The sequence below is a fragment of the Etheostoma spectabile genome, chromosome 8 (genome assembly GCF_008692095.1).
Source record: "Etheostoma spectabile isolate EspeVRDwgs_2016 chromosome 8, UIUC_Espe_1.0, whole genome shotgun sequence".
Taxonomy (NCBI): Eukaryota; Metazoa; Chordata; class Actinopteri; order Perciformes; family Percidae; genus Etheostoma; species Etheostoma spectabile.
The window spans coordinates 7741560-7863994 of NC_045740.1; the positions used below are offsets into that span (position 1 = coordinate 7741560).

General features: G+C 39.8%; 5 protein-coding genes across 6 annotated transcripts; 3 read left to right on the forward strand and 2 right to left on the reverse strand.

Annotated features, from left to right (window-relative positions):
- Positions 1–2541: 2541 nt before the first annotated feature.
- On the reverse strand, positions 2542–41428 carry otud7a (OTU deubiquitinase 7A). Its single transcript, XM_032522721.1, has 13 exons — positions 41253–41428; positions 23625–23742; positions 20047–20200; positions 17067–17252; positions 16736–16954; positions 15108–15209; positions 14478–14605; positions 13756–13868; positions 12602–12729; positions 12372–12521; positions 5919–6033; positions 5232–5316; positions 2542–4926 (listed from the first exon to the last, which is right to left on the reverse strand). The coding sequence occupies exons 3-13, from the start codon at positions 20129–20131 to the stop codon at positions 3382–3384; spliced, it is 2856 nt and encodes a 951-aa protein (XP_032378612.1). The 5' UTR covers positions 20132–20200; positions 23625–23742; positions 41253–41428; the 3' UTR covers positions 2542–3381.
- Positions 41429–42209: 781 nt separating this feature from the next.
- On the forward strand, positions 42210–56558 carry LOC116693635 (proprotein convertase subtilisin/kexin type 5). The gene is made up of 16 exons (XM_032522722.1): positions 42210–42585; positions 44416–44619; positions 44704–44772; positions 44938–44980; positions 47787–47932; positions 50199–50393; positions 51554–51640; positions 51745–51943; positions 52049–52272; positions 52396–52638; positions 53151–53396; positions 53986–54181; positions 54388–54593; positions 54735–54835; positions 55441–55612; positions 55691–56558. Exons 1-16 carry the CDS (start codon positions 42408–42410, stop codon positions 56071–56073), a joined length of 2892 nt encoding a protein of 963 aa, XP_032378613.1. The 5' UTR covers positions 42210–42407; the 3' UTR covers positions 56074–56558.
- An 84-nt stretch (positions 56559–56642) lies between these two features.
- On the forward strand, positions 56643–58159 carry gcnt3 (glucosaminyl (N-acetyl) transferase 3, mucin type). Its single transcript, XM_032522725.1, has one exon. It carries the CDS (start codon positions 56704–56706, stop codon positions 57955–57957), a length of 1254 nt encoding a protein of 417 aa, XP_032378616.1. The 5' UTR covers positions 56643–56703; the 3' UTR covers positions 57958–58159.
- Positions 58160–58328: 169 nt separating this feature from the next.
- bnip2 (BCL2 interacting protein 2) lies at positions 58329–69187 on the reverse strand. 2 transcript variants are annotated; one of them, XM_032522723.1, is made up of 11 exons: positions 68167–69187; positions 64925–65020; positions 64753–64817; positions 64224–64400; positions 62742–62924; positions 62464–62566; positions 62249–62380; positions 62018–62104; positions 61809–61907; positions 60633–60668; positions 58329–59046 (listed from the first exon to the last, which is right to left on the reverse strand). In XM_032522723.1, the coding sequence occupies exons 1-11, from the start codon at positions 68532–68534 to the stop codon at positions 58989–58991; spliced, it is 1404 nt and encodes a 467-aa protein (XP_032378614.1). In that variant the 5' UTR covers positions 68535–69187; the 3' UTR covers positions 58329–58988. The 2 variants fall into 2 exon arrangements, with proteins under 2 accessions (XP_032378614.1, XP_032378615.1); XM_032522724.1 differs by lacking the exon at positions 60633–60668.
- A 27907-nt stretch (positions 69188–97094) lies between these two features.
- foxb1a (forkhead box B1a) lies at positions 97095–100911 on the forward strand. The gene has a single exon (XM_032524266.1). The coding sequence runs from the start codon at positions 97487–97489 to the stop codon at positions 98426–98428; it is 942 nt and encodes a 313-aa protein (XP_032380157.1). The 5' UTR covers positions 97095–97486; the 3' UTR covers positions 98429–100911.
- The last annotated feature ends 21524 nt before the right edge of the window (positions 100912–122435 follow it).

Genomic DNA, 122435 nt, shown 5'->3' on the forward strand with positions numbered 1-122435 from the left:
GGGCAATCCATCCTAGACATTTCATTCAAAACTACAATGTGAATCTTGTGGCTACAGGAGGATTGCTAAATGTTTGTACATAATGTTTGTTGAAATCTTTGACCAGCTGGTAGCACTAGCTGTAAAGTTGAAGGATCACTAAAGTTATCAGGATTCATCCTCTGGGGAACATACATTTTGGACTGTCCAAATTTCCAAGATAAAGCTGATAAAGTCTGGATCAAGGTAGTGGACCAACTGATCGACTGAATAACATTGACGAGACATGCATAGTTTAAAATGTAAAAAACAAAAACCTTCTATATTTTATTAATCGTAATTGCTTGTGTAAATCCAATAACGATAATCTGACTAGAAGTCTTTGGGAACACTATATAATGGGCTAGAATGAAACCCTTGTTACTGTCATTCTCACAAGCTCCTTTCTCTTCATTTGAAAATTAAATTAGACTCTAATTAAATTCATTCACATGTATCTACAATGACACATAAATGATTAACCATCTCTTTGAATTTCCTATGAGTCATTCTTATGAAGGTTTGATACCATTTGTATTGCTGTGTGACTTAAGCTCACATGCTTACATGTCTCACCAGATTTAACCATGGCAGGGTTGGAGGACACTCCCTGCATGAACGCACTTGCAGATTTTCTGCTGCTTTTCAAAGGCCTGTTTTGCTGCGTGGCATCTCTATAGGAATAAGGCAGAGTTACAGCTCTCAGTCTGTAAAGCTGCCTTTCTTGGCAGTACACTCCCAAAAATCTCAACTCTGTAACCTCAGAATTATTTTGGTGTAAATGTTCACCTCATTTTGTTTAGTTTGAATCATTCCAATCATTCTTTTAAATAACCATCTAAAAAGCTCATTCTAGAAATTACAAATAATTTCTTTAAGGAGCATTGCACTGATTTTACACATGATGAGCAGTTCATGGGGCGTACAGTAGGTACATTTCACTTCCCTTAAATTGCATCCGTGGCTCGTCCACTTGCTTCTCTTCCTCGCGTCTTAGTTTGTCCCACCAAGGAAGCACGGGAGGAAATCATGAGAGGAGAGAGGAAACGAGGAATGGTGTTTTAAAGGGATGAGACAACCTGTCCTTGGAAGCGTCACATAACTTAGTCAACTGTATGGGCGGAGTCCGCGACGGCTTTCAGCGGCAAGGCTGCTCTCATATATCGCGGCACATGGAAATAAGAGCTTTGAGATGGCCTTCATGAAGGAGGGACAGAACAACTTCCTCTTCAGCTGAGGGCCGAGGAGCTAGTGAATAAGGGAAGTAAGATGCGCCTTATATAAAGCCTCCTGAGGCTCTGAAGAAGATTTGACAAGTCTGAGAAATTAACCCTGGTGACGTCATTGTGATGTGATGTAATGTAAGCGTAGCCCTTTAAGGATGCTGCTATACTCTGCTAATCACCAGTTACACTTTGCAGGCACTTCAAATAATCGTCCTCAGTGTTTGTGTGAAACATCATAACCATGTATATTATTGATTTGTTTTAGTACACTAATACAGTAATTTCAACCTGTTATCATCTGCTTTTAGGCCTCACTAGAAAACAGAAAAGAAGAAGATGAAAGCAAACGGATAGTACGTGTATTGTAGTGTATGTGGATGATTGTCCTTATCCATCGTTTCTTGTCAAATAACTCCAAGCTGTCAGAAGATTGCATTGATTAAAAATATCCTCAACCTAAAAATGAAATCTATAATCTCGTAACGTTTCTCATGATCACCTCCTTGAAGAAAAACAAAAATGACGCAGACACACCATGTTTGTAACAATAAACTATTTTTTCATATTTACATCTGTACCTAATGTGCAAATTAATAATTTAAAGTAGTGTAAAACTCTTAAATGAATACAAAATCATATCTTACAGTCCTAACATGGTGAAAGTCCATGAATTTGTCACATATAAACAAAGAGGAGCAACACTGCAGTGTGTACAGGAGAGCGACAGAAGCAAACCCAGGGAGCAGTGGACATCCTTGGCCAGGACACACTTAGTTAAGGACAGCATGGTACATTATCCAAGCATCACCAGAACAAACAGCAACACAAACACTGCATCTTTACAGTAGTCATGTCGAATGAGCAGAAAGCACTTGGAGGCCCGGGGTTTTACAAACCCACTGATTGGTTAAAGCACTGATGATCACAAAGGCTTGAGGTGCTCTTAGCAGCAGGTGCTTCTTTTAACGGCCTCTAGATACGGAAGAAGAACAGACAATCTCACACTGGACCGGTGACACATCTATACTGCAGGTCACCACATAGTGCTAATAGCATGATTGCACATCGTGTTTTGTGTTTAGAGGGGAAGAGACATGTAATCACACTTCAAACAAATAAGCATCGGCCTGCTCCCACTACCCACAATTTTTATCATCTAACACATTGACCGAATAGAGTAGTTAACAGGCGACACACCATAAACACTGCATATTTGAGAAGCAATGCATCCTATGCACATTGTTTGGTGTTTGCCACAGCAAACATTTTGGAAATTGGAATTGTATTTCTTTTTTAAAAAGGAAGCCAGTTTGGCAGTGCTTGTGGTCTTTAGAAGGTGGACTATGGGCAAAAATGTGAATTGATATCTTACACATTCCATTACAAGTCCAATTCTGACACAGGGAACCCTTGCACCGTGGTAAGGACAAAGGTACACGTAACAAATGAGATAGTTTTACAATGTCATCCTAATCCGACATTACAATCTATAATGCTTACACATTTTAATTCCTGTAATTCAAATTTGTTTACAAAAGCACAACGTGACAATCCTTACAATTTACAAGACACAGTTAACCTACAGTAACTATATTATTGGTGCATAGACAAAACTGGGAGAGGGTGTAGCAAAAATCACCAATTTATTGCTTTAAAGTCTAATATTAATCTCCCATTCAATTTATTTTGATTGCAAAACAACTACAAATATTCCACAGAGATTTTGAAGAACCAAGCAGAGGTGTTGCATTCAAACTGATTAAAAGAGCTAAAATGTTCCTTCATCCCATCTTTTAAAACTTTGAAAAATAAAGAACTTTCCCTCACATACAGAAAGTTACATCACAAAAAGATGACTTTTACTCTAAAACAAGTAAAAGACTAACTTCAATGAGACAGAAAAAAATAAAACAGAACAATTTCTGGCCAAAGCTGCTCACTGTTTCAAGTTCTGCTTCCCCCATCATAAAGTAATGCGCTTTACTAACAAGGGAAGGGTGACAGGAATACAAGAGCATTCTTCAACAAAATAGGAAAATGTTTGCCATCATGTTATTCTAATTGCAGAGTGTGAATGGTGTTGTTCCCTCAAGTCTCCTGTGGCCTTGCTGACAAGTGGCTGAAGTGGCTGTGATGGCTATGCAGGCCTCTGCACTTTGCTCTCCCTTTCCCTGCGTTTCAGCTCCTCTCTGTAGCAGTAGGAGCAGTAGTTCTCTGTCTCTGGCCTGCCGTAGAAGGAGCAGTTCTCCCTCTTGCAGCGGCGCTGCTGAAAGCAGTACAAAGGGCTTCCAGAGCTCCGCCCTTTGGTTTTGTCTTGGTTGAGCCAGGTGTGAGATGAGTTGTCCTCATCAGCAAACTCCAGGCAGTCCTGAATGTCTCCCGCATTGAATCCATTGGTGTAGGTGTGGGACTTGTGTTCGCCGGGCATGTTGTAGGACAGGGTCTCTATGGTGTTAACAGTACGGACCCCTGACAGGCGAGCAGGGCTGTAACTCTGGGATGAGAGTGTGCGGTTCTGCTGGGGGTAGGTGGCGCATGTCTTTAGGGTGCCCACCACAGGCTTGTAGGGGTCATCTTGGAAGATGGAGGATTGCATGTTGACATCTTGTAAGTGAATCACACTGTGCCGCTGGATGGGCGGTGTATGGCTGTAGTGGGCAGACACAGGAACAGGTCTCTTAGCACCAATACTGGGGGAGGAGTAAGGCGCAGGGGCTGGGGCTGGGTGGGAGACATGGTGGGAGGCAGTTGGCGGGGTAAGAGGCGGGACTGGGACAAGAGGGGCTGCAGGAGTGGGACTGTTCCTGCCCTGCATCTTCAGACCCAGCGGGGGCTGTGAGTTGTGGTTGTAGGTGTGGGTGTGATGGGGCAGGATGGGAGAGCAGCTCTCCGGAGGCGAGCTGTCCGATCTCTCCCTCTGGAAGACGCTCTCGTGCTCAGGCTTCTTCGCTGCCACATCATTAGTGGCAGGGGGCTTCTTATCAGCCTCCTTTCTCTTCTGCTCCTGCTCCTGGCTGAAGCGTTCCTGGGCATTGGTCAGGTAGTAGTTGATCATCTCCTCGTGGAACTGGTGCCGATGGCTGGTGAGCAGGAGGCCTGCAAAAATGAACTTGCGCTCCCCCTGCATGGCAGCCCGCAGGATGTTGAGACTGAGCTTGACATCGGTGCTGTATTTCCAGTTCTCCAGGGTCTTGTCTCTCCCTGCACTGTCCTGTCTCTCGGTGGGGGAAGAGCTGGAGGGTCTGTCTCTGTCTGTAGGGGATGGACTAGTGGCCTTCTCAGAAGATGTCGAGCTGGCAGACTGGCCCGACTCTTCCTTGCTTCCCTTGGTTTTAGACTCCTTCTTTTTTGCCTTTTCCCCTCCATTTTCCCCACTACGACCTGAGCCAGAGTTAGATTTGTTCATTTTGCCGTGCACAAGGCCACCCAGACCACCCATGTTCTTTTTCAGCTTGATTCCCAAGGTTTTGCTGAAGCTACCTAGTTTGTTGGCTACAGAATCAGCCCGGCTCTTGTCTTTGTCCTTGCGCTGCTTGTCTTTGTCCTTCTCCTTGCTGGGCTTGCCGTTGTTTACGTTAGAGTTGCTGCCGACAGATTCGCGGTCAGAGTCCATGGACTCAGCTAGAGACTGGACGTCCTCACCTGCAGAGGCAGTGGGAGACTCCGGCTGAGCCAGGGGAGCCTGTACAGATATACACACAAACGCATACAGCAATGAAGAAACAATAATTTAACACAAGCAATGTCCCAAGGACATTTCTCAGGGACTCCCAATGTATTCCAGACAAATTACTCCTAACAAATATTAAAAAAGAACTGTTTCATAATTCACAATCTGTACAAACACATGAACGCCTAGGATTATTGCATTCTGACAGTAAATAAAACTGATTGAACTATGTGGTTTCAAGAACCACTGGAATGGAGGAGTCTCTCTAAGGCTAAATTAACCATGACAAACCAGAAACATGTGTGAGAAGAAGTTACCCTTGTTTCAGATGGAATTCGGATCCATGTTACATTCATGTAGTTGTGCAGCAGGTTGAGTTTGGCCTCCAGAGACAATATGAGACTGAAGGAGAACATTAACAACAACAATTAACAACAAGCAGTGGTACATCACAGTTGGCATATATTTTTTACTGGAAATAATGGCATTTTATACTGTATAGGTTATCTATGGGTCGGAGTATGACATGTATAAGAACCTTTTGACTTAAAAAATATCTATGAATGCCTGAAATGCAGGGATAATATAAAGAGGTGGTATTAGGCATTCGCCTGAGCATCCTCTTTCTGTATATATGCATTGTTCACACTGCAGCTTATAAAGATAAGTTAACCCCCGGACCGGCAGGAATGTGAAACAGAAACTCTTACATAAACTATTTGCTAAACTCAGAGAGGGTGTTGCTGCTTTAGTGAGGCCACTCCTGTGAAACCCTATGTATGACTGACGTGACTCACAATTTGTTCTCTCTCTGCTCACTCTTTGAAGTGAAGTGATAATCAGAGTTAAATCCCCCACATGCAGAATTATAGGTAGACCACCAGAACTGCCTTAGCCTGCAGTTTTTACTCTCTCACCCTTCATGGGACTGCTTTCATAGTCAGCGCCTCTGTTTGCTTTGTTGATAAGCATCAACACCCTGTGATATACTATACAGGACTTACTTGGCCAGCTTGGTATTATCGTTGTCGTCCCTCCCCCACTCCCAGTCCCTGCCAGGGTCCACAGCAAAATGGAGTGCCAACAGCTTGTGCTCCGAGTCAGTCAGAGGGATAACAGCTGGAAGAGATGAGATTATCAGAAGGTTAGTTTTGTCTAGCTTCATCACTGGAGACAACGTTGCATGCCACCCATTTTCTCACAAGGCCACCATGGTGTCAAAGCTAAGTGACACCATAATGACACACTAGAATAATGCCATGTTAATTATCCCAGATGCCTATCAGCGTGGGGTAAAGTATACTGTAGGTACATTCTATCTGCCATCCATTTTTTAGGCAGAGAAGTGACCGTGACCAGTGAGTGTCACTCACGCTGACTCATCCAGACAGAGAAGGGCCTCAGTTTACGGCTTTAACTTGGTTGCACCTCTTATAACACAGACTAGTCCCTATTCTAGTTCTCTAAACTACTGTACTAGCCTTATTCGTCTAGTGCAACCACGCTATCTACCTTTTCCATGAGGACGAAAATTAAAGGAATAATCTGGTTTAGTACAACTTGTGTTGTGGCTGTTCTGGAGCTTTTAATTTATATCATGTGGTACATGCAAAAACTCCAAAACAGCTTACAAATGGACCATGTTCCAAGATTTTGCTTGTTTTGTTTTGAATGCTAACTTTTGAACCAACATGAATGACATAACATTCTTTGACAACTCCATCCACTGGGGAAGATGGTGTGATAAAAAAAGTAAAGACGCTACTAATGACTTTAAAGAGACTGTTTTGTTTCCTTAAAAGGCCTAATTTTTAAACATAAATGAGATGTCCTTAAAGTCCTTCTGGTGAGACTGTTTTGACAAGTACTGTTTCCAAGGTCAATGATTAATAAATAATTCTCAAATCGGGTCTTATTCTCATGGACATCTTTACTATCAGCAATAACACCACTTCACTATTATGGAGATCTGGGACATTGCTACAGTACAGGACAATGAGGAAAGACAAACAAGCATTTAAATAATACAAAGTTTAATCAGATTATCTAAACCTTTTTATTATTACAACTAATAATAATAATAACAATTACTATTATTATTATTATTATATATTAATATGATTATCTAATGATCCCTTAAAAGTATGGAGCGTAGTTTTTGTCGCCCCCATGAGGAATTCTAAGTAATGACAACAACATTGTCAGCACGTCCACATGATACAAGCCGTCCGCATAAAACAAGCCTTCCGTGATAACGCACAGCCCCCTCCCCTCCTCCACGAAGCTGCCTGTAGCCAAGGAGGACACAGAGGATTAAAAAAACATGATGAACTCTTCAGAAGAGGTACTTACTTTCACTCAAGTTTCTGCGTGCGAAACTCATTGGACAACACAATCTTCTGAACATAGCCAAACTGAGAAATACAGAGAGAGTTGTGGAGCTAATAATCTTAATTAGCTTTGAAGCAACTCCTTTGGAAATGGCTTGAATGTAACGGACACTCATTAATATCAAAAAGTTACGCACTAAAGCTTTAATTAACAAAAATACTGTGTGTACACAACTATGGGAAGTATGTTAGGTCAAAGTTGAACTAGGAAGTCAGTCTATAAACTGTGGTGAATGTTACAACTGACATATTGTCTTTGTTTTCTCTTCCAGATAAGTTTGGCTAACCTGAGGGTCTGTCCCATGACTTCTTTTTTAGTTATCCCAGACCTCCGATGCCAGCATTACCATTACTACCAGTAAAAGTAATGGTCAAAACACAAAATGGGACCCAGATTGTAACAAACAGGAACCATTCCTTAGCTAATACTAGAGGAATTGGTGGCCTGAACTTGGCATGATGATTTACATCGAACTGAGTAGCTCCATAGTTGATCAGGGCTGTATAAGATAATTTAGTTTAGTAATAGAATGCAATCAGACACAGGAGTATAGAAAAAGAAAATTAGCGCTGATAGGATCAGCTACTTACAAGCAGGAAGAGGTTTTTGACACTAATCACTGGACGGAGCACACAAAACAGACACCCACCTGGGCTTCCTCTCATGGGAGGTGTGCTTACAGTATGTGCACCGTGCGGGCGTGTTTGTGTTTGCGTGTGAGTGCATGGTTGCATTTCAAAACAAGAGTGTAAGGAGGACCAGCTAGACCACTGGCCCACATGACAACTCTCCTCAGGCTACCTAGTGCGGGGGCTGTTGTCCACATGTCAGCAGAGAGAGGCAGGCTGTTCAGGCCGAGGACATTCCAGCATTCACTGTCAGCCCCAGATGGAAGACACAGTCTCCTCCCTGCCTCATCAATTCTTCCACTGCCAATGGGCTGCTCTGCAGGCTTCATAGAAACACCAGCAGCAGCAACGGCCCCTCCTGTGTCCCTGATGAAACTGCAGGCCAAATACACACTCTTTCCCCCTTGGGTCTCTTTCTGAGTGCCTATGCGTAGGTGCAATCATGGTACGTTTCAAAATAGTGGTGGTGGTACATGTATAGTGATGATGCCTTAAGTTTGTCAAACAGAAATAGTGTGGCTACACCCATCCTAACACATTTACCACTGAGAACATGATCACTTATTTGTATCTGACACCATTAGTTGCTAAGCAAACTAATTCCATCAGCTGAGCAAATACATCACTAATAGCACTGCTGACAAACTAGGCTTGTCCAGAGACCTGTCCTAAAATGTCAATGTTGCCTTTACCTCATACCTGCAAATTGCATTGCATTTTAAACCATCTATCTGAAAAAAAGAGGCATGACTAATGCCTGTAGCCACAGAAACAAACAGTAATGAGAGAAGTGGCCTGGCAGCCATGAAAACTGAGAGGAAAAAAGAGAAGAAGGGTCTTTCCTCAAAAACTCTTGCCCAGAAAAATTCTGTCATAATCACAAACACACACAGACAGACAGAAGGCAGCAAACCAGCTCCCCCTCAGTTCCCACCCGGGTCATGCAGCAGGCAGCGTCTGTGAGGTGGCGTCCTGGCTCCCACCATGCAGCTGTCCTCCTTTCCAAAGTGCTGTGTGTGTTGTTGTTCCCTCTTGGCCCTGGTCCAGATTCAGAGATTCAACACTGCCAACTTAGCTCTGGGGGACTAAAGTGTGCTGTAATGTATTTACTCTCCCTGTTGGCAGCCTTGTTTTGTTGTCCTTGAATGACCGAGTCCCATAGCTTATGTATGGATGACATCATAGCCCTCCATGGTATGCAAGCTGTGTACTCCGCAACATAGCTGCTAGCCTACCTCGCCTTGCTCAGTTTGCATCTTTGATTCTGCGGGTGGGGGGATATAGGGAGAAGGAGGAGGAAACTTGGGTGTAACCTGTGAGGAAACAGCTGTTGGAAATGTGGTAGATAACCTTTCTAAGAATGTAATCACATGATTTTATTGGACCTAAATATCTTGGCTTTGCCTTATTTAAGTTTGTGCAGAGTGAACACGTCAAGCATATCATGCCTTCATGGCATCATGTCATGAGAGCAAAAAAGAGAGGATCCTCTCTCCTCTTTCACCCCCTTCAGAGGACAAAGTCACCCATTACAAGCTTTGATTCACAGCAGGAACACTGAGCCAATGTTTCCTCTGTTTGCGATTCAAGAACAATTTGTACTGTCTGGAAACTGCACAAATTTGAATTCCTGACTTTGGTCACTCTGCACAGCTGCAGATTTAAAGGGCTCAATTCACCAGAGTAAACAGCAGTCATGCATATAAACAAGCCTGAGCTTTTTTGCCACAGATTTTAACAGCAGAACTATTGTGGTAATTACAAGAGCATCACATTTGAAGTAACAGACAAACCACAACAAATGGCATTTTAATTTGGACTGCCATATTGATGTAATTACGCTGACTGCATGAGGAGTAATACACTAGGTGTCTTTAATAGATAGAGAAGTGAAACCCTGCCAGAGCTGGATGGTTACACTGCACGTTATGTAGGTGGTCTTTGTGTAAAAGATGACCATTTACTTTATTCAAATGGGTGTTAGGGGGTTGATGATGGGATGCCAAAGAAAACCTGGAAGTGTTTTGGTACTGGGACGAGAGCTTGAAATAGCTCCAGAGTTTTTTTAAAGGGCCAGTTCCACTCATACATAGTTTAACCACAGGAGCATAAACAAGCTGATAAAAGACATGGCCAACAGCATCTACTGAGGAGGCAATCATTATCACACAGCATGTGAGCAGCAGTGAGCTGACAAAAATATACCTATGTTCACAGGACTCTGGGTTCACCTGACTACCTTACAGAGAAAAAACACTTTGCTCTTTTGGGATATGCTCAGAAAAAGGGAGGGGTGGGGTGTGGAGGGTGGTGGGGGCATATCTGCTACAACTTTCAATACAGACGGCTGAAGAAAGAGCCAGTATTTTAACCCAGCCTCTGGCACCTGAACACACATGAGGCCTCTCGGATGCTCTTCCCTGTGCTGGGGGAACCTGAGACCAACCCTCCACCTGAGACGTCCACACATTGGCTTGTCTGTCAGGAGAGAGGATTGGTTTGTTGGGACCCCAGCCCGGGACCCTGCCCATATGTGGTGATGTGGTGAGGGCTTAGCGACCGGCTGGGGCTACTCTGCCCTAATTGGCAGTAGAAAATTAGATCTAACTGTTTGTCTGACCCCTCTGCCTGTCTGTTTGGCATCTGTTCAGAGATATAGTGTGGCAGCACTGTACAATTTCTTTAAACTAAAAGACAAGAAAATACAAACACCCTTTACTTATAAAATCATACAAATCCATAAACTATACCTCTTACATATGTACATAACAATAAAGAAAACATAACAGGAGCAGCACATATTTGTATCATTGCTGTGTTATATGATTCATCACATGACATACATACTGTATGCGCCAAGTGTTTTCATAACATCCTGGAGAGAGAGAGACTGCAGACTGATCCTATCACAGGACACAGTGTACCAGAATGAAAAAGTAGAGTCATGCAGTGGTGTTGTGAGAAAGCGGGTTCTTTGGACAAATGCACCATCTGGTGGGCAAAAAGAGAACCCCCTCCATACTAAAACACCCAGTTAAAAGTGGGAGTGCTGAATAGTTACAGTATGTGCTGTGGAGTAGGCTGGCTTTGATGTGCAGCTGTCATTAAAGGGAATGACTTCAGGGCAGGGATTGCAGGTTAGTAATCATGTCTGTCTGCTAGTCTGCAGTGGTTGTACACAGACTTAATAACTAGGTTGGTGTTTACATGCCAAGAATAGGAAACTTACATGCTCAGAAAAGCACAAGAGTAGGAGGAAGATGGAAAGAGGAAAGAAGAAACAGTTTGCGTAAGTGTATCTGTGCTAGGGAGTGAGAAAACAAGGCAGAGAGATAGAGTTGGCTGGCAGCCCACGCAAATGACAAGTGAGTTCCACCCACTAAGTCAAATACAGAAGAGTGCCGTGACTACTAAGACTGGTTGTCAAGGAGATCCACTCTATTTGTCAATTAAAGGAACTCCATGTGAGGATCACTCTGACCTCAAGAATAAGCAACACATCCGGAGTGGGAGCACTGGCATCTGAACGGGCAAAACAAGACAAAAACAAGAGTCACTCAAACTAAACAAAAAATCAACACTCCCTTGTCAGAGCATAACACGATCAATATGCCCCATACAGCACCATATCACAGATTCCTGTGAAGGAGGCGAACACATAAACAGACACACCAACTGTAACAAACTAAATTCAAACAGTGACTTCAGAGAGAGAAATGAAGACACACAATAGCATACAGGCTTGAATGATTTCAATGCTCAGTAAGTCAGCTAAAGGGGCCTGCTGTCCACTCTTCCTGCATGTTGGCCACTCCCTGGATCCTGCTGCCAACTGGCCTGTTTTAATAATGGATCACAGGTAATTAGACTGCTGTCTCATACATTATTCACCTCTTGCAGGACAGGCAGACCACTCACCCTCATTCTTGCAATCTACCCACATAAAGTTAAAGCAAAGACTGCTGGGCAGTTGTGGGGCAGTGGTAGAGCGGTCACCTGCCAATTGGAAGGTTGGTAGTTGGCCCTGGCCCTGCAGTTGCATGTTGAAGTGTCCTTGGGCAAGACACTGAAACTTGAGTTGCCCCCGATACTGCACCATCGGAAAGTAAATGTGTGTGAGGGAGTGTGTGAGTGTTTATCTGATGAGAAGGCGGCATCTTGTACGGCAGACTTGGCCACAGTGTATGAATGGGCAATGGTTCCCGTACTATGTAAAAGTGCTTTGAGTAGTCGTTAATACTAGGAAAGTGCCATATGACAAATACATTTATAACTGTTGCCTAACTTAACTAATGCACATTACGTCAGGCCTCACTTGGATTTTTAAGAACGGGAGGTCAAGAAAAGGTTGATGTCCCACATCTCAATCTGCGGATGCCCCCAGATTTTCTTTCCAGAATATGTAAGTGGTTTTGTGATGATGCACAGGTTGCTTACCTTGCTCTCGCTGCTGGTCTCTCTGCTCCATAGACACCAGTGCAGAGAAGTGAGCCTGATCGTAGGCTAAGACCAGAGGGGAGCAGTGACAGCGGCTCGGGGGCACCTCCAGAGGCAGATAGAGTCCTCCAAATGGGATGGGCGCAAACGCTGGAACACCATATCTAGTGTCAGTCCATTGCTTATCCAACTGTTTTGTAGAAGATCAAGGCAAGATTCAGTCAGCCTACCTTCTCCTCCTGAGTCTCTGAGCATCGTGTCAGCCACCACTACAATTGGCCTGCGTAACACATGGGCCAGCACAAACACATGGAACTCCTCCAGACTCTCATAGACCGGATCCTCAGAGTTATCCACCCTGCAAAAAAACACAACCATGTAACACAGTGGGATTATGGGATGCTATGACAATTTCCTGAATTGGTATTGACTGAAGCAAAAACATCTGCCAAAACAGTAAATGTTTGTGCTAATAATGTGTCTACATAATCTAATGTGATCCATTTGGATCCATTTTGCCCTCTGACTACCTTTAACAGACATTTACAAAGATCCATCTGTTTGTGCATGTGTTTATATGAAAGAGGAGGGGAGACAAGAAGAAAAAGCAGAGGGCAGAGCTCTCAGGCATGCAGCCACCAGGGAACCAGAGGATGTGCAACAATTAAGTTGTCAGCCACACAAACTGCTACGCTGCCAAATTCTGTCTAATAAAGAGCCTCTTAATATGTGAATCCCACTCATCCTATTTAGGGGCTCATCTCACACTAGGACCATCAAACATCCCTAACCTGATTACTGTATTACAGTCAAACTCAATGAGAGGTTAAAATTACCAGAGTGAATAAGTGAATTATGCTCTTTAATTGGATATTTTCAGTGATAGAGGGCTTTCGTTTTGGACGAGTCAACACTGGCCAATTAATGTAAAACAACGATGCAAAGACATGGGTTGTTTTCAGATGCTGCTGTCAAACAAAAAACCGTCTTTGCATGATTTGTTATGAGGTTTTGGCATTTGTCTTTTAATCAGCGCTAAGTGCAGGCAACCACAACCTGCTTAAATCACATTTTATATAATTCAATGAAATTTCAATCAACAGCAGAAACCTCAATGAGTTTTTTTTTGTTCATCATAGTTGTTTTTTCTCTACTAGACGTGAAAGTATGTATGTTTATTTTCAAAATGGAAACAGACCACAAGGTTTTGTGCGTAGGAGGAGGAAACCACAGTTAGTTTCCAATCATCCTCTGTACCCTGAGATAAACCCACTCTTATGCTTGTTTATGCTACGGGGGGGGGTTAGAAAGTCAGTAGATGGCACAGTCTCACTTCTAAAAGGAGTCGGGGGGGAGAAGAATAAATGTGTGTCAAACAGCTTACCCTCCACTGGTGTTGCCGTTTTTGCTGAGGTGAGTGCGAGGCTCACTGGAGGCCAACTTCAGCAGTTCGTTCCACTCTCTCTCCCACTCCTTCTCAGTGTACACCAGCCCCGACTGCACAAACACACAAACAAATGGAAATTCTGTTAAGCACGTGCTTATGCTCACCCACACAATCCTTATTATTATTCCTTTTCACAATTTCACAAGAGTTATCTCCTGAAGCTTTATGCATCTACAAATGTGGGCAGTTGTTTTTTTTCTTAAGTTCTGCTGTTAATGGATGGATGGTTAAAAGAAGCAGACAGGCATTATGGGTAATTAGAGAAAGGTGGATGACATGCAACAAACCAGGATGCTGCATTTACATGGGATGTGTCTTAGATCACTGGGCCACCAGCAAGCCTAAGGCATTTTTAAAACATGAGTATCTGGACTACTTCTTTGCCTGAGCTATCTTTGGTGACACAATTTTTCTAATAGATTGGCAAATACTTTAATCCATGAACATCAAGGGAGAAGGGAGAGGAAGTGCAGAGGATTTGACAGTATTAACACGGTTACTTTTGCACATTTGGTATCATATAGAAAAACTATTTTCCTCCCAGCAAAAATCCAAATGAGCGATCCAGCGAGGAAGCTAAAATCAGAGCCTCGCTTACTCTTATGGATTTCTTAATGTGTCATTCGTGAAAGAGGATGTGATGCATTTACTCTCCCAACCTCCTTGTTCTGTTGGGTTTGCTGCCACCTCCACCTCCTCTTCAGAGCGTCTCTCTCCGCTCCGCTCTTCATCATGGTGTACAGGGATTTCCTCAGCATCAGGTCTCTGTCATGGAAGCCCCACATCCCTGATCAACACAGACGCACAACACTGTTACTGCATGTTAAGATTGAGGACATAAAACAGCAACAAAGCCATTTCATCAAACTATATATTCATATTCTGAGATAACCTCAGCTGTTTAACTTTTAACCTCAGCTTTATAACTTCCTGTCTAAAAATGTCTTCCATCACTCATCAAAGGGCCCTAGTTGTCTGACTGTCAGTGTAGATTACATTAGCTCTGGTGCCTCTAACCCTGACAGCTCCTGCTCCAGCAGTACTCGCACTGGGGAGTCAACAATCTCCTTCGGCACGGACCTGAATGCGCTGTCAACCCCCTGAACCCTGCAGCAGACAGTTTCCTGCAATGTATAGAACAGTTATCGCCCCCTTTCACTCACTCCCTCTGTATTCAGCAGCTGTGGCGCAGCACTGACACTGTTAATACACACCAACTTGCACAGTTTTAACGGATGATATGGTCATATCGTATGTTAGATATATTGCAGCGTACATGAGTAGCTCACCTAAAGAGGCAGCATGCAGAAGGCAGTTCCCGTCCCCTGTGGTGGCCAGAGGAAGCAGCTTCTTACAGCTGGTGCACATGGTGGACCACCAGTTCAGACGACCTGCACACACGTACAATATTATATGACTATGAATTCTGAACAAAACTGAGAAAACGAAGGGAGCAAACAAAATTAGCTTCAGATAACTTTCAATTTTCAAAATGTTCTTATGTTCCTCAAAGTGAAACACACACACAAATGGTGATAAGATCCCGGAGGCAGATTTATTGGTACAGTTCAATATAATGTCTCAATGGGCTTTACCATACCACAGCAACATGTATTCCATTGCTCTATTGGTGGTGCTAAATCATGACACATCTGTGTTAAAAAATGCCACGACTACTCTGACAGTCGATATTCAAATGCAGTTCAATGTCTTTCCGTCTCACAGTAATGTAGCAGGTACACATTGAGAACAATTAGCCAACAAGCATAATTAGCCTCAATAGCTATACTTTGAAGGCAATGATTAGCGCAGGCCATATGCTTTGCACACACCCTCAAATCCCCAGCAGTCTTCCAGAAAAAAAAACCCCACTCTGAATATCTTCCTCCTCAGCCTGACTTTTACAGTATCTCCAGTTTCTGCTCCATCACCGACCTGCCAGTGTCCCTGAGGGAGAGACGACTGCTTCACAGCCCTGGGCATAGCACACTGCTTTAATGCGGGCAGCCTCACCGCTCTGAGCCTCGGTTGATCTGACTGCATCATTTATTAAACAACAGTAAACACAGAGGAGGCTCTGAATGATTTACCCTTCAGTGTGGATGGGCTCAAAATGCAGATGTTTTTGCAATTTTATTGTTTTTTTTTAAAGTTAGATATCGAAGGTCCTTTTCTGGAATCAAGCCATGTACTACGATATCTCAGGGTGTTTAATGGTGTTATAATAAATACTTATATTTATGATATTATAATGTTTTATCCAAGACTGATTACTATGCTGGTGGAGATTTATTCACCTATAAAGTGAAGCTAATACACAGCTGCTTGTTGTACATTATTTTACATTTGCTTAATTGCAAGGATACATATTTAAAATGAAGATTTGTGATGCATAATTTGGCTTAAATTAATGACCGTGCTAAGATAAATCTTTCACTTATCACTTGCGAACAGATACCATATTCTGGTTGGTTAAGTCACAGTTAGAAATGTTCTTCTTTGATGATTGTTCTCAGATTTTGAACAGAATGAGGTGAGAAAAGCTTTACAATCTCTGTGTGGGAAAATCTGCAGGAAGATTTGAAACTTCACTAACTAGTTTCTCTCCGTTAATTCAAAGCTCCAGCTGGGAGATGAATCCTTTGGGGTCCTGGATGCTTTAAATTAGTTGTCGTCGTCTTGCTTCCAGATGATGCTGCTTCTCTGATCTATTCTGTCTCTCCCCTCTCTGTCTCACCCTCCAAGTCTACATTACTGACTTTTACTTTTACTGGCAGCACCAATACAAAATTGGTGCTGTATTTCAGTGTAATCTAAATAAAGAATACCCTGAAATACATAGGATCCCTTTTACATATCAGTAGCAGAAGAACTACAAGAGAATGTATCATATTATATAATATTCTGTAGTACTCACCGGCCTGCTCCAGAGCCATCATGGTGGACTGCTCGATCAGGTCTCTCTCTATGAAGCACCTAAAATCCTCGCTGTACACGCTGAGGTCTGGTAGCTGGAATGTGTAGATGGGCATGTCAAGAGGGAACTGCTCGCTGGTACAGTCATTGGCCACCTGCAGCCGCGCCAGGGAGACGATAGCAGAGCTGGCGTGGGAGATGCCGCGGGACAGACGCTTCTCTGGAGGAAAAAAGAAGCGAGAATGGAATGGAAGAGTAGAAAGAAAATAAAGAAAGACACAAATAGTGAGATCATTTGTGGTGGTAATATGATGTTGAGGTGGCCCTCGTACCTTGTGCATTGTCCTCTTGCTTCTGTGCACATGGCTTATCAATCTTGCTGACGTGGGTGGGCGTGTCACGTGTCTCTGGATGCTTGTAGTAGCGGCCCTCGTTGAAGACCTGCGGCAGGTTGGCAGTGTGGACCTGCCTGAGCTCCTCATAATCATTTAGAGCAGCACTGAGGTCCCAATTTTTACCTGCGGGACACAAACAAAAGGTCTGGTTATACATCAACACTGATTATAAACACAAATATAAACATTGCTCACAGTGTACAATAATTGCCTTTATTTTTTTCAGATTTGCATTAAAATTCCAAAATATCTGAACAATTAGAGTGGTTCACCAAATAATATGATCCCACACATCAAAATGATGATGACAGAGCTGTGGAGGAGGGTCTGGCTAGTCCACACAACATTCTGGTACGGGTTAAAAACATGCTCTGGTTTATTGGCATTTCTTTAAATCAATCACAATTGTCATGGGCGGCGCTAAGCTCCCCACGGGGCCACATTGTCGCTGCAAAATCTCAGGTTTTGGTGGAACGTAGACATTCAAAAGTTGTTTTAGTTGTGCACAAGAACTCAGATTGGACAGATAGTCTAACTAGCTGTCTGGATTTACCCTGCAGAGATCTGAGGAGCAGTTAACCACAGTCCTCAGAAATCAACCGGAGTTTAGAATGCCAGCACAAAAAAAGTGGAAAGTGACAGATATCCGGCGCAACCTCCAGCGGCACTGGAAGAATGCCGTAAATGAAAATTGATGTAGGCTACCAGTATCTCATAATGAATAACACACAATATGCTACCAACAGGAGAAAGGGAAGCGGAAAATGGGGGTAAAATTCAAAAGATCTTTGCATCTGCAGATTTGTGGATTACTGTCTTGTTTTAAATACTGATAAATTCTCAGCTTTAAGCATTTTAAATAATTAGCTCCAACATAATGATTTATATTGCCCATATGGAGCAATGTCATACAGTGTGTTTGTCTTTAACAAAGTGAAAGCAATAATCCTGATGTGTAGGAGGGACCCACACACTGATACTCACACACGACATGGCGCGCACACACACACACACACACACACCACAACACACACACACACACACACACACACACACACACACACACACACACACACTCTCCTCTAGGTGCTGTCTCTCTAACAAAAATCCCTTCCAGGTTTAAGAGACACAAGTCAAGCCTCAGTCTTCTTATGTTCTTCTTAACTCGGTGCCTTCTCATGATGTGACGGGAACTGTCTGCAAAACAGTCTTTATAAAACGTACATCAGTGCCTGCATGTGATCTGAGCATATTTGCTCAGACAGGCAGGGTCAATTAATGGACTCCCTGTGTTAAGAGACCTGGAGGAAGTTGTCCTCTTCCTGACTTCCAGACATGATGATTCTCGGCAGTCTGCATGAAACCTGGCACCACTAACCGCTGTCTCTCACGTCAATCAATGCAAAACTGATTCTACTTTAACTTTATTGAGCTGCACAAATCCAGGAATACAACTTAAGGTCCAGCAACATAGCCACTCAGCACCTAATGCATGGCTTTTAAATGCTTCTACATCAGCCTAATAATACTGTAGCATGGAAGGCACCGTTTCAGCTCCTTCATTTGTAATGGCTGTCGTCGGCAAAAGGAACACTCATAAATTCAGCTGCAGTATGAACATGCAGTATCCCCATCTATTAGAAACACAGAAGCTTTAACTTTTTAAATAAAGGACTTTAAATTAAGCCAGGTGGATAGGAGGATTTCACTACTACGTGTCTGGAGAAAGGTCCTTGTGACCAACCAAATAAACCAATGCAGAGGTGACAAGTGTGTGAAGGATTGTTTTTTTTTATTAGCTGATTTCATTAATAAAATTAGGTTATTCATTTCCCTTTCTGTGAAAAACAAATTTACAACCCTAAAACCAGAACTCGTCCAGGCTCCAAATGAATGTGACCACATAGGTCAAAACAAATTCTTCTGTACATAAAGTGGCCTCTAGGGGGAAGCACCACATGTGGCACTGTCAGATTTCATCAGACCAGAGGTCACAGAGCCCCTGATTGATGCAATGGATGTATTAGGAGAACAAATTGATGCAGGTCTGGAAAGCTAAGCTAACACCAGAAAAAAGCAGCTGGCATTTCACTGAAATAGGACATCCAGGCCCACGTCTGTCTTGTCTGAGTGCAGTGTCTTGTTTGGTGTAACAAGAATGCCCCCGTGGCTTTGTGCCAAAGCAGAATCACAGGAGAAAAACTGACTGAGGCGGAGACAGCAATAATTATTTTATCAGACTAGACACCAGCTGCATAATACACACATACATGCAGCAACAAAAAACACACTCAACAATCATTAATAGAAGTCTTATTTGTCTGGATCATGCTTTTATTCCTGTAAAGTAGTCAAAACTGAATCTGCATTTAGAGTTCAACATTTCTTTACTGCAGTTTGAGCAGCTGGAATGCAATGTGAAATTGTTCAAGACACATTTGTGAACAAAATGAAAATAAAAACACTAGTACTGTCTCTAGATATCAAAGCCAATTAAACTGACCATCAACCAGCTTTCTGTTGCCATGTGCACTTTTGTGCCCCCCCCGCAAGTGTCCCTGTATGTTAGCTATAGAAGTGCCAATAGCACTCTGCCCCTCCATGAGTTCCGATGAATGGGCACAAAGCTCTCCCCGGGGAGTGCACTCGTAAAACCGTCACACTGGCCTCTAAATCAGCAAGCTGGCTCACTGTTGCAGGCCCCACTTCTCTCCTCCCCTCCTTTGTTTTCCTTTCTTTTATTTTACACTCATTTCCTCTCCTCTTCTGTTCTTTCCTGTCCTCTGCTCACTTGAACGCAACGACAACACAACAGGGAGCTGATCATAAAACAACTTCCCACATATTGAGTCCTCTACATATAACAGTTTGGTTGATAGCCTCTAATTTCAAGTGCAGGACAGTGTTGGTTTCTTACCTTCCAGCAGGTCTCTTGCCAGACCCGGTTCTGCCCCTGTGGACCGAACAAAGTCTGACAGGACCGCATCCATGTCCAGAGTCATGTGATCATGTGTGTGCGCTGCCCAAGGTGCAGCGGTGGCCTTGGTGGACGCCAGCCTTCACGTTCTCATCTGCAAAAACACAACATTTTACAGTAAATCCATTTCAGACACACTTTTAAAAACCCATCACTCACTGACCTCTGTGTGAAAACAGATACTGGGCGGCCCCTCTCTCTTATTCTAATCCCAGCCAGCAGTCTTGACCTGCATGTCCTGATGTGCAATGCTTCATAGAGCGGATAGTTCAAGGTACTGTGACCAGCACTCCACTCCCAGAGCTCCTCCCAGCTCTAGCAAACAGTCATAACATAACACATTATCCAGCAGCACAGATGGGGTCATATCCAGGACACACCTGCCTGTCTCCAAAGTCTTTGGCCCACCGCCCATGATCATAATAATACTAACCTTCTTCCTGCCATTGTGTCAACCAGGGTGTGATCCAGTATCTTAAACCACACCAGGACTCTGAGTTGGACAGCAAGGAAGAATGCAACTGTTTGTGGAGTGATTCAGTGTCATGTTATTTAGTGTGATCCTAGCTCGGAACATGTTAGCATCAGGGCTCTAATGATCAACAAGGGCTGCCTTGTTAGGTCATAAACAACACTTGATCTAAGATGCACAAGTGTTCCGTCCCTCGGCCCATGGAATGAATAAGCCCATGCATAGCTTCCATTCCACTTCAGGCTGTGTGGGTGACAGAGCAACGGAGTTCAGAGCATTGTCAGTGAAGAAACAAACACCCACAGGTATGCAACTTTGACTCTGGGCCCCTGTGCGCGGACGAGAGATTCGAAGGCTGCTAGAGGCCTGTGGCTCTGACCTAAAGAGGAGTGAGCACATGCTGGAGACATTCAGATACTCTGCCCACGCCTCTGAGCACAAAGCAGAGGCTCCAACTCTCAGTGTGCCACATGACATATGCGTCTATCAGGTTTTGGCTCTGTGTTAGAGCTAAATAGAGCTAAAGCTAAACAAATGCTGATGTTTAGTATTATGTCATCATATGAAAATTAAAAGCTAAACAAAAAGGAGGCAGCTGAGCACTGCTTGATCGTTGGCATCAGAGAGAAAAATATCTTTGTAAATTTAGTCTTTATGGTATGCATTATTAATGAGTCAAAGCTGCACTTAAGCTGTAGTTTAGCTGACCTACTTACTGTCAGCCATTTGCATTGTGTTGCATGAGCATTATTGTACTGTAACAATCTAAGCACATGTAAAATACAGAAAACAGGGTGGTCAGCAGGAGCAGTTACAACCAAAGGTTTGTCAAAGATCATATAGTTGATGCATATTGTGTTCATATCAAAAATGACCCAAAATTCATAGCTAGAGAAGATTGTTTTCTCTTTACTGCAACTAAATATTTATATATCAAAAGGCGAGCTTACTTATTTCAATTCTAAAACACTACAGGAAATTTAAAAGGCTTACAAATCTGTCCACATATCTAGAGGCAGTCACTTAACTCAATACAGAATAATAGGCTGCCCATCAAGTTAGAATCACAGTATTGCTTTGCAGGGTAAAAAGCCTTGAGTCGTGAAGTGGTATAGAGTGAGACACAGAAATAGCTGATTATTTTAAATCATGACCTTGTCTTTTTCCCTTAAGACGTTTTTCAGATTGCTTTCCCTGTGGGAGGTAGTTATGACTCAGAAACACCCTAATACAAGTTTTTCTATCTGGCATAAAGCCTGAAACTGTCCAGCTTCTCTTTAGTCATAACGTAAATTTGCATATTTGTCAAAAGCATCATGTACATGGCAAAATATGAAGACATTAAAGCAGCACAGTGAGCTAAAAAAAAAGATCTACTTTAAAAGACTGACGTGTTTCTATATTTTTCTTATTTTTAAAAAATACCCTGAAAAGACCAGAACCAACAATGCCTTAGTCTATGTATTAACACTTTTCAACTCCCATGCAATGTCAGCTTCTCTCAGTGCCCAGCCAATTTGTTCCAAATAAATATAAATCTTTTAAAAATGGCTCAATACTATATAGTTTATTTTACAAAAGGCAAAGCCATCTTCTAAAACAACTGGGCAATGTAATTTTCCCCAAATGTTACTCAAATTGGAGTAAATAGGGACTATCCTCAATCTTGGATAAATACGCATTCGGAGTACTAGTAGAGCTGGGTAGGGTATCGGTACTCAATATCTTTAAATTATTAACCAATATAACCCAGTGCTGAGATGTATTGAAACTTATCCATTCATACAATACCCACATTTGATTTTTTTGTACCCAGATCTAGAAAAATATGATTATATGTATGGCTTTCGCTTCACATGAAGGGTATCAAAGGAAGTAGACAAAAAGGTATCAAATGTAGTACTGTATTGCTATCGGTATCACTTTAAGGGTACACAATATTTCTTTTCCTAGGATGGCGAAAGCATGAGCAGCCCAACAGTACTCTACCTCTGATTGGCTTATTCTTGTATTCTTAAATGAACCCTAACCAATCTCACTCCTCGTGCCTAAACATTACCAATCCAACCAACAAAGGCATTGAGGCATCAGAGGCACAACAGGGCACGTCATGCCTTCCCCATTCGGATAAACGCATATTTGATAAGGATGCTGGTGTCATTTTTTAAACAATATCCAGCCTATGTACCAATGAATATTTATGGAACCAGGAGCAGTGGTGGATTGTAACTAAGTACATATACTCAAGAACTATACTCATGCACAGAGCTACTTGAGGGTCATTTTCTGTTACTCTTTACTTTTTCTACACTATATTTTAGAGGTATATATATTGTACTGTAAATGCACTACATTTATTTCACAGCTATAGTGACTTTGCTGATTAGGATTTTAAATGCAAAACATAAAATCAGCTTATAAAATATGACATATTGTGACAAATGAAACCACCAAACAGTAGATAATGTATTTTTAATTACCCCTAGCTTGACCAACTATTAGGATCATGAATAAGATCCTATATATCTTATTAATGCATCAGTAACAATGACCCAATAATATGATACTGTATATAGCAGTATACAAATTACAGGAGACGTTTGTATGCATAACACATACTTTAACTTTTGATACTTTCAGTGGATTTTCAGTGCTTCTGTACAATTGTGAATGTAAGACAGTAATGGAGTATTTTTGGACTTTGCATTGCTACATTTAATTCAGCAAATAATCTGACCAGGATGTATGTGGGACTGACTCAGTGCATGTTCCATCATTGTAAAACAACATGTTACCCAGTGCAGCTGTGTGGCTAATTTTTGTGTTCTATTAGTTTTTGGAAAAGAATGGAGGTCCATGGCACAAAGTTATAGATCCATCTTTGCCTACACAACTAACAGTTTGTTTTGGTCTTTTTGTGTGATTTGTTGTTTTCCAGAAGAATATAGACTACCTCCAGCCTTATCCTTTTAATGTTATTTATCGGTCGTCAGTGAAAATGTGGATGACTGTGATTCAACTTCTTTCTATTAGTTATCACACATACTTTCTGTATTTTCGCTGAGGGTTGTTGAGAAGCCATCTGATGACCACGGGACTGTCAGGACCAGACGCAGCTCTAGTCCATGGCTTCAGAGGCAGCAAAGGAGAGGATGCAGAGAACCCTGAAACACATACATACATATTAAAATGTATCACCCTGAAACAGAAAGTTATGTCCCTTAGTTCTGATTGACTGAGTTCAATTTGAAGCTGCTGTAACACACCCAACCGACAGACACCTGGGACTGCATCAGGGTTAATATGCAAATCCATAAATTACCCCTCAAGCTATTACTTTCATCATGTGTCATTTAGAAACCACTTGGTCTACTGACTACTCATATAACTGACAGAGTATTGCTCTTGAACAGCCAACATTAAATTACTGATTGAAAATGGAAAAGACCCATTTCTTAAGTTCACATAATTGTCACTAAAATGTGAAATTACCTCACTTGATTACTTTTAGAGCACAGTTTTAATCTGCCTTTTAATGTGTGTGACTACAACTGTCAGCTACTGTATGAAGTTGTTTAATTTCTTCTTCATAAACATTTCCATAAACAGCTCAAAAAGCTTAAAGTTCAGGCATCAGCAGCACTTAAAAGCAGCACCACTTTTTGAAAGACCCCACCCTCTGAAGGCGTAATCACATTTTTACTTTCTTGCGCTTAGATGCAAGCATTCATGTGACTACAACACTGAGGTGGTAAAGAAAGTGCAGCGCTAGCCTCACAATCTTTGTTTTTATGTAACCAAAAGCAAACATGATGATGCCGGTAAAGGCAGAGGTCACTGCTAGAGTTGTTGTGTTCTAGGATGATGCAGCGTCATACAGCAGGCAGAGAGACGAACACACATGGAAACAGTGAGAGAAGAGTGTGAAAGCTGCCACACAGAGCAACAGTGGAAACTCAGAGGATATTTTACAACTGTCCCCGGCGGATCACACCAGGCGACGCCTCTCTCCACCCTTTCAGCCAAACACTGGCATGTGCTGAGGAGTTAGCTTCCTAAGCCCTCCTAAGTGGGACTGAAATATCCTTTAGTGTCATGCATAATTCACATGAACAGTAAAAATATTCGTATACTGTATGTGTCCTCTGTTTATTTGAACTGTAACCAAAGCACTATGGGTTCATTTCGCAACCAGAACAACTGCTCACTTAAAATGCCAGCAAGTCAAATTGTAGTTTAAAGGACTACTAAATGACCATGAATTATATGAAGTTTGATGGATTGATTGTTAATATTATTTGGCCTGAACCATCACTAACAAGGGTGGAACAAATATGTAGACTTCAAGCATTGCCACAAGGCCAACATGTCAGTGATGACAATAACAAAAATAATTAACAGGGCTGGAAATAACACAAAAATATTACACTCAAGCAGAAGTTAAAAAAAATGATTAAGCAGAAGTAGCTTTGCCACCAGAACTAGAGCTGTCCCCTTTAGTGTCACAATAACTATACTGTCAGCTACTATGTCATTCTTTTATTGGTGGTAAGTACCTAAAGGGCAGTTACCCAATCCTGAAGTACTTGTATTTCACCTGAGAATATCTATTTTATGCTGTTTATATATACTTTTACCACTTTAATTTTTACTCTGCTACATTTATCTAACAGCTGTAGTTACTAGTTACTTTTCTTATTCGGATTTTTACATGTAAAACATGTGAACCGTTTTATAAGTTGCATTGTTATAGATTTAACTAATAACTATCCAACAATATTATATAACACTGACAGGGGTTAATGTGAAAACAATTGCACTTTTACCTTTGCTACTTGTCTTTTGGTACATTTTATTGCCAATATTCTTGTGAAGTTTTTAATGCAAAACTATTACTTAATGGAGTATGTTTTTACTGTGTTATTGCTACTGTTTTTTGAAAGATTACAGAAACGCACAAAAAGTACTTGAAAATGCTGCTTAAATACAATATTCAGAGTACACACTCTATGTTTCCACACTCGGTTAATAGTCAGAGTGTGGCTGCTAGAATATTTGGGTCAGAGATGAACACACAATGTTCACTATAGGCTGCATCTTTGATCTTGTGTTGCCAATACAAACACTTAAGCTTTAAGACCACGGGGGAAAACGTATGGTCTTGCATTGCAACCAGCTACTGCCTCATTTCCCCTCAACTGCTGAGCAGCATAGATATTAGTAACAGAGCAGAGTTAAGTTGTGCATTCTCCTCATTGTAGTCACAATAGCACTTACATACTGCATAATTTGCCTCCTATGGTCCTCCTATGGACCTCCACGTAAGCCCTTCAAATTTACAAGGGCCTGTTTGTAGACAGTAAAAACAAAGATGACTGTTTCTTAATCTTCTGCCTGGTCAAACTCAAGAGGATGGGCCACCGAATTCTCATCCGGCATCAGTTTACACAGCAGCACTGGTCCACAGACACTATACATTCAGATGTAGTCTTTAGCATCATGGCATCTATGAAACACCTACAAAGTACTTAATACATGCAAGTTCAAATACATTTTTCTAATAAATTACAAGTATAATTTGGATGCAAGCACTAAAGCAGAACCGACTTTTACAAATGAGCCCCCTGAGGGGCTGTTGTATGTACCCCGCTGCGAGCCGTACGCTGCTGATGTTTTTGATTTAAGGGCCGAAAGAGGAGCTGTTTTTTTATTAAGTGACATTTAAAACGGAGTATCTGTGCCATGTGTATATTTAACAACTATTACCACTATACTCAATCAATCATTAGCAACTGTCAATCAAGTTTTATAAGTACACTTTACACCACAAGACAATACACTTACCTGTGTGAATTCTTCAGCTGCAGGGTGTTTAAATCTAATTAACCTTTTGTCGGAAATCTCTTGTGAACTTGTGAAACAATAAAAAAAAATAGCAGCTTAAATGCAAAAAAAAGAAAAAAAGAAACCTACTCTATGCATGCTGAATGATGTTGTACAACAGCACCGCATATACTACTTCCTTCTTTTATGTTTAACACTATTTGAAGTCTCACAACTTGAAACCAGAAGTAAACCAGTTGGCTGATTTGAATGTGTAAAAAGACTTACTATGAGTGAATGTACAGAACTCAACAAGGAAAACTTGGCGTCTTTACTCTGTGAATATTTTAGAGCGCAAAACAGACAATCAAAGGAAACATGATGCACAATTTCTTTCCATCATCACAAGCTTATTTGTCATAACAGATTTTCTATTCCATAACGTCCACCGTTGCATGCAAAAGTACGACCAGTTATTTTTCCATGATGTGTGTGTATATACAGTACGTAGTCATTTTACAATAATATGATGCGATGTAGCTGAGATAATTGTCTCCATAGTGAGTTGTGATCGCCCACATGCAAGGCAGATACACACAGCAGGTAGGAGGGGAACATACTGTACAAACACTTGGATACCACTCTTTACACTGCAGCTCCTCAGTACCTAGAATCTGGTTCGGCAGCAAAGATAAGATAAGCTTTTTAAAATGGCAGCTTCTATTTTACAGCTATTACATTTTTGCAAATGTGAGTTTGTGTAGATGTCAGAGTAGACTATATTTATGTGTCTCTCTGGTCGATGCAGCAGCCACACACTGATTGTGTGTTTTCAAGTGAGGTCGCGTCCACACTTGGTTCCTAGGGGTATACACCCCTTGGTCAATCCCCTTCCCCTCGGTCGTAATAGGTATTGGGACAGCACTAGGTCCCGTGTGAACGCGCAAAAGCTAGGGGAAGGGGTAAGGGGAAGGGGTAAGACAGAGAAATGAGATTCAGCCTTACCCCTTGGTTTCAAGGGCCGGGGGGTAGGGGTAAGGGGCAAGGGGTAGGGGTAAGACAGAGAAATGGGATTCAGCCTAAGTGCCCCAAGTGGACTGTATGCCACAGCACAAAATACTGATGCTGTAAAGGAAAAAGTATGGAGTTAGATTCCTGCCAAAAGGTTGTACACAAAAAATGTGTTTCACACAAATACAAAGTTGTTTGTACATAAAAAAATGGTTGCACACCCAAATAAAAGTTGTTTTGCAAACTGTCTTCAAACGTTACACACACATAAAACTTGTTTTTCAAACTGTCCCCAAACGTTGCACTCAAAATATCATTTATAAATTGTCCCCGAGTACAAAACGGTCTCTGCTCGCTCAAAACAGCCTCTCCTCGAGTACGAAACAATTCCACACCCCTCTGTGGCAAATTTCTGCCAAAAGTCACATGATACATTAGGAGTAGTTCTGATTTTGTGACAGCAGGAGCGCTCTTTCACAGCTAACACCATGAGCACCCACAGGGAAGTTTCCAAACTTTCACGGTGAAATATTAATATCTGACCCTCTGGTTGTAGCTTCTCCCTTTATTGTGGTATTTTAAATAGATAGAACCAGAGTGGATACCAAGATAAAGGCATTGTTAACAGATCATAATTCGGGTTTTATTGTTGTTGTTTTTTAACAAAAAAATAACTGTCTATTGTATAGGCACTTGAAGCCTACAACAATATTTGATTTGAAAAGTAACATGGTCCCTTGCCGTGACATAGCGGTGCCTTTAACTGAAATTGTAAATGCTCTATCTGCATAGTTATGGCATAGTCAGATATTAATATTTCACCGTGAAGTTTGGAAACTCCCCTGTGGGGTGCTCATGGTGTTAGCTGTGAAATGCCGTCTGTCTTCCTCAGCCAAAACCGGGCGTTTCAATTGTTTTGAGAGCGCCCCCTGCTGTCACAAAGTCAGAACTACTCCCAATGTATCATGTGACTTTTGGCAGAAATTTGCCACAGAGGGGTGTGGAATTGTTTCGTACTCGAGGAGAGGCTGTTTTGAGCGAGCAGAGACCGTTTTGTACTCGGGGACAATTTATAAATGATATTTTGAGTGGCACGTTTGGGGACAGTTTGTAAAACAAGTTTTATGTGTGTGTAACGTTTGAAGACAGTTTGCAAAACAACTTATATTGTGTGGCAACACATTTTTTTATGTACAAACAACTTTATTTGTGTGAAACACATTTTTTTGTGTACAACCTTTGGCAGGAATCTAACTCCATAAAAAGGATGTTCATTGCTAGGGATGAGCGAGTACAGCATTATCTGTATCTGTATCTGTATCTGTTTACCACATGAATTATCTGTATCCGTATCCGTACTCGGACTGGGTGGGGCCTAAACCGGAAGTGGTCAGATTTAACCAGGAAGTGGGTCGGGTTCTCTTGAAATGTGCGGGGCTTTAACCGGTATGTTATTTAAGCATGCAATGGATATGAGTTGATCGAAAATTGTTATATTTATTGCTGATTTGAAAACTATTTACATGACAGCATCAAGCTTCAGATCAATGGTGTTGTCATGGTAACATGACAACACCATTTTGTAACATTTTAACATTTTTGTAACATTTTTTGTAACAACGAATACAACACATGCGGTTGCAATTATGAAGTAAAATGTAATGAACAAGAGTTTTCATAGTCAATATAACTTTCTTTTTTTAACTTATTTTTTTATGATCAGTGTGATTTTTTTATTTTTTATTTCTTTTATTTCCACACAAGGTATATGTGTGAGTGTGTGTGTGTGTGTGTGTGAGAGTGAGTGAGTGAGTAAGAGAGAGAGGGGGCGGGGGGGGCAGCTGACAGTAAAAAAAAAAATCTCCGATGGCAGAGACGCAACGGGAGTTGCATTTAAACCAAGCAGCATGTCTGAAACCCACGTTCACCAGATATCTACTGGTTACTATGTAAGGACTACAAACCGAAGTTAAAAACAAACCTGATGCTGAAGAAACCCTAAACGTTAACGGAACAGATCCGCAGACCCGATTGAGTGACGGAGCGGGAGCGAGCGAGTGAGAGGAGAGAGAGAGAGAGAGAGAGAGAGAGAGAGAGAGAGAGAGAGAGAGAGAGAGAGCGCATTTCTCCATGTTCTGTGTGTGTGTGTGATTGATCCGAGCGGGTTTGCTGTGATTATCACAGAACGCAGCGCGGCCAGTTGAGGAGTTGTATTCAATTGACTCATATTACTCGTATAATACTAGTACTCGGCAAATGTGCTTTATCCGTACCGGATACTCGTTTCAGCCGGATACTCGGATCACCCCTATTCATTGACGAGCTGCTGCTGAACCTGCCAGTGGCAGAACATCTGGTGTCAGACTGTGACCCACCTCCAGATTGTATCATTCTTAAATAGGTCTGTGTGTATGGAAACAATTAGTTGATTGACAGCAAATTAATCTAAAACAAATATGCTATGCTTTTTCTCTTTCTTTCTCTTATATATATATATATATATATATATATATATATATATATATATATATATATATATATATATATATATATTGGTTTTGATCACCTAGGCTAGGGCATAGGGAGCTAGTTATAGACATCCTTTCCCATATACTGTATATGTATAGTCTTTTGACATTTTTTTCTGTTTGTTTTAATTGCTTTGGAAGTTAATCAGTAATTATTCTGGCTATATGTCTTGGATTGTACCATATGATCTAATCCAAACAATCTGTTGATATTAAATACATTAAACGTTTTATCTTGAGATTAAATCATTTCTCTGCTGATTGCTGATTGTATGATGTATCCTAAAAAAGAAAACTTACAGATGACACATGATGATCTCTAATATAGGCTTCATACAGAAGCAGCACATTTGTCAGTTTGTAGTTGTAAATAAAAATGACCACAGAATGTGGTTGATAAAAAAGAACAATATCAACAACAAAAAAGAAAACATTTATGAAAGATACAGTGATCGGAGTGACTGATTCAGTACATTCTTCTTGTGGAGGACTAGCCCACTCCAGCTTCTGAGTGTAATAAGTGGCACTAGGCCAGAGAGTCAAAAGGACCGTTGAAACCTGAAACCTGAGCTCAATCTACAAAATAGTGGCAGGGGACTTGTCCAGCAACGGTCGGACATAAGCTGCTGGCTTCTTGGTTAAACACAAACTAAATTACTCAAACCTCAAGTGAGTCTGATCCATCCTCCGCTGGACAGAATATTTTGGATTCTTCAAGGCAGGCGGGGAACAAAATCTTACGTTCTGACTTGTACACACAGCTCTGTCGGGCCAACTATGGCTTCATCACCAGTGTATGAGCTAAGCTGCAATTAGCAGGGCCAAGCACCAATAGGCTAAAACTGCTATGCTCAACACTGGTAGATAAAACACCCTATGCTCTCCCTCTCTGGAGTGCATGAGTGTGTGAGTACACAAATGTGTGTGAATGTGCATCAGTACTGAATAATCAACACAATACATTAGCGTGCTTCATAACAACGTGCACGTAAGTGGCATGGAAAATTCATGTAATGGGATATTACAATGTCTCACCAAACTACAAACTAAGCACTTCCTCTATTTCTCAGTCCTTGCTTGAGAGCACAAGATTCAATCAGTGAATTTCAATGCAGACTGGAAGCACCACTTACTATTCAACCTTCATATCAGTCAGTCAGCCTCAATCCCTGTCCCTCCTGCTCCTCCTGCAGCCACAACGGCGAGCTTGTACTTGTGCTGGTTGTGTATGTGCCTTACTAGTGCTCAAAGCAGCATATGTGTTCATGTACATGTTTATACGTCGCCATGTAGACAATATTATAGGCAGGCATGTGGAATGTATGATATGTGTCAATCAGTGCCTGGGACTATGTATTCAAGTGAAGGCTCTTCACCTTACACCAGCTCATCAAGTTAAGCCATTTCGATTTTTGAGAGCTCCATCTACGTGTCTGTCTTTCTCTCCAGACACCACCTGGGAGTGTGCCGAGTCCCTCCTTATGCCTCTATTATGCTCTATTACTAGTGGGACTCTGCCGCCTCAGGACCCACAGACAGCGTTCATTTGCTGTGACAACCTGAGAAATAAACTGCTGAGCCCCCCCTTCCAGTGGCAATAAGATTGAGAAGCAAACAACGAGAAAGCCAAAAAGGTGGTGGAACAGACATACTTCCATGTCAGTCAAACACTAACCACCCTTAGCAGAAGCAGAGTGTACCGCCCTAAACTCTTGACCTCTAGACAGAGTGTGTGATAGCTGCACAGAAACCTTCTATCTTAATCCTTCTCTGAACTTAAAGAAAGGTCTGGGCAGCCCCCCTCACTTGCTGTGAGAAAGATGCTGCTGGAAGCAATAATGTCACTTTGCATCTCATTGCTGAATTGCACACTGCCAGCACAGCTTATGCATGGAGGGAAGAGTTGTTGTCAATTTGCACTAAATGCATCATCACATTAATATTTGAGGTCATTTTCAATTAATGCTGCAGTGGGACCTGAGTGTTCCTAGAAATCCTTTCCATTTTTGCACAGTTTAGAAGCTCAGGGAATTAATTTGCCATCAAAATGACACGTATTCCAGCTTCATCTTTGTTTGATTATTTACAGATACAAAAACAACAGGATGCACATCACATTTCTTTAAAAAAAAAAAAACATTGTTTAGTATTTACACTACAAGCAACAAATCCATGAACCAGAATACTGATCATTATTCTGTCTGACCTAAGAGTCAAGTTGCAGCTGCAGCACAGCTGTGTGTGCAGCATGCCCCCCAAACAAAAGATGGTTACGGAGGGGCACAGAACAAGATCGTAACCCCTTAAAATGTCAGTCCCTCTAGCCCCCCCACCACAGCAGCCAATTCCTCTTTTCCAGACTGGGCCCATTTTGACAGAATGCCACAAGCAGACAGCTGTGACTATGAACCAAAGGCTCACCAAAGAAAAAGGTTTCAGCCTTTCTGTTGATTTGAGAAGAACACGACAGAGAAAAAAAAGCATAAAGTCTATGTGTGCTAAAATAAACAATTACAATACAAGGTCAGGTGTGTGTAATGTAATGTGTGTAATGATAAGATAAAAAGGGGGATTCAAGCATGGAAGCTGGATGTTGCATATACACAGAAGAAACATAAAGAACTGCTTGCTTTCCGAATTCTTATCTTCTAATCCCACGTAAAATAAACCAACCAACTGGCTAAAGCCAGCTGGTGTTTCCTATCTAAGTTTGTGTTGAGGGAGAATGTCCTCTCAAGTGATGAAGACACATAAATCTTTTGTTTTCTTCGCCTTCCACCGTCCTCGCCAGCTCAAAGACCTACATAAAGCTTGTAGATATCTGTATGATAGTAGATTCAGTCAGAATCATGGCACTTGGCTTTAATGGCCAAGTACGTTTCAACACATACAAGGAATTTGAGTCCAGCTTTTTGTTGCTCTAAATGAACATATGGTACACAAAAAAGACATACGGCTAAAAACAAGGACAACGAAGCAGAATAAGCTTGATAAGTTATATCTGAAAATCACAAGTACACACACACGCGCGCACACACACACAACCACACACAAACAGCCACATATAGCTTGGCTAAGCAGCTATACAGTACCTCATGTTCTCTTGTCAACCTGATTATATCATCTTGGTATGAAAAAAACAACTCTAAAACAGCATTTACTGCAGAGCAGAGCACAATGTAAGGTTGGCTTGATCACTTACAGTGGTAGCTGTTTTTAAACAAGCATCTGAGATGAACAGAGATATCAAGGGACTAATTCAGCTAAGGTAAGGTATTCAGCTGGAACGCTGCTTCAATCATAGGACGACTATGATGCCCAACAATGACCCCCAAATATAACAATGTTATTATCTCCACAGATCCAATAAGAAAGGAAACGCTGGAAGAGATTGTTTTGACACCTGTTATATCTCGGCTCTACATCTCACAATACCTGTATTGTTCCATGTTGGATTGACTGTGTGCGTGGGTATACTCTAGTAGGTGGTGAGGTCAATATCACATAACCTTGTTCTTAATTTAGTATCTGAAGAAAAAGAAAACCCATAAACCCGTAGGTTCCTGAATAGAAAAAAAGAGTTTTCTGGCTTTATCACAAGAATGCTGTGGTGATCGTTCACCACTTAGTTACCAATTAAAGGAAATACTAAATGGGTGTAGCTCTTCCTTCAGTCTGTACTGCTTTTGGTGTGTCTTTCTGCAACATACTTAAACCCACTAGCAGTGGTGGAATATAACTAATTATATGTAATTAAGTAAGTAAGTTGAGGTACTTGTACTTTACTTGAGTCTTTTCTTTTCATGACACTTTCTACTTCTTCTCCACTACAATTCAGAAGGAAATATTGCACCTTTTACTACATTATTTTCTATATAATTGGATATAATATTTCTACTATATTAATCTGACAGCTACAAGTTACTTAACAAATTAAGATTGTTGCACACAAAACACATGCACTTTATAAAAAATAATATTTTATCATAAATTAAACAACTTAACAAAATATAGGCCTGCAAGTACAGCTGAACCAATTAGACGATTAAACACGTTTTGATCGTATTCCATTTCTAAAATGTATTTTTCTGCATTGAGTACTTTTCGTTTAAGTCAATTTTCCTAATAATACATACTTTTACTTAAGTAACATTTTCAATGCTGGACTTTTACTTGTAACAGAGTATTTTAACAGTGTGGTATTAGTACTTTTACCTAAGTAAAGAATCTGAATACTTCTTCCACCACTGCCCACTAGAGAACCACATAAATGTAAATGTAAATGTGCTGTATTTATATAGCGCTTTTCCAGTCTTAACAACTGCTCAAAGCGCTTTTTTTTACATCTACAGGAAACATTCACCATTCACACATATTCATACACTGTGGCCGGGGCTGCCGTACAAGGTGCCACCTGCTCATCAGATAAACATTCATACACATTCACACTCCGATGCGCAGCACCGGGGGCAACTCGGGGTTCAGTGTCTTGCCCAAGGACACTTCGACAATGACTGCAGGGGCAGGGATTGAACCACCAACCTTCCGATTGGCAGGCAACCGCTCTACCACTGAGCCACAGCCGCCACATAGCAAAAGGGAAAGGCATGTCTTAAGGGTTCCAACACCTCAGGTGCAATCTGTAGTTGGATTGCAGTCAATTTAAGGTAAGTTAGGTAAATGATCAATTATATTGATATTTCGTCCCACCAGTGTAGCTCATAAAGATGCTATTCAGTTTCTGAGTTCCAGTATTGAGGCCAATTAGGTTCTAATACAGATGTTACTGCCTTTGTTTTTGACTGTTGCGTGCATCCATTAAATTAAACCCCACACGACACACATACACAAAGAAATACATACACAGAGGCATTTCTTGTATTCACCCTGTCAAGCCAGCTTTTGGCAATATATATTTACCTAACTGGAACCTAACTATTTGTAATTTTAGTGGGGGGCTTGAAGTGTATGAGAGAGACCACTTTCAGCCATTCTTTGTTTAATGTAAATGTAATGAGTCAATGTAAATTAATCATAACATATCATATTATTCTTTGGGAACACTGATTGAAATTTTTCGACATTTTATAGACAACACAACTAAACGATTAACCTAGAAAAAGATCTACTGATTAATTGGCAATAAAAATAATTATAAGTTGCAGCCCTAATATACAAACAGTAAATGTAGCTTGAGTTACACCATTTGATGGCAACAAAAATGTTTGAATAATGTTTATAATAATATTTGAATTTAGTCAAAAGTTTGGGGTCACTTACAAATGTCCATTCCACTCCATTATATACAGAATAGCTGCTGATCTGAGTGGGTGGCTGATCTTTAATGCAATATCTACATTGCTCGTTATCAGCAACCATTCATCCAATGTTCCAAAGGTATAGTCTGTTTACAAATCTATATAAAAAAAAAAAATAGATAAAAATTGGAGAACCTTTTTGCAATTATGTAGGCACATAGTGTAATCTGAAAACTGCTGCACTGGCTAAAAAAGAATGCAACTAATCTGAGCTGGTAATCTGTGGAGTGCAATGGAAATTTCTAAGTGAACCCGAACGTTTGACCGGTATATATATGTATATACAGTAGAATGTATATAATAGTCCTTGTTGCTGACAAAAAAAGTATTCTGAACCTGAATCTGAAATACAACACATAATTTAAATCTAATCACAGCCAGTAGTGTTCTCTGTCCTGCTGTTGTCTCCGTCATGCTGCTGGCCCAACGTATCCATACATCCATGACCGTAACATTACCGGAGTTAGCTTCTGTATTGGCAAAAGGGGGCTTGGCGTTCTCCTTTACATTGTTAAGGTAAGCTAGGTTAGCCTCCTTATGTTTGTTTCTCAAATGTAGGCTACTTTCAAATTTGTGGGATGTTTCCCTGTAATAAACTGTCTACATATTTTACCACCTTCCACTGCAAGGCACTTGCTTTTATCGGACACAGTCATAATCAAATAGGACTCTGCTGCTTTCTTCCAACTTTTGGTACCGCCATGATGCCAGGCACAGATTATGTTGTTTGTTGTGTTCAATTTTACATGGAATGTCGGAATTTCTGGGTTCCCAGTCGGAAACTGTACACAGCTACAGGAAATGTCATTGTTGAAAAGATATAACGTTATATGCTCTATGAAAGACATTGACAAACACAAAACCTAAGGACATTTACTCGACAATTTTAACCAAACCAAACATAGATTTTTTGGCACCTATAGCAGATTGCACATCACCACAAGCCTGTAAACATAGTGGACTCAATAAAGAGAAGAGAGAGCATTGCAGTGCTTGGGAGCACCTTAAAACCCATTTTATACAGTCTATGTTTAAAACTCACAGAAGAAAGTAGTAGCGTTTGTGATGCATTCGGCTCGTAAAATTAAATAAGAACCATATATATAACCCACACATATATATATATACTCAGTCATCAGAATCATTTCTAAATCCCAATGATTCTGATAAACGAATATTTAAAAAATAAAATAAAAATGGACGGTCAACGATGTTATGAGTTTTGGCGTTGCATAGTTTGTCCAGGGAACTCTACAACATCCCTGTTGGTAACACTTTGATTAGTTTTTTTTGGAAATTTTGTTTTTGTTCAAAGGATTTTAAGTTTCATATCTTGAGTTTGTATTTTTTTTCATTTTATTTATCTGAATTTTAATATAGTCAGATGTTCCTCTCTTCTGTTGTGACAATAAAACAAATTATTATCGTATTCTTTTGTTGAGAACTCATAAATAACTACAAATATATAATGTTGGGAAATCTGTTTATGTTTTTTTTTATGTGTTTCTGTTTGTTTTTTGTAAATATATATTGGCCGATATATATCGGAATTTTGTATTTGTATTGTTGTCGGCCTTAAAAAAATCTTTGTTGGTCGGGCTCTAGTCCAGACCCCACAGTTGAGAAATTAAAGTATGTGGTTGGGGGGATGGCCGATAAGCTTATGAGAGTGTGTGGTAGAGGCATTCAGAAAGCAGTGGGAGGAAAGTAGTTACAGAGTAAATAATCTGAGCAGAGACCTTCACCCCATATTCTTGTGAAATGAATACAACTCTGAATGCATGTACAGTATTTGCAACTGTATGACTGTTAAGGTTGACTTCACAATAGGTTCCATAAATACCTTTATAAGATAACTAAATTGTACAAAAACATACGTCTGACCCTCTAAAATCATCTCAGATCCCTTCTTCATCCTCTCACAAGTAATAAGACAACAAAAATACTACTACAGCTGAGAAAGGGCAAATTTTTGCCCCCACAATCTGTGACTGAGTTTTGTTAAACGGTTGTTGAGATGTGCTGCATCTTATGGAGATGAAAGAAAGGGCATTGACAGTGACAGACAGCAGATCATTTGTTTTATCTACTTAAGAAAATGAATGACGCAAATGCACTTCTGCTCTTCTAAGGGTGGCGCGTAACCTGCATTTCACTTCTAATACCTCATTCAATGGAAATAAACCGTGAGACAAAATGGAGATACACTGAGTTTCCAAGATATGCAGCAAGGTTTTGCACAGGCCTGACCTCTTTTTCTGAATGAATGAAAATGACCTACACTGTGGGCCTGCATGCATCGAAATTAAGTCACCAAGGGTATCCTGTGCAACAGCATTCTGTTTGATTTAGAAACTGTTCCTTTGCTGATTCGAGGCAGGGCAGGGGATGGCTGTGCCCATTGGGCCTTGTGGGGAGAATGTTAGCATGGCAGACGTTTCAAGCAGCCAGCCTGCTCCCAGACTCAGCACCAGACAAGTGAAGCAACACAAATGCAATTAGCTGGAGGAGGCGCAGACACACGCATACACACTATGTCTGTCACAGAGAATATCTTCCTGGCAAAACATTCAACATTCAACTCATGTTGCTGCCTGTGTCACATTTGGATAAAGACTGAGAAAAAGCTCTGTCACACATAAACACACAACCTGTGGTTTCTTTCTGTCAGAGGTTGTCACTCTCTCAGTCTTGATGACAATACCTTGTCATCGGTGATGACAGTTCAATCTCAGACAATGTGTGCAACTGTAGAAAATGTTTATATGCCAAATAAACTCAAATCACCAAACTTTGGTTGCCATAAAAAATGTTCAACAGGAACATAATCCATTGCAAAACTTGTAACTGTATTGTTAACTGAAACCTCAGCCATCACTATGTCTGTTACACCATAATTGCCATAATCACACATGCTACATGGTGTCTTCGGGGGTAGTACATTGTGATAAATATTAAAATTTATATTATATCACAATCCAAAAAGTGAAATGTGCACATTAGGCAGCGAGAGTTCATGGAGAGCTATGGTAAAGCATCATCTTCTTGAAGCAGCAAAATATTTGATTAAATGTAAGTTAATTGTACCAAACAGCCTTTTGTTTAGTGACTTGTGTGTTCAACAGGTAGGTTTTGGTTTCAGCATCTAAAGCGCCGGATAAAAAGTGCCAAATAAAAAAATGACTAGATTATGCTCTGAACGGTTCCTTCCCACTTTAAGAAATCAAACAGCGGCCATTATGATTGAATTCTGATGCAGATGCACCTTAAAAGTGCCTTAAAACAGACTTCCTTCAATGACTAGTTAGATTAAAGGAAACTCCATTAAATGATTCATTGGAAAGACTCCTGATTCTACATTATAATATAGAAATATATTTTATTCAAAAGAGAATTGTGCCTTAATAGCTAATGTCACTTTCTTTTATGGTTTAAAATAAGTGTTCATTAGGACAATGTTAAGTCCAGTGAAAAATATATACCACCACCATCCATTCGAGTATTCCTTTTGGCTTGCAATTTTACATTTGCGTTTGCTTGAACTGGGGTAGACGCACCATATTCATGCACAGTCTTGAAATATGTTATCCGGTAAGGGACATACAGGACATACTGCTCTGCCTTTCACGTTTTTGCTGTCACAAGATAAACTCACAGGTGCTGCTAGTGCTGCTAATGGGTAAAGTTACTCGGCTTTTTGAACCGTGAAGGCTACTGTAGCTGTAATACTTACTTTAAACTGCGTGGTGCAAGAGAGTTTATTGCGATATATGATCTTAATGCTAGACGGGAAATATTTCTACACATTGGACCTTTAAGGGTGAAAGAGAACTATGCCCAATCCAGATTTCTTCATTGTGGCTCAAATTAGGTCCCTTTGCTGATGGTTACAATTAGGATCCCCTATCTACCTCTTCAGCAATTTAGACATTAAAAACAAACAAATGTAAAACACAAGTTCTGATCTTGCAAACACTGCCAAACCTAGAGTTATTATAGAAAGTTCAAAAATCCTGTTTAAACGGTTTTGGCAGTAAACGTATTACACACACTTCTGTGATTGAAACATTAGCCATGGCATGGCAGGATATACTGGTGTAAGGATTAATTACAGCTTTATGCCACAAGGCTCACAACTTAATATGTCTGTGATTTGGAGGTATATTTCATGTTGCCACATATTAACAAAAATCTTTGAGAATGGCTTGGAAACAAATTTCCCCAAAAGAATTGGTCCAACATCAAGACCTCCGTTCTGACTCATGTATGACCACAGTGGACCCTCCCCCTAATACTGATGTGTGAGAGGAGCCCCTGCGCCTGCCTCAGTGGCCTCTAGCTGACCTACCTCTGCCTGCAGACAGAACACTTAACATTTCTATCCCACCTATAGAGATGTCTGAAGAACAGGCCCCACTTCAAAGCCCTGCAGTGATTGTGCCATGATTACTATAGGCACTTGACTCATTTCATGTCCACTAAATTTGAGGGAGAATCAGGCATGGAAGCATGGAATTCTTTGCAGGTGCTTTTCTGAGTCCACAAGAAGATTTATTTTGATTGTTCTTTTAGATTCCTCCTAATGATACCAGTGGAAAAACGCAAGTGTAATTCCTTATAATGCAACCAGTGTTTTTTCCCCCCACAATAGCTAATGTGTGTAATGTTTTCGTCTGTAATGTTTTTAAGTAGGTAGTGGGCAACTGGTACAAATGTTTGCAAAGGAATGCCATTTTGTATCAGTTGAGAAGTAGCCTACTTTGATAAAGCTGCACAGCCACAATGACATGCAAGCCCAACTGGGTTCAACAACAACCGTCATCTCTGCTCTGCTTATCTGGAGCTAAATGCCAGTGACAGGAACAGAATTCACTGTGGTAACTGTCTGATCAGGTGCCAAGTGCCCTCTCCCCAGTGCCCTGCTGCACCGAAGCCCTCTGTGGAGCTGGCATGGCCTGCTTGGCTCGGCCTGGCAGCTACGGGCCCTGCTTTGTATCTCTGCCTCGTCTGTTCAAGCTGTCTCCAAATCAGATGGACTACTGTCAACGGCCCATTTCACATGCCCAAGAGAAGCATTCGGACAGGGTTAATAGGTGGCAGAATAAGCTGTAATAGTAAGACAGCAAACAACAAGTTGGTTTGATGTAAATCATTGTCTGCCAAATGAGAAGGAGGAAAGAGTTAATTTCACTAGTGTATCCATGCAGCTCAAATATAATCTGATATTAATGATAGATTAAAGGTTTTATTATGCAGGCTAGGTCTTTTTCAGGGGACAAATATGCTTTTAATACCATAGCAATGAATTAGTGTCCTCACCATCTTCACAGGCAGGCGTAGTTGGTAGATATTGTGAACCAGGCCAACAATAAATTTAACGTATATGGGTATCAGAATTAAACCTGTATTTTCAGTTATTGTAAGGCTTCCTATGTTTTTACAGTACAGTGAAAATGCTGTGATTTACTATATCAACAGCTGTTATGAAGGCTATTTCAACACTATAAACATGTTAAGCCATCTGGCCCAAAACACACTGTGATGATTAATATTCCATCTGTAAAAAGGAACTAAAGCCTTCAAGGCGTTATAGCCTCAGTAGGCTAATATGCTATTTGTTTTAGGATAAGCCATCATCACAAAATACACTAAGCTGTCTCAAATATATATTGCATTGTTACTGCATGTTCCTACATCACAAAAGGTCTGTGACTAAGCATACAGATTGAAGACCACATCCATGTTTACAGCATTTAACTGTCAGACTCGTCTCATCTCACACCGCCGATGAGATTTATGGCCTCGATGCATTCGCCTAAGATAAAAAAGGTATTCGCACGGAACCTGAAGTTGAATGCATCGAAGCACGTACTCGCATAAAGACAGGTGCACCTGTCTGCAGTGACAGCCTATTGTGTTCACTATGAAAGGAGCCATGAATCGGCCTGTCGCGCTGAATGTGGAGAATAAGACGAAAACAGGTCTGTCTCTTACCGTTCTGTTTTCAGTCATTACTCCCCATCCTAACGTTTTCGGTCCAGACCTCTGACGAACCGTTAATTCCTATCAGGCAGTCTCACTCTCTCCCTCCCTCTCGCTCATCCCCATGTCATATTTCTCCGCTGCAGCAGAACAAAGCCACGCCTCCTCCGACAGCCGCTGCCGCGTGACGTCAGCCGTAGAAGACGTTTGGCTCACGCCCTCGGAGACACATCCGGGAAGGAGCCGCGAGAGGCCGCTGTCTATGGCTTTGACAAAAACAAAACACTTCAGTTCATTATTTTCTTCATTTTTTTCCCCTACCTAAGTCTGAGATAAGTGTTTTAAGACTTTATAATGACAAATTGGATAAAAATATAATAATTATAATAATAATAATAATAATAATAGTAATAAAAATAACAAAGATATCTTTATAATTGCTATTATCTTTAATAGCATAAAGATAATAGCAATTATACATTAGGCTGTTCTTCCTACAAGCAAATTTCTAAAGAAGCCGCCCAAAGGTCGCCTGACTTGTTCTTATGTTTTCATATTAAAGTTTTTCCTTTAGCCGTAGGAACACAACTTAACCTGTAAACTAGCCTATAATTACTAGCTCAAGGTTTTTGACCAATATCTTACCAGGGATGACACACTGAATTAACTATAGGCTATGGCTACTCAGCTAACCGTTACCGTTGAGTAGGCTACTGAATAGTGGCATAATTATATAGCCATATAACGTTAGACATTTCATAGTAATTGTAGTGGCAATTGTTTATCAGATATTTTGGTTTGACAGGTGTCCTGTTTTTCGGTTAAACACATGCATCCAAAGCTTTGCTAAAACATACTGGGAAATGATAGCCTATGGTTGATGATGGTTTAGCCCATTGCGTTAAACGAACATCTATCTATTGTGACACAGAAACTGGGTTGCTCTCTCCTTTTCTTCTAGGATCATTTACTTAATGCTGACCGCAGTCCACGCTCATTGTCCAGTGCTTCACTCGAGCAAACTGGTCCTGCAAGTTATATGTGGGCTGTGTCACAGAGCCCCATATCGATCTGCCAGCCTACCTGCTGCACGGACACTGCGTCTTTGGAGACACTCCTGGCTGACTGTTGTGTTCTTATTTCCAGTGAAAGTCCTCGGGAACAGCCATGAGGTCCGTCACCGCATGTCTGCTCTTTCTCTACTGTGTCGGATTTATTGGGTGTAAACCCTCATCGGCCTGCCCGAGAGGACAGTTTATGCTGAAGAACCAGTGTGTCCTCTGCCATCCAACCTGCACTGAGTGCGACGGGCATGAGCTGTTTGAATGCACTACCTGTGGAGTTGGTGAGTAGAAACACGGACTTTTAACAGAGCCTAATCCTTGATGGTTTTTCCAAAGATAAAAAGCGAAATATAGACTATAGACTTATAGACTATATACGATGCACTGATGCACCCAAAGAGGGGTTTCATAAAACTACTGTTTTGTACAGCGTAGTTCTGCAAGAACAACAAATAAATCTCCACCAGCAATACAAAGGCTTCATCAAAGATGGACAATGTCCTTGCCATCAAATGACAAATTTCACCTAGCCTACTTTGCAGATATGAACTGAATATGAATATAACTGCCTTGCCATTAGCCAATATCATTTCTCTGTTTTGATTTTGTTTGGCTCCACAGATGCCTGATTAAAGTCAAAGCAATGTTGCAGACTCATTAATCCAGTTGAAAGGGAGGTGGAGATTTTTTTAAAGCAGCACTATTTAATGTTCACCAAAGCAAAGTTGTTTAAAGGCTTTTGAATTAGAGCAGGAGCATTCCACTCTGGTTTACCATTTACCATTGTCAAAGTCAGATACTGCTGTAACTTGTTGGTTTTTCTGTCACACAGGCACCTTTCAAATAGGTAAAAAATGAAGGTGTGACCATTTGTCTGCCGAGCGTTCACAGTGTAATCTGATCATTTCAGAATGGGGCCTTTGTTAATCAGAGGGAAAGAAAAAAAATATCCCCTTGGGCTAGAAGTATTAGGCTACTGTTGCAGTTCAATGGGCTTAGGCTGCAAACCCTGCAAGTCTCTCTTTCTCTTTCCCTCACACATACCCTTTTCTTTTAATATATGCATTTTGAAATTGTCACAATAATGCGTTTCAATTATTACTAACTGTAATTCAATGTACATTGCTCTTATGATGTTATGATATTTTGTTGAGTAAACTTTAGTATACATTAGCATTTGATCCCAGTGTGTATTTGGGAGATGCTCTTTGTGAATGAACATCAAAAGCCAAAAGTCTCTTCCCTTTTCCTCATGCTCTGTGGTTTGTTGTTATGTAGAAGTCACATTTGCCTGTGCGTGCTGAGGTTGAGTCTCTGGGTAGAGGAAGTAGAAAGGCAGTAGCAGTAGCAGCTTGTGGCACCTTCCTCCCTGTCTCACACATCTTGTGTGCAGCACTGAGCAGATGAGACAATGCAGTAACTCAGCTGCTTCCAGAGATGCCTCAGGTGCCACAGCTAGGCTAGTGGCAGGTGGCAGAGTATTAATCATTAGGGCCAACAGAAGACTGTGTCTCTGCCCACAGCTCTGATCTCTCCTCTGCCTCTGTTTGTCCTTGTTTACATTAGTTGGAGCATCATCAGTCATGAAGTGATCTCAGACTGTGATCTGTTATCTGCAGGCCTACAGCCAACATCCTGGGCTGCAGACATCAGTTCATGATGTTGTTCATGGCGTTGACATCCATTTGTTCCGTCACTGTTTTCTGTTTTTAGTAAATATGTATGTGTAATGAAATGTATGAATCCTCAGTTTCCAGATAATTGCCTCTGATTTACACATTGAGACACATAATATCTCTCCCCTTTTAATCAAACAGTTTTGATGTCTGCAATATGTGGTAATGCTGTTATGTGCTGAAGGCAGTGAACTTTCACACAGTTGGAAACGTGTCCTTTCATCTCTTCTTCATCCCATGTAATTGTCGAGCACATTTGGCTCTACCTCTCTATTTATTATGAGAAGCTCATTGATTTTCACTTTTAGAAGAGTCCAGATTTTTGGAGAAGGTGATTCTTGGCAGGAGTTCTGTATGGCTAATGGCATCTTCATCAGAGGACAAAATAGAGTAAGCTTTATGTTAACACGTCCCCTGTGTCCTCCTCCTCCTCAGATGAAGATGGACAAGAACGTTTCCTCCACCAAGGTCGCTGTCGGACACACTGCCCCCGGGGACTCTATCCTGACAGGGGTCACTATGCCTGTCTGCCCTGCATAGCCAATTGTGAACTCTGCACTGATGGCAACATATGTGCCAAATGTCGGGAACACTACAAACTCCAGAATGGGGTCTGTCAAACGGCATCCTGTGACATAGGTAAATATAAAGCAGAGTTCCTGAGCTGGCTGCAGGTTGAGAGAAATACATTCAGTCTCATTATGCTGGGTGTCTGTGTTTCAGGGCAGGTGCAGGACCCTGATACAGGAGAGTGCATTGACTGTGAGATGGGCTGCAAAACATGTTCCACAGGTAAATCACGTTTGCATGCTGTATTAGTCTAACAAAACCATACTTTTACCTCCCTAATGTTCGGTGGTTCGGCAATGTATTTTAGAACCCTGGTTGTTATGGTGCTTAATGCATTTAACTTCTCCCATTGAATTCTATTAAATCCCATTTTATCATTTTTTACAGAGGACCCTGAGATCTGCAACAGCTGTGTGGAAGGTTACTTTCTGTGAGTTTTTTTCTTGTTCTATTATTATGTTTTAAAAAGTGGACTTTTCTGTCCTCCCATATTTCATTCTATAAAATCAAATGCATTCTCACGTATTATTTTAGCTGGTTAACATTTAATTGTTATATTTTTAATTATTGACAAAAATATGACAATGACCCTAACCCACTGCAATGTCCCAGAGCCCGGTTTGTCAATGAAAGGTTAATAAAACCAGCGAATGGTCAAATTTCAGAAGCCAGATCCAGAGAAAATTTGGGAATTTTTGCTTAAAATAATTACATACAACATTAATAAGGGCTGGGTACCGAATTCAATACTTTTTAGGCACCGACCGAATTGCCTCAAAAGTATCAAGTTCCGAAAAATGCCTCGTCATTCAATACCCAATTTTCAATACCTAGTGAGTAAATCTCATAAGCGTCAGTGAGCCAATAAGCTCGCAGCATGCTTCTATCAAGCTCTAATAATGTTTGTTGTTTACACGTCATAGAGACATGCAGGGAAAACCATGTTACACAGAGACAGGCTCACGTAGTTCAGGTGCCGGTAACAAAGTTATGGTATTGGTATCGGTACCGGTATCGAAAATTTTTTGAGCGATATCCAGCCAGCCCTAATATTAATCTATTATCAAAATTGATGTTTTTTTATCAATTCATATTTTCAGCACTATTTAATACAGTAAAATGAATCGTAATTGTAAGTTTGACATCATTTTGCATGGTGCCATGAATTATTAATACATTTTTAAATGATGGGCATTAAAAATGCTGCCAAGAAATAATATACCCTAAGATACCTTTCCATACATTTTGTTAATTATTTTTCACCCCACAAGAAATTTCACCGTTATTATCCGTTTACACTCAGACGCACGGTGTAACAGGTTACAGAGGTAGAACAGCACTTCAATTGTGTACTTCTCCCCCAGGTTTAGGACTCCTGGTATTGTGTGTGTCAGGTTACCTTCCATTCCGAGTGATACACTGTTACCTAACCTTTTGAGCACAGAAGAGTGGTCTACTTCACAGATACTCAACAGAGTGGGTTTTAATGTTGTGTGTGTGAAGGAGAGGAGAAGAGAGAAAAAAGAGCAAGTATAGTGTGGAAAACAGAGCCCGTATCAGGTGATTATACAGGGTGCACCATCTTGACTTCACTGACTGCTTGTGTGAATCACAGTGGAGGAGGGTTGAAGGAAAACCCAACGCTTCACTGCACTTACCTCCTCTTACTGCCATTACATAGAATCAGTAACACACTCTGTCTTCTTCTGTGAATCAACTTGTGAAACTTTTACTTTAACAGTTATGGTTTTAGAGATTTAAAACAACAAGTTGTCTAAGTCATTTCTGTGGTGAAGTACTAATTACATACTACCATGTGAGGCAAACACCAAAAAAAGAAAGCTGGTGTATTAAAAACTGTTTAAATCTAATAACTTTGGCATAACTGGGTAATCTGTAAAGCCAATGTTATTCTTGCATAAAACACGGCTTATTGAAAAGAGTTACTGCATGATGGATGCTTGGTATGTATCATTATTATCTTCCTCTCTATGGCACTCCTTGCAGCTAAACCAATAAATTGCTCTCAATATGTTTTTTTTGCCATTTTATATATTCAAGCTTTCTTAACTTCAGGGACTACCTAGAGCATATTTTTACCTTTTCACAACTAATTCAAGGAGTAAAAGCCCTAAACAAAAGTTTCTTTGGGAATGCTGATGTGCTATCCTGGAATGGATAGTCTAATATTTGCACTGAGGGATTCTTAAGCATCCCGCAGATTCTTAAGTAGTGTACTGTGTCCAGGCCAGAGACAGGGCCTGGTCTGCACCAGTTGCTATTGTGAGTGAGTTGATGGATGCAGTGTGGCGACTCCAGCTGTTTCTTCTCAAACAACCACCGCATCTTAGCACCAAATCCCCGGCAACGCAGCAGGAAGTGTAGCTTAGGCTGTCAGTGGTCAGATTCTCTTATGTAGGGAGGTGGCAGCAGAGGATGCTGTAAGTTAGTGGCTTATTTGGTTCATTTAGAGTGTTACATCTCTAAAGTAAGAGTCATTCTTGCTTCAATGTTTCATTTGTGACATCTTTGCAACTCAATATCTCAGCTACCTTTAGGCTAGATTTTTTTTTTTAGGACAGCCGTCTCATGTTTAATAGCTCGGTTAAGTCCCGAAGGACTAATTGGACAGGTTAATGACAGAAATCTCCCCACACCTCGGTGCTACAAATAAAACACCAATTAACTTTCTGCCTTAAGAAGAGAATAGAACCATGATACAGTAAGCTAGGAGAAAAGCAGCCAACATTCTATTTCACTTTCTGTTTGACGTCCTTTCTGATGTTTGACTGAGTGCACCTTTTGGCCAAGGAGGACTGCTGAAGTCAACAATACAACTGCAGGTGTGCTGTGGACTGACTGTGCATGATGGCCTCTTGCATGTGGTGTGTTTTGTCTTTTCTCTGGTTTCAGTTCATCTACCCACAGACTCATCCATGTAGGCAGAAGCTGCCTGCAGCAATGTCATTCTTCAGTCACTGTAAAGCTTTGAAAGGGCCATTAAATCACAATGGTTTTCATCAGCTCTTTGATAATTCAATAGTTTTGTTCCGCATGTTTGCTTTAGAAAAAAAGAGTCTTCTTTTGTATTACGGCTGTGACAGACAGTTTTAGTTAACCATTAATTAGGAAAATTCACACACAAGCCTAAATTATTTGATATGTGTTACAGATTATCAGTAAATACTTTGGATGGTATTTGATTTCAGTTCAAGAAATAACCTTTCATTTTACAGTTTCAGACACCAGTGTCGCAGGCATTGCCCCCAGAGCACCTATGAGGACTGGGGCAGGGGTGTGTGTCTGTCCTGTCCAGCACCATGCACAGATTGCAGGAGTAACACACGCTGCCTTGCCTGCCAGCCTGGTTACTTCCTCAATGGTACCAGTAGCAAAGAATCATCATTTTGATGTACCGTATATTCTGTTTACTACTAGCATACTAAAGGATTCACGTTCCCCTTTTGTACTACACAGTACTAGTAGAGTTTGGGTTTTACAAACCTCAATTCCAATGAAGTTGGGACATTGAATAAACATAAATAAAACAGAATACAATGATTTCCAAATCCTTTTCAACCTATAGTCAAATAAATACACTACAAAGACAAGATATTTAATGTTTAAACTGATAAACCTTTTTTTGTGCAAATATTCACTCATTTTGAATTTGATGCGTGCAGCACTTTCCAAATAAGCTGGGACAGGGCATGTTTACCACTGTTACATCACCTTTCCTTTTAACAACACCCATTCTTGCTTGATGTACTGTACGACTTCAGTTGCTCAACAGTCCGCGGTCTCAGTTGGGCTATTTCTTTTCCTTCAAATTATTTTAATGATTTTTACTTGCCGGACATTTTTAAGACAGAGACAGGAGACAGGTCTGGGCTGCACACACAGAAAAATAATGGTTCTTTAAGGGTTCTTCCCAGGACTTAACGGTTGTCATGCTGAAATAAGCAGGGACGTCCCTAAAAAAGACATTGCTTTGATGACAGCATATGTTGCTCCAAAACCTGTATTTACATTTCCGCATTAATGGTGTCTTCACAGATGTGCAAGTTACCCATGCCATGGGCACTAACCATAACAGAAACTGGCTTTTGAAGTTTGCACTGATACCAATCTGGATGGTCATTTTCCTCTTTGGCACGGAGGACATAACATCCATGATTTCCAAAAACTATTTAAAATGTGAACATTTTTCCACTTTGTGTCAGTCCATCTCAGGCCCAGAGGAGCTGGCAGCATTTCTGGGTATTGTTGATATATGGCTTTCGCTTTGCATGGTAGGGTTTTAACTTGCACTTGTAGATGTAGTCATTAACTGTGTTAACTGACAAGGGTTTTACGGAGTATTCTAGAGCAGGGGTCTTCAACAGGGGGTCCGCGACCCCTAGGGGGTCCGCGGAGGTACTGCATGGGGGTCGCGAAAGTTTTGGTTGATTAGACTTTTTTTTATATTCCCCCCCCCCCCTGCAATTTTTTCCACTAATTGAAATGTCTTTAAATACACATTAACATGAATTCAACACACTGTAGTAAACAGATAAATGGAGGCAGAAGATGTCCTTCAGTCATCAATGCACACATGGCACTATAGGACCAGTTTGATATAACACAATTTTATACAATATATATAATTAGGGGTCCCCGCTCCATCTTGCCATCAGTTTGGGGGTCCTTGGCCTGGAAAACGTTGAAGACCCCTGTTCTAGAGTCCACGTGGTAATATCCTTTACATAATGATGTTGGTTTTTAATGCAGTGCCATCTGAGAGATCACGAGCATTCAATGTTGTTTTTTATTTACGTTTTACACAACGTCCCAACTTCATTGAAATGGGGCTTTGTAATATAATAACTATGTATGTGAGAGTGATCAAACATTCTGCTCAACAAAAAATTATGGCACTCTTGAGTCTTCATTTGGATCGCAAATCATGTCTGTGTTAGCAAATCTGTACCATGAGATATGCAAATGTATGGTTTATGCAAACAAGGAAAATTAGAATGGTGTTGTTAGGTTGTGTTCCCTATAAGCATCTAAGAAAATGCTTTGGGATTGTAGGTAAAGCCTTTAGCTATTAAAAAAACACATGTACAGGTATTTATTTTATCGGCATGTGATTGTACATTGTTTCAGACAGCCTCTGTCACAGGTGATTCCCTCTTCTTCAGCTGCAAGGTCCAGTTTAAAAAAAGATCTAGGTCATTGTTTTGTGAGAGAGAGAGAGAGAGAGAGAGAGAGAGAGAGAGAGAGAGAGAGAGGAGAGAGAGAGGGAGATATTAGCAGATCTTTAATGAGACCACATCAGTGCCAGTTTGCTATTTTCTTTATGCTATGTTTGTACTAATTCTAGTCATTGTGTTTTGAAAATTAGAATGCCTTGACCTCCTAAAATAATTAATGTTCTATATTTACACTCAAAAACGTATAGTGGCTGGGCGTTCTCTGCACAAGACAGCCAGGCTCTCTGTGAAACTTCCCTCAATATATACAGGTTTTAAAATAGTGAAATGGTAAATTATATATCATCTGCTATATTGTCCCTGCTAAGTTTAGCACACCACTATTTGTTGATACAAATTCAATGCTGTACTAGAAAATAATGTCATTTCTTCTGTACTGCTCTGCCCTGTCAGGAGGTGATTGTATTAAACAGTGCCCACCACAAACCTTCAGTGACTCCAGTGGGTGGCTCTGCCAGTCTTGCCACAGCTCCTGCCAGACATGCCATGGACCTCGGTCAACTGACTGTGACCTGTGTCTTGGTGGGAACTCTCCTCTACATGGCCAGTGCCCTCTGGTTAACTGCCCATTGGGACAATACTTTGCAGGTAAGAGGAACAACTATAATACGGCTCAGTTGTTTGATGGTAATGTTTGTGATCTTTCTCTAAGGGCAACTGTTTTGACTTATTAGAGACAAGAACGTGGGAGTAAGTGATTAATGGACAGCTTGACATATGAGTAACAGGTGACAATGGTGTCATAGATTATACTGAACAACATGATACTTGACTGGTTGAATCCCTGATTGAAGTAATAGCTTTTCTTCTACGGAAAGGTCAGAGCAGAGGTCAGTACAGTGTCCCAGGAATTTGTACGGATTCAGTGTCTTGCTCAAGGACACGTTAGCACTGTGGATGCTTGCTGCTGAGACAGGGGCTTCAACCCTGTTGAAAGACAATCTCCAACTCACTATGTCACCCTGCCACACGTGTACTGCATCACCTTTCATTTAAGAGCCATTTTAGTGGAGATATTTCAAAAGGCTTCTCTGCCTTAAGCACAGAGATCTTCATCTGATTCTCTTTGGTGTCTGTGTACGGCGTTGGAATATAACACTCCATTGTTATCAACCATACAAGGTAATCAGGCTTATCTTATATTTCTGCCTCATTGGTTTGATCATTAACATCCATGTGTGGATCATGCCCATGAAACGTACATTGTCAGGAGCACTCATTTTCCAATATTTTTCTGAACTAAATATTGCTGATCATTGCAAATAAATCAACTATTTAGTTTTTTAAATTCAATTTTTCCATTACAAATATAATTGAGGTCTATGTTTGTAATACAGAGTAGTTTTGGATATATAATCCCTATATCCTTTGTAGTTTAGCCATATACAGGACATACGTATTCCACATAAACATCAGGGGTTTACAAGCATAAATAGACCACCCACTGTGAAAATGCTCTACTTTTATGTCAGCAAAAAGCTCTACTAAACATAGTGTGCCATATTGTTTGTCTGACTATTAAAAAATGAAACATCAACCACATCCATCTTTTGTGCCTCAACACTACATACATCTTATTATGCTCCCCTCTAGTGGTAAAGGTGGGTAAAGCAGACCATTTTCAAGTTTCTTTGCTCAGGTCAATACGATTTGATACCTCTGTCTGTGTTCTGGCAAAGGTGATTGTGTGTTAAAGTATGATATATGATAATTACTCTTCTCTCTGTCTATTTATTCTTTTATTTTAGGGAAGTATAGTGAATGCCACGAATGTGATGCATCCTGTAAGACCTGCTTTGGCCCACAAGCACTGGATTGTTCTTCTTGTTTCAAAGGTACAAATATTTACTGTCTTTGGTCATGATGATAATGAATTGAAACATTGTCCCAGTTCTTTTTTTGTGCATTGTGTGTGTGTGTGTGCATTTGTTTGTCACAGGATATTTCTTGGGTCAGGACAGTTCTTGTGTAGTGCAGTGTCCATCTGGCTCCTACGCAAACTCTGCCACTCAGTTGTGTGAGGACTGCTCGCCAAACTGTGAGGCCTGCGTGGACACCAGTGATACCTGCATCAGTTGTTCCAAAGGCAGCTATAAACTTTTTCTCCACCAGGGGAGGTGCTGGTCAAATTGCCCAGAGTAAGCAGTTGGATGAGCAGATGATGACGAAGAAAAACCTTTGTAATGATGGTGTGTTCCCGTTTACTGTCTTTCCCTCTTTTTAAATCTCCTTACTCCTTTCAGAGGTTTCTTTGAGACAGCAGAGGGATCGTGTGAAGCCTGTGATAGCGCCTGTTTGTCATGTGATGGGATCAAGTCCCAGTGTCTATCTTGTGCTGATGGCCACTACTTGGAGAGTGGTATGTGCAGACTCAACTGTTCACTGCGGACGTACCCTGCAGATGATGGTACCTGCAGACGATGTTCTCCCCACTGTGACGTTTGCTCAGATGACAGGACCTGTTTCAGTGAGTTGGCCGTGTGGGCAGCTAAACTTACCAAAATATACCAAGTGAATGACATTTTAAAATTAATTGTGAGACTGAAATCTCTAGTTACAACTTTACCACCCCTTCTCAATACCATTACAGAATGCAGTTTCCTCTACCTGATGCTGAATGGTGTGTGCAAGGCGAGTTGTCCCATTGGGTATTATGAGGACATGGAGGAGGGCCGCTGTGGTCAGTGCCACCCGACCTGTGGCAGCTGCTCAGGGCCCCTGGCAGATGACTGCGAGACCTGCTTGACGTTTAGCCCTAAACTTTATAAGGGTGTATGCTCCAAAGACTGCCCCACTGGTACTTACTATGAAACTGAAGCTGTGGAATGTCAAGGTGGGCCTCTCAATACATAGGTGTGACTTTATTTAATAAAATAGTGAATGTATCACATTTTTAAGCTATAGAATAAGTGGTTTCTATGGCTCATAATACAACAAAAATAACACAAAGCCCTAGGTTAGAAAAGTGCAGATGGTTAAACAGATAACCAAATGTTTAACATTGAGATTTTGACAACCAGTTTTGTGAACTGGAAATCCAACATAACAGGAAGATTGTGGTTTAATAAAACTGTTTGATAAGAATAAGCCAAAGTCAACATTGACAACTGTAGAAAGTTTGCTTATGCGTAGGTATGTATTAAATCAACATGTTCTAAAACCGCAAAACTCCCATGTATTATCTGATAAGACTATCCAGGCTTAATGATAATGAAAACCAGCCTTTATTTCATATTAAAATGATAATCATTTACTTCTAAAACATGGTGGTGATCACACATTCTTTTGTGAATACATTTATATGACATTCAACTGATGCAGTCTGATTTGTTTGACTATGTGCAGAGTGCCACCAGACTTGTATGAGCTGTTCTGGCCCAGATGCAAACCAGTGCACACAGTGCGAGAAGGGACTCGTGCTGGATCCAAACACATTGTTGTGTGGCGTGACGGGTGATACAGACTGCCCACCAAGGACCTACCTACACGACGACCAGTTCACCTGCATGGGTTGCCACCGACACTGTTATTCTTGTGACGGGCCGGGCAACAATGAATGCCAGACCTGTGCCATCCCCAAATACCTTTATAGTGAGCATTTTTACACTAAATGTTTAGCGGCATACCAAGTGGTTCAGGGTGTAACATAAATTAAAATCAGCAGAAAAGCAGATTTTCTTTTTTAAAGTGTATGTATAATGCCGGAATATTCTTCAAAGCTAAACCACTTATCTCCAAACTTTTAACTCTTCAGGGACTTGACGTCTTAAAATTTTTATCCTTGATGACAGATGATGGAATTTGAGCTTGAGTCATAGATTTTGTTAAAGAGTGTTTGAAGTTGCTGCCATCAGTGCACCTTCCTGTGAAATATTAAATATAATATTTCATAATTTTAGTTTTGCTTAAACAGCTGCATGTATTTGATCAACAGTTAACAACAACAGCTGGATAGATTGATGATGGCAATGTACTTGTAAGGCTAAATGTATATGTGCTAACTTGGAGAATTGAAAATATTTGAAAATATCTTAGCACTTTCAATTTCAATTATTTGGTGCCTTCAGAATGTTTTTTATAAGAATAACTATGGATTTTGTGTAAGTTTAAGCACTCAAACGAGTCCAGTTTAAGTTGCATCAATTTAAAAATATTAACCTGTGCTTTTTTTTTTTTCCAGACAGCACCTGTGTGAGTGAGTGTCTGGCTGGTACATACGACACAAAGCAGGATGCTGACGGAACAGAGCTGGGTGTCTGTATGCCTTGTAATCACGCCTGTTCCACCTGCAACGGGGCATCGCCTAAAGATTGCCTCACTTGCTCTCCAGGATACTTGCATCTCCTTCAACTCTGTGTCACTCATTGTCCTACAGGGTACAACAAAGAAGGCTCTGTTATTGTCTCGAAAGATTTACTTTGTGGTGAAATACAACCTTGGTTAATGGTCTGAGCAACTTCCTCTAAAAACGTATTTACTCATGTCCACAGAAAGACTTAATCCTAAATGATGTCTGCAAATCAAAAAAAATCTACGCATATGTCTGACTGGTTAGTTTTGATAATTCCATGCATTTCTTCAGGTATTACAAAGAGGGCTCCCACTGTGAGAAATGTGACCACTCCTGTGAGCTGTGTACAGGGCCAGGGCCTGAGTCTTGCAGGGCCTGTCTACCTCCTCTTCTGGAGCTGCAAGGCACCAAGCTGTGTGTTGAGCACTGCCCACACCGTTTCTATCAGCTCAATGACGTCTGCAAGCAGTGCCACACCAGTTGTCAGACTTGCACAGGTACAGATAACGGAGCTAACCACAGCTGTGTAATAACTAATTTCTCAATGATTTTTTCTCACCTATTGTAAACATCCTTTCAGCGTGTCAATATTGGACTTTCCCTTTAAGTCTTAGATCATTTAGTATGTGTGTTTGCAGATGCCTCGCCTCAGGGATGTGTGACGTGCGACTGGGGCAGCACTTTAAAGGACAATGTGTGCTATCCGCGTTGTAAGGAGGGACAATACTTTTCGGAAAAGGTGCGCTCTTGGCTGCTAGCCATATACCATATTGCTTTAATTATTACAATTTATTTATGATTTAAAGGCAAGACTTATTTTTCTCAAACACAAAAGTGCAAGCCTTGATTTCTCGCAAAATCAGTGCACTGCTATGCATTGCAATAGTGGGAGTACCATACTGTAGTGTAGTTTTGGTTATTTCACATAAGAAATATCAGTTTTTGTCTGGCCCTTCGTACTAGTTTAGATTCAGCTGGAAAAATGTAATGTCACATACTTCTGTGCATCAATCAGAATGTAGCCATTTTTGATGGCACAATGTGGATGTGGTGTTGTTTGTTTAAGGTGGCCACTTTAATCAAACCACAACCACACAGTTCTCAAGAGTTAAATATGCCATCAAATGAACTAATGGTATTTCATTTCACCTTTTGATTGTTGCTTAATTAATGATGCGTAGGTAATGCTATAAAGTAAACTGTAAGATTTTAAAGTGTTTTACATTATGGAGCAAACACATTTTCACTCTCTGTTCCAAACAGTCCACATTGCTACAACTGGTTTTTATTTATTTTATTTTTTTTGTGCCCGGAACAATTATTTGAAAAATTGTACCATTGTAGGAAACCTGTGAGCCATGTAACAGCTCGTGTAGGCATTGCACCGGCCCCAGACCTGACCAGTGTCTGACCTGCCACCCTGATGCTGCTCTTCATGCTGTGGAGAACCGCTGTGCCCGCTGCTGTCAGGCTGGAGGGAATGACACCGATTGCTGTGTCTGTGACAGCCGCTCAGGTAAGGACCCTGTCTATCATAAGAAACATAGACTTGTTTAGATGCGACCATCTCCTAAAGCCAGTTTTTTTGTTCTAGCTCTGTGTGTGGAGGCCCCCCAACCCAAGTCAGGAGACAATCAGGTAACAGACCTGAACATGTCGTCTAGAGCTCTGAAGCACACCTCTGCTGGCTTGCCTATTGCCTTGCTGCTAGCACTGGGGTTGGCTCTCGCTTTGTTTGCCTTGGTCAAGGCTCATGCCAGGAAAAAACTTTGCTGGGGCCAAAGCTATGAGAGACTGAGTGGCAGTGCCAGCATCAACATGCCCCACGGTGTTCCCGAGCCGGACAGTGGAGACGAGGTGGATGTGGTGTACACCAGTAGAGGTGGATCAGTTTATCGACGCTACAGCTTTATCCATGAGCAGGACACAGATGCAGACCAGGGTGTGGATGAGAGCACTTGTCTCAATCAATCTTAGATACATTCATACCAGAGCATATAGTAGCTATGGAATGTGTTGTGGATGCTCACAATATTAAGGCCGACAGGTGAATTCAAAATAGTTTAGTTAATGTTTAGAAGACAATGTACAGTAGTGATATTATGCTTCGGTATGTTGCTTTTTGAGTTTGTGTTTATTCTACTTTACAGAGTGGTTGTACCTGTACAATGCACATTCTTAGTTGAGGCATTTGTGAGTAAACAGTGGAAAAAAACATATATGTATTGTATGAATGTATTCATTTTTCTTTTATTTTTTACTTAATATTAAAGAGATAATTGTAAAATAGTGAGACGAGGTATAATAACTGAAAACTGCATGATTTATTGTAAATAGAAATGTAAATTAAAAAAAACAATTTATACTTGATGCCTTCAGTGCACCTTGAAAACTGGCTACATTATGATAACTACTGAGAATATGTGTGTATATATAGTTTCATAAAATAGTATTGAAAATGTTTGTGTGAGCTTTTCTTCCACGCCTTAGTTTGACACACCTAGTGGGTTGATTCATCTTGAGTTTACTATTAACTGAAGCCATACTGCACTGATCAAATTGTAACTCACACTGAAGTGTGTGTTGTAGTTCCTTGAAACAAGAAAGATGATTTTTTCAAGGTTGTTGAGGAGCCAGATATTGAGGACCCTGTCTCTTTTCCTCATGGGTACGTTCTTTTATTTTGTCGTTTGGGAATCTGGCTCGAACAGGCAGTCATTGTCTGATCTCATACCACAGCAGTTCTTTATTGATCTGCCTGGCTGCTCGGCTATCATCAGTGGAGACGTTGAGGGCAGGCAAGGCGAATTAGAAGTTCTTCTGGCATCCAGGAAAAGACAGCATCGTTTATCTGAGGACTTCTACCTTAACATGACTAAGGACTGTTCATCTTACATTGAAAACAGAGGTTTCATTACAGCGCCTCTGAGTCAAGAGGAGAAGGATTTTCCCATTGCCTATTCCATGGTGATCCATGAGAATATTGAGATGTTTGAGCGACTTCTACGAGCTGTTTACACTCCTCAGAACATCTACTGTGTGCATGTGGACCAGAAATCCTCTGAAGAATTTCTGAAGGCTGTGGAGGCAATTGTTTCCTGCTTTTCTAATGTGTTTATAGCCAGTAAATTAGAAACAGTGGTATATGCCTCATGGTCACGGGTGCAGGCAGATCTGAACTGCATGAAAGATCTACTGAACTCACATGTCCAGTGGAGATACCTGCTTAACACCTGCGGGACAGACTTCCCCATCAAAACCAATGGAGAGATGGTTCAGGCACTGAAGGCCCTGCATGGGCGAAACAGCATGGAGTCTGAGGCCACCAATGACTACAAGAAAAGCCGTTGGCAGTATCACTTCAATGTAACAGACACTGTCATCAGGACAGATGTGAGAAAAAGTCCTCCACCCATTAGTAGCCCAATGTTCGCAGGAAATGCTTACATTGTGGTCACAAGAGCCTTTGTGGAACATGTGATGCAGGACAGAGAGGTTCAGCAACTTCTGGAGTGGGAGAGGGACACATACAGCCCTGATGAGCACTTTTGGGCCACTCTACAAAGGATGCCCTCTGTTCCTGGGTCAATGCCTGCCAACATCAAGTATGATACGTCAGACATGCAAGCCCTCGCTCGTGCGGTGAAGTGGAGCTATTTAGAAGGAGATATGGAAAACGGAGCCCCGTACTATCCTTGCACTGGCATTTACAGAAGAGCAGTTTGTGTGTATGGAGCTGGTGACCTCCCGTGGCTCCTGAGACAACAACATCTCTTTGCAAATAAGTTTGATCCTGAGGTTGATGATATTGCCATTAGATGTATGGAATCCATTCTGCGTTTCAAAGCTTTAAATCCATGAGCTACTGTTAACAGGTCAACATTCCATCATTTGAAACTTAAAATATAATGTATTAAGGAAACAGTTTGTAGTTAGAGTAGATAAATATAGAATCCCAATTATTTATTTCATATTGTCAGGGATTTTCTATTAAAATGTCTAGAAAATATTTATACATCTTTTAATTTGCTATACATCTTAAAATTGAATGTAAAAAAAAAGAAATCTGTAAATGTCACTATATTGTTATGCTCTTATGTATTTATGTAGTCTGTGCATTATACTATATACATACTATACACTTTAAGTGCTGCTGTATAATTATATCTATATGGTTACCACTGCTGCAAAACTGGTAGTAAATAGAATTAAAAAAAAATACAACACAATGATGTGGATCCATGACTTTACTTGGAGGAAATGTTATATTAAAACCTACATCTTTGCTTTAGATTGTTCCTCTTACAAATGTTCTCCCTTTACAAGTCAGAGGGCACATTTAAGTGAGGGGCAAAAAAGAACTTTATTTTCCCCAGGCAGGATTTTGATAGATAACATCAGCGGTGAACAGTGAAAAAGGTGCTGTCAAAACTTGTTCTATAAAATGCCACTCGATGGGCCAGAGAACCTAAAATGCAGTTTAAAATCAGAGCATCCATAAAAATATATTAATTTCTCTCCATAGTCACCTTATGAATATAAATATATATTTAAATGTAATAAAGTAGAACATGCATCAACCATTTGTAACAGAGTGCCTTAAATAATGTGTAGATACAACAATAACTAGGAAACACCATTAACTAGGAAACACCAACAAGCTATGTTTGACATGATAAATCGGCAGTACATGAAAAAAAAAAAAAAAAAGGATTAAAAACATTTCAGACAGCATGTGGAAAAACGCTGAAGATCAAGCTGTAAAAAGTTCCACAATGTAACAGGCAGCAGAGTTTCTAAAAGGCACTTTCTTGAGCTAAGTCTTCAGTCACGTTGTCCAGAACAAACATATGAGTGGCAGTTTGAAACATTCTCTTGCAGTGAGAGCAGGGTCACTCTGGAACAGCAGCAGCTGCGACCTCCAGTTTGCCATGCATGTCCTGGTCGATTCTGCAAACAAATTCCATCGTCAGACATCTGTGTGACTGGGACGGGATGTCATCTAACCAGGCTAAGACAATAACACGCAACTAAACTGCCCATAAACACATCTTTTACATAAATCACATCCTGAAATGAGATCATTGCTTTTATTCCATTGCAAAGGGAATTCTGAGAGAATTTTTTCTTTTCTTTTTTTTTTTTTTTTTACTTACCAGACTTTTCAGCATACAACTGAATGCCTAATATTACCCATGCTCTTTCTACTGAAAGCATTTTAACTACCTCGGCAATACAAACCACTATTATCAGTTGTATTATTAAAAGGTTCTTACTTCCCGTGACACCTTGCAAGACAAATGCACTTGTAACTTGTAATAAGAAAATGCATATGCATACAGGTTATGCAATCTTTGAAACAACAAACCTGTGATTGTGAACAATATGTTACAACCAATAGCCATGTGATGAGTGCAACCTCTGTGCATAACATGTGCAATTTTTGTTGACATTGCCACAAAGAACTCCATGGCAACGTGTGACGTTCCACTGCATCTGTCTTGCAAGTTTGCCAATCAACTTAGGAACTTATGCCCCTAATGACAGAAGAGGAACTAAAAAGAGTCACTTGTGCAACCCCACAGTTCTGACTTTTCTAATGGTCTAACATGCCATGATAAGAACCTCACACCTACTACTTATTAGTATGGAGCAGAACATTTCTGTGTGCATGACAAAGGCTGACCAAGGTTTGTGGCAATTCCTAAACATCAGCAGTGAGTGGGTATGCAGTGAGTCATGCAGAGCTGTGAGAGTGGACAAGCCGCGTGTTCAGTGAGGACAAGATACTGGAGGGTAACCATGTGAGGACATACATTACAGTGCAACCACAGAATCACAATGACTAAGACAAGCTACTTCCTTGCAATTCCACCCCGTGGAGTTGTACAAACATGACCAAACTTACCCAACATAAAGCACATCAAATTCTAAAACTGTTTTTTGTTGTTGTAAAAAACACACATGCAAGTAAGAGCCACCTAATGCCCCAACTTTAATATCAGAAAGCAACAACGCAATCCTTTACCTCAAAACTATTCTAACTTGTTCTTGACATAAATCAGTAATTGCATCACAGTAGAGACACTATCTTGGGTATAAAGTGGGCTACAAAAAGGTACATGGTACGTTTTAAACCACAAACAGATAGCTGATATTATCTCGAGGCAATAAATAGAGAACACATTTAACAAGAATCAACTTAGAAATGAACTTCACAGAATTGGCTCAGAAATGGGTTTTAGTTGGTTAAACAATCACCAAGCCACCTATTTTTGGAAATCAATCAAACAGCTTCTCAGCCTGGATTTAAGGGAATGTCCTAAATCTACTGAAGGAAAATCTGGGACATTTTTTTTTGGGGGGGGGGGGGGTTGATTTTGTCCAGAAGGTAACTGCAAATCATCCAACTACAAACACGTGGGACGGAATGAGGTGTATTGGTGCATTTCTGAAAGCCAACAGATAATTTTGCTATTAGTTTTGTGAAATGCAAAAGAATTGTTGAGGCTGACCCTGGGTGAAAGTGCATATACCTTTTACGGCTTTTCCTATTTTTTTCGTCGTCAAACCTTAAGAGGGGGCAGGGAAATGGAATTAAGGAAAGAAAAATTACACAGCCAACAGCAACCAGACATCGAAAAGAGCAAAAACATTTGATAAAATTAGATGTATTTGCCCTGAAGTCTTTTCAAAAGCAGCGTGGAAACAAGACCTGCCTCAGGTTAAGCCCAAACAAGGACAAATACTGCACAAGCAATCTCTCAGCATGAGCTCAATAGTTATGTATATCAATAGGGGTTAACATGAGGAAATGACCAATGTATTCTTTAATAGCGGTTTCTAGGGAAAAAAACTATCTGCAATTTTGCAATTTTCATTAACACTTGAAGTTTTAAAAGAACTCAGTGCGGGGCTTTTTTATGCTAAAATAAAATGTTTAGATATTTGTAGTTTGCATTTGAATTGTTTCTCCACCCGAATACATATAGTGTAAGTAAGTAAGACAATCATGCCTATGGGCAGACAGTGTCCATGGTTTTGGAAAAACCTAAATCTTGCCTGGGAATATTAGGTCTTTGAAAGAAGAAGAATTGTGCAAAATTTCAACTTAGTCAGACTCATAACCACTGACATCTTGCCTACACTGGCCACCCAGGAAAAGCCAAATGATGCTGTAGCACCACCTACAGATGAAATGTAACCAAAGTTGGAAGATCAGTCAGAGCTGATCCTGTGTTTGCACAAAACATTACTCAAATACCTACTAGAATTTGGGAACCAATTAAAGACAAAACATCAAGGCACGTCAAAGCAGTTACTTTTTTCCAACTGTTTAATTCTAATTTGTTCAAAGTTTGGTGGATATTGGATGAGATTTGTAGAAAAGGAAGAAATGGAAGGTGACCTCTACTCATGTAGTCATGGTTTATTTATTGACTAATTCAAGTAATGCATTGCTCCACGGCACAGCTGTTAAATCTGCGATCACCAGGTCCACCTTGCTACCTTTAACCGAGAACCACTCTGAGATGTAAATGTAAAACATGTGAGTGCTTACTTAAGTGTTAGACTTGAACCCAAACAATAAAAGAATCACTTTATATTTATTAGCTTGCGGACACCTAAATATTGTGTCTTTTACCAGGACCTTTGTCTTGGTTTAAAAAGAGCTTGAACATTTCTGATGTGTTTGAGTGGTAAATACTTACTGTTTGATACAATCTGGTATGGACACATACTCCATTGGGACCAGTTCTGCAAGGTCTGTCAAGCTGAACACATACTTGATTTTCTGACTAAATTTGGAGCTGTAGAAAAATAAATGAATACATAAATAAAGCAGGAAATGTCAGAATCTACAGGTTACCGGAAAAAGATCTTCAGCTCATCATTCTAGCAGCCTAAACATTAAAGTTACCTTATAAAAGGTTTTGTGATTGCCAGCAGGGTGCGAATAAACCAAGAGGGATGGACAATTATCATAGACTTCAAGTTCTTCCTTAACCTGTACAAAAAAAAAAATGAGAGAAGATGTCAACAAATTCATCACATATTACACATGATGCAGCTGTTCTTAGGATTGGCCTGGTGCCCTGCATTTGTTGTAAGAACTGCTCGTTTCTTTAGTGTAGTGGCCTCTCGGACTCACCTCCTATCAATCTGCTGATAACACTTTCTGAGCCAGCCGACAGTTGGCATCTTTTTCCGAGAGGTCGCCCCATTCAAATACACAATCATATAGTTCTCAGCGACCAAAAGCTCCAGCGTGCCAATGACATACCTGAAGGAAACCGGAAAAACTACATCAGCGCTGGTTCTGAAATGTTCACTCACAAGGCCAGACAAAATCAAATAAACACTCACTTGAATAAATTGTCCATGATGTATCTGTAATTTGGTTGATTGCTCTCCGGCATGAAGCACACAGCGAACACAATTATGGCATTCAGTCCATCGCCATAGTAACCTGCAGTGAAAAACCAATACATGAAAATTTCAGTATCAAGAGACTATTTTCATTGTCAAACCTTTTTTTTCCTTTCATACTATGAATAAACACAGAAGGATATCAACACAAATGCAATATAGTTTGTTCATCAAGGAACATACTGTAGACATACATGTGTACACGTGCAACTGACCTCCGTGGCTGATAACCTTCTTGTACGGCTCGATGGCCTTCATGTCCACTCTGTGTTCCTGGTCTCCGAAACGAAACACCCTCCAGCGTCGACCCTCCTCCCTCTCCTCCGAGGAGGAGAACTCCTGGACTGACTCCACGCCCTTCTGTAGGAGTTGTGTGGTTTTCGGCTTGGGAAGATCGTCTAAAGGAGAGGAGGCATTTTAAAGCCACGGCTTGGATGCTTCACCCATAATGAATGCGAGGGCTTTCTAATGTTATCAGATCTATGTTGAATTAAATTATTCATTAAATGTTTAGATCACTCAATAGTTCATGATTGAACATCTCAATCACATGCTTTCCACTAAACATTGCATTGAATTTTCGGCATTTATCTTTTGTATCTGGATGGCATGCTTTCTCTCTGAATCAACACCAACAATCACATCTCAACTTCCCTTTTGCTTGAGCTCAGCATTTACAAATACCTGATACAATTTCCTGGGGAAAACCCTGCGATTGTTCCCTGCATGGGACATAAATATGTCAACAAACACTGCTGAAAGGAGAGCTACATGATGTGCACAATGTGTAATTCTGAGCATCATGTAGACATAAATGCTAAAATTATCATGTAGGTCAAGCATGCAACAAGCAGAATCAAAAATGAGTGAATAGTGCAACCAAATCACATCAACACACTTTTGAGGATCTGTCTGTGAGCGTCCCATTTACGCTATATACCAAATTAAACAAAGCTCTCTGTTTCTTCTTTAGAGCACTGTATGAGCCATGTAACAGATTTAGCATGGACATGAAACAGAGCGTGTTTTAGCAGCCTGGGGCGACTTTTTCTAATGTTTTCAATGAGATTAAAATGTTGCAACGTGCAAACGCTCTCTGTCTGATCGCGGCCTTACTGTGCAGATTAAACCACTTTTTAACCGACAGGTTGCTACCAATTTCTTCCTCCAACATAGAAACATTTCAAGGAAAGGAAAATGACATGCATAAAAACAGTAACTGAAAATGAAGTGTACAAAAATAAAAAACCTCCCCATGATTTGTTTAAACAAGTGAAGACAGAACATAATCTGGACAATAGGAGTTGATTGACTCATGGTTGGTAGAACAAAATGGGGGCTGTTCATGAGACCTTACCACGAGATAGATAGAAACCTGTTGCTGGCCTGCAGCCTGTTTCCAGGCTGAGAATGGAAACAATTCTTCCAAGTGAAAAAGAGGAAGGCAGCAGCGTGGAAACACAGAAACAACAAAGCACATTTTAACTACACTTAACACGCTCTTAGCTGCCTACCCAAACCTGTAACATCTGGAAAAAAAAAATGGATTCAAGAACCAGGAAATAAAAGACTGAGGTCTGCTAACACAACCGTGAAGTCACTCTATACTTTACTTTTTGAAATTTCGTTATTAATAAAACAAATTCCAAACAATGTACTGAAACTGCTATTGTCATTGCATGATATAATGTTCTTACCTTCCCATTCAAACTCATTACTGTTGTCTGAAGGTGTGTCTATGTCATCGAGGTCCAGCTCTGTACTTTCATCCAGCTCATCAGAGAGAAGAGAACCTTCACTGTGGTCCAGTGTAAGACTGATGTCCGGAGCTGCAAGCTTCTTCTTTGCCTTCTTGCCATGGTCCATAGCATAGCCTAGGGTAGATGTCAGATCATCAGTAGTTATAAACTTTGTAAACTACTGAAAGTGTAGGTCCTGGGTTTTTCAAATCTATTATAACACAATATTCAGTAAGTTCTGCCAAAGCTAATATGAGTCTTCTTTTTGACCAGAGTTCAAGTGGCATCTTCCAATGTTAGTCTTTTACAACAAAAGTCCCTCCTTCAATACAGTTTTTGCATAGAATATAATAAACTAGAATGTTTACAGCAACCAGTAACTCTCTCAATGTACATACGGTCATGTGAGTTTTAAAACAGACTTGAAAAAAATGTGAACATGTTCTTGAATATTGCAAAGCAATGCATGTTGATCTTTTTTCATTACCAGGGTCCATCTCTTCCGAGGTTCCAAAAAGCTCATCTTCAAGCTCCTCTTCCTCCGGTAGGGGCCTAACATCCAAACAGCAGGGGATTATGCCTTCAGTAGACTTATTTGCATGTGACTTTCAACACACAAACATGTGAAACAAAGCTGTGTTATGAGGGATCAACCATACCGCGGAAAGTCCTCATCCTGCCACTCTTCCTTAAGTTCAACTCCTTCCATTCTCAGGCGAGCTTCTGTTGTGGCAACTGACTCTTGGCGCTCCAGGCTGGGAATGAAAACACAAAAAGGTTATGCCATCTTTTATGTTTAATGACATCTAATTGTTAACAAGCCCTCTTGTACTGCAGATTAGGCCTGCACGAATAATTATTATAAAATCCCAATCTTGATTCACTCTGTCCACAATTTACTTTTTAAATAACTGATTTTTTTCCCTTTTATTTTTACAAGCCAACTGCATCACAAACGCTACTACCGTCTTCTGTGAGTTTTAAACATAGACTGTATAGAATAGGTTTTAAAAGTGCTCCAAGCGCTGCAATGCTCTCCCTTCTCTTCATTGAAACCTCTATGTTTACAGGCTTGTGGTGATGCGCAGAGTGCTGTAAGTGATCTATGTTTGGTACTGCCAATTTGTTTCGTCGTGGTCAAAAAAATCGTGGCAGAGAATCGTGATATCAATCCTAAGCTAAAAAACATTGTGATTAATTAATGTGATTTGTATTGTGCAGGCCTACTGCACAATTTGGGGGCAAAAAAAAAAGTATTAAAATCAAGGGCAGGGCCGGCAGAGATTATTCGTAACAACCAAAACACATAACTAGTTGTCTGACAACGGCTTCTTGTGACTTCAACAATCCTCAAAAGGATTATGGCGGGAATGTAGACCAGGAATCAAAGGCAATATTTTTCTTGGGTTAATACATCAGCAACTAAAACGACGTTAGCTGATATGGATAGGGACAGTGATGGAATGCTGCATAATACACTTGACTAAAGCTGCACAGAAGCACATGATTATACAATTTGCAAGCAAGGGTGGGAATATGTATGTTCTGAATAGGATAGGCTATGTTGAGAAAATACAACACATTACTGGAAAAGGTTGATGGGATTTTGAAGGATTAAAAGGAGCAAAACAAAAAATGAAATATCATTCCCAAAACTGTCTAAATAAATGATCTATATAAGCTCTACTGATGATGTAATGTTCATAATAACTTCCCTCTGGTGGGCCAACAGCAGCCTCTACTGACTGTCCCAATGAACCTTTACAGGTTTGTAGATCATGTGAAATCTGATGTAACCATTATTTTTGGCTTTTTTTGCTACTTAATGTAAACCGAGTCAGTACTCTGATCTCAATATATGTATTCATGTGTCTACAGAAGGATTGACAGAAGTATTAGCCTAAGAAGATCAGTTTTAACAGTCATTAGAAAGAGATTGTGTGCCATTTATTATGAAATTGTTCATATGAATTGCTTAATAACTTCACTGACCGATTCTTTTCACTAACACCCAAATTCAATACTGCTAAACTTACTCCTCTGTTTGCCTTACCTAATAATTTTATATGCCAAGCATTATGTTCTTCAGTCCTCAAAGATGATGTGGGCGTATTCCCTTTTTCAACTTATCAAATACTTTGATTGGACATGCTGTACCAGCTATTGGCTGCTTTGTTTTGCAGTGCTAATCAATACATAATTCACAGTCCTGCATGTTGATTGAGAATTTCCTCAAGTGTTTCAGCTTGCAACTGGCCACATAATCAGATCACTGGCTATTTGAAGGCTTACGAGCTTGTGTTAAAGTCTTAGTTTATAAACCATAAGGCCAGCCACTCACTAATGCTGATCATGGTATCTGTATCTTTGCTGTACAGAGCTCCCTTTGATGCATTAATCACATACACATGTATTTGTACTCCCAGACACAAAAACATTCCAGGCAGTCTTGGTACACAACATTTTGAAAAGTTTACACCCTAGCTGTTTTCTCAACGTATGTACAGTGCTAATCCCCACATTACATTTAAAATCCAAGTGAGAGAGGATGTTTAGGGAGTCAAATGGAAAAATAAGTGACAATTATATAATAATAATAATAATAATAATAATAATGCACTTAGTTGTGAGTTGAATTAAGCAGCAGATCAGTCTTTGGAGTTTTGACCAAAATGTATAATGAGAAGTTTTTTTTCATGCTCATGATTTCATCCTTCTTTTGACAGGAATATTATTTGATGCTCACATCATTGCAGTGTCTACCCATATAAACTCTTCTTATGTCCAATCTTTATGATGGAAAGGGTGGTGTACCATGCTTTATTTGAATTTAGTTACCTCATAGCGATACAGTGCAAGCTGGTTGGACTGACTGCAAGAAAACCTTAAGTTCACCTGGCATGGTCCTGTTTACAACCCTCTATAAACTAATCTGTCTCTGTCAGATAAAGATCAAAAGGGGTCAATTTTAAATTTCTAATTTTTTTGTCAATAAAACTGCTGGTTATTCTTTGTGAAGATTAAAAAGGCAGACACACAATACATAACAGTACACCTTATCCTTTAAAACACAGATCAACACAGTGGGCATTTCCTGACGATTAATAAGTTTGTCAAAGGTCAGTTAAATGATGCTCTGTGCATGTAATGTTGCTCAGCTGCCCACTGATGTTGCTCAATATAAGCTACAGAGGTTGAGGCAGACAGTTATACTTGTACAATAGCTTGCGGACCAAAAAATTGCCATTTTCCCAAAGCTTATAGTTTTGGTTTAGATTGTGCCAGAGAAATGTTGATTTAACTCTTTAGTATTTTTGAGAGCCTAGTGTGGACAAAAAAGGTTGAGATTGTACAGGTATTACTGTTAGTGCCCTCCACCCCCTCTACAATGTTCAGGAAATAAATATCACCAGCCTCAGTCTACCTTCAACTTTTCCTGCTGTTTTGGCCAAGCTACATACATGCATTCAAAAGATTTGGGAAGGATATGCACGGTACACCTCCTTTGGTATTAATGCCTGTTTGTAGGCTAAGAATTGGTTTTGAAAACTGTCAGTAAACTGTATGTTTAATAGACAGTGTACAGTATTCATCCTTTTTGTTTTCTGGGTCAAACTGTTAAGTTTTGATTGTAAGGAAAGTTCTTTTTTTTGCAGCTGAACAAAGAAAATCGTGGGAATTAGCAGTGATTTTGGCAATAACGCTGAATAACCACTGGCCTTTCAAGTTCAGTGCAATGGAAAACATTCACTCACTTGAACATGGGTAGCCATCTGGCTCAGGTGCTGGAGTCTGGGAGAAAAGCATTCTTGCAATGGAGAGTTGAAACCAAACTAGCTTCTATGTTTTATGTTGCCAACGTGTAGGCCAAGCATTAAAATGTAACGTTACATTTACAGACCTTCCAATGGGTCCAGTTGGCGAGCGTGGCTGGGGGAGGCTCACTGGGGTCGAGCTTCTTGCTCCCGGCTGTTTCTGTTCATTGTCTGGAGTTTTCCTTTCCTGTGGCGTACCTCTTGTCTTGGTTGGACTCTCTTGAAGTGCCTCTTCGCCATTTTCGACTGTTGAAGCTGTGCTATTTTCTAATTCGTCTAAGTCCTCCTCGTCACCTTCTCCCGACACTCCAGAAGATGAGGGACTAGACGTCTGTCTGTGACCCAACTCTTCATGAGTCCTCCTGGGTGTGACAAAACCTGGGCTGCTATTGTTCAAATTCATATCACTTACAGGCTTCAGCACCGCTTCACTCTCAATCACATCCGATGCCATAAGTTTCTCCTGACGCCCTAGTGCTAGAGCGGATAAGAGGAAAAGAGTCCGACAATGAACCGTTAAAACACCGGTTTGCAAGTTAACCAGTCAGAGAACAGCGTTAGCTAGCGTTACACAATTTCTTTCAAAGTTTGTGGCTAGCGTGCTAGCTCTCGTCCGCTTCCCAGCTAGCCAAGAGGACTGTTGTTGTTGACAGCTAGCTAGCTAGCTAGCTAACCAAGTGTTATATGTCACACAGTGAGCACAGATCAGACCGTTTCTAAATGCGTCACAGTGGGTGAACTCGAGAGAACAAGAAGTATGCTAGCTTTGCATAAGCAGCGGTCCTACTTATTAATTTCCTCCCTTCCTTCAAGGTAACTTTTTCTACTTTCCTTGCCTTCCTTCCGCCAAGTCAGTATGTTCTCTTGCGGATGTAACGTCAGTCACGCTAGCTTATGAGCTAACGTTACAGTTAGCTAGCTAACTAACTTGGCAAACAGCAAAAGACAAGCGAATGTTGTCCATCTAACGCCGGCCTGTGATCAATCTATACAATCAAGCTAGCTAGTTGTCAACTAGCTACGACATAACGTTAGGACAACCATTCCATGGATATGGATCCATTTAACGTATAAATTCAGTATCCGCTGATTTAACTAGCCGGGTCCCCGACAGATGTACTAACTAACTAAGAGAACGGGTCCAACACCGAAATCAATCTCCTGTGCTTTTTTTTTCTTCTTTTTTTTGGGATCTTTATTGAAAAAATACATTCCAACATACAACATTTCAGACGCGAAGCATAATGATCCAGAGAAACAAAAATATGACTTTAAATAATAAAAAAATAGATGTATTTAATAAACTTAAATTAAACAAACAACGATTCACTTTACACTAGTTTTATATACAGACTATGGTTTTACACAATATATAATGTGTCATTCGAGTCCAAAAAGTAAGAGAATGTAATGGTGGTTAAATATTTTATATATATATATATATATATATATATATATATATATATATATATATATATATATATATATATAGAGAGAGAAGAGAGAGAGAGAGAGAGAGAGAGAGATCTAGACCTACTCTATTTGTAAAGAGGTAACTCCTGTTGTGATTTGACACTAAAAAAAAATTAATTGAATTAATATAACCGCCACATTCTGTTAAACACCAGCCAGCTAGAGCGTGCTATGGAGTTGCCAGTTAGCTCAACCCATAGATATAAAACATATCTATGGCTCTACCTATCAAAACTTGCTTTACGTTCATCTATTAAGCCCAGTGCACTACACAATTATGATACATTTTTTTCTTCTCATTTTGGTAGGCCTACATTGTTTTTTTACCATATGAAAAATAGTGTTTCAAATTGCCTTATCTTGCGATGCATGTTTTATATTCTAAAAATATCTGTTTAGTTTCTCACATTTTAAAACTAAGTGCATTTCTCTCCAAGTGTAGGCTAGTTAAGTAGTAAAATATGACCTGTTACTAGAGAGGCGTTGATTTAGGGATATGAAAGATTCCACAAAACTATCAGCAATATTCATATCATCAGTTGTACTTACTGGAAGCCATAGGTCTGTTTCACTATCATTCAAGCAATGTAGGCCTATCCTTGGGTTTCATGAAAGGCGCTGTATAAAAAAAGTTATTAATATTAATATTATTATTATTATTATTATCATTTTTTTATCATTGTTCCTTAAGTACATGTTTTTGGTATTTTACATGGTTTAATTTTAGAGATAAGTATTTTAAATTTTACTAAATTTAAAAGAAATTACAGATTCAAAAGCCAATGATCAGTTTATAAATCATGCACTGTTATTGATTAAACCACCAAACAGTAGATACTTAGCTTCACCTTGTTGAGTTATAGCATTAATATACTGCTTACATTTATACCCTACTGTTGAAATACACTTTCATAATAATCCATATACAATAATATAACACTCAGAAACTTATTGTTGTACAAAGTGCATTGTGTTGCTAAAACCTCTGTAGTTTTGCTAAACTAACATTTTAAAGCAATGACTTTGCATTGTAACCTATTTGCACCTAGGTAAAAGTACTTCTTCCATGACTGTTTTTTTTGCATTTGTATTGATATCAGTATTAGTAAGTCAATTAATAGTCTTGTGTATTTTCTCAGCTTGCAGCTTCAATCCAATGCTTTGTAAACAACCTTTTTTTTTTTAGTTCTAAATGCAAAGACATAAATGTTGTAGTAGGTTGTAGTAATGAGACTGATTCATAAATGTGTGGACTTCCACTGTCAATATAAGCTTTGCATCTAATTTATTTTTTCTTCTTCTCTACGGTTATGAATAAACATGTACATGGATGGTGGTAGAACAAAGGACCACATCATTGCATAAAAATGACAATTTTTTACTTTTTAATGGATTAATGTAGCCCATGTAATATACATTCAGTGTTGTTAATAATACTATATCCGCCAATTGGATTTGAATCTGATTTTGAAACAGTTAAAATGTCACTTCAATAAGATTTACCCTCAGAGACTAATCTTTGCCACTAGGTGGAGGCAGATGCTCACTTAAACACTTCAGTCTTGGAGGATGCCTTTTAATTGATAAAAATCTGTTCTAACTCAAACCCTTGTGAAAAGCAAACTGGAGAAAAGTCTGAGATGTAATAGTAATTGAAAATATAATTGCATGAGCCAGCTTTTGACTTACATTTAGATGGTAAATTTATCTATAATTGGCAATGACATGTATTTTCTTCCTAATTCAGGTAAAATTGCATGCCTTTTTAAACAGTGATATTCTCAAAATAATGTGGTTGCAGTCACCCCTCAGGTGTGGCCTTACCAATAAATACTTCTGGAGAGTATAGAACATGTCCATCTATTTAGTTTTAAGAGCTTTCAGCAACTCTCACTTCCAAACTAAAGGGAGTCAACTGCAACAAATGCGCTATAATTTCTCTTTTGGGGCTGGTTATAATTGCCATTTTACTAAAGGACCTCATACAGACAGCTATAGATCTAATATAATGATGCTTCCTGGCTAATACCTCCTCTGTGTGCAGCGGATCATTCAGTGTAATTTCTAATTAACATTGCTATTTACTCTGTTGGATCATTAGGCCTCATCACAAAAGGATAATCCAGTCAAATTGAGAGTTTATGCTTCCCTTCCACCTTCCACCATGGTGCTGTTTGCTAATGAGTCCTGTTGCAATTATCTAACAAATTAAGACAAATGTTGTCTGTTTAGCCATGATAAATGTATTGTGCCAGCCATGCTATAGCAATACCATATATAACACAGATAGAAGAATGTATCCTGTTACAGTTGAATTTTGATTAATCATGACTTTTGATATAATTTTTACTTATTTCATTTCGTTAAAGTAATGAAATTGTGAAATTTGAAAATGCAAAATATAATAAATGAGAATAAAGGAGCTTTTTTAGCAAAATACCTACCAAAATACAATATTGTTATAGCAGAAAAAGCAAGTGCAAAGTAGCATTAATGACTGTTACACTATTGTAATGTTTGTGTTGCTTCGTTCATTACAGTAAACCTCTCCTATCAATACACAATGAAGTGTCAGTGAGCGGCTATTGTTGTTCATGTTAGCCTAGTAAAGTAGCATTGTCTGATGCAGGATGTATCTCCTTTTAAAAGTAATACAAAAACTCCAGATCTCAACACAGATGCGGTGACAGACCCCCCCTTTCATGTTGAAAGGAGGGATGAACTTTAGGATCAGAGATGGAAGCTGTAACCTATTTGTGAAGCAGAATCATTAGGAAGGTTCTCCATCCAATTTCCATAAGTGGGGTAGCGGGATGTATTTAGGCTACTCGAAGTATATCACTAATGAGAAAAGACAAAAAGGATTCATGTGCATGTTTTATGCAATCTCTTTCTGGGTGTAGATGAATAATTATTTATGATTGCAAAGCCTAAAAGGGAGGCAAAAAAGATAGCAACTGCAAAGAGACTGGTAAAAAATTTAAAGGGGAAGTTAAATGAATATTTAAGGGTAGATGAAATATTTAATGGAAACAAATGAGCAAAACATTTAAAACGGCATGATAAATAGTAGTGAGTGCCATTAAAATGACCCTCTTAATTTGTTCCATTTGCTTCAGTAGCCATAAGGTTTCACTCATAATGGTGCTAACTGAGGATTCCAACAACATGCCAGTCATTACTGTATATGAGGACATTGTGTCTGTTACCCGGGGCTGACCTCATAGCTGAGAAATACTAGCCTGTGATTCAGTGTTGTTTGTATTGATGCCACAAGGCAGAAACAATTCATGTTTTATTGACCTTCAAGTTGAGGTTAGGGTTCTAAAAAACACACATAATGACATAAATTCTGAATATAGTTGTAGTTAATTTCTCAAAAGACATTCTGCATTGCAGGGTTTACAATAACATCGTCAGATACTCTACAGCACATTTTGTAAATGTTCAACTATCAAAATAAAAAAAATAAAAACTAATCTGGAGTATGTACCAGCACAGTTCATTTGTTTTCCAAATGCGAAAATGATTAAATCAGCAAACAAATAATTATTCAAGTCAATGAGAACAATTATCTCAAAGACGCCTCTGAGACTTGGATGTGCATACTGAATTGATTAATTATCCTGCTAAAGATAATTGAGTAGAGCTAGATCTTTGACTGCTTCCTTTCAACACTCACACAACACACTTGCCTCCATTTTAATCTTGAAGGAATATCATCTTCACCATCAATTATAATATGTGGTCATCACAAACACTTGTCTTTGTGTTAAAAAACTTACCGCTGTGTGATGACATGTAAACATACCAGAAATGTGGGAAATCTGTATTTTTAATTTTGCAGTCATCTTGCTGTGCAGACCATAAGGAAAACATGTCCATGGCTAGAAATCAAGGGCTACTCATCTCTGCCTTGTCAGTGACGCTGTGTCATGCCCTTACTAACCCATGGGCAGACTACTTACTTCTGAGCCCGACAGAGATCATTACCTCTGTGAATGATGGCAAGGTAGCCCGGGACCAACAGCTTTATTTCCCAGCTCAACTTGGCGGACGCAAGCCATCACATCCTGTTAACACTTCCATGGCTCCACCATAAAGATAAGCTCTCTCAATCAGCTCCGTCTGTCTCAATTGCCACTGAAGGGCCATCAGTCATCACTAGGTGGGACAGGAGCCTTCCATATTCACTTGTGATTGCCACCGTTTAGATGATTCAGTCAGAATCACCGGGCTGGTTATTTCGTCTGTGTACTGTTTTCTGATTAAGGTCTTCATGAAATATTTATTCTTGTGATATCAGCATTCAAGTTCATGCAATCGGTCTTTTCCCTCTGAGCAAATATTGATGCATTTTATGTGGAATCTTTCAAATGGTGAGTTGAATTAAGTCAGAGGCTTTGACATTTTGATCAGTGAACATACAGCATAAGAAGCCAATTTTCACAGTCAAACCGCATGAAGGTCATTTCAGTTGTTAAGGATCTGCTTGCCATAACATTTGATCGTTACATCCTAATGATTCGTTTACATGTGAGATCAGGTTGATATTTATGTATAAGCACACATTCTACTCAAGGTCTTTTATTCTATTAACCTGTCCTGTCTTTATATCCTTTATAAGATAATTCCCATATGGCTTAGCCTTTGATAAATATGCTTTTAGGTCTCTCTAATTAATGCATTCACTGTGATTTTCTTCACTTGTCACCCACTCTTTAACCTCATAGCGGAGGAACAGACTTTTTTCAGACTTTTCAAATTAAAGGTCCATTGGGACGCAGTACATGTGTGAGCTATAATGATGCAGTGTGCCTTACAACCTGATAGCTTATCTTTAGGGCCTTGTTCAAATGTTTTGAGTAGAAATTAATTATATAACTCACTATTATGGTGTGTGGATATATTTCAAGAAAACAAGCTTTATTTGATTGTGTCTACTCTTAACTGATAATTCAGACTTTTTTTCTGTTGAATTGCCTTGTGAATTTAGTTTTTTTTTATAAAGTCTTGGTTTGATTGTGTTATGAACAAAATATTAATCAGATATTTGCTTTGTGATTAGGTTCTCATGGTGGTTGAAATATTAAGTGTTTGTTGCTATATAACAGTTGAGTGTTGGATGATTTATACCAAGAGACTATAGGACTCTTTACATTAATTTGAATGCTAGGGGAGACATATAATCAAACAAAGTTACATTTAGATTAATGGGAACAGACCAACAAAGCAATGGCCTGGTGTTGAGACAGCATTTCTGAAGGGACACAGGAGGATAGGCCTCCACTAGCTAAGTCAACTTTTTCCAAATTAATTAAACCAATTCAGCATTTTTAAATGTACTACTCAATTGTTCCTGCCATGTGACCAAGGGACCATAGGTATAATAAATGGTATAATGTGTTCAACAGCATCCACTATTGGCCATTTTTGTAACAAAATGTGCTTAACGAGAGAAAGGGCAGCTGTACTCTTGAAGATTTTCATTAAAATAAATCTGTCTGTAAATAACTCAAAAAAATATAAATTACTGTTTACAAACAAAAAATGTAAAGCTTGTGTATAAACCAAAAAAAAAGGTCCCAATTCAGGGGCTGCAGCCTTCAGAGGCTCCAGACCATAAACAGAATCAGATTCTTTACTCTAGACTGCTAAACTGCTAAATGGAATTGTTATCACTAGAATAAGAATTCTAAATCAATTAGGACTGGAATCTAAGGATTGCCACATAAAGTTATTACAATAAAATATGTTGTGTAAGGTATTTGATTTATTTCGCCTTATTTGCAGTAAAACTTTGTTAGCAACTCCAATGCTGTTTGATTATTTCAGCTGTCACATGTTAAAATGTTGTGATGTGGCTAAACAGGAAAAATGACTTTAAAAAAGTCACTAGATGACTTGTTGTCTGTTTCTGTGGTAACAAGGTCCAGGGTGTCTGGTGCTTGAGTAAAGTCTTTACAAATAGTAAACATAGTCTTCTCTGCACATGCAGAGCAAAGGTTGTTAGGGAGGAAGTACTCAGGTTGTTGGGTGGTCACCAAGAGCATTGAATTAACTAACAAATAAGACAAATAAGTGACCATTTATTGACTTTAATTCAAATCATCTAGAAAAGGCTGGAGGACAGATTTTCTTTCCCTAAATAGCCACAAAGACTTTGTAGTTTTTAAGAAGTGTGTGGTTAACTTACTGTAGGTAATATAAATTGATACATTAATTAGCATCTTTAAAAATCCACTCTGTAATTGAACACCATTGGGCTGCAGATTATTTGATTTCTCAGTATTGCAGTCCCCAGTATTTAGGCAGATACCTTTGTTTGCCTTGTGTGGGCCCCCAACATGTGCAATTACCTAATGAAGTATCAAGTGCATTAATGTCCCAGGAATGATGAATCGGTCGGGTTGAATCGCTGTCCAAAAGAGAGCCTGATAAAAAGATTTAAAGGGGGTCTGTTTATAAGCTGTCATTTTAAAATGAAAATAAAACATGAACTGAAAATGTCCAATTTCTCATTACAGTTTGTATGATGATAATGTAAACATGTTGTATTGTTAGGTGAGGATCATGTTATTCAGAGTTTAGAGTTGGGAGTCAGTTAAGGTAATAGCAAAATGTTGGTCATGTTTATTGTTACTGGTAAAATACTAAGTAATTGAATACTGCCTAATTGAGTCTACATGGTCCACATTTGATTTGTAACATATACATTAAGGTACAGCGCTATTGATACATTAACATGGAATCTTCCATTACATTTGGGTCACTAAGGACAATCAACTTAAAGACTCAGTAAAGAGTTATCAAATTTTTTAGGCAAACTAGAGTTTTGACACTTGACTGAGGTATCAAACAACCTTTAGTACATCCATTGTCAAAATGCCAACAATCTTTCAAAGATTGATCAACCCCTCAGCTAACATGAGACTCTTTGAAGTATATCCTTTTCATGCAGTGTGTCAGAAAAGCCTACCGGTAACTGTCAGTGCATGCATCTTACATCCAGTGAGTGATGAGAAAAAGCAAAACTTATAATTACTCTTTCTGTCACTTTTTTATGAAAATGTTTAAGTTACCATCTGCACAAAACAATAAATATTGTGCACGAAAGCTGCTATTTTCCCCGCTTTGGCTTCAAGCCCGCTAAAGAATTTATTCACCATTACAGCCAAACATTGTAACTACAAAAATACTTTTCCTTGTCTTTTAAAAAGATGAAATATTTTCTCTGCTGTGTAATTCTCCTCTCTGTATTTCGAGAGATACTGACCTAAAAAGGTTGATCAAAGACTGTTGGAACTCTACAGCCTGCAGCAACCAATAAATTGGTCCATTCGATGTTTTGCACTGACAAATTATTCTCCAGAGTACTAACATTCTTGGTAGCAACTCAATTAGCAAGAGACAGATGTAGCAAGAATTCACATTTATGTTTCATAGACCTTTCAATATTTTATTATTTCAGTGCATGTTAGCACGGACCCTTTTATGTTGCAGAAATGATAACTGTTTGCTAATTCTCACATAAAGTGATAGTTGTTTTGGTGCGTATTGCAGATTTGTAGGGGAAAATTACACTGTGTATAAATCCCTTTAGGCTTTTACACAATGTTGGAATGGCCTTAAGCGTCTATATGCTTTAAAGTGGCTGTTAAAAGCCAATATTTCTTAATATAGCTGAGGGGAGACCGGTCCCGCTCACTCTCAATGTAAAGAGAAATGTCGACAAAGGAAAGTGGAAAAATCATACCTAGGAGAAAAATCACTTATTAATGTAACCCTTTGAGAAGTTTATATATTTAAACTTTATGAGTTCAGTTTGTTTCAGTCTATCTTGTGACAAGATTGTTGACTTGTTGATAACTGACAGGAGGACTGCAAAAATCCATCCTGATTATTGCCATTATTTTCCGAAAACAGTTATAAAATAATGCCTTTTTTATCTCATCATTTTAGTCTGATAGTTTGAATAGACTGTGATGAAGGTGCTCATCCATTAATTGTCTGTCAGTGCACTGAAAACACTGTTAATTCTTTGTTGTCCTTTTAAATAAAACAATGGTTTGCCATCTTCCTGTTTTTTTTTGCACAAGGGAATATAGACTCGCAAAGACTGCTATTAATATGCATGGGCCCCTCTTGTCTATGTTTGGGCATTTGATATTAACCCTCACTGGTGACCTTTGCACCAAACCATATGGTTAACAGTAAGCCATCTCCCTGCTGTTCAAGCATCATTTACCTCAGAAAGACACGAAAACAGAGAGCACAACACAACTCAATGAAGATGCGTAAAAGCTAGGAATTCAATACATTTAAGAAATTTAGATGAACCATACTGCATACATTTTTTATACATGCACATTTGTTTGTATATGGAACATTATATACATAGTGGACATTCTTCAGTGTATTGTGTATTGTGGATTACAGAGCATAAACAACATGAATACATGATTATACCCGTGTTGTGAAAATCAAACATTGGGGATTGCCACCTTATGTCACAGGAACTGAAACCAGTGAGTTATGACGTACTGATACAAATAACACTAGCATTTTTCTAAAACATGCTTAGCTTTACCTTTGTATGTGGCAACATCTACAAAACACATGATGCGCTTTCTGCTATGCAAATATAAAAAAGGAACCAGAGTATAATACCAGCTTTATCGTCTCACTGTATATTTGCCCAGAACGTCTGAGAATACCAGACTGCATAATGAACTGCCAATGAAATGTTCCCTTGAGTCAGTCTTCTGATTTATTAACAGTTATTTTTAATTGCCCATTTCATTGTAAGCCAAATAAGATAAAATGACACAAGCACATATCTAAAGAATAGGATAATGCATTATCTTCTTTACCTAAAATTATATGGTCGTGAGAAATGATATTTCCCTCATCAAACATAAAGAATATGATCTAAAGTATACTAGACTTAGCCTAAATAACCCACACATTTACAACAAGGTGTAAGCCTACATTATTTCAAGTGTGTGACCCGTTTATTATTATAGGTGGGTATTATGTATTATGTACTGTATATTGTGTAAATATAGGTGTTTATTATCATGTTTATTATGAAAATGTAGATTAGTGTCATGATGGGCTATTTTGCATCTATATATATTTACTGTATATATATACAGTGTATATATATAATATATATATATATATATATATATATATATTATATATATATATATATAATATATTATCTTGTACTACTTAATAATACAACATGTATAATTGATGAAAATGTAAAAGTGTTAAATGGATTTTAAGTTTTCTGAGTTAAAAGAAATAGAGCTAGTTGGAGCTGATTCTTAAAAAAAAGTATTTACATTTTTCGTTATTTGTACGTACTGTATTTTAACATATTTCAAAATGTGTGGAGCTGTGACATATAGTCATGAATAAATTGTGTTTACTACTTGTTATTGTTTACTTGTCTGTATCAGTTTGATGTCATATAGATGCACGCACAATTTAAGATACTGTAGTGTGGTGGAACAATATTGGACACATACTTTACTGGATGCAGTCTAGCTACTTGCAATATATTAAGTCACTTGAGTGGCATTTCACATGTGATGTAGGGCTCCAACAGTTGCAGAAACGTAGTTGCAGTACTCATCACAGTTTTGAAATGGAGTTGAAACTGTTTAATGATTTAGATCAAAGTTAAAGTTAAAAAACTGAAAGCAGAAGGTGTCGTTTGTGGCACCACACGAAAATGTCTTGCAGCATAGCTTAAAGAAGACAACCAGAGGGTTGACGAGCAGTTGTGAGAACATCAAACAGTTCTGCTTTCTATTGAAGAAATACTAGAGAATTTTTGGTAAGTGAGACTGTCTTTTTAGCTGGCAGAGATTTCAGAGTGGGTGTTGCACTCAGCAGCAGGGAGGCACCCGTGGAGAACTACCTGGATAGCTTTTCTAACCACAGACCTCTCCCAGAATGGATCATTAGCATTGTGCCAAAGATGGATGGCAACTTTCTGCACGACTTGCTGGCCGCCAGTGTACGAGCAGGGCGCAGGCTTTCCTCTGGTCCCTTGGCCTGCCTGCTGACCTGCTCCTGGGTCTTAGTTAACATTCAGGGGGCCCTGACCTGAAAAGCAGGCTTGGCAGCAAAACCAAGGTCCCATCATCCCCAAAGAAATTAGAGATGGTAATCTTTCAGGAACAACTTGCTAACCTTCCAGACCATGTTATTGCAATAGATGTAGCTGATTGGCCAGCTTCTGTTTTGCAGCCCCTCTGTGTGTCCCTGTCACTGGCCATGCCAGGTCGTGTCCAATTTATGTGTATTTGACAGCTCAGAGGTGACAAATGATGGCTAGGCGTAAAAGAAGGTTACATTTAAACACAGCACAGGTCAATTGGGTAGATGGCTGAATGCTAAATCATTGTCAGGGAAACTAATGATACAACATTATAAGACAACAGGCCACAGTAAAAGATAAAGTGCAGGATGTCATGCTGATGCTATAATCAACCAATGTCTGTTTCAACTGCACATTTATCTTGATTTTGCATAGACATTCACATATTCTAGTCATTGCTGGATAGAATAGACACACTGAGGAAAGCCATACAAATAGCTATTTATGGAACTGGATCCTTTTGTCTGGCACAAGAATATCAAGACAGTACGGTTTCCGGCTACATTTTTATGGCTGGAAATATAATGATCCTTCACACCCTTCTGCCTGTAATACAATTGGGACTATTCCCGTTCCACTGTAATTAAAACACAAAATACACTTTGTGAAGCATTAGAAACAAATATTTAATTCTTTGTGTCTAAGATCTGTTACACCTGCTGTAGCAATTTCAAAAACACACAGGAAGTGTGAATAACAAACACTGAAAGAGCCTGGGAACCGAAGCACGAGTTGTGGCATCTTGACAAGTCTTTAAGTAATTCTTACAAGAACAAACACCCCTAGGCTCACTTGCTTCATTGCTTAAGTCAAAACAGAGAGTACATACAGCCACTAGGCTGCCACGGAAATCAGATAAGTAATGCCCACTCTTTCAATAAGAAAATGTAAATTGTTAAATGGTCATCAGTGAGCAAAACATAGGCTGTTCTGTTATTGGAGGATGTAAACTCATTATGAATCTGGTTATACTGAGATCAAATTACAAAAGCATAAGTGTGTCATTATTTTTTATTTATTACTAGGATTGTAAACTTTCCTTTTTGTTATCTTCTTTAATTTTTATACATATTTTATTTTACAATTGTCTTTATGTGATATGAGTACACACCAAACATGTTATTTCAGTAGGTCTAAATCTATGTTTGTTTTTTTTTAATTAAAAGGAAAAGACATTGTGGTAGCTAATAATAACCAGTATCTAACTCCATGTAGCTGGAGGTTATGTGGACATGTAGTGTCCAGGATCTCAAGGACGGCTCACACTCCCAGATTAAACAACATTCACTCTCTGTCAAATGGCCGGCTCCCAAAACTGCCAAGCCAGAGGAAAATGAGCCCCCACACGACCCTCGTTGTGGATGACAGGATAAAACACAAGACAGTTGTGCCTGAAGGAGACTCTGGATAACGAAATAATCTTTAATCTCTGTCCCTTCGAGGCACTTTCAACACCTGTTATTCATGATGGCATTGTGAGAAAGGGCAGCTCGTAGAGTCATTTTAAGCCTGGTAATTATTACACTAATTATTCACTTCGGTGTGGGGTGATTACCAGTCCTCGTTCAGGTGAATACACGTCCGCTTGCACACCAGCTGAGGCCAGAGCAGCTCGGTGGAACAGTTGTTCCACTCCTTTTTCCCTTGCAGATATTTGACCTCTTGTCATGTTTGCAATCTGTACGTTGGGGGGAAGGGAGAAAAACAGCCAGAAACTTTTAATTGCTCAACAGAAACAGGAGTGAAAAGCACAGGTTTTGGCCATCTGTTCAACCCACACCATCTTTTTAGCAAAGAAACTTCCTATTTAAACAGGTTGCATGGTATCCACCATCTTGTGTGATGGATCTATTGGGGCATTTATCATAACAGTGTTGTTGCCATGCCGTTCTACGTAACAATGAGACATTATTTCTCTTAAATTAATGAGTATCCATAGTATTTTTTTCCCTCTTTCTCATCAATAATTAATGACTCAAGATATATTCTTTTCATTTAATGGGATGCATTTATAATCAGAGCTTGGGGGGTCGAAAGCCTTTAAGACAAATATTTCTGCTCTTTGACTAGATTTAATTCAATTAGTAGAAATACAACATCAAATACTACGCCTCCATTAATAGATCTTTCATGTTAAAAATGAGTATCATGAATATTACATCCGTGGTCATATGAAAACAATTATTCTCGCATACTGTGGAGATACAAAGAATGCATGTAATTTCCCAATATTGTTCAAGTAGTGATGAGTTTTAGATCTGACAGATTTTAACTTTGGGCTGTAATACCACATCATCACAGGCTGCAATATGAAATGGCACTTCACATAACCCATTAAATCATAAGATGACATCCAAAGAATCAAATGCCAGTGAAAACAGTGAATTTGACCCTTGAGGTTTTGGTAGGAAATGCTTAATGCCAAGATCACTTCCTCACTGATCATTGCTCATCTATATTTTTGTTGTTGTCAACAAATCCCTGAAAAGATCTAAATTAATAATGTGTTGGTTTGTCTGTCATTACTTTCCAACCTCCCCACCCTGTCTGTGGCCCTCAGCCTTAAGCCTATTCATTTCTAATGAAGAAGTAAATGTTAAAAAAGGGTCACAAACATTTACTTTTGTTGGAAAAAATTTTTTTTGCAGATTTGTTTGCAAGTGAATATTTTTGGCACCGGATCAGTACATGAGGGATTGACTCAACATAAACTACAGTCCCCATGCTAAATTTAATAAAGGAACATTTTAGGAATTGCAACAATGCATTCACCAATGTGTTTTTGAAGTTTTTTAGATTCACACTCTATCAGACTTTTGGCTACACAGATGATACTTGTTAGTAGGATAAATTCATTAGTTTTAGTCTTTTTATGATGTTTATTGACAATGAGAAAAATCCACAATATCATCAGAAATATTCTTCAAGCACACGACCTAAGACAGGGATCTAGAGCTTATGTAAAGATTTGGATATACAGTGGTGTTAGGATTGGAGCATAAAAGAGAGGTCAAGTTGAGGAGGGGAGAAGGGCAGTATGAGCAGATTTTAGAACTCACATGATTTTCCTTATTAAAACACTGTTGTAATAGAATTTAATCTTAGTGAATGAACTGATTTAATCCGTCATTGATTAGGGGGATGATGTAAAGCCATGTATATATTAAAACTGTAAGAGAAATGTTTGGTGTCATTTAACATTTATCCAGATAACTTTGCAACCATCTTCAAAAGCAAATTGATCTCCCATACATATGATGCAAATACAGCAATCAAATTTATTTGACATTGTATTTTCTTCTCTAGGTCTTATAAATAAAGAACAATGCAGGATGTTGTTACTAATATTGTTGGTATACACAATAAATACATCAAATTGCACATGCACATGACACATCTTACACACCTACTGTTAACCTTAAAGAAACTCAATGACAAAAATGTATTTTTAAACTTAGAAAAACCTGTGAAAAGAAATGTAATTCTTTGCCGAGCCTCCTGAAGGTCAGATTTCACTGTCTCTTGAAACACCGCTAAAATATAAATGCTCTGCAACACCATGTCTGCTGATGGCTTTACTCTCTAGGCAATGTCAATTTTGTGAAAGTACTTTCAGATTAAGTCGGCAGGACGTCAAGGGCCCTTGTAGAAGCTGCTGTCTTGTCTTAGCGAAAGGTCCGAAAGCCCTTGTCTATTACTGGAGACACCCCAAGGACAGATGTTTTTTGACTTAGAGGGGTGATGGAGAATAATAGCACATTAGATTCCTAATGTCTCTCGGATGCAGGACTCGGGGGACACAGAACTCCTGGGTAATCCAAATTCATCTCTCTCTTTCCCTCTGTCTCTCTCCCTCATTTCCTCCTTTCTTTCTTCTCTTTCTTTGCTCTAACCAGAGTTGGGTCCCGCTCTGCCTCTTGAGGTGCTGAATCCTAGCCCGAAGCTACAAGCTACACAGACCATTCATCAAATGCATGACCCTCTCCAGTGAGGGACAGGATGCTATGGACTAATGAACTCAGTGCAAGGTGTGAACGTATGTGTGCCACATCTCTGTACATAAGGGAGGGAATCTTTATTTGTTACAGGCCATCAAAACACACGCATCATATTTCAATATAAAGAGAAAAGTCCATATCTGTCTGATGTGCCTTTCCTTGTGTTGGGTGTGAAAAGATTTCACTAAAAACCACACTGAAAGGCTGAATGTCATTGTGATGTATCACATGTCATTGATCTCAACAGCTGATAAACATGCGAAACAGATGGATGTTTACGTACCTGCAGCAACATTGATTTTGTCATTCAATCTCTTGCTAAATTTTATTACAAGGCTTTTCAGTCTGTTAAATATATTACCGCAAAGCTAATATGTAATGAACAGCACTGTGGTAGTATTCCCCTCTGGAGTTTTTTTTTATTGTCATACATCATATGTAAATTGGGAATAAAGGGATTTTTTTGTGCCAGCATCAATGTGCGGTGTACTAACACGAATGCTAGTGATATGACTCCCCCCCACCAGCGTGTAGCCCCCACCTTCTTCTCCAACCCCAGGCCAAGGGTACACCTTGATGAGTGAAGTGGGAGGCTAATTTAGTCCTCAGGCTTAATTAATCCTATGTCTTATTTGATGAATGGCTCCCAAATTGTGCTGCAATAGTGGTATTTTTATGTGGAAGGGGCTGTGGAGCAGAGTGTTGACATGAAGCTAGGAGAAAGTCAAAGTCGGGACTTCCGAGAGGCTGGACTTGGGGCTTTGTTTGTAAAGTTACAGTACTCTGTGGACAGTTTAAGCCCTGTCCTCTGATGCCAGGGTGGCTGCAGAGAGTGATGGTGCACTGCAGGGAACATGTGTTTATGGAATCCTCCTCGCTTAGATCACTATAGGATCACCATATCGCCTTTGTCTCACGCTGGGTTTGTCAGTTTTGAAAAACATGATTTGTTGTCTGTAAATACACACTGTGGCCTGCGATGTTCTTTCTGTGAATATCTGCCTCAGGGAGCAACACATTACAATGATAAATCCCTGTTTGACTTTCTAATGAGAGGTGCCTAAACTATTTAAAACCATCACTTTTTCCAGATAATGAATATAAATGTGACGCTAAATTGTTCAGTGGTTTGACCAAGGTGAAAGTTAACTGTATGAGGTACCTGAGGTTTGCCATGTGTCTGACTTGAAAGTAAATATAGAATTTAATTGAACAGTTTTACTATTTAGGCAGACTCCCAGCACAACTGTAATATAATATCATTATTGTGATGTATTTTTTCTGCGCTGTAGAGGTGCCTCCAGGGCATATGATATGAGTCTGCCCACATATTCAGGACTCCTGCTTTTGCCCTGTTTAATATGAATCATTTTGCCACAAAGGGTTCTGCTTTACGTATGCATTGTCCTAACAGAGGTAGCACTTAAAACTAACGATGTCATAAATTTTTCTGGCTAATGTGGCAGGCGTAAAGGGAGCTATGGTGGGTGGGGTGAGGGTCTGGTGATTTGAGAGGAAGGATGATGAGATTTGGTGGCCTAGCCCAAGCAATGGACTTGATTAAACTAATCTCATCTCTATCAAAGCATCACTCTGATCCCTCTTGTCCCATTATTCATGGCAATGGGATAATTACACTGAGATGCATGGGGCCAGACAGACAGCACTGTGACACTGGGCCCTCAGACCCTGGGCTATGCCTCCACTACTATGTGGCCTGTTCATTTTAAACACAGATTAATTATGGTCAATGGGATGGTTCACGTCTGTCACTCTTAGTGAGAAAAATGGAAATGATTGCCCTCAAGATGATAAAGGATATTAAGTCATCTGCTGGTTGGAGGTTCAATAGGGATGAATACAATCAGCATTTTGATTTTTAAAATCAGCACCGTGAGTGTCAGAATAATGTGGAAAAACTGCAGTAGATGTGATAATGTCAATGTTTACAGTCATTGTACCAGGAAACTCACAACCCTGTCTCCTAAAACCAATACAGAGATCAGTTCTCTGAATAACTCAGAGTGACATAGATCAAATTCCCCATATGGAACATATTTGGATGAGTATTACAAATGAGAGAAACCCCATGCATACCACTATTTTTGTTTTCTCCAATACTTGATTGTTACTTGTGTTTACAGTATTTATTGAACAGACAACACCACTTATTTAATTTTAGTGGACTTCAAACTTTGTTTAGTTTATTTTTTACCCTAAGCATGAATAATGATAATATCTGATGGGCTGCTAAAGCATGATATATTAAACAAATGTTCTGTGATTCTACTTACAAATATTTTCCTTTTCAAGTATAATGTAAAAAAAAAAAAAAAAAAACAAAATTATTGAGTAATGCATATTTATGTAATCAACTCAGAGGTGTTTGTGGTACAGCGCTAACGCCTACACACATCACTAGTTTATACTGTGTGCAATCTTTTCAGGCGCTTACATTTGCTACCTTAGAGTGCCTTTTTTATTTATGGAGACTGTAATAAAAAAAATGTAAAAAACAACAACATATGAGGCCTTTCCCTTCAGGTTAAAATAAATATAGCCACAAGCAGCTTAATTGCACAGAGTGTGTTTTACCAGGTTTTGTGTCTTTATTTTATTTTTGTTTGGATGGCTGCATCAAACACACAAACGATCATTTTTTGTACACCAAAGCAGTAAGAGGTGATTGTAGGGTCCCCCAGTGCCCACGCACGCACGCACGACACGCACACACACACACACACACACACACACACACACACACACACACACACACACACACACACACACACACACACACACACACACACAGTCCGATACACACCCCCAAGGGACTCCTGCGAGACAATAGGGAGGGAAGAACAGACACGAGTGATAGACACCAAGCCAGTGTAATGGTCTCCTGTAGTCAGTGAGCTCTGCTCTGCCACGGTCAGAGTGTCGCCCTCGGTGCTCATCTGCAGCTTGTTTTTAACCACCACAATGATTGGGCGTCTTCCCCCGAAAGCCCCAAGGATGTTTTTCTCCAGCTCAGCCTTTCAACTGTGTCTCCGAGGACTAACATTAAGTCACTGACAAGTGACCATACCCCTTCAAACTAACAAGATAATTTAGTTGCACAGTGTACTAGCTTTCATTTTCTGTCTTATTTTTGAAGTCTCCATTACCTGAGAAGACATTGCTTTGTTGTTAGAATACAGATCAAAACCTGCTCCACAAGATAATGTGACTGTAAAATAAAGGTTTATTACAATAAACAGGCCGTGCCCAGATGTGTGTAGACATGTTTATTTTCTTCTTCAGGGGTTTATGTATTGAATTAAAAGTGCATATTAATTAACAGCCCTCTCTTTCTGCAGTAATTCTATATATTTGGATTTGGGCCAACACAGTAAACATGCACTCAGAGGCAAATGTTTATTGCCATGTTGTTTGTAATAGTCACCTTTCATTGAACCAGCATTTTACATGCTGTGACACAACACTTACAGATTGCAAATTAGAATATTTTAACTTCAAATACAGGAAGTTACATAAAAAATACAGGAAGTTACATAAAGGACCACACTTTTATTACAACCTGGCTCTTATGTTTTGTAGTTTTGTCATCATATTGTCTAATTTACTCATTGCTGAGATGTGGACACTTTCTGTAGCAGCATGTGTCCAGAGTGGATTGGGGCTGTAGTCAGATAGTTTTAAACAAATCCCACTTTTTCCATTTTATCCAAACAATTTATTTAGAAGTATTCAATAAGAATTTAAACTAGCCCATTGTTTTCAATGCACCATCCCCTTAATGGACTTGGTGTGTTTATAACTCCTTTGTTCTCATTGTTAAAACGTCACTACACTTCCTACACAGAGTCAGGGAAAAGGTCACGCTCCAGCAGGTGGTGAAGAAGAACCAGAGGTCTTTAAACCCAGTTTTTCTTAGGATTTGACTTTAAACTTGCTTATGACTTGCTAAACTTGGTTCCACCTTGGGTTAGTAATACACTAAAGTTTGATTTCAGATAGTTAGGAACATACATGTCTCACATGGCTTTAAAATAGGTTAAATCTCAGACATCAAAAGTTTCTTAGAGGCTTAGATGAAGGAAATGGAGTTATTTACCCCTGTATACATTAGAAGTGTGTTTCATATTGCAGAGATACAGTACTTCTGTGCACAAAATATTACCAGGGGCTCTACACATGAACTTGAGCATTGAGATCATTGTCTGAGTTTACTAAAAAGAAAAGGCCTGAACAATTCACTTTAGCAGTTGGTTTTTACGGTCACCGCCATCCTGCCAGTAAAAAAGAGTTGATGTACGAATGAACGGACTCCATAGGAGGAAATTTAATTCTCATACGAGGCTCCTTTTCCAACTACAAGGTCAATATTGTTTTTCACTAACGACAAAACAACAAATTATCCGTGCATTTATATGGAACTAGCTTTAGGAGCTTTCCTTCTTTACTCTCCTCCCTGTTATGTTGCATACGGAGTCCATTTCTTTTAGACTTGCTAGATGGCGACGACCGGAAAAACCAACAGCTACAGTGAGTTGTTAAAACCTTTCTTTTTGGTAAACTCTGTGAACAAACAATGTTGTCAATGCTTGCGTTTATGTGTAGAGCCTCTAGTGATGCTTTGAGCAAAGTTTCATGTTGTGTTGAGCCTTCTTACTGTTTTAAAAATAGTGATTTTGATGCTATCATAGAAGTGCCCCATAGCACTCCCATTCACTACCGTGTTTTCATTTTTGGCCATTTGACTGAAACGAAACGTACGGTAAATCTTAAAAGTGGCATTCCCATTGTAATTATGCTTTAAGCAAAAGTTTGACTTAGGTACATTCACAAAAAGACAATAGATTGCATTTTGGCAAGAGATACGCTTTAATGCCAGATCTGAACAGGACCTTTGGTGTAAGTCATGCTTTTAAAAGGATTGACTAGCACTGCTGTCGTTGCACTGAAGGTACACTACAAACCGTCACAAGTCACAGGACTTGTCAAAGGGAAAAGTGTAAAGTTTCTACTTTCATATTCCACACAAAAACAACAAACTCACCCGAAGAAGACAGGGAGCTCATGCTACGTTGTTTAAAATGAAGACTACGCATGATGAACCCCACCTCAGCTATGCCAGCATATATGCTTTTTTGGCTGGTTGAGTGTGCTTTACAGATTTTTACTTGGACCGAGTCTTAAGTAAATCAATATGTCTTTCAAGCATGGCCATTAACAGCAGTGTCCCTTCATTCCCTTTTTCTCCATCAAACCACACTAATCCTGATTTACACAGTTTAAAACCTTGGCCACATCCCTTACCTTCCAAGGAGATAGGGTAATTAAATTGGTACTTTTTACAAGTCGTACTCAATAAATCTGAATAAATTAACAAGGCATTACTAAGACTGCTACATTAAATTTGCATAGTGTGTTTAATGAATATGCAACTGCAAGTGAAAAGGTCTGCTACTGTGAACTCTTGAAATTAGCATAACTACTTCCAGCATGTTTCTTAAATAATGCTCTCATTTGCACATCACTGAGTTGGCTAATTCTAACTTCAGTCAGTGTAGCCTCATAATTAAGACTCTTGCTTTAATTTTTAATGAAGTTTATGTTACATCAATCCTGACAGTAATGAGAGGGACATGGAAACAAAAAGGCTGCTAATAATTAAATTCACCAACCAGTTTGAGGCGTAGTAATTCCTGAGGAGAAATTACATGACTAATTATTAATTTGATATTCATACCATTCCATGGGTAGACTCACATAACTGCTCATCCTGGTGCCAGTTATGCTGAAATGCAAAATGCCTTTTCACTGCCCCCATGACTGGGAGGTCTCACATGGATTTTAGTGCACAATTAATCATGTTGACACTCACGATTAAATGCTTTTTATTGGTCCCGATTTATTAGGCCATATTACCTGAGTTGGTTTAACGCCTGTTGAAGTCCGTCAGTGAGATGAGGACATAAACAGAGTAATGATTGAATAACAGTGCTGATTTGAAAGCAGTTCAGAACTGGAGCTGACTTTCAGCACTTTGATTGAACCAAGAAAATACCAACTGTAAAGAAAGACTGTCTCTCACTCCCGGTCATGGCTGTTAACTTTCAGTAGTAAGAAGTTAGCTCAAACATTCCCAGAATGTGTTTATACAAGACTACATGTCTTACAATCTACAGAAAACTTTGCACACCGAGAAGCAAAGAAAAAAAAGACAAAAGTCTAAAAATGTTGCAATGAAGAATTGAATTTGGACCTTTTGGTGAACATTTTCATTTGAGTCAATAACCATGTTTACCTTTATTTTCTGTTTTTTTATCCATTGCTTTTTGCAGTTTTAAGGTTTGTCAATTTTGGGGAAGTATTGACACTTATTATCTCCCACCTGTTGTCCCACATACGCCATCAGAACACTGAATGAATATATAAAGGTCATGTCTGTTATTTCGCTGCAATTGTTCACTGCATTTTGTCACAACACACACGTACAATACTAAATATGTAAAAAAATTTCATTTTTACAATCAGCTTTTACTACAAGAAAAGGGAAAGCTTGTATTTTCACTTCAAAAATGGAAGTGGAGTCAGGACATGAATTGTGGAACGATGAGTAGAGGTTGTTGTTTAGTGTAAAGACTGTGATATGTGCATCAATACTTTCAAATAGAAACATTAGAGAGACACATGCAGCTGCATTAACAATTATAACCTTTCATAGAGAAAGTGGACACATTTCCACCAAAGCTCTGAATTTGTTATTGAGGACTTATTTGAGATGAAAAATGATACAAAGTATCATTGCCATCTGGTATCTGAACCCAGTTGAGTATGAAAAGACTCAGAGGTGAGAAACAGAGATATTTTTGATCAAAATTATTCTACATGCAGACCCTCTCATTTTAGTTGTCACGACAACTGGCTATCCAGCTGAAAGTTAATTATTTGGGATTGTAATAGCTCTGGTTTAGGCAGGAGAAGTGAACATTTCCCCAGCTGATAAGGCTCTTAATACTCTGTCTGTGCCTACATTCGCTGTGACCAATAAAGATTTCTCCTGGCATGCAGCGGTACTTGACATTTCATAGGATTCTTCATGTGCTTTTCCATCAGTGCATTCTAATAGCGTAAACCTCAACTCTAGATTAAACTTGTTTGATAGAAATGTAATTGCATTCTTTTGTGTGCGTGCAGTCTGTGTGTGTTTCCCATCTATAATTCAAATGCTTTGTCACATCTGGAGTACTTGCTCCTGAACAGGTCAGAGTCAACAAAATTATTTTTCAAGTGTACACCCTTAAGGGTGTAGTAATCAGCACCAGTTCATCAGTCATATTACTACTACCCTACGTAATATGTGAATATATTACCTACAGTGCTGCTTCAAGAACATTTAATCAACACAATATCAGACAGATAAATACATATTTCTCTCTAGATATTAGCCATGCTTTTCAAAGTCCTTGGCCGGTGTTGCATCCTCACCCTGACAGTGTGAAAGCAGTCTGGTGGAATAATGACGCAGACTCTGCAATGTGCCCTTCCTTATGAGGATGCTTTTATAGACACACAAATATTCAAGCCTCGTCTTAATTAATATGAAAAAATCCTTCTGCGGGGACCGGGGTTACTTCTTGTGCCCTTTTGATTAGCCGTGGATTAACGGGACCTTTATGTTTTCCTCACTGCACCCGTGTTTTCAGCTCAGGTTAGCTCCCCTATTACTAAACAAATGAATTAGTGCCTGGAAATGTGTCATGCATATTACCTTTCAGCAGGAGGCACATTGAGCTGGTCGACAATAAAGGAGCAGTGCAAAGTGAACCATGCAACATCGCTTGTTTGCGTTTCTCTTTAAAGCTCTTTTGTGATTTACTGTGAGGCTTGTTTATGCTTAGCAATGCAAATGTGAGTCTTACAGCAGCATATATCACACACCAATTAAAATGTATCAATAGAAGTGGCACTTGGTGATTGGTCATTGTGTAAGTCACCCAGGAGCAAAGGACCAAACACTGCCTTGGTGGCTGCAGTCTGGTCTTGTAAAATACAAATACTAAGTGACATTAAAACAAAGGACTGGCCCTTGTCTCTAAAATAAGAGAGATGTAGGTCTGAAAGAGCAATTTAGGTGTTTGAATATTTCTCTCTTCTGCTTTGACAGCTGGACGTCCACACATTGCTAACTTTTTTATTAAAATTTCCTTTGACATCTTTTCATTCCGCTACCTTCCCCATGGGTGTCCCCAGCATCAGCCATGTGTTTTTTGTTTACGTGTGTGTTGTAAACACTCTTATATTGCTATTGTGTATTGTGTTGTTCTGGTCTTTGGCTCCGTTAGCCACATCCTTGGAGACCAGGCTTTTCCCTGATGTATAAGATGAAAGACAGAACAAAATGCCCCTTATTTGGTCCCAGTTGGTTAAGCGTGTGCTGATCACTGCCAAGGTCTGGATGAACATAAGCCACACAAAGGGCCGTGCCTTCCAACCACACAAGCTCACAATAAAAAAAAGGATTTGCCTCAGTTCAACGTCTTACGCGCTAACCCCCAAAGGAGAGATGTGTTGGTGGCGTTGCCGAGGACATGCCTAACAAACAACAATGTCAACTTCCTCTGAATTGATCCCAGAGTTCAAAGCTTTACATCTCTCACTATCTCGTACCTCAGAAACATAACTTAACTCAAAGTTAAAAAAATAAAAAACAGTCTTTCCCTACTTCTCTAAAGTGGCCCAATATATTCATCCATTTATTTTCTTCAGTTACACCTTTCATCTAGGTGTGTTGTGCATTAACGTTTAATGACACAACACAGTTCAGGGGAGCTATTAAAGTCTCCCTCTCTAAACTTATATATCCCCAATAATATTGCTTCACCCAGTGATCCTTGCTGCACAGATTCGTACTTATCCACCTTAAAGCCTTCCACCTCATTTTTATCCTTTGTGAAAGGTAATTCTTTGTATGTGATTGAATCATGTTAATTCATACTTCTTTTTTGCATAATAGCCCTTTTATCTTTCTGCTTCACGGTGAAAGTTCACTCTTCTGTTGAGTTTGTTGTTAATATATTATGATCTGACATTGCTTAATATTGCATTATTCTCTCATTTTCAACAATATATACAGTAACGGAGAATTATTTTTCACATGACACCAGTTCGTTATGCAGTGATACATAGTGTAGTAGTGAGGGCTTGTGCATTTTTTTCTCAATATTGAAATGGACTCTGTCATATTGTTATTCTGTTTTTTCCTCTCATCTTTTACACATTTACATGTCTTCCTGTCTCACCATCTTCACAGCAACGTTCTTCTTGCTCTTTGCTCTTTCCCTTTTTTATCTGTCAGATGGCTAAGTATCATGTGTAGTTTAATAGGATGATTTGTTGTTACGGAGTCATCTGTCACCAAAAGCTAAATGATGAAATGAGAGTGTGAGTAGCACTGTCTTGTCAGTAATGAATTATGCAGTGGGTCAGGGGCCTCTGTTTTGGTTACAGTCGACGGGACAAACACGGACCTCAGGTATTACACTCATCAGTCCTGCTGTTTCTCACCATATGGAGTCAATGAAGTGGGACACCCCTCCTACACACACACACACACACACACACACACACACACACACACACCACACACACACACACACACACATGCACCTGCAGATACAAATTCATAGTAATACAGTAGATATCTGGATAGATGGGTTTTATATTGTCCAAAATTGTCATTTTGACACTTCACAAAACACTAACTCGTTAACTATCAATTAGCTACAGTACTTCAGAAAGATAGGTAGTTAGATAGATAGAAGTGTTTCAGTGTTTAATTGGATGAAACCATTTACAGACAAATTGAATTAGATGTTCCCGCCTCTGTACAATTGAGATATCTGTTACAGATGATGTGCCGTATAATGAATGCCTAATTTATGTAATTAGACCATTAAGCATAATCCGAGCATATGTTGTAAATGCCCTGAGGTCTTCTTCCAGGTACTCCCTCTGATGTCACCCAGAAACAAGTAATGGAGTGGGCTGCTGCCAGGACCTAATAATCTGGCTGTTTGATCAAATAAACATTCACCATATTATAATATTAAATATAGAGATTTTAGTCTGATTTCCTTTTCTGGTCAAAAAAATTAATATTCAAGAGGCCAGCATGTGAAGATGACCTTTAAATAGTGTGAATATCCAGTCATAGGCTAAATTTGCGATTGAGGAGGTTCTTGTGAGAGCCCTCTGTCTGCTAATTAATTGTCATCTTGCTGAATATTCATACCTTTTCATCAGCGCGTCCTTAATTGCACCGTAAAACATCTCTGGGGGCTGAAACCACCACGGACTTAATTAGCAGCGCAGGCCTACTGGTTGGGTTGGAGAGTCACAGTTTGCAGCAGACAACAAACCATGCCTGCTTTGACTGAACGTGTGTTCAGTCAAAACACAGAGACCAGGTAACAAATCCCTTTAAATCTAGGGATCTGCTTGTGATAATCTGCGTGACAAAAATAGAAAAATGCGGTAATTTGCACTCTTAATTCACTGGGATTATAAATGTTTGTTTTAAAGATGCGAATTTGTTCACCTCCAGCCATGATTTGTCTATTTAGTTAGTGGCCTAAACATACATTGCCTGCAGTCAGCAACCTGCCTGCCTTAGAACCTAAAAAAGGGAGAGAGAAAAAAAAACAGAAATCAGCACAAAAACATATAGCGTCCAAAAAATGTAGACCAACATTTTTAAAATATTAAAGCTTGCAGATAAACTGTGTATTTTTTATTATTATTATTAATTAGCCTAATAGTAATCCCGGCATACCCTTGGAATAAATGTTTCCCTGTGTAATAATAACCCTCATCTTTAAATTTATCTTAATCATTCCCTGAAAGGAAGATTTCTTTCTCTCTCCTTAGGTCTGGGTGGCAGCATATCTCAACTCGATTCAGTGTGACAATATTGTTTGGCTATCATTCGCTGCTTTAGGATGAATGGCATCGATCCTCTTTTAACAACATTTGTTTCCTATTGTGTTCGGGGGTGCAGCAGAGGAGGGCAGACGTGTGAAAGTGGCTGTTTGATTCTCTTTTTCATCCCCATGACCTCAGCTTTTGTGTCTCGTCACCCTGGGAATGTCACGCCTCACTACTCTACTTTAAGATGTTTCAGAAAGTGCCCTTGTTTTCACTCCTCTTTTTTTTTTTTTTTTTTTGAAAGCTCACACAAAATTGTTCTTGGTTCCCCTCCTGCTATAAAGGATACTTCAGCTGAGGCACGGTTCACAAGTGCAATGCAATTTGGCTTATCCCAACCTTTGTTCGGGTTTCTACAAATGACCAAACATAGAGCAGACTTGATCTACTGCTGCTTGAACTCAGGAGTTTGGGAGCAGCTAAAAACCCTATTCAGATTCAGAGTCATGGTGGTATTTTTTGTGTGCATTCGACGGGGACAAAAGGTCTACCAATATCCCATAACCCTGAAGCTCAAAAAGCCACACCGTCTGTGTGTGAGAGAAGAGAGAGAGAAAGAGAGAGAGAGAGCGCGAGAGAGAGTCTTCCTGCTCATCTGTGGCTCGGCTGGTTAATGCGAGTGTTGCAGGTTAACTTGCAAGGCACTAACTTGGCGTGACAGCCAGTTTGTTGTGCAAACATGAACAAATAAAAAGTGCCAAAAGATTTGCCCTTTCATGAGGAAAATGTAAGATTAAGAATCGTGCGTAAAAATTCTGAACAGTCTGTGTGGCATTCAAAGGATTTGCTGCATGATTCAGTGTTTGCAGTACGATTTTGATTTTAATACCTCACAGGTTTCATTCACAGTTCACAATTATAATTTTGCACGTAGGCTATAAAATGTGTCCGGTTGCTTTGTACACGGACATATTAATCTGAGGGAGACCCAATAATATATTTTTAAATAAATGAATGAATGAAAGGCTGCTGGATGTCAGACGATGTTTGGCATTTGGCAGTGTGTTGTCATTATCCGCGGTGATGGGTCGACTGGGCCACTTCCTTTTGGACAAAACCTTTTCAGCTGAACACTAATGGGAAATGGCAGGTGTTAAAAGGCACTTTGCAGGAAGAAAAAAAAAATCATGAAACTGGAAGTTTTAGGCTACACTCTTGAAACTAAATTTCTTGTATTTATTTTTTTCTCCAATAGCCTATATTTTTTTTCTATAGGCTGATGTATAACCTCCGATAATGTGAAGTATTACATTAATTACAACAGGGTTTTAGATTGTTAAACAGTTCTTATACAGCAGGGAGGACGCTCTTCTTCAGCCTGCTCCTGGTTTCTGAGTGAAAACAGCTCGGTGTCCCCCGCAATGCGATTCTTTTCGTAATCCGTCAGACTGGTGATGGGGTGCATTGTGGATTTATGGGGGGAAATTAACATAAATTATGAGCAAATCTGCGTGTGCGTGTGTGTGGTCCCTGGCATTGCAAACCCTCCAAGCGGAAAGGTGGCCCTGGCCAAACGCTTGAATAGCAATAGCTCAAAATAGGCTTCCCATTTGGTTTTCACATTCATATAATTGACTTATGGATATTTTATACAGTTTTCACCACACCATCCTCAAGGGTTTATTTGCATTTCTGAAGTACTTTTGAATCTCCTTTACATAAACACAATAGACCTGATTGCCTCATGAAGTTTCAGTTTGAACAGCGTTGTTTGCACTGTGTTGATGTTTTCATATCGTCTGCTTCCTCTGCGCAGCTTTGGGCAAAATTAGCTGAGAAAAACTAATAGTCGGCTCATCAACAAACTTGCTCATGGCAAATTATTTTGTATGGCGTTTCGTAAACAACATTAGGCTGTAATTAGGGGGAGACGGCGAAATACATTTTCGCAACATTGTATCTGTGAATTCAGTTTTCACTCAAATCCACATCATAAAAAAATATAAACAGTGTATAAAACACTTAATAGAAAACTGCACTCATTACACACACCGCTGCACAAAGGAATGTTTTAAATAAATGCACATTTATATAAAATAGGCTATACATCTGCCAACATTATAGTTAAAAGCAAATTTACGACGGGACATCGTATACATTACAACATGCCGAATCATTTACGTGTCCGTTCAAATTCCATATATTCTTATGAACTGCAACTGTAAAGTCCGCTGAAGAAGTATTAGCGCATACCTTCACACACTGAGTGCCATCGCAGTTCAATTCCGGTTGCCGAGCCTTTTCACCCCTTTTTCTGTCTTCAAATGGAAATGATTTCCATTGGCCCAAGGTGTCCATGTAAATAGGTGTAAATGAAACCAGATTATGCCTTCCTCCCAGCCCCCTCCTCCCATGGCAATTGTCATGTGATAGCAAAGAGGTGGCACATTAATGGAGCGCCTCTACAGGGGTCTTTTCTGCTCATGTCACTACATAAAACTATCAGATGGTTAGAGGAAGGCCATGGAGGCATCCACTTAGCTTGTCTTATCGAGGACGCCAAATGATATCCAGCTCTGCTAGCGGGACAAGCTGACTTACTTTGCAAGAAAGACTTACAGCAGCCGTCACTCCATAAATGTGCACCGTCCGCCCGCCTGCACACCGCAGAGGCGCTCAACTTGGCTGTTTTACGCACAACGCTACTCCTGCATTGCCGGCATTGAAACTTTCCTCAGCGATTGTTTTCATGAAGAGCAACACGCTTTCGTCAAGGAATTAAGGGAGACTACTTTTTTAATTGCTTTTCTGAAAATATCGAGGATGCCTCGCCCAGGGAGAAACACGTACAGCGACCAGAAGCCACCTTACTCCTACATCTCGCTCACTGCCATGGCGATCCAGAGCTGCCCGGAGAAGATGCTGCCTCTCAGTGAAATTTACAAGTTCATCATGGATAGATTCCCTTATTATAGAGAAAACACTCAGCGGTGGCAAAACTCTCTGCGGCACAACCTGTCCTTCAACGACTGTTTCATTAAAATCCCCCGGCGCCCAGATCAGCCAGGCAAGGGCAGCTTCTGGGCTCTGCACCCCAGCTGCGGGGACATGTTTGAGAATGGAAGTTTCTTGAGACGCCGCAAAAGGTTCAAACTGTTGACATCGTCTGACCATTTGGCCCCGAGTAAGCAGTCGGATGCTGCCCATTACCTCCAACAGCAAGCTAAACTGAGACTGAGCGCCCTGGCAGCCACTGGCACACACCTTCCCCAAATGTCAACTTATAACCTCGGAGTGTCTCAGTCCTCAACTTTTAAGCATCCGTTCGCCATCGAGAACATCATCGCCAGAGAGTACAAGGTCCCGGGGAGTCTGGCGTTCTCCACCATGCAGTCCATGTCTGCCGGGTACCCGCTCCACAACCAGCTGACGACCGCCTGGCCCCACATGTACAACACCAGCATGATTGACACGTCGGCCCCAATCTCCATGGCAAGCAGCGACTACAGCGCCTATGGCATGCCCATCAAGTCCCTGTGTCACGGGGGTCAGTCGTTACCGGCCATTCCTGTGCCAATCAAGCCCACCCCGACCTCCATGGCCGGTTTTTCGGCGTTACCTCCACACATTCCCGCGTTTCTATCAAACTCTCCACAGTCTCTGAGCCCGACGTCCCCACAGACAGCAACGAGCCAAAGCAGCCCTGCCACCCCGAGCGAGACTCTGACGAGCCCCTCCACACTGCAGTCTGTGGCTGTGCACTGACCAGCGACACTCTTCCCCAGTAAACGAACTGCTAGCCGGCTTCCCGGGCATCTTTACTAATCCCAAAGTTTATATTTTCTGTCGTCGGAAACTATCAAGGCGAGTTGCAGCTGCATATCGAATTATTTGTGTATGTGTTGAATGTGTCGCTTTAAATTGTGTCATAGAAGTCCAGCACAGAATCGCACAGCGAAAAATTGCTCTTGAAAATATAAATTATTTGATAGTTATATTTTTCAGTTTATTGTGAAATGTGAGTGTTGAAAGTGGAGCCACCGATGTTATCCAGGGGACGTTTGTTTTGGCACCATCAACTCTGATTTGAAGTGCTTGCAATTCCCGTGGCAGTTCTTTCAGTTTTATCAAATAGCAAAACGTTTGCACCGTTTCTGTGTGACCACTGTAATGTCAATGAAATTGCGAGGCAATGGCTCTGTGTTTTTTTAGTATTTGCTTTTTAATACTGGAATGATGGATAAGGGTATACCAAATAGGACTAGGATTTAGATTTGTTCTTACCATCCCTGTAAAAAAAAAAGCAAAATGAATTATCAAATCTTTTCAAAATGGAAAAGTAGTATTTGCAACGTCCTCAAAATGCAAGATGTGAATATTGCAAATAACTGATACTGAAATGTTGTAAGATGCACTTTTTAGTTTTACGTTTTAGATATCTATTTTCCAGAAAATGTTCTGTGAAGCATTTAATTTAAAAGGCTGTGGTGACCATGTGTATCAGATGCTGTAAATTTGTACTTTTTTTTTTTTTTTTTAGGTAAAAGCATGCATTCTAAAAAAAAAAAAATTGTGTTGGTACTGTGTTGTTATTGTTGTTTTTTGTTTGTTTAATTTTTGCAAGCATGCGTGCTTTTGAAAAGTGTGCAAACAGTCTATGAATTGGAAAAAAAACTGGTAATCGAAATATTTTCCCATTAAAAGTGAAGTAAACAATCAAAATGTTTCTGAAGATTTCATCTAAGACGATGTCACATATTTTCTTTTGTTATTATTATTATTATTATTAATATTATTAATATGATTATTATTATTAATAGTAGTATTACTACTACAACAGGTTTCAAATTTATTTTCAATTGGCAGAAAATTGTTTTCATCGGATTCCACTTTAATTTTTCAAAAAATAACAATATTAAAAAAAAAAATAATAATAATAATAATAATAATAATAATAATAATAATAATAATAATAATAATAATACTTTGACCTGTCTCGTATCCAGGCTTGAGAGCGTGAGAGTTCCAGAGAAGCAGTGGGAGAGAAATGAATCGTGCAGTCGATTAGGATGCATGGAGTTGCGATGCCATGGCCACAGCGCAGACAACTGGGCTCATTCATCAAGCTGTGGGCTAAACACAATTAAGCCCAACAATAAACATTTAGAAAAGCTGCACACAGTGTCCGAATTAATCTCGTTGCATATTTTCGACATATTTTCGTCACAGAGGGCAGTTAAATATAAGCGTCCTGTTGATTGACTCGATCTCATATTTAACTCTTACTCGGGGGAACTTTATTCAACAGGTTTTATAAGTACAGACGGAGAATTTTTAGCAAACAAATTGCAAAATGCTAGTTTTAGTCTTTCATTCGATTTGTTTGCCGGATTAAAAAAAAAAACGCGCTTACTGCCTCCCCTATAGAAAGCAACAGCCTATTTCGGGGTATTAAACAAATACATTAGAATTCCGTCACTATATGCAATCGAGTAGATCAAATAAAAGGTCTCGGGACACTTCATTCTCCCTCATTCACTTGAATTGAAAGTGCAAAGAATAGCAAACTTAGACTGGGCCACCAATGTAGATTTAGCCTTTTTTCAGCAAGACAAAAAGACTGATTTTTCACAAACACATTGCTGACTGGGGAACTAGGAAACGAGCTGCAAGACCCTTTTGGAATTTAAATCCACCCCTCCCCCATGGACTGTTTGGACAACAGTGTTAGTTTTTTTTTTCCGACCCGCTTTGTGCATTTCTGTGTGTAACATTAATTCTGACTCTGGGTGATTAAATGTATTGAACTAGCAACGGCAGATTACAAGATTTAATTTTGAATCAGATTTTTATTTTTCTGGCTGGTCATTACAATTACAATTTAAACCACATTAAAAGACAGCCTATGGAACCTTTTCATTAAGCAGATTGAAGCAAAGAAATCCAGCAACTGAAAAAAACACTGTTACAATATTTACTACCAATTTATACTTGTGCAATTGTTTTCTATTCATTTGGATTACAGTGTACTTAACTTTGTCCTATTTAGTGTGTATTGCACTGTTATAAATAAAATGTTAGTGATATATATAGATGAATGTCTGAAAATAACTTCTGTGAATAACAACTCATTCATTGTGAGATCATGCCAGTATGTGAAATGTAAAAATAACCAAAAGCTTTCATTTAATGCATTATGTGCTACTCTGGAGACAAAATGCCATGTTCAAATTGTAACATCCTGTCATCCTATAATTATACTTAAAGACACAGTGCATGCTGCTGATGTTCCATGGTAAATTACTGAATCACATCAATGGTATGAAGTTTGTCTAGAAAAATAAACACCTATTAATTAATAAACACCTTTTCCAAAATGTTCAAATAAGTAAACCGATTTAACCCCTAAGAGAGCAAGCGTGAAAGCACAGGTAACAGGTGTGAGGCAGAGGAAACACATGTTAGACCTCACCAACTCATCTGACACCTGACACACAAGACGTTAAAATAAATAGCGCAGAAACCATTTTTTTCCTGAATAAAACCTTTAAACAGTAACTGTTTCTGACACTACAAGCCTAAAAAAAAAAAAAAAAAAAGAAATCTGAAAACACTGCCCCAGAGTTTTTACTTCTCTTTCCTTCCATAATAGAAAAGAAATTTTGTTTTGCTATTTCAGCTTATCATAAACAATGTGTCCATATTTTCAGCATCAGTATGAACTCAGTTGTATAATCCAAGTCTGCATTGTCCTTGTTTTCTTAACTATGTTCCACTTAGACAAAGAAGAAGGTCATCTTAGGCAGGGGATGAAATATAGACCACATGCAAAACCCCAATGTTGTAGTTTAATTAAAATAATTCATTAAAGTGGAGGCCCAAGGTAATTAGCATGTATAATTTATGATTTGCTTAATGCATGCAGGCAGTGGCCTCCGCAATAAACTCAACTTAACCTCAAGTAGGGAAGTGATACGGACAGGTTGCTGTTATTTACTGTGTCTTTATTGTTTGAATATTTGTCAAGAGGAAGCACGTGTTTGATAAAACCCTGGACGTTATCTGGCTTCCACTGCACACAAACAACTTATTTGTTTATGAGTTTATCTTGTGGATTTATGCTCACTCATAAGAGAAGCTGTCAGGTTTGTTGTGAAGGAGAGATATTGGGAATTGCCCTCACTGTTCTTTTTGGCACATGCGCTCACGTTTATCCTGCTGGTCACTAGTGTTGGAAAGTAGTTTATGGTTTATGCCGTCTCTTTGAGCTGACAGAATGAGGACGTGGACAAGCACCACCAGGTAGCTCGGCTCCTCTCCCACAGCAGGCAGACTGTCAGCGCTGACTTTTAGAAGAAGCAAAAATAATCAGTGATAGACAAAACTTGCATTAATTATGCTCGGCAAGTGTATCAATCCTTGACAAGCCTTTTGACATTTTCAAACATGGCTAGTGGCTACATTTTATTATTTCTTGCAAGTACATGTAGTTTTTCCCATAAAAACAACAAAGTAAAACAAATATTTTCAGATGGGGCTGTGGACCATGGTAAACACATTTATTTTAGTGGCAAATAGAGAAAAGTGGTGCTCTCCTGACGGGCGGGAAAGGAGCTAGGCTCCTGAATGAGAACCCTAACGTCTGAGATAATATCAGTTTTTGCAAACCTGCAAATCATACACAATATGATCTTAGGGAATCTTATCATTCCTACATTTTTTGTCAAAGATCATCTTCTGCATTGCATGAAATAAATCATAAAAAATGGCACAGAGTGGGAATAATACTCTTCAAGTGATCTCCTCACAGTGCACATCATCATTATGAGACTCTACGGTTCAATCATCAGTCACAATGTGTGACTCCTAGGTTAACTACATTACATGGCTGTGTCGGAGGGCAAAGGGCAGGTATAGTGGGCAGCTGGAGGGAGAGGCACAGGGATGCGGCAGCGCTCAAGGCTGGCTCAGCCAAACACCCATGTGTGCATGAAATTAGAGTGTCAACATCTGATTCATGCTGCTGGGTGGTGACTGTGAAACAAATTATGTCAGCGGGTGGCAGTGGCGAGATTCCACTGAGCTGCAGCAGACAGTGGCTGCGTGGAAGTTACAGCAGGCCGTAGATCATGTTTTATAAACGGTGAAACTTTTTTTATGTGATAATGTTAATAAAGGTCCTCACTTCATGCTCAAGCTCATCACAAAAAATGAGTGACAATGTATTTTTTAGGAATTGTGCTTTTTTTAGGTATTCTTGAGCTGCAGACAGTGACATTTAAGCTCTCTGATGGAAGTGTGTCGTAAAGAACATCTAATGGTTTCAGGAAATGGGGTGATAATTGTTATTCAAGATAGGGATGCATATTATCGCAGGCAGGGTGTGAGGTGCAAATGAAAGAGTTCCTACTGACACACAGCGAAACAAGCTTTTCGTGGAAGGAAATATCACAAGCAGGAAACATTGAAATTCTTTCAAATGTAATTTTAAGTGGAAATACATTTTGCAAACAGAAATCCCTCCTCTGTTGCTCTTGATGTGTCTTCCTTCTTTCTGTTAAATGTTTCTACGGAGTCTTTCCCAATCGTGTCATTCGACAGACCCTACGCTGTAGATTGTAAAGCCCATCGAGGCAAATTTGTGATATTCAGCAATTTAAATTAAACTGACTTGACCAATAACATTATATGCAATGTTATTTCAGCAGGGTATTGGTTTCACAGTGAAGTGACAGTCACTGACATATTCTTCAGTTTACAATATGTGATTCAACATTTGGCATGCCTCTGTACATGGATGGGTCTCTTGTTATTGGGGCATGTTGGGCAGGTTGAGACAAGGTGAGACAGAATACCCATAGAAACTCATTCATCAACTTTTAGGCTCCAGCCTTGTCAACCTCAACCTCCAGCCATTACATCTGACATCCATCACAAGTACCTTATTACATCGTTAACGTGGGGGTCAACAAATGGTTAAAATTAGTTTGTGTTTTTTTTTTGCTGTGTCCACACGAATTGTGTTATATTGCTGATACATGTATTTTGACTCGCCAGTGTTTAATTTGGCATGCCTGAGAAGGGTGTGTTCTGAGAGCAAAAGTGTGTGCTGTGTCCCAGCTTGTCCTGTCGAGTGTTGTAAATCTGTTGCCCTTGCAGAGTATTAGATCAAATATTTATGTTTTAATTCAAAGACGTCCCGCTACTAAGTTTGACCAAATGCTTGTTCATGCCGAACGTCAGTGTGGGAAGCAAACTAAATACAAACAAGCTGCTTTAATGAAGGTACTTAACAGGTTTGACACTACAATGTTTTTGCTTCTCAAGTGCTTTAGCTGTTAGGTGTTAGAACTGTAACAGATTCTGTGGATTTTAGCAGGCTGCTATTTCCCTTTTTAAATGTGGCATGAAAAGCTAATTTATCACCTTTCTTTGGGATCTTATCGTACCCTCTCCAGCCATAAACTAACACTTACTCAGGACTTCAAAGGTGTGCTCGGTAGCAGAGGTGAGAAAGGGGCCTACATCCACTTGGGGCCAGTTCCTTCCAGAGATGAGATGGAGCTGATTAGCAGGAGTGTGCAGCTAGCCCCCGTGGGGGCAGCAGCTGGAGGAGCAGGAAGAGGTGTGAGTTTTGACAGCTCCTGTCTCTCCCCTCTGGATACTGCAGGGTCAGGGCACCCAGAACGGGCCCAGGCTCTGCGCTGCATAGGAAGTCAGCAGTAATTGCCATTCAGCCAGTGGGACAGAAACAGAGGCAACAATAACCAGCGAAGAACACACAGCCCGTTTCCTCTTTGTCTTGATGTGTTTGAGGAAGGATGCTACCTCCTCTCTGACAGAACAAAGCCACAATAAAGTCCTCGCAATTGAAATGCCATCTTGCAGAAGTTGCAGAGAAAGACACGTCTTTCTGGTGTAGCTGCGCACGTGGAGCCCTTCCCTAGCCCAGAGAAGGCCCAGATGGCTGCTTGTTATTGCATAACAAGGCTGTATTGTTTTGTTAATGTAACTTCATCTGTCTTTGATCTAATCTCATGTTGTCATGGCCAGTGTGAAAATCCCTATCAAGTGCATGATCCAGCACTACGCTCATTGTGATTGTGATAATCTCCTGCATTGAAATTCCACTTTGTTCCTTTGTTTCTTTGTTAGTGGACACAATGTGAGGTTAATTAGCAGCCACTGGTAACCTCTGCGTTCCTGGATCCTTCATCACAGCTGAAGTGTACTCTTCACTGGGGCTGCTGGCACTGACAAGACCAAACACAAGGCCTTGAGCCAACAGTAAGCAGGATACAAGCGCAGCAGCAACTTAATCCCTTTCAGACTAGCACACAGAGCCCAAATGTATCAACTGTAATTGTTTTCTTCACATCATTAATTGCTCTCGACATTGTTTCCATACTTGGACTGAAAACACACAGAGGAGGAATTGACTAAAACAGCATAGAATCAGGATATATTTGCAGAAAAGGTCTCAGCAACCACGTTTGTCGAACATTTAAAGGCTTTAATGTGGTTATTATCTGATACCAATGTATCACAGTGTAATGTTCTGTTTCTTCTGTGGTGCAGAAGCTCTCAGCACAGTGCATTTATCTGTAATATTGCCCTTCCGCCACTTCACATCTCCCCATTCCCTGGTGGTCTAATTTATGTTAAGTCACAAACCTCCCCTATGGCTGTTTTGAAATGTTCAGAATGGAGACTGTGTGCTCCAAGTTTATGCCAGCACCACAATCCCCTGTATAATTGTTCTCTATGGGAAAGCACATCTCAGTGAAACCATCTGCAAGTCCATGGGGCAGTTTCCTAAGAATGAGTGGACTTCTTAGGGGGTTCCACTGCAATCCAGTTTCTCTTGTGAAGCAAGTAATTAATTCAAATCTCAGGAAGTCAATAGCTGCTTGGATCAGAGGCACGTAGCACACAGCTGCTGATACCTCCAAACACACTGCTTGTCTTCTCAGGAAGTTGCCTAACAAAAAGGTTACAATGGGCGCACACACTCATACATGGCTCAAATAACACTTGTTTTAAATTGTTATTTTTGTGCACTCTCATCATACGTTTGCACACTTTATTGATCTAAATTCTAGTGACGATAAGAGTCACCAATACTCTTGGGAAATGGGGTTCATTGTGAATGATGTAACGCACTGCCATTAAACCAACTTTCAAGGTTCCGTGGTTCCTCTAGCTACAATTATTTTATCAAGGGTTGATAAGTTTTTTCACAAAATAAAAATAAAGAAACAGCGTATCGGTTTAAGTTGGCAGGGTCTTAGTATTCACAAATAGTTGATATCATCTTAATATAAAGTTGAGTTTCCCAACATTGTGTGCAAAGAAGTATGTGTGGCAGTTTTTATGATGATGCATTGAAAAAGTGATGCCCCTCTCATTTTTTACTCTTTTTTTGGGTCATTAAATTCATTAGCAAAAGCACAAAATGATGAAATGTGATGAAAGAGCCAGGGCAGCACTTTAAGAACCACAAATGAACATCACTTGCTTGCTGCATCCATCTTTCTTTTCTACTGCAAAGTAGAGCAGACTAGAAGAGTGAGTCACTTCATTCATTCTTAAAGTTGACCAGTTCTGTGTCACCATATCTCTGATTTTGGAATCATTTCAAGGGAATAACTGTCAAGGTGTCTGACTGCATTTTAGAGCTGCAATCTAACTGCAGTCTCTTCCATTTGACAGTATGATCTCCAAGCTGTCGAGCAGAGATCAGTGGGACAGGAAGGCTCAGTGTGTGGGGAGTGAAAGTTTCTGATTCACAGGCAGTAAACTTCCCTCTCCCCTTCTTCTCGAGACGGGGCAGGGCCGGGCTAAATGCCTCGCTGGGCTGCTCCCTACAGCTCATTGTTATCCAGTCTATGGAGGAAGCCACTGCTGTGCTTCCAGCCTGTCTCTGACAACAAGTGTAAATAAGGATCTAAATAACAAACAGAGGAATGCAAGCCTGTGTGTCACAGTGAGCTTCACAGGGCTCCGCTTTAGCTCCACACTGGCCACCTTAATGACTTGGTCAAAGGGAGCGTGCAATGGTCGGCTAATTTCTTTTCTTTGGCATCATTAGATGGCACTGTATGGACAAATGAAAAGAAAGGCCAGTATGTATATGTGTGTGTGTGTGTGTGTGTGTGTGTGTGTGGTGTGTGTGTGTGTGTGTGTGTGTGTGTGTGTGTGTGTGTGTGTGTGTGTGTGTGTGGTGTGTGGATTACTGGCTTTGGTTTTTTTTGTAAAGACCAAAGAGCTGGAAAAGAAAATAAAGCCCAAGCAACATTTTTTTTTTTACATATGGTGTGGTGTCTTAAATGTGATTCACACTGTGAATTAGGCTAATATAAAAATCTAATTTAATTTGTGCAACATGTAAGGCATTCAAACACCTTTCTTCCAACACACAACACACTCCAAACACGCTTTTTCATACCAGTTTGATCGTGAACATCTTGTTGAAAATGCCTGAATGCAGAATGATTGACACTATGTCTGGGCCCTGCGGCCGTGAATGAATTACCGGTTCAAGCCTTATTTACGATTCACGTGTTAAGAAACTCAAGGAAATGTAGGTTGTGCTAGGTTCACAGGTTTGTCTTTTGTCTCATTCTTTAATGGAGGACTTCCAAAAAGAGAGTGTGGACTTGTGTTTGACATGTCCAAAATGACTTGTCCAACATGCCTTTCTTACTGCCATCCGCAGCCCTAAACACCTAAAGGTAAAATAGACATTAAGCATAACTAGTCATTATTGATGTTGCTCATGAGAGCAAAGTAAATACTTTTGTTTGCATATGATTTTCCGACTGTGACTAAATCCCCCTGTTGTCACCCCAGTTTCCTTCTACTTGACCTTTGACAACCAGGAGCCCTTCTTCTTACTGCATCGAGTGTGTGTTGTGCAGCTTGATTGAGAGTCCTCGAGCATATCGGCCAGTTATGAGTCTCCCTCCTTCTGACGCCCTCTCTGGTGTGGCAAGAGCATTGTGCAGGGCCTGGAAAAAAGGGCTTGCCCTTCTGGCCACAAATCAGCCGCGGAGGCAGGCTTGTATCTTCAAAGGGTGGGCTTCCACCCGTGATTTACAGCCCCCACAGAGACGAAGTTAGGCACGGCCACTGTCTCTGCACCTGGGCCTTTATCAAGCAGCCAGGATGAGCTCTTTGCAGAAGACATTCAAATGTACAAGGAGCAGATTAGGCTGACTCAATCTTCTTTTGCTTGGAGAGAGAGAGAGAGAGAGAGAGAGAGAGAGAACAAAAAAGAGAGAATCGGCTGACTTCAAAAAGACTTCGTTCCCTCTGCTTCTTGAATGAGTGAAAGGAGTTCGGGAATGAAAACAGCCTTGTGTATTCAAAGTGCTAATTCACAACTTATTCCTCTAATACACTCATGAAGCACTTTTAATTGTGTTAGTTCGCATTCCAAAGACATGTTTGTAGCTTTTAATTGGAGGTCTCTTTGAAATCATTGAAATGTATGACTTGTGGGGCCAACTTAAACAGTTCTCATGTGCTTGGCTTGGAGGGTGGCTGGCTTTCATTCCCAGGCCTCGGGGTCACTCAAATATTGGCTTTTAGAGAAAAAATGATCTAAATTTAAAGTTTGTTGTTGTTGTCGTTATCATGATCATTACAATATCTAAGTTAGTTGCATTTCCAACAGAAAGGTTTGGGTGATTATTGATGGTAACTGAAAAACAATACAATAATTTGTTCATTTTGACCTTTTGATTGCTCCATTCATTCATTTCCTAATCCTCTTTTATTACATGCCCATTTAAATTGTTTGTTGAGGTTTAGAAGCAATAAAAGTAGTTTGGCTGAAAATTGTAATGACTGAAGAAATTATGTTGTGTGTTAAAGTCTGACAACAAGTGTAATAAAAATAAATCAAAAATTTACATTGTATAACTGCATGAAAATGAACAATTGGGATTAAAACTAATTTCCTTTCAGAGGACTTTAACTTAATAACTTTGTAATTTGTTGTTTTGTATTTAAATTTACGTGTGAACTTCTCCACAATTAAAACTGTGAAGAGAGAGAGAGAGAGTTTTTGTATGTGTGTGTGTGTGTGGTGGTGGACGGGAGGAGTGAGGGCTGTAGCATATTTCTCTGTCAATCTTCACACATGTCCACAGTGTTCAATACACTTTGGCAACCTCTGCAGGTCTCAGTTACTTTTTTTTCAGATAAACTATGGACTTCTTTCTCCCTGAATGAATTCTTTCTTAAGCCATTCTGCCTTCCTCTCCTGAATCATCCTTTAATCCAGAGAAAAGGCCCCGCGAACTGGCTGTCATTTAATACTGCCACTGCCAGGACTCCTAGCTTAAATAAAGTCAGTGTAGCATGAATCTAATTCTGTGGATGTATGGGACTGGGACGGTGAATGTTGCGTCTGGAAAGCCAGTCCTCCTCAAAAACTCTGTGCGAATGCCTGGCGACTGCACAGTTACCCACAGTGAAAGGACCACCCACTTAGGGTTGAGAGGGGATTTGCAGCTTTCCTGCCTGCTCATTCCTCCCAGGCCTTTCTGATACTGTTTGCAGCTCATCCAATTGTGCCACTCGTAACGTTACTCTATAGCTCTCTGAAAGCAAGCTTCAACTGTCAATCTTTCTTTCAGGATGATATCCATTCGTCTGTTGATACATCTTAAAGGATTTCCTGTAGACATTGAGTATACTTTATTAGATCATGTTAATAGTTAAGTTCAAGACAATTAGAGACTTAGCAAATGTTGAATTTAGACTCCGTGCCTTCATTGTTTGCAGCACAAAACGTACAGTGCTAAGCGGCACCTTATTTTATGTCTGGTAAACGTGATATCTAGAGATGATTGTTGTTGGAAGTGCCAAATGTAAGATGGAGAAATTCAGGTCAGGCACTTTACATAGAGTTTCAAATTTTGTAAAACAAAACATGATATTATTAATCCCTTTTCACAAAAGCACATCCAGGTATCTCAACATTTAGTGTTAACTATATTTTGTCAATTTTCTCAATGGCTCTAGTATTTTGAATTGCAATGGCTGATACACTCTCTCTCTCTCTCTCTCTCTCTCTCTCTCTCTCTCTCTCTCTCTCCTCTCTCTATCTGCTTTTGCCAGTTTTCTTTGAGGTCTTGTATATTTGGATTTCCCGCTTCACTGCTCCACCCCAACATGTTCATTTTCAACTGCCCATCTCCATTTACAACCTGTTTTTATCAACTTTTTTCACAAAGCACAACAAAACAGAGGGAGGGGAGCCTCACTGCTTGTGGGGTGCTAACACAGCCAGGAACATTGTCCATGAACTTCTCCTCATCTCCATCCCCCAGTGTTATAGACAAACAATCCTTTCCATATGCAGTGGAAAGGGTCATGGCGTTAACAGAGGGAGGAATGCTTTGGGGAGAAAATATTGTTCAGCAATGACACAGAAGTAATTTGGGTCTCACTGAGTGATTTCATCAGGGCCTTTTGTTGCCTCAAAGTGTTTGACCCAGAGGTCCCTGTCAGCCCTGTTGTTAATGGGAGCCAGAGCAGAGTGACAGCCCCAGAAAGTAAAACATTTTACTACTAATAGCAGGCCTCCAGAGGCTTGGGCATAAATATTTAAGCTCTTCTCCCTTGTTCCAAATACTGGGGGGTCTCCATGGTGCATTTATCTATAATGCAAGAAAAAGAGCAAATATATCCGCTAGATGCTACTATACCGGTTTGTCGGCATTTGTTTCTCAAAGTTGTTAAATGGAATAAGAGTTAACTAAAAGTTTTCCTTGAGCATGAAATTGCAATAGTACTGTACGTTGTTTTGTACTCTCATCAAACTTCTCAGGGCTGCATGACTAAAAATAAATGAACTCCCATCATCAATGTGTTCTGAGAAGATGTCCCTAACATAGCCTGGCATGAGGAAAAGGTACTAGCTTTGGCCTATTTCTCAAAGTAAACTTCATTAAAAAGGCTATGTGGCTTGTGAAGGTGGTCTGACGTGCCTTGAATGATGGTCTCCACAAACAAAGCTGCTACACAAGCCATCGAATTATCTCTGTCAAACTTTGGCGTAATCTGAGCTGATCCTCTTAAAAATATTTAAATGAAAACATTTGCACATCAATGGGCTCCATGGCAACACTGTGTGTATTCTTCTTTGGGGTGCCTCTTTAACACTGAGCTTTAGAAAAGCACATCTCCTCTGTTGTGTTGACAAACAACAAAACAAACAATATTAAATGGAGGAGCTGAAGTTTTTCACATCGTTGATGGATAGAGGAATCTGAAAGGCTGAAGGAACCCGAGTTGAATGAACACTCAAGTTCGAGACACTGGTAATTATATGATTGGTGCTTGGGATGTGTCGTTATACATGGGCTATAAACCAGAGTGAGAGCATTTTGAATAAGATGACCAAGGTTGTGAGAGTGAATCTAATGCAGGGCTCTTCTTAAGTATTCACTGAGCCACCTCATCAGTACTTTATAGCTGCATATTATTGCTATGTTAGGAGCACCTCTCCCCCTAGTGGCTGAAAATAAATCTGCCTGCATGAACTAAAAATCCTCTCCCTGCTCAGGTTTTGCCCAAACGGCTCTGACGCCTTCTGAATACATTAGAACAGAAACTCAGGCATTATTGCGGGTGGCACAAAATGTGATTATGTTTGTGAAAATAATAGTGCTTCCGTGGTACTTCCTCTGCATTCTGGGAAATGGGCAATGTATTAATATAGCTTGTGGCTTAATTGGGTTTTGGATGGTAGATTAATTAATTTGTGGCTAATAGGCACAAACATGAGAAAACAAACTTCTTTACTTTAAGCTCAGGCTGTACATGCATCTAAGTAAGTAATGTAAATTATGCAGACTGTGTTGATTATTCTGACAAAGAGGTGCTTTAAAAGATTACTCCTTCCTGGCATTTTATCAATTGTACACTTCCATAAATAAGTTATGCTGCAGATTTGAATTATTAGTCTGCTTTGCTCTAACAAATATTGTGCCGTGATTAATGACACAGCTTGTTCACAAGTGAACTAATATCATCAATTTTGCAATACAATAGCGTGTAGACTATATAACCTACCGCAAATAGACTCTGCTAGTTTGTACTACAATATAAATATGAGTCTTTACCAAAGTACTAAAACTGTCACTCACTTGTAAGTATCAGTATTCAGATTCTAACTATCTAGAAGTTGCTTTAAAAGCTAATTATACGTTTCTGTTGTCTAAGTCTGCAGTTTTATCTCCTTAGTAAAAAGCTGTATCTCTGATGCAATACAGAAAAAGATCTGGGACTCAGCTAAGCCTTGTAACTCTGCTGCAATCCATGCCTGCAAACTGATAGCTTACAGAAATAGAGCCCCCAACCCCCCCGGTCCTCAGCATAAAATGTGCTTTAATCAGCAGAACATCAATTAACAGTTAGAAATAAAATGTCACCTTGCCGTTTCAGGGGAGAAGACTTCTCCCCTCAAGCTTTCGTTTAGAAAAATTCTTTCTTATGGTAATTTGCTCATTGTGCTGTGTGCTAATACCTTTAATACCTAATACTTTCATTTACTTGGGGTGTTAATTATATTTGCAATGTTTTAGAACTCAACAAAGCAATTAGAGCCAAACAGTTGTATCAGAAAATGTCAGTATTCAAATAGGTTGTTCCACGTTTCTGTTAATCAAAGTTTTGCATTAGAAAATGTTGACAGAGATATTCTTTTGACACTGTCGAGATTAATTGACAAAGACAGACTAATTAGACAGTCTGGACCTTTTCATATTATTTTAGGGAGATGTCCATAACTGTTAAGATGGTTACTGTTAATCTGATGCACAAGCTCAAGCAAACACACAATCTCTCTGCAAAAGCAAAGTTTTGTTAATTGCTTATTGGGGAAATTCAAGCATCATGTGTTACATCACAAAACAGATGACTGATCACGAGATCATTTTCAAAAACAAACTTCATACCACAAATATGATATTATTGGACTTTCCATCATGTTCAGTGTAATACAAATTGCATGCACATGTCTTTGTCATATAAAGAGTTAAGTGCAAATGCTTCAATGTATCCACTTTGTCTGCAGATTTGGGTCCAAATAATGGCTTTGGAATCCTAAAGGCAGGATGGATGTGAGTCAGTGCTGAGGAGGGACTGTGCAGCATATATCAGCCGAGTCCTGCCTATGTGATAATTCTCCAAAGTTAAACAGCCATAAAAGGCTTGAGAACTCTGACCTTCACAATCTAACTAAGCAAGAGAAGCCAATGATGTGGAAGAGACCCATCGCAGTACTCGCATGATGATAAACTATGCTCCAGCTTTGCTAAAAAATAACTGTATGTCTTTGATGACATATATAGCGCCAGCATTTCAATATGATCCCAATTTATTTTGCACTAAAATGGTTTATTGTCGGCTATAAAGCATATGCAGCAAGAGGCGGAAGGACGAGGCTGCCTCAGTGCAGCGAGTGCATCTCAAAGGCATATTGTTCTCTTGTGCAGCTCAAGAGCACATCTCAGTGATGTGCCTCAGCTCCACGAGAAGGCCGTAAAAACTATCAAAACTTATAAACCTTATCATTAGTCTGCCTCTTGTCACTCATTCCTGCTACTTGACTCACAGCTGAGCTGTTTTTCAACGACTTTCTACAAACTTCTATCATGAGTGGGAATTTTGGCACAACAAAAAAAATAATTTGATCTCATAAGAAGTGTTTTATAACAACCCCTCCTCCTCCCCCCACCACCACCACACCCACCACCATCACACACACGAATTTAATGAATTTACAGATATTTAGACTGCAGAGCGGTATTTGTCACTTTGTGTCTAAAAGTTATCATAGAGAATAAAAGAGGAAAAAAGAGGTTTTGCTTGTTGTGAGACTTGTGTCTTCATAAGGGGTCATTTACAATCCTATAACATATTCAGACACTGAGCAGATAAGCGAGCGATACATCTTTCACCATGCCTGCCCTTCACACTTGTCATAGCAGCACCATAAACAGCATCCATAACAATAGAGCCCACAGAGGGGGAAAAACTCCAATATGCAGAGGAGCCTGAAGCTAGGACATACTTTGCTAAGAAATTGATATGTTTTTCAAGTCATTGTGAAAATGTGAAAAACATTGTTCTTGTGACAAGCAATACATTCTCAGCAGGAATTTTATTTTTTGCTGCAAACAGCCCTATAATTAATGAATAATGTAGTGTTTAGTGAGAGCGTTGTATTATTTGTATACTTGGTAGAGGGACTCTTTATGGGTATGTAATTAATCATAATTAAGAAGGTGTTGACAAGAGCTTGGGGACAGAGCAGACAAAGCCCTCTTTCTATATTCCCAAGGAGGCTACTAGGAAATGATGGGAGAAGTATGCAGGTAGCTAATGAGATATGTTTCCACCATTGCAGGTCTTGTTATGATCTTTGGTTTCCTCTGTGTTAAGGGAGATCATTGAGGGTTACAACCGCTGGCTGGAGAAGGGAGGATGCACACCTCCATGTTTCCCTTAACCCCCTCCTTAGATCTATTACAGTGCACTTCACAAGGCTAAGTACCATTTAATTTAGACGCCCTCCCATATTTGTCTTCAGCTGGTGATTTATGGGCTTCGAATCTTTGCACTGGAAATGTAGGGTGTATCTCTTTATTGTGTCGGTTCGCAGACTTTCTTACTATGTTGCATAAACAGCTCTTTCTTCCTTAGATGAATTTTTAGTGGAATTATTAATGGGCATCAATGTAGTTATTTACAAATTATTCCAAGCTAATTTTTGTGTATATTTGTGTTGTTTCTCGTGGGGGATTGAAAATGAAGCATGGCAGCATAACATTAACACAGGATGGTGAAGTCTGACCTCTGACCTATGTATATGCTTGGTCATGTAGCACATTGTCTTCAGTGATACCTTTCCATTGGCCTGGGCATTACATAATCACACTTTTGATTGTTCATCCTTATTATTACATTACATTAAGTTTAAACAACACACACACAAAAAACACATAAAAACATGGAAACAATGCAAAGGAAAAAAAAAACAGTTTTGTAAGTCCTAACTCCAGGGGTGTCTCCATCTTCTATTAGACTATTGCATTAATGGGGGCCTAAAAGCTTTAATGGGCTATATAAACGTAAGGGTCTATACTGTAGGGATATCCACTTTTTGCAGTGATGTCTTTGCTGCGGCTGCACATATTTTACAACCATAATCTATTATTGACCCCATATTGCTCTGTAAGTATTAAATGTTTGTCTGCATTTGTCACATCCAGCCCTAGTTTGTAATAGATTCAGGACTATTTTGCATTTTGTTTCTAAGTGTCTGATATGTACCTTACAAGTATATTTGATATTTAGTCAGAGACCCAGGTAGGCCTACTTAAATTCAAAAACTGTGACTATACAGCAACAATGTGAGCGGTCACACTTGTGACCAATTAGTGGCGTCAAGCTCATACTTAATGCACTAACTAATTACAGGTATGTCACTGGTAATATCCTACATGAAATGTGGTACATTTTATGAACCTAAAAATAAGGTTATTGTCTAATGGTGGACCTCCGTGCTGCTGACACCACCACTCACAAAGCTCCAGACAGTAGGGCCTGAGACGGCGAGTGGGCCGGGTGTCAGATTTGAGCGCAGCACCTAAATCGACAGTTCAATCAATAGTCAGACAAATATATTTATATATATACACACATAATATACTTCCAAAACGTTCCCTTTCAGTGTTAAAAAAAAGAAAGAAAAGAGAAATACTTTAAAAATATGAATGTTTAAAAATACAAAACTGACACAAATTCACGACACACCACTGTGGTGTGGAAAAAATACACTTTCATAATCTTGAGTCTTGTTCATACATGTAATAGTTAGCGATTTAATTTTCAGTTTTACAAAGGCGAGAAGGAAAATCGTGTCCTTAATAATTGTAAACTCTCTGCAGTGTCATCTGCCGTGTCATGTTGTAAATTTGAATGGCCCGGATCTGTTGTGTTGACTGAACGTGCAGCGTTTTTTTTGTTGCATGTATTTTTTCATGTTGCATGCACGTTTCCCCTAATGAAAGTGTTTCAGGCCATGTATCGCAATGTAGCTCATTTGCCCTGGTCAGCCACCGTAGCGAACACACTTCAGTGACCTCAATATCAAGAAAGGTTCCTGGGGGACAGCAGCTTGTCGGCACCTGTATTTACCTGACTGTGTGTTAAAGGTGTGCAGAGCTGACAGATGAAAGTCCTGAAACTCTTTAAAGTCCAAATAGTGTGAGAAGAAGAGGCACCTGTGTGATGAATGACCCCGTTCCTCACCCCACCTCTTTAATTTTCCTTTTGGAAATGAAATGAGCTTGTCTGTGACTGCGCTGTTGCTTAATTGCTCTTTTCACAAGCAGCGTTGAGAAAGTGACATGACTAAGTGAGCATACCTTCTGCAGCAGCTGCTCACTGGAGGCTGATGCCCCGAGAGAATGCATACTGTCCTGACACTGGCATTTCTGACTCTGCGCTGCACCTCCGGTCAGCAGCAACAACACCTCAGATGAATAATTTAGCCAGCCATCATCCACAAAGACAGCCTGAGGAAGAATGGCCTTAAGGCAGGGTAGCTCACACATGTTCCATTTGGTTTGGATGCTGTAAAGAAAAAAAAACAGACTGGAAGATCAGTAAATCGATAACTAGCTTTGTGATAGTCGAGATGACAGGAATATGATACTTTCTGTAATCACATCCTTATGGGCAGGAAAGAGTGGAGATTTGTTGAGTGATCTGGAGAGCTGTCCCACTTGGCAAAATGCTGAATTGTGTTTGATTTCATAAATAATTGCAGTCATCAGGGACACACATTGTTTTAGGCTTAACCGTGTTGTTTACCCATGCCACATGTCTGAGGGAGAGACACTGTTGTGGATACACATCGCCCTCAAGGAATCTTACCAAGGGCCCACACTTGGCAAGTGAATTAAAGACTTTTTCCAGTGTGTGTGTGTGTGTGTGTGTTGTGTGTGTGTGTGTGTGTGTGTGTGTGTGTGTGTGTGTGTGTGTGTGTGTGTGTGTGTGTGTGTGTGAATAAGTGAGGAAGAGAACTTAAAAGGGGAGAGAAAAACAACATGCATCCAGTACTTGAGGTATTTAGGCGAAGCTGTAAGCAAACACATCCGTAGCTAATGAGGCCTGGCATATGGAATGATGATTGGAATTCATCATAGCTCACAGTGCAGGAGTGTTCCATCACTTAGACAACCACTAAATGACAAGGAAAAAAGCATTGTTTTCTACCCCAGTGTTAACAAATTTACCGACACATATGTGGGCCAAAAAGAAAGTTGAAAAGAAAGGTGATTGATTGTTCCCTTGTTGCCTTCCTGTCAGCTTGGTTTCTGTCAGCAGAGGATACATGAAAGATGGAAAGCATCAACGCCTCTGGCCCAAATCCCACTTTGCACTCACAAACGCAGAAATTCTTCGAAAATAACAAAAAAGCAAGAACTCATGACCCCAAGAGTTTTCAGAATAAGAAGGAAAAGAGACATTTCTTTTGGAAGAGGTATGGCTCTCACTTCTACATTAGTTCATCAGAGCCTTGTGAGGAAGTCTCTGTGGTGGACTGTGTGTGTTCAAATGTGTACACTTGCATTTGTGTGTGTGCTGAAGAGAGCTGAGAGGGAGAGGCATTGGAGAGAGAGAGATCTGATTAGGAATCAGTGTTTATGCTTCCTCTTCCGAAGATGAAAGGGAGTGGAGGTGGAGGTGTGGGTGCAGGTGCTTGAATCTTTATCTGGGTGTCTCCCTGCACAGTGGAGGGACTGCTATGTCCCTATTATGGGTTAGAGCAGCGATCTCAACAGTCCCAGTCACCCCTCAAAAACAGCAGTGCCGTAAAATGGGCACGGTGCCAATTAGGATGGAGCAAGCAAACATATTCCTCTTTCAAAAAAAAAAGAAAATCCTGATGAAAGTGCATATTGATGTCATAAATTAGAAGAGTACAATAGATTGTTGGCTGTTTGTGTGTAAATGTTTAATTAACCTGCTTGCCTACATCACTGCTCTGCTTTGCAGCTTAGGAATCAATCTACTTAGCAACCCATTTAACAATACAAGGCCTGCCTTGTGTGACACATTCATTGGGGACAGCCAAGCAGTTGTTAATGTCTTCAAATTAACAAAGCCATTAACCCAAGTGATAATGGTCTGTTTCATGTGTATGTGCAGGTTGTCCAAGGACAATAACTCTGTATAAAACCCAGGTCCAATTTTCTTTATGACTTCAGGTGAATTATCTGTATTCTAATGATCACAGACACGTTTAAATCGGGATGCTATAATGATCAAGGATGAGTTCAAACTAGCTGTATTTAATCAGGAAAGAAAAGGGGAAGTGTCACACAGAAATGTTAATAACATTTAAATATTCCACAGTGTGAAATTGCAATGTATTGTTCACCCTCAGCTTTCAGTTTTCATTTAATCAAATATTTATCCAGCATACTGCATGTGAATGTTGTGGACACGGAAATCTTTAGACCAATCTTTTCTTTTTTTTTTCTTTCTTTTTTTTTTTTAACAGTGGTACATAATTGTGAGCAGTCTGCAACCCCTCCCTTTTCTGCAGAGATCACAGAACACAGAGGGGGCCATGGTGACCCTATCCCATTGGAGCATGCTGTTTTGCCTGCAAGGTAAAAGAGCTGCGATGCAGAGGAGTTTTTTGATTTAATCACCGTGCTCCACACTGCACAATGTGTACTAGGAGATGGCAATTATAACGCCCATGCCGGCCTGCTGTCCTGCCCGTGTGGTGATGCATTCCCTGGGGCGTCACAAGGAGACAGTGGCGGGGGGCACCGCTACTATGAAAGGGAGCAAAAATCCCCCCGCAGACACACCAGGCTTATCACTAAGAGCCAATGACGAGCTGCTTCACCGGGGCGTGCCACGCTTAGTTAGTGCCTCCTTTTAAGCAGAATAAACACTTCCAAACAAGGTGCAGGGTATTTTGTAAGTGTCTTCTTTTGTGTGTACTTTTCTGCCATTCCACAAAATCCCAGCAACACACTGACCTATTTACCTTCCTGCTTCAAGTCGATTTGATTACACAGCTTTGTATACAGTGGTTTCACATTTTCCTTAATCCTCATATTAATGCCATTCTCACAGTCCAGATTTAAAGTACCCGTTTGATTGTATTGTTTATACTAAAAGGAAAGGATACGGTATTATGATACAATATTGATATTTCCATAAATAAGTACTAGCGCCAGCTCTACCACATACTGCATTTGTCAGACTTCTTCACACTGAGAGGAACTAGCTCAACAACTTTTCATATTGGATCAATCCTACAAGGAATATTGTTGTTTATTGGCAAACATCCTGACACATCATCATACACAATGAAGCGGGCATGAATAATTAATATCCTCTCATACAAAATATTCACTCGCACTCCAATGGTGTTTACTCCCCTGCAGACATCCATGCTGAGGATAACCTCTGCTGTTTAGAGGAGCTCTGCGTCTCACTTCTCTGCTGCTGAATACTGGGAAGTTACAAGAGACACAGTAACAACATAAAAGCAGCGAGAACTAGATCAGTAAATACACCGCAGTACTGTTTAAAGAGTGGCTTGAAAACACTTGCGATTGTGTTTTTGGAACCAGGAAACATATTGCAGTGCAGCAGTGCAGCCCACAACTGGTGACTGCAGAGAGACTGAGGCTAACCTGGGTACAGGTCAGACGATAATGAGCTTCATCTGAGTTCTGGCATTTAAATAAAGAGAGTTTTACACATGGGACACATTTATTACACACTAAAAGGAAGGTTTATTTAGCCCACAATAAACCTTATTTGAATTTGTTGTTTGATTATAATAATTGCTTTTTTATACAGTTTCTTGCACGTTGGCTAACTCCGTCCTATTTTTGTTTGGTGTGTTTGTTCAGGTTTGGCACCAGCTGTTAGCACATGTTTGGATTAGGTTTTATTGGATCCACAGATTTATGGCCTTTCCTCTTCAGGATTTCAAATGTTGCCTTCATTCATCCATATGAATTATGCTCTAGACAAATTATTGTTCTAGTTCATACTTGCACTACATTTGAGCACGTTCACATTAAAGTTAGCACCTCTGGTTTAGACTAAAACCAATAGACTTACAAGTGAATTTTGTATACCTTAGCAATTGTAACCCAGTTGGGTCCTGTAAACCGTGTACAGCTAAATATTAAGCTGGTGAATGACTGACTGATGGAAGATGGTGCAGCCCTGGGGAGAAGTCTTTGTGGGAGAAAATGACACTCCCCTTGTAACTGTCTCGGAAGTCAATGCTATCATGCTGTCAAACTCAGAACTTGCTTCCCGCATTTCTTTTATTTCCACACATCTCTGCATTCGAAATCATTCCCACAGCCTACAGCTATGAGCGCAGACTTTTAGTGCACGTCCGCTTAGACGGGAAGTGTGGGGGACGGGGTGCATCCTGGGCCACCCTCACCAGGGAAAGTGACAGCCTGGATAATTGGCACTAATCAAGTGACTGCTTGTATTGAGAGAATGTCGCTATCTGCACAGAGAGCGGAACAAGGTTGACCCACAGAGGTAGTGCCCAAGGCCCTTACTCTCCTACCATAGATTCTGTCAATCTGCAGGGTGTGACAGGCATCGTCTACCGGCGCAGTCCCTCTTTGGTCAATATGCAAAAAAAAGAAAAAAGAAGTAAGTCAAAGATAAAGAAAGAAAGCGAGAGGGGGTGGTGGGAGAGGAGAGGGAGCAAGAGAGACGTTTCCTACTTCACATGAAAACTAGGATGTTATGGAGAGCATACTACATTATTCTTTTTTATAATTTCTCTTACAGCTATTGCTTTGAATTACAGAGGACTTTTTGTCAAGAGCGAGAAGGAGATGAATCAAAAATTCATCTGAAGAAGTTCTGCATAGGGCGAGGCGAATATACCTCTGGTGGAACCAACATTTGCAAAAGTTCTATCTCCTTAAGCAATTATTAGCGGTGATAGTTTGACATGTACAAGAGTTGTCAACAACTGACTTTAAACAAAGTACAAAGCAGAAGTAAACAGTGCCTTGGGCTAAATTATCTTGGGGGACTAGCCACCTCATGAATTATAAATGACCATCTATTACTGCTGTGAGTGGTACTACCAGGAGGCTTCGTTCATTGGAATAGACCAACCTATTTTCAACACATCTGAAAGTCAAGTGACAGCGAGGCGCTAAAGAATGCAGTTCAGGGAAAAATGAGCCTGTTATTTAGTAAACGAGTTGTGTAATTTCTAAATTGTACCAAACTAACCATGGAATACCCTCGGGGGGTTTGTGTCATCTGTTATACATGTTTGCCTACTAACTGCCATTCACTTGCAAATTAATTCCCTTTGCAGAGCGCATTTTAATCCATCTAATTAGCAAAGTGGCCTATACATAAAAGCCTGTGTTTTATCTTTTTAATCCTCACCACCCTGATGCTGCTTGGAAATAATTGAAATTTTGTCAACTAAGATTAGATTGAGTCAGGAAGATTTTGACAAACTGGACTTGTCCTCATTGAAGAACCCTGTGAAATTAACACTGTTGTGTTTAAATCTCAAGAGAAACAAAGTCAGAACTCATCAACAGAAAATAAATCCACGGGTTCAAAGCATTTCCTCTTTACATACCTTAAGAGTATTTCCTTTGTCACAATTCTCACGGTGGAAATGTAGCACATCTACTGACCTGAAATGACAAAGAAGAGGGATTAGAGAAGGTCCCAGATGCAGCTGTGCGGGAGCCACGAGGAGTCTGGCTGGTCAACATTGATAAAAGACGCCAGCCTGTCCTAACTAGGGACTCGTGCCTGTCTGTGCCTTGTGGGCTCTGTCCCAGAAAGGTGGTGAGACGTCTGGATTGGCACCTCTCTGGATACACTGCTGTAACCACTGGAGAACTGTGAAGCCTGAACTGCTGAGGCTCCCTGTAGAGCAAGCCGCACACCAAAGGCTTCTTTAGACATGCAGAGAAAATAGAGGTTGAAAGTCAATTAAACAGAACACTTAAAGAAGACTTTCTTTTTGTCTATCAGAAATGTGTCACTTTTTTGTTTCGAGTGACTTCCAAAATCTTTACGAGGACATTCATTTTCAAATCTAGAAGAAGCTGGGCCCCAGCTGCAGACAGTGACAGCAGTTTCCTCTCTTGTCAGATAAGCATAAGATGATGAAGTTGCACCAAATCTGTGCAACCAAAGGGTGGGAAAACTTTGTCTGGTCTGACTCACATTCTCTCACTCTCTCTCACACACACACACACACACACACACACACACACACACACACACACACACACACACACACACACACACACACACACACAGTTTGCTTTTTCCTACGCCACATTCCCTTTTTCCTCTTCTTTTCCTTTTTGCAATTTGCGTGTCTTTGCACAGCATGTGCAGCTTCGCCTCATCTTCAAAAGACCAGTAAATACAATCCTTTTACACCAGTGGAAGTAAATACATAGCTGAATACAGAAGGAAAACAACACTGTGATCTGGCTCTACAAACACCGTGATTGGCAGGTGTATGGCACAAAGAGGGATTCAAGCACAGCTTCACACATTAATTGTAGCTGCCGTTAAAGGATGTTAACCAATATATATTCAATGTTCCCTTTTTAGACTCAGTTCTGAGGAGTAACTCTTCAAGCATGGCAGCATTATGTGAGCCGCACTGCTGTAGATTTCAGGA

Bases quoted from the DNA above. Each gene is read 5' to 3' on its own strand.
- foxb1a (XM_032524266.1), top strand. From the start codon at position 97,487: ATGCCTCGCCCAGGGAGAAACACGTACAGCGACCAGAAGCCACCTTAC.
- otud7a (XM_032522721.1), bottom strand. From the start codon at position 20,131: ATGACTCTGGACATGGATGCGGTCCTGTCAGACTTTGTTCGGTCCACA. The intron at 16,955-17,066 runs GTACGAGGGCCA...TTTTTCCTCCAG, and splicing joins GCAAGAGGACAATGCACAAG to AGAAGCGTCTGTCCCGCGGC. The intron at 12,522-12,601 runs GTAGGCTGACTG...ATGGTGTTCCAG, and splicing joins CAGAGACTCAGGAGGAGAAG to CGTTTGCGCCCATCCCATTT.
- gcnt3 (XM_032522725.1), top strand. From the start codon at position 56,704: ATGATTTTTTCAAGGTTGTTGAGGAGCCAGATATTGAGGACCCTGTCT.
- LOC116693635 (XM_032522722.1), top strand. From the start codon at position 42,408: ATGAGGTCCGTCACCGCATGTCTGCTCTTTCTCTACTGTGTCGGATTT. The intron at 42,586-44,415 runs GTGAGTAGAAAC...CCTCCTCCTCAG, and splicing joins ATGCACTACCTGTGGAGTTG to ATGAAGATGGACAAGAACGT. The intron at 53,397-53,985 runs GTGAGCATTTTT...TTTTTTTTCCAG, and splicing joins CATCCCCAAATACCTTTATA to ACAGCACCTGTGTGAGTGAG.
- bnip2 (XM_032522723.1), bottom strand. From the start codon at position 68,534: ATGGCATCGGATGTGATTGAGAGTGAAGCGGTGCTGAAGCCTGTAAGT. The intron at 62,925-64,223 runs GTAAGAACATTA...CCTCTCCTTTAG, and splicing joins TAATGAGTTTGAATGGGAAG to ACGATCTTCCCAAGCCGAAA. The intron at 62,567-62,741 runs GTCAGTTGCACG...TTTTCACTGCAG, and splicing joins GAAGGTTATCAGCCACGGAG to GTTACTATGGCGATGGACTG.